A 127,550-nucleotide genomic window follows, 5' to 3' on the forward strand; every position below is an offset into this window, starting at 1 on the left:
GTTAGAGTTATGGAGTTTTTAGTCAGATGCCCTCAGAGATGTGCTTTACTGTTGTGGGAAGTTCTGTGGATGGCTGGGTGCTTCTCACACACACTGGATTGATTACAGTGCTGTTTCAAGCAGGAGGAAGGAGAAGCTAGAAGGGAGGTTTTCCTCACCATTTATCCTTCCCTCTCCTCCTTCCCCAGAACAGGCTTCCCCCTTTATAAGAACAGCCACCATCAGAACCAGCAATGTGAAATAAGGAGAGTAGCTCCAGGCATGGGCCTTTAGGAGAACCTCCTCCCACCAGGGACAGCAGATTCTTGGGTCCCACCTTTGCCCCTCCCTATTAAACTCACACCCAAGTCAGATTCCATGATCCTTAGCAAATGTTAACTCTGGACAGTAACAATTTTAATGGAGGGTGGGGTGGGGCAGATTGCCAAGTTGGATGGGAAAGGGGGACAAAGGGAAAGAAAATAGGAGAAATAGATGTGGGAAAGGCCATCTCATATCCAGATTTAACAGCAGTCTTTGAACATGGCTTTATTTATCTGGGTGCACAGTGGACAAGGACAGTCTTTGTCCCTGTGAGCAACAAGGACTTCATTTGTGCATCTACAACACAGGCTGAAAGGGTGAGGTTACAGGGTACCATAAGGGTCAAAATTAAATCCTGGTTCAAGGAGGAAAGAAAGGATCCACAATGAATTTGAGTGCAAAAAATAAATATAAAATTTATTAAAACACCCACAATATTTTAAAGATACCAGGAGTAATACAGTTCACAAACCCAGTTGTTTGTGTAAATTATAATAAAATACAAATCAAAAAAGGATACATACTTGCAATTTCTAGGCACCCTAAATTAAATGTACTGAAACACTGGGGGAGAAGGGAGAGTAAGGAGGGGTAGCTCAGGAGGCAAACCAATAAAGTGGAAGGAAAAAAATATTAACAAAAAGGTAAAAATTATACAAAATAAAATTATCAGCATAAATTTACTGTACTAAGAATATCTACAGTTTAATACACATCCTATTGCCTTGAGACATAGCAAAAATCTACCATTCATCCATCAACCCCAGATAAACTTCATTTCAAGTAGCCACAGTTTACAAAGTCAAGACGGAATATTCAAGTATGGTTGTTAAGTTCACCTCCATTGGAAGCCAAGTAACCAAACAGGAATTCAAAGAGATAAGAAATAAAACACATCAGAAAGCTACAAGGGCTCTAGATTAAGTCTAACGTGTTAATAATATGCCACAAGACGACCTGTCCTTGTTTCTTTAATACATGAAAAAGAAATGACATCACTCCTGTTTTTCTCCCCTTTTCCCCTCAAAAGAAAAAAGGAAAGGTACTGGAAGGGAGGAAATTTGTAATGTTAAAATGAGCCAATTGGTATTTTAAGTCCCCATGTGAAGAGTGATGAGTTCCCCTGAACGACGGGTAGTCAAAACGAGGAGAGCACAAACAATACCACTACAAAAAGCATCCCTGATATCAGAATAGAAGCGTAGGAGGAAGTAGGCCAAATAACTCACTGATTCTTAGGCAAAACTCAACTTTAGACCTGGCATTTCTGTGCTGAGGTCTCTGCTCAGGGGAGAAGCCTATTGCTTTGCTCTTGCCGGCAGCTCTGCAGAAGGGCTGGGCACACCAGAAGGGCCCCATGTTCCAGGAAAAAACGACGCACGTGTGTGCGCGGGACTGTATAACCTATGCTGGGGTATGCACCTTGATGTCATTTTGGTCCAGGGTATGATGAAGCTGGCCATGTACTACAGCAGAGGCAGCTGGCTAATGAAGCTAGGTTTTGAAGGAGTCATTTCAAATGACAGCAACGATGACTGAGAAAGCATGATGAGATGGGCATAGGAGATTCACATTTTAATCTAAAGCAAAACTTAAAGGAAACAAAAAAAAGCTGACCACGCTCCTTCCTTTAGGCGTTCTGCCATCTTAACTGCCAAAGAATGAAAAAACAAAATGACCCCAGATTCTTCAAGGTCAAGCATATCATCAAATGGACAACCTGCAGGTCTCAGACCCTCATGGAATCTACTGAAGTTGTCATGATGTCCTGTTTTTGAGGTATTTTAAAAAAAAATTGTGACAGTGGATGATGCAAAATGGAGCTTCCTGTTGAGTTCTAAAATATCAACTTCTGTGGACCCAAGGAGAAATTTAGCACCAACTAAAAAGTAGCCTCAGTGGCACTGAGGGACAAAGAAAGCTCCTGCCTGTAGTCTGAACATGACGGCAACAGAAGCCACGCTGGGGCAGACGGAGAAGAGCAAAGGAAAGAACTCCTTGTCTACTGTGGCCCCAGCTGGTGTCAGAAGAGGAAGGAGCTCCCTCTGGACCCCTCAGTGTGCCCCTTCGAGACTCCCAGGAAATCTGCTTAGCACCCTGGGCCATAGGAGGAAAACGTGCGGCCCTGGCTCTGAGGACTCCTGCCATGCTGGGAGAGGCAGGAGTATCTGACTCCCTTTCCTCAAACGTATCACTCCCAAGCCCTCCCCATGTTCTTCCTCATCAGGCCTGAGAAGACAGGCATGAAACCAAAGCACCAGCTGAGCCAGACAGGCCCATCACCACCCTCAGCAAGGGAGCAAGCTGCTTTCTCACCTTGCGTTAGTTTGGCCACCAAGGGAAGAACCATAAAACAAAACACAAAATCTGCTCAGAGCAGATTACAGCATGGTAAACAGAGGTCTAAGAAGACAGCACCAAACGAGGAGGGGGAGGGAAAAAAGCCAAGAGAGACTGGAGCCCACCTTGTTTTTGGTTGGTTGTTGTTTCAGAACGTTGATAGCACCTCAGCAAGACAGGATCAGGGACAGTCACATTAAAACACCATAGCACCATTTTATTTAGTCTATTTCAATTCATAAAAATGCTTCCTAGTCCATAAAACACACTTCAGTAACAAAAGGAAAAGAGATATTGGTTGAGGCACGTCAGGGATATATCAGAGTTTTCCACCAGCTTTGCCTTGGTTTGCGATCTCATGGTGGTTAAACTTCAAGAGGAAAGTCTGGCTGGGTATCTCTCAATGAAGCCAGGTCACGTCTACTCATCATCAACCATCCTCACACATCTGCTGCTGTCTGATACAAAGCAATTAAGCTCTGCTACTTCTTTCCTTGCATTAGCACTTTAAAAATCCCTTGCTCTACAAACTACTGTTTTCAAAAGAGGCAGGTGGAAGGGCCAGAGGGGACAGGTAGCATCCCTTTCCATGCACACCATCGTCAGCTCAGCAAGAAGGCAAAGCAGCACCCAGGAAGCTGGGGGTATGGGGAACTTAGGACCTGCTAAAAGCCAGACCCAAAACAAAACCCCCCAAATCCACGCAACACCTTTAATCAAGCTTGCCAATGGCAAGACGATGATTTCTTGAGCTAGCACCAGTTATTTTATAAGAACCTGCTGCAAAGTGATTTTTCTTTAAAAAAAAAAAATCTCTTATCACAGAACTTTGCAAGTACTTCCCTTGCATGCAACAGGAAGGGAAAAACGCATCAAAGCAAAAAAAAAGGAACCGAACATTTGCGCTGCATGTGGATGGTGTCCATGGATGGGGCACACTGGGGAGATGACAGTAAGACTCCATCATTTTCTGTTGCTATATTATCATTCTTAAAACTTGGTCATGCTGTTAGGTTCTTTAGTTGCAATGGCTTTATTTTTTCTTCTCATGATAAAAATGTCAATCATCTTTAGGACTTAAAAAAATGATAGTGCCAGTAAAAAATAAAAATTTGATTTTTCTCTTTAAGAAGCCTTCAGCAGCAAGGGGGGATAAAGAGCTGTGCATAGTTACTTTTAAAATATATGTCTAAAGCATGCTAATTTCAATGACTGAGATTTGAGGTAGGTTATACATGTAGTGTGTAAAGATCAGCAATGGGCTTGAGCGCGGCAACAGCACCACCTAACTCTCAGAACACGCTTGGAGGGCAATGGGAGCGTCCCATGGAGACTGCCTCTTGCCAGCCTCTCAGCTCCTAGCCAGGAGGCTTATGACCCAAGGCTGTGTGGGCTGGGGACAGATGTCACATGCTTTTAGCTTGTATTGTATTCTCCTTTCATCTAATGGCTTTGCTACCAAAGGGTGACGAGGGGAAGAGTATATTTAACATACATCAGAGAGATCCACACATGCCAAGTATCAGAAATCACCTGGGTTACACTCGGGACCTTCCAAACCAACAGCCAACCTGGGGCTTCCACGGGTCATACAGACGGTCACATTCTCCAAATGTTTCGTAAAATATCATATTTCTTGCTTAAGATCATTTAAAATGAAGTTTTCAAGGCACCCCCGCATCTACCTAAGCACGGAGTCAAATGAGACCTGCATAAAAGTACTGATGCGATAAGCAAAATAGCATTTAAAGGACCCAACTTTTCCTCAAAACTAGAAAATTAGCATGCTCATTAAAGACTCTGCTTCCTTTAGCTTGTCAAACTGAAGGTCAGAGGTTTTCCTATAAATCTGAGTTCTGAATAATTCTAAATCCTGATAAGCTCTTGGGTATTTATTTCAAAAGCAATAATATTTCATTTTTGTCCTGTAAAATAAATGCAACTTTACAGAATATGGTAAAAGTGGAGGATAGACAAAGCACGTTAAATATTCAGCTACTATTTACAATTTCTCCCACAATTACATGTTAAAACGTACTCTTTTTTTTCAAGTTGCTGTTTAAATCTAGGCAAAAGTGCTTAAAAAAATCTTTCACTATTTACAATTAAAACCAGACCACACAAATGCTCAGGACGTCTCACAGCGACTCTCCACCAGTGCTTCCCAAGGGCTACAGTGAACACCTGGCGGGTCGGTTCTCAGCTCTTCCACAAGGCACCTGGAAGCTCAGGAGCTTGCCTTTCGCATTGTCATCTGATTGTTAAACTTGACTTATGAAGACCTACATCTGAATAAAACTGCTTAATAAATATCTGATGTTTATTTCAGGGCTTGGCTGTCATTCACCGTGTGGCCACATCCCCCTACCCCTGACCATGTCCTGACGACACCCTTCACTCGCCACACACATCCATGTGGGTAGCTTGAGATCATCTCTGCTAATACCACAGGAAAAACGAATACTCCAACAAGTGTGACTTGCCATAGACGAGGGCTACTTCCACCTGTCAGACCCAACCTCTCTTAACAATGTCACTAAAATTAAGCACCACATTCTCATTTCAAAGAACTGAACAAATGCACCAGAATTTTAGAACGGGTGTGTTACAAGGGGGTGGAGAGAGGAGGAAGGAAAAAAAGAAAATGGAGAAAATGAAGAACTGGCACCAATGAGGGAGGAAAATCATAGCAACCTGTTGAAAATGTTTGACTCTTGCACTTTAAAATTAAGTGGAGGCCTCACCCCCGCAGAGCATGGAGGGGGGTGGACTGGGGCATGCACCATTGTCCAATGTGGAGATCCAAGAGTAAGGACAGATGTGGTAACTGCTGTTACACTGGTTTGCTGAGCTCCCATAGGACCCAACCTGCCCAAGAGTCAAGAAAGTTCCAGCACAATACTAGAGCACCTGGTTCTGCACAGCCCAGCACCATGCGCAGAGCCATGCTGGCTCTCCACTGCTTGGATTCAACTTGTTTTTAGAACAGTAGCCCTTTTGCAGCATCAGCATAGACTTTGGGGCGATTCTGAAAAACTGCCATTAAGACAAATTCCTTCAGCCCAGTATTCATTGGCTTATCAAGTGGTGGAGAGGACTCCTGGGAGCCTCTCAACTCCAGCTCCAGCATGAGGTGCTGCCTAGCAAGCCATGACATGATGACTTGGTAAATAACGGACAGACAGGATTCAGTGTGGAGACTAGCAAGCTTGAAGCTGTCTACTTCCATCCTGGTTTCTGGGAAAATTGACACCAGGGTCTCTGGGGCTGGGCCTGGGGTGCCCCTGCCCTGCCGCCAACTGGAAAGGGGCCCCAGATGGTTTTCTACAGCTTTCCCCATCCTGCCAGAGAGGACGAGGCTGTCCCAAGGGCTCCCTGCCCGTGGGGAGGGATGAATGAACTGGGGGGCTACACGCTGCACTTGGCTCACGAGGGGCAGATGACTGAGAACCTGTCAGCTCCCAAGAGGCCGGGCTCGCAGGGCAGGAGCCAGCACTGTGGGCCTTTCCTGCCCTCCATTACCATTACTATTGTCGCTTTAAAAAAATCCAATAAATACACATTTTAAATGGAATTTAAAACTACTCCTTTGTGAAAGGACACTATAAACTTTCTTTCCATTATTGTGATATACAAGGATAGAGTTTTAAAAACAAAATAAAAGCCCCCCAAACAAGGGGAAAAATAAAACAACGTGGAGATATAAATATTAAGATCACGGAAAAAATCACCCGACAGCCGTAGTTTCTTCTTCAAAGTGCTGGGGACGTGGGGGAGAGGGAGGGGCGGGTCAGTTCTGAGGTTTGGACCATAAATACATATATATGATAGGCATATCCATATATGTATGTATAGATAGAAAGACTTCTGCACCCCCAACCCGCCCCCGGTGTGAGGGCAAAAGCACCAGAGGCAGCTCGGGCCGGGCCCGACGCTGAGGTACGCTGGCTCCCTGGCACCTAGATCCAGCGGCTGTAGGGGCCAGTGACCTTCGTGTAGGCGTAAGAGGACACGGTGACCGCTGAGTCTGTGGGCACGGCCAGTGCCTGCCGGGTGGGGACAGCCCCCTTCTTCTCCTTGTGCTGGGGCTCAGGGACCATGGCACCCCCCCACTTGCGCTTCTTGCCATAGAGCTTGGCCTCCTGCTGGCCCAGGCCCAGTCGGGCGGCCTCCTCCTGCCGGGCCCGCGCGCGCTCCGCCAGCTGCTTCATCTTGGCTTCCCAGAGGGCCAGCCCATGGTTGGGCTGGTTGAGGTTCTTGTGCTGGTAGAAGACCAGCGAGATGCGGGTGGGGTGGCAGCGGTTGGGCTTCTTGAGTGGTGTGGTGGCATGCAGCTCCCTCCGGGCACACTCGATGAGGATGGAGCCATGGGCGGGGGCCACGGCCACACCGCCGATGTTCTCGTCTAGGAAGTTGTGTTCGCTGTCTGACCACAGCTCTTCCTCCTCTTCCTCCTCCACGCCAGCACCACCCTTCTCCTCCTTCACAGTTCCCTTGCTGGGGGTCTCCTCAGCTGTTCCCTCCTCCAGGCTGAAGGGGTCCCATAGCTTCTCCTCCGACTTCAGGGCCCCAAACAGCTTATCACTGGAGCCCAGAGGCATGCCAAAGGCCTGCCAGGCTTTGTCCAGCTGGCTCGCCCCGGGGTTGGGGATCCTTCCCTCCTCCCCTTTCATGGGGCTCCACAACTTGTCTTGGAACCCGGCACCACCTTTCAGGGCAGAGTTGAAATCACCTGTCCCCACCCCCCATGGCTTCTCAGTCAGGCCAGGTCCAGTCAAGGCTGAGGTGTTATTCCCAAACTTACAAGGACTCCACGGTTTGCCTCGCAGCCGTCCTCCAGGATGCGGAGCTGACTGCTGCCCATCGCTAGCAAACAGCCCCCACTGGCCATCTGGGAAGTGCGAGGGTGTCAGGCAGCTGGTCCCAAAAGAACTAAGCTTGTCGGGGACGACGGCAGGACTCTCCCCTGGAGGGAACACGCCCCAGCTGCCACCCACACTGTTAGTCCTCTTGGGAGACATGGTTGGGCCTCCTGAGTATTGTCCCCATAGGTGATTGGGTCCCCCATTCTGAGATGCCTCAGGCAAAGATGTTTTGCCCAGCTTACCAGGATCCCTGGTTACAGATTCGGCCTGAGCCAGTGCGTCTACCGGCTCTTGCTTGATGGATCTGTTATAGCAGTTGGAGCTCTGAGCAAAGGGAGAAGCGTCCCTGGATGCTGGGTGGAGCTGGGGAGCCTTGGGAAGCAGATACTCCTTGGGGCCTGGGTAAGTAGGCTGCTGGTGGTGAGGAGTGGGGTGGTGGGTGTCTGTGGGAACAGCCTGGCCAGGTAGCTCGGCAAACTCAGCACCACCGTAGGCTGGGCTCAGGCTGTTGTGCAGAGCATGGAGATCTGGCTTCTTCTCAAAACTGCTGCTGCTGCCACTGTGCCCCCAGGTGCCAGGACCCAGGAACTGGGAGGGGAAGACGGGGTTGCTGGGTGGAAAGCCATAGTAACTGAATGAGGGAAGAGCGTACTTGGAGTGGAACCCATTGACGGAGGTCAGGCTGGGCTGTGCATAGTAGGAGTGGTAGGAGTACACGCTATTCATGCTGTAGGGGTCGGAGGGCCGGCAGTTGCCCAGCACCGAGTAGCTCTCCACCACAGAGTTGCCGCTGTACTTGAAGGAGCTGAAGTGGTTCTGTGGCTCCACCTTGAGGGAGGGCTTTAGGCTTTGCTGGGACAATCCACCCTTCAGAGACAGGCCTGGGGAGAACAGAGGGCAAGGTGGGAAGGAGCCAAGAACACCGCAGCCTGGCAAGGCTGGGACGGAGGACAGGGGAAGGGGTCTCCCTCCTTCCCCGAGTCCTGTTTCAGGTGAGATTCTGAGACTTACCCAATTCAGGACCTGGATGCCCCCGAGCACAGGCCCCAGCCCCACTGTGGGTTCCAGGAGGTGGCTAGCAGTCCTCATTCTACCCCAGTGAACTCCCTGAGTCTTCATCAAATCACCACTTCCAATGCTGGATCAGGGTCACCAGACACAAGAACCCAAGTGCCCACAACCCCCTGCAGCAGCATGCCCACAAGCCCTAGGGCAATGCACCTTTCCTCAGACTCCAGGGGGATGTGTGAGCATGCGAGAGAAGCCAAATGCTCCCATCCACCAAGCTGTTCCCTGGAGATAACCAGCCCTCTCTGCACTTCCCTCCCCAGGGGCCTCCTCTCAGGTAACTTTGCTACTGACCCAACTAATCAGAGGCCCCAAGACTCTCTGTCTAGTTGCTAGCATGATGCAGGAATGGGGATGGAGGGTGAGGCCCTCCAGGAAGGGGCCCAGGCCAGCCCTGACAGTGCCCTCTCCACACACCTGTGTCAGTGGGAACCCCAGCCAGCTCCAGGGCTTCCTGCTTGATCTTCTCGGGGGTGCTCAGCTTCTCCTTCTGCATCTTCTTCTTTTCAGCTGCTGCCCTCCTGGCTTCCAGCTGCCGTTGGCGGCAAGACTTGGCAGGCTCAGGGAGGCGCCGGACCTCGCGGGGGAAGGCAGTGAGCACCTGGATGGCCCCGCTGCCCACCTTGGCATTCTGGTTCTCCTCACTGCCAAACTCATCTGTGCTGGCCATCTTGTACAGAGGGAGCACGTGCAGCTGCTCGTCCTCAGGAATCTGGCCCACACAGCGATTGTCTTCCTTGGTTAGGGTACAGACCTGACCCACACGGGGAGAGAAGACATGGGGTTGGGAACCAAGTGCCAGGGAAGGTCTAAATCACCAGATGACCTTTCCTCAGACTCTAGGGGGATGTGTAAGCATCCCCATGCAATCCAAATGCTACCCACCCACCCAGCCCTACCACTCTCTGCTGCTTCCCAGAGTTTCTAAAAAGCATCTTGGTCCATACAGTACCAGTACTGCCAACATTATAGCCTGCATCACAGCTTTCAAAGCGGATCTGTTCATGTCACCTCACATGCCCCTGATGTGGCACAGGGTCAGTGCTGGCAAGGAGCTGGGCCAAGAACAGGAAACCTGCTCTGCCCTGGGCCCAGCATTGCTGCCACTGCACCTGGCTGAGCCTGGATCTTCCAGCCCCTGTCTTGAACATTCAAGTTCCTTTTGCTCTTGAGACACTTTTCCTTTTTTGTTAAAAACTATCTCCATAATCTCACTCCCCAGAAACAATCATTGCAAACACTTGGGTCATCTGTGCATACACATGCACATAATTACTTTTTGATAATTAAATAGGGATACACTACATATTAATAAGTCCCTTTCTTAACATAGTATGAATATTATGCATTAAATATTCATCCCTGTATGATATATCATACATGATACATATGACTATGGTACCAATGTTACTTAACTAATCCCTCATTATCAAACATTTCAACTTGTTTCTAATTTTTTCCTACCATAACAATTTTTTTTCAAAGTCTCCTTTTAGTATTTTCTAAAAAACTTAATTCCTTAGAATAAATGCCGTGAAGCACACCAACCACATGCAGCCAAAATGCCCTCCAAAATTATTGTTTTACTCACACTAACAGAATGTGAGTTTCAATTCTTTTTCACATTTTTGCTGATAATTTCGTCTTTACTCTCTTTAAAAACATTTTGTTCATTAAAATGTATCTTATTGTTGGTTTACATTTCCCAGTGAGGCTTGTTTTCCTCCCCTCCCCCCAGTTTACTCTCTCCTTTTGTATTTTCTTATTTTTTGTATTCTTGAGGCTGGTATTTGAGGCCTTGATCCTGGAGATCTGGCCCCTCCCAGAGCTAGCTAATTCCCGGAGATAGCACATGACTCCCTGAGAATAAGCCTTTGATACAGAACCAAACAATTCAAGAGCCCACATCCCCCAACCACCTCCTTCATCAAGCTCACATAGCAAGCCAACATTCTCCACTCTAAATCGCCCTACGGCCAGGTCCCAAGCAACCATGGACCACCTGCATAGTCCAAAGCCTGCTGAAATTATCCAAACCCGAACAGACTCCACATACCTACCCCTGCCTTGCTATTCCTTCCTGTGGAAACCACAATAAAGGCTCTGGCTAAATTTCCCCCAGCTCCCAACTATCCTGGTACTACCTCTACCCTATGGTATGCCATGTCTTCTGACTCTAGGGATCTGTATGAATTTCTTCCTTGATGACAGTCACTTCATGTGTCTTTTTTTCATGCCTATATTTTGTTTATTTTTATGTTGTGCTAATGATCAAACCAAGTGCATCACAGGTGCAGGAGGCAAGTTCTCTGCCACTGAGCTACAACCCCAGGCCTCATGTGTCTCATGATACCCGATTAAAATAAAGTTGTACAACTCTGTAGAATTGTTTTCCTTCTTTTGTGCATCTTATACCTTTTGCCAAATTTTATTCTATATTATTGTTTCATACAGTCTTCTTTTTAAAAAATACGTATTTTTTAGTTGTAGATGAACATAATACCTTGATTTATTTATTTTTATGTGGTGCTAAGGATTGAACTCAGTGCCTCACATATGCTAGGCAAGTGCTCTACCACTGAAGTACAGCTGCAGCCCCATATAGTCATCTCGTATGTTCATGTTATCATTCCTTTATCACAAATGCTACTGCAGTTGAGCTCTGTGCACTGTTGGTCATTGTGGGCATTCTGATGATTGTTCAGACAGCTGAATGAGTGTGCACATGTGCAGTTCGACACAAATGAGCTCATGTTATATATCCCTGCTGTTCTAGGACCTACTTTTATTTTCTGAACACAGCTCTACCTCTGAGCTATACCCTATTTTTAAATTTTGAGACAGGGTCTTGCTAATTGCTGAGGATCTCACAAAGCTGCTGAGGCTGGCCTCAAACTTGAGATCCTCCTGTACCTCAGCCTCCCAAGATATTGGGATAGCCATCAAGCTTGACTGTACCTGGGAGGTCCTACTTTTTTTAACTCAAAGATAATTCCAGTTATCCATTTTATATTTGCCTTTTCATTTTTGTATCATTTCATTTTATTTCAGTTTTATTTATTGAACAGAAACATTACACTTTTCAGGGTCAGTTTTATAAATCCTTTCATTCTGACTTTCTCCTTTGGCTTCAAACTCTAGCTTGATCCAATGTTATAAACAGGAAGAAGGTAAAATGAAAGGGTGAGACAGAGATAGAAGCAAAAGTTTCTGTCCTAGCACATAAAAGACACCTAACAAATGACAAACGAATGGCAATCCTGATTTTAAAAATAAGTAGTAAAGGACATAAGTGGAATATTCACAAAGCTGAAATGGGCAAGAAAAATAGAGAAAGATGTTCCACCTCTTCAGTAGAAAAGACAACAAATCAAAGTGAGACTGTATGTTGGCCACTGGGGGAGGCAAAGACTAAAAGACTGATAAAGTCCAGTGCTGCCAATAGGCAGAATAGATGCTCTCCAAGCCTCTACAAGTAAACGTTCCTCCCTGGGGACCTCAAAGAGACTACCACATGGTTGCACAAAGCTGCGTGAGGCTGAATCCTCCTTGTAGCTTATAGATGAGAAACTCTGAAAGTACCTATGGTCCATCCATAGGGGCTGGTGAAATAAGTGACAGCAAAGCCATACCCACAGCCTCAGCAAGCATGGACGTAAAGCCATCTACACGGACACAAAATCTGAGTTATCCCTGAGTTAGGAATAGCAAGTCACAGAAGAGGATGGAGAGATTAACTAGAAACCCTCACACTAGGGTGTAGACAGGTGCCTGCCTCATCTTGCTTATCAATCTGAGGCACAGAGACAGGAGACAGGGTGGAGGAATGAAATCCTGAGATGGGGCCACCTCACATGGCCAAGAAGTATAGTCAGAATCTGGGAGCTCCCTTGCCTCTTCCACAGCCGCCCAGGAACCCTGCCTGCACAGGACCTAGCTAAAGAGCGTAGCACAGCACCGGTGCCATCTCTTTGAGGGGGATTCCCCACCTGAGCCTCTTCCCTTCTTCATCCACAAATATGCCCCTGGAGAGCCATCCGGCCTCAGAGCTCTGCCAGCACCAGGCCCTCTCCTCTGACTGCTTCCTCTGTGCATCTAGTAGATATCTCAAAACAAATTTTTGATTTTCTACCCCAAACCTGGTCTTCCCCTCTTATTCTACTTCTCATTAAGTGGCACCAATATACTCCCAGTTGCTCAAGTGTCTCCCGTCCCTTTGTCCCTCACACTATTTACTTCTCTCTCAGCTTTTACTGCTACCAGAGTATCACATACTTGGGAGGGGACTCTGTCCATTTTATTCCCCACCATCTAGACAGTACTTAGGAACACAGTTGACACTCAATAAACAATTGCTTAATTAATGAATCAAGGGGTTGTCTGGAATTATATCCAAGGGTCCACAGAGACCTGGAACCCCATTTTAGATGATGAGGGACTCCAGATGTCCAAGGTACTGCATCCTACAGTATCCACCTAAGACACAGAGCCCACACACCCTGCCTGCCTGTCATTATGGGTTTTCTCAGAGAAGCAGCAGGAGCAGGCAGTCTGGCCAGACATCACCCAGAATTCTCAAAATACTGCCTCCTTGTCCCTCCTGACCCTGGGCCTACTTTCTGCAGAGTCCACAGCTAGGCAGGTGGGGCTGTCGCAGAACACAGGCTTCCTTACCACAGTACACCCATTGTAGAGGTTATGCTGGTCCTTGTGGGCGTGGGCACAGAAGTCCATGCAGGCTGTGACCCCAGAGAAGGGCCGCCCTTCCTTCAGCCCCAGGCGGCAGTCGATCGCTATTTCCTCATTGGTAACCTGTGTGAATATCAAGGAGAGTGAGCTGCCCATGGGACCCAGAGGTGAGTTAGATCCTGATTCTGCACCTGAAGAACCTCGAGGTCTTAGAGGAAGGGAGGTTAAGGATCACAGCTGGCTTTAACTTGGACTGGCTGAGAGGCCCCAGTTCCTAAAAGTTACTTTCCAATCCCTGTAGAAATGGTTCCCTCCCAGATTATCTCCAGCACCCCTGCCTCATCTGGGAGGTGCAGGTTCTAGGAAGAGCTCAGGCCTCAGCAGTGGAAAACAGACTAGAGGTGACAGAGGACAACTGGGAGGGGGACAAATACTAGGGGTTCTGTAGAGATGGTGTGTAATGCAGTTAGCTTGATATAAAAAGGATTTATCAAAGAACTGTATCACCTCTTTACTTCTGGGCTGGGCTCTTTACGAGCACAAAGGAGCCCACTCCTATTTCCCAACTTTAGGGAGCCCAGGGTGGGGAGAGATGTGGACGGTTTGTGGGCAGAGAAAGGCAGGCCCCAGTACCTGGTTCTGATAGGCCTGAGGTGCCAGCCGTTTGTACAGGGGAGCGACTTCAGTGGCCAGGTCCTGGAAACTCTTCCGTAGCACTTCTTCCTGTGGAAAGAAGAGCAGTCATACATATCCAGAGTGGCCCTGCATAGCAAACTGTGTGCTAGGAATGAGCCACCATCCAGAACCACAGCCAGGTGTATCTGGCAAGGTGGAAAGTCAGGTGCAAGTGAAATTTTATTGTATTCCCTTTGCCATGTCCACTTTAAAGCTGGGGGCACTGAGGCTTACACCAGGAAAAGCCACTGCCAGAAGAAGGTCCAGTCATCTTGACTACTATGCTACTGCCCAGTTCAGCCCAGGACACACAATACACATTCTCGTCTTCAGTGCTGAACAACCCGAGTCAAAGATGTGGTAACACCGGCATAGAAAAATTGTGAGCAACAGGTAGAGAACTTCTTAATCATGTGAGAGACAGGAAGGCAGAGCAGACAGGATTCTGTGCTAGAAAATCCATGGCCAGCCTAGCCCAGAGTCTGTTATGAGCCAGGTGTTCAGATGAACTCCCAAGTTCTGACTGCTAAACCCATACCACCTAAGTACAAATTCAGTCCCTCAGGGGCACTAGCCACATTTCAAATGCCCAGCAACTCCTGCCCTCTCATCATCAGAGAAAGTTCCACTGGATGGTACCACTCTAGACAAAGTAGTGGTCACCTAGTAACATTCAGAGATGTCTCTCTGGTCCTCATAGAGAAGAAAGTCAGACTATCAGGGGCTTTTACAAGGCCTTCAGCACAGGCACAAATAACCTATGAAGAAGCAGGAGGAAGAGGGAAGAGAGAAAGAAGTATACACACAGGATTAGAAATGGAAATCAAGACAATGGCTCATCTCTCCATCCAGTAGGATGGCCTGGTCGCCTCCCTGGCTGCTACCAGACATTGCCACTTATATAGTGGGCCTGAAGCCAGTGAAACATAGAGAAAAGGCCCATGAGATCTGGGGAAACAGGCTGAGGACTGAATTTTGCCTTCACCATAAGCCAGAAGACCTTCAGCAAGGCCTCTGCCTCTCTGTAAAGTGAGGTAACAGTGCCCACATTATTTAGGGGGGGCGATATCTGAAATTAACTGAGATACCTGTGAGGAGCTCAGCGCAGTATCTGGCCAGGCATGGTGGCGCACACCTGTAATCCCAGAGACTGGGAAGGCTGAGGCAGGAGGATTGAGAGTTCAAACCCAGCTTCAGCAACTTAGCAAGGCCCTAAACAACTCAGTGAAACCCTGTCTCTAAATAAAAAATACAAAAAAAGGCTGGGATGTGGCTCAGTGGTCGAGTGCCCTTGGGTTCAATCCCCAGTACCAAAAAAAGAAAAGTACCAGGAAATGATGACTGACAGCATGGGGGAAGTATTTTAAGAGACTGAACCAGTCTTTCCATTCCTGGGAATTCTTAGGTCTTGGTGGCCCTGAGGCACCTCCATTCACCAAAGCAACTGCATTTGCTGCTTCAGGGAAAGGATGGATCCTCTCTTAAAAGTCTGTACCAAGTTAAACTATTGTAAGCTAACAAACAAAATAGTCTAAGAGACAGGTTTTTTTTTTTTTTTAAATGCTTCCTTTTGCTTTTAATGCTTTAAAGTTGCTTCCTTATGTTGGAAGTTGGAAAACACAAGTTCATATGAGCTGTAGTGCAGAGAAGAGGTGCCCAAATGGATGTCTGTACTCCAGCATGAGGAGCTGGAAGGTTAAGACTGGGATCAAGACACTGTGCCTGGATTTCAGCAGAGTGACTCAGTACCTGCCCACTCAGGAGCTCAGGCAAGAGGGAAGGAGGCAGAGGTGAAGTGATGGCTCAGAAGGCTTAAGCCTGCTTTGTTGTGGTATGTGAGTCCTACTCACGCCCCCCCACCCCCCGCCAGGTGAGAAAGGGGAAGGGTCCCTGTGCTCCCTACACAGCTCTGCTCACCTCCTTGGGATTGTCCCCTGCCAGGCGGAACTTGCGAGGTGTCTTGCTTCGGGCGTATTTGCAGCCATTGAAGTACATGCTCCAGGAACAGCCAAAGGAGAAGGAGGCACCACAGGTGTTGGGGTCTTTGCCTTGGCAAGCGCAGGTCCGGCTGCAACATATATCACAAAATAGGCATACAGATGCAATACCAATTTGCTCTGGAATCTTTTTCCTCCCATGAGGAAAGTCCCTGCTGAGGCCTGGCATCTACTAGCCTCCCAGTGACTTGGACACATCCTTCCCTGCCCCCCCTCAAGTCCTTTCTCAAATTTCTTTAAGCAGATGACCAGCTCTCAGCAGCCCACTCTGCCCCCACCTGAGCATGAAAAGCTAACCTGGAGTCTGTTGTTAGGAGAAGCATGTGGGTTAAGGTAGGAGGATGAATTAATAAAGGCCCAGTATGGTTTACACTTGGCTTTAACTCTAACATCCTGACCAGCTCCAATGCAGACCCCCAAGCAGGGAATGATGTGGACCCCAGTGTTGGAACATGCCCAACCCTAGGGTCTACATCATATATATACACCCTCCCTATAACCCAGCTGAAAGGCTTTGAAACTAAAGAATGTTGATATAAAAATTCAACTCTTAATAAAATGTGGAAACAACCCAAATGCCTCTCAACTGTGGAATGGATAAACTGTGATACATCCATACAGTGAAAGACCCCTCAGTGGAATAAAAAGGAACAAACCACTGACACATGTCAACTGGACAACCCTCAAAAACACCACGCTCAGTGCATAGCCAGGCTCAGCAGGCTGCACTCCATATGATCCTGGTAGGTGACATTCCCACAAAGGCAAACCTGCAGGGTCAGGAAACAAGATTGGTGGTTGCCAAGGGATGTGAAAAGGGATACTGATAAAGGGGAGTTTTATCAGCACAGGGAGTTTAGGGAAGTGGTGGAACTGATCTCTATCTTGATTGTGGTGGTGGCAGCTGCATGACTGTAAATATTTATCAAAAGTCTCCCAATTATATACCTGAAAGGATGAATCTTACTGAAAATAAATATACTTAATAGAAAACAAAAACAAAAATGAGGAAATCCAAAACAAAGGCAGGTTTTGTAAAATATTTATGTTTATGGGGCACATACTTTTCTCACACTGTTCACATCCTTAGCGCCTCAGCCCCGATCTGTATTTTAACAGTGAAACTGAGCCAAGTCAACAGCCTCCCCAGAGCCGGGATCTGTGCGGGAGCATTTCTCAACCCTGGTCCCAACTCTGCAGGACAACAGCACCCAAGGAGGGTGCAAGCTTGCCCAGGGTTGTCCAGAATCCCTGCACCTGATGCCCTGAGCCCTACAGGGGACCTTGGCACCCTGAGCCTGCCCTACTGCCACGTACTCATCGTTGAGGCCACATCTTCGGCTGGTGGGGTTCCCATATTTCCGCAGAGTGTCAGTGAGCTCCTGGTACAGGGTGTCTCCAAGGCTGCGGGGGATGCCCTCCCAGGCCAAGATGAGGATGACAATCACGGCGTTCTGGCAGTGGTGGCCCGCCCGGTGCCGCACCAGGCAGAGCAGCTTCTCTTCCAGTGTGTGCCTGCGGATCACCTGTGGGGATGTGAGGCCTAACTGTAAACTGTGGGAGTTTAACAGTGAAATCCCTCCACGCGGTGCCACAAATCCCTCCTTGTCACATAGCGTCTTTAAGGTATAGACCCATGAATGTCACAATGTGGCAGTAGCAACCCCACAGGCTAAGAGATTATTAAAATTAGGGCATAAACCACACAAAAAGTCTTTTAGGAGTGGAATGAACGATCACTACAGTATCTTAGACCTTGTAGTTTAAGATACTGATGGCTTACATAGGCCTTGAAGTAAAAAGACATAGATAAAATTCTAAGACACAGAAATTTTTACATTGTCCTAAAACATTTCTAGTGAAAATACAGCATACCTGTGTTTTTAGTTAAAAGCAAGAGGATTAGCACGGTGGAAAACAGATCATTGTCCCTCAAAAAGCTAAAAACAGAATTAGTATATGATCCAGCAATTCTACGCCTTGAACTACATGCTGGGGAATCAGGGGCAGCAACTCAGGCAGATACTTGCCCACAAATGTTCAACGCAGCACACAGACAACAGTCAAAGGAGGAAACAATTCAAGTCTCTATTAGTAGATGAATGGATAAACAAAGTATGGCATATATGTACAATAGAATATTATTCAGCTATAAAAAGGAATGAAATTCTGACACCTGCTACAAACACGGATGAACCCTGAAAACACTCAGCTAAGAGAAATAAGCCAGATACCAGAGAATGAACATGGCAGGGTTCTGCTAAAATAAGGTGCCTAGAATAGTCAGATCCACAGAGACAGAAAACAGATTACAGATTATCAGGGGCTGGGGAAGGGGGAGTAGGGAGGGAATTGGGGAGAATACCCAAAACAAGCTGTTAAAAAATTTAAAAGCAAGGGCCCTGGGCATCACACTACTCTGCAACTCAGGATTCAGCTGTTCCTCATCCAGGTTTTTTCATCTCCTCCCTCCACACACAAAAAGATGCATCAGGGCAAAGCGTCCTGGGAGCTGGGGAACAAGGTGGCTGAATTTCCCCAAAGGGTCCCAAGCAGTTCTGTGAAGAGATACAAGGTAGAGGGCCTGTAAACAGGGGTGGAATGAAGGCAGATAGAGGGGAGCTAAGTGGCACCAATGTAACAAAGCAAAAATGCACACAGTCCTGAACTACAGCAACCGGGAAAGAAACCAGCAAAGGAGTGGATCTAGTGGGGAGAAAAGTTTGGGACTATGGGGGCTGACGGACAGGGAAATACTTCAAGTGACTTCCAAGTTTTGTGGCTTAAGAGGCATCAGTGGAGGTGCTGAATGGCATGTCAACTGGGAGTTCTCAGAGGTCAAGCTACTTAGGAAGACCTCAGGGGTTATTTCCACCAGGCCTGCAGGTCTGGAGGTCGATGTCTGGGCTGCAGATGGCCATGGTCACCAGTATGCCCAGGCAGGAGATGAAGAAAGGGGTAGCCAAGCAGATAACACTAACAAGGAAAGTGGGCCTGACGCAAGGCCAGGGAGTGATGGGACCATGGCAGTATGAAGGCATCTGGCGATCAAAAGGGGGAAACAAGGTTTCGGCTCCATTAATTGCCTGCAGTTGGGGGATCCTGGCCTAGCACAGCCAATTCTTCTGATACTTTATTGCAGGAAAAAAAGATGAAAATTTACAATTTTACATGATTTTTTAAAAATGTGGATACCACATTCAACTTTTTTGTCATGGTAATATATACATAAAAATTTACCACGTTAAGTGTGCACTTTAGTGGATTTGGGTATATCCAAACCATCACCATCTCCAGAACCTTTTCACCTTGCAAAACTGAAACTATTCAAACAATAACTCTGTTTTCCCCACCTGATAGACCTTGCCAAGCACTATTCCATTTGCTCCACTCTATGAATTTGACTCCTCTAGGTACCTCATAAAAGTGAAGCCAAGCAAAATCTGTCCTTTTGTGACTGACTTGTCTCACCAAGTGCAATGTCCTCAAGGTTCATCCATGTTGTAGCATGTACCACACAATTTCCTTCAAACTTTTAGGGGATACTTTGCATGCTGAACAAAATACATCTCTGTCCAGTTCTTGCTTTGAGGCAAGGAAATAATGGTTCCCCCTATTGAAGCATCAATTATGTTTATTTTTTAAATTGTATTTTGGAAACCAGTAACACATGAATAAGATACTAAGTCACATACTGTGTTCGAACTTCCTGTGTAGTTACCTGGCTTTCTGCAGAATGAGCTGAGGAATATCATGGGCATCAACATGCATCTGTAGAAACTAATATGACAGTGGTCCCTGTGACAAGGATTTGTGAGGCACTATGGTCAACCTCTGCTCTCTACCTGGGCACCACACAGGCTAATCACACTCATGGGTCATGTACTCAGAGCATACAGCAAGACCCAAGCAGCCAAAGCTGTGATGGAAGCTGTGTCATTCTGGATTCCTCAATGGCAAACACACAAATGTCTTAGCACAAGTAGACAGCTTTCCCTGGCCACATCCTCACAGGTCTATGGATATGGTCAAAAAACTAGGAAAGCAAAAAAAGAGGAGCTGCTCCCTGCCCAAAATCTCATGAAGAAACCCAGCAGGATGAAATGCACAAAAGTGTAAAAGTCAAAGGTGAATTGAAGACATGAACACACAAACACTGAGCACTATAAAATGGTGGTTCACATTCTGTGAAAACATCATGAATATCTCACTTTGTTTCTAGGCAGGCAATCCCTAAGAACTGAACCAAGAGCAGTGTAACGCCCAGCAGAAAGCAAAGTGTCCCCTCCTAGAGGGGGGGGGGTCTTCATTTCATTTCCTGGGGTTTCCCGAGTCAAGTCTGCTCCACTATGCCTGATGGGACTTCAGATACCTGCCTTCTGATCTCCACTAGCTTTATCTTGCTCAACCAGCATCTCTGTGGTTCTTCTATCAAAACTGTCTGCTGTCCTCACTATGTGCTTGTGTTTATTCTGAGCCTTTGAATGCTCCCTGGGCACTCCCTCCTTCTCAGGTTTGGCATCTTCCATATTTGGCATAGGATATCTTAAAATCAGACCTTACAGTTGGGCACTGTGGCACATGCCTATAATCTCAGCAATTCAGGGGCTGAGGCAGAAGGATCACAAGTTCAAGGGCAGCCTATGCAATTTAGTGAGATTCTGTCCCAAAATAAACAATAAGCCGGGTGTGGTGGTGCACGCCTGTAATCCCAGCAACTTCAGAGGCTGAGGCAAGAGGATCGCAGGTTCAAAGCCATAAATAACCTAGAACACTCTGTTTTAAAATAAAAAAAAATAAATAAAAAGGGCTGGGGATGTGGCTCAGTGGTTAAGAACCCTTGGATTCAATCCCTGGAACCAAAAGAAAAAAATCAATAAAAAGGACTGGGATGTAGCTCAGAGGTAGAGTTGTTCCCTGGGTTCAGTTCCTAGTATTGCAAAAAAAAAAAAAAAAAAAAAAAAAAAAGAATGAAACAAAAAGAACAAGATCAGAGGTTACTTAAGGACTCCCTGGATTGACCCATTGTGTTCTCAGATCATTCAACACATTTTCTGCACACTCGCAATGTGCCATAACACCCACATGCTCTACCCATAAGAAATAATTTTCTTTCCTTTTATCTTCACTCCACAGATGGGAATTTCCCTAACTCTGGGAATACTCACTATGTATTCCCTACGCTGTCCACCAGGGCTTGGAGATCTCCATGAAGACCAAAGTAATGAGGATGGAGGGTTTTTTGTTTTTGTTTTTGTTTTTTTTGGTACCCTTCTGCCTCCCTCTTCCTAATCCTTGGCAGAGCCATACAAGCTTGGTCAGGAATTAATGCTCTACCATCCATTCCAGGTTCTAGAAGTGCACATTCTCTCCTTCAAGAATATCCACATAGCAGGCCTGTAATCCCAGTGGCTCAGCAGGCTGAGGCAGGAGGATCGAGAGTTCAAAGACAGCCTCAGCAAAAGTGAGGCCCTAAGCAACTCAAGTGAGATCTTGTCTCTAAATAAAATACAAAATAGGGCTTGGGATATGGCTCAATGGCCAAGTACCTCTGAGTTTAATCCCTGGCATCCCCCCACATACACACACAAGGAATATCCACATAGCCAGCTGTCATCTTTAACATGACAACTTTTTTGAAGCTGGAAAAATCCCTCCCTCTACCTGTGCCCTGAGGCTTTCCTCCCCAAAATGTTGGAATTCCTCAACAATCAGTTGAATTAGCAAGAGAAACGTGCAACTGTCACTCTATGACTGATGTAATTTCATGGATGGGTTTTATTGAAAGAGAACCTTCACCTTGGATCAGCCACATCAGACCTCCCACTGCAACAACCAGCTCTCATGAAGGTGGGGACAACATGTTTCTCATACCTGTGAATGTGCTAAGTAGTTCCAGATTATTTCGTTGCATATACTTCTACAATAGTGACTAAAAATAGGTATGTGGTAGTTGGAAGTTCAGACGCCTTTGATTTTCATTAAATGCAAAGATGCAGGGGCCTGGGGCACATGACAGTTACAACAGGCATGTGTGCAGATGAACAAAAGCTGACCAAGGTCATTCTACCAACCTCCCTCTCTCAGTCAGTCATGTGTTGTCCACCCAGCCTTTCTGCCTTTGCCTACCTGATCCTCTTGCCTGGGAATGCTTCTAACCTGCTCCCCAGTCCAAACATGGGCCAATACCAATGGCCCCATGCGTGTCCACTTTTGGGAAAACCTAGCCTGAACACTCCTTCTGCCACTCTAGGTCCTTATCCCTGAACTCCTAGAGCACCATATCTGCCTCTCATATTAAACCTCTATCATTCATGTCTCCGTGGCTTTATTTTGCTTGTCTCTAAGTATAAATAGCGTCCACCCAAAACTGAGCATTTTTCACATACACCCTTACTAAGCCCCCAGCTGAGCTCACAAGACTAGAAGAGCCTTGCTGCAGCTCCTGGGGACTTGTTCTGCAGAAACAGATGCTCTGCTATTGACATATCTCCCTGTGGACAACCATCGCAAGACCAGGAGAATTTTGCTTTGGTTAACTGGGGTCTCAGATGGTGACATTCTCCCTGCTGAGACACCCAGGCTTCCTGGGAGGAAACAGCAGCTCAGAAGTCGGGCAGTTGCAAGGCTGGTCATGACCCTGCTCAGAGGTCCAGCCTTGTCCCTCAGGTTGGGTCACAGCAGACCAGTCTTCAGTTTCCAGCGAGAGACAGGAGTACTGGCCACTCCAGGGTACACAGAGAGGGCAGAGGAATCGAAGAGTCCCCAGTGGGGCCCAGCATTGGGTAATGACAGCTATTCCAGCTCCCTTTTTCCTACCTTGTAGCCCTGAACCAAAGACCATATGAACCAAGGGTAATGTTCAACAGTTCTCAGCCCAGATGCCAGGAGCTGGCATTTAGACAACATGAAGACAAACAGCTGATGCTGAAGGAAAATGACCCTAACCGCTGGCTCCAGAGTTCCCCCAATGGTCAACATACCTGTTTCCTACATCCCCTGCCCAGCGGGGAAGCTGCTCTTAATGGTTGAGGGGGTGAGGAGAGCAAGGAACAGTTTGGCTACAGGGACTCAACACTCACCCACTTTGCAATGGGGCAGCCCCGAGAGCTCTTCCCCTCCTTTCCCGTGTAGATGACCTTCTCGATCCGGATGGCTTTCCCCTTCTCTCCATACCTAGAGAAGAAGACAGAGGCCACCATTAGCTCAGTGGAATGCCAAACACCTCATGGTAAGAAGGCAGGCCCCCAGGAGCTTCAGTGTGGCTTTCTGGTTATTGCAGGGGCATGAGAGGGGAGAGAGGTTTGAACGTTATTCAATGCTTCGAGGCTCTGGAGACACAGTGGCTACCTCCAGGTTCCCAGGCTTTGGTTCATACCTGCTTCTTCTTTGCTCTTGTCCATGTGGCCCATCTCTGTCCAAGGGCAGAGGGATAGTCAAGTAGTATTCTACCTGATTATTACCTGTGAGCCTCCAAGAAGGGTCCTGAAACCAAAGGCTAAACACAGACGCTTGTACTCTGTCTTGTTAGCTTAGCCACCTCAGAATTAGTGATTTATAAATCCAATGCACAAAAGAAAATAAATGGGGAAACTCTTGCTTTTCTCTTTTAGCCACCCCAACTGACTTCTGGGGAAGTGACCCTTCCAAACACACACACTGGCTTTCAGGTTCCCCTGGACAGTAAATGCATCTGGTTCTCGCACACACCCACTGCCCTGGTCCACACACAGAGTTCTGCAGAGCTGCAGGTCTCTGAGACCATCTAATCAACTATATCATGTTCAGAGGTGACAAGATCATAGTTGGCCCCAGAGCTGAAGTGACTCATCCAAGTTCACACAACTATATGGGAGAAATGGTGGTTCACGTACAGCCTGGGAAGTCAGACAGACTGGGTTTGAATGCCTGTCCCACCACTTTCTACATCTATAATGACTAATTACTGACTTCTCTAAATCTCAGTTTTCTTATCTGTAAGATGGAGATGAAAATTGCTCCTACCTCCAAGGCTTGGTAAACAGCACATAGGGGAGCGGTGGTGGTTCATCTTACTGAACCATCTCATTTTAATTTCAGGAAAAATATATCATCTGCAGATAATGGTCACTTGCCACCTCTTCCTTTCTACTCTCGATGCCTCTATTCCAATCTCTGTCTCTCTGACCTCATGTTTCTGACATGCCAACAGCCATGTTTTTTTTTTTTGTTTGTTTTTTTGGTTTGTTTTTTTTTTTGGTACTGGAGAGTGAATCCAGGGACACTCTGCCACTGAGCTACTTTCCCAGTTCCTTTTTATTTTGAGACAGTGTCTCACTAAGTTGCTTCTGATCTCAAATTTGTGGTCCTCCAGCCTCAGCCTCCCAAGCTGCTGGGATTACAGATGTGCCCTGACACCTTTGCATATTTCTCCACTTCAACAAAAATGTTTCTTGTAATTTATTACTGAACATGAAGTCAGCTGGTGCTGGGAAAGACTCCTTGCTTTGAAGAGTCCTACTAAAGATCTCTTAAGAATTTTTAACTCTAAGAATCATTTAACTCTTATCCAACACAGTTTTAACATCTAAGGAGACAGATGGCTAGTTTTTTTTCTTTGATCAATTAACATGTTTTTTTTTTTGTACCAGGGATTGAGTCCAGGGACACTTAATCACTGAGCTCCATCCCCAACCCTTTTTATATTTTATTTAGAGACAGGGTCTCGCTGAGTTGCTTCGGGCCTCGCTAAATTGCTAAGGATGGCTTTGAACTCACAATTCTCCTGCCTCAGCCTCCTGAGCCACTGGGATTACAGGTGTGTGCTACTGAAGCTGACTGGTATGCTCTTCTTTTTCTTTCTTTCTTTCTTTCTTTTTTTTAATGTGGTGCTGAGGATCGAACTCATTGCCTCACACATGCTAAGTAAGCTCTACCACAGAACTACAACTCCAACCTGTTTTATAATTACCTAAATCACACTTTTCTTGTATTTCTGTAATGAATTCAGTTTGAGCAAACATTTTAATATACTATTTAATAAAGCATAATGTTATCATAGTGATTAAAATACCACTTTTTAAATCTCCTCTCCTCCACTTCTAGGACCAACAACCTCAAAATAACCACATAAATGCAGTGCCTGGGGTTGGGGCCCAGTGGTACAACAGTGGGTAGAAATGATCCCATTTGGCTCAAAATTTCTCTGTGTATGTATGTATATTTTTGTAAATGCTTAGAAAGATGAAAAGGTAAACATCAAACCTTTAAAGTTTATTCTGGGAAGAATAACTGCTGGAGGGTTTTATTCACTCTGTACTTAGACTTTTTAAGGGTCTTCTTTCATTTTCATAATTCAAAAAGGTGTTGTTGTTGTTGTTTTTTAATGCTAACTGAAGGTTTCTGAGTTTCATGTTGTCTACTGAGGTCTTAGTGAAGGGGTGAGGAGTGCTTCTGGTCATTACAGCATTAGAATTTGAAGGCTCTGTTAGTCACGACACTGAGAATTTCTATAGTGTGGTCTGGATCATGAGTTAGAAATCACACAGTGCTGCTTTTGTTTGGCTCCTGAACAACTTTCAGTTGAACTAGCATTTATCAGGAAGCCGCCCACAAGTTTAGGGTCTGGGCCTCTGTGTGTCCTGGGGATCTCTGTTGGGAGAACAGCTCGAGGTGACCACACTAACCTCTCTAAAATGTAGGACTATCATGTTCCTCACAGGAGGGTGAGCCAAGGACACTGATGCTGGCTTTCTACCCAGGTCCTCCCCACCACCCCTGTGAGAAATGCATCCTGCAGCAAGCTTCATATTAGAGATCAAATAAAAAGACCCAGCACTGCCTGAACAGTTACACTTCTTTAAATACATAAAATAAAAACAGAATTGAGTGTCTCTTTGTGTTTAAATACAACCAATCAACTCTTACTTCACTCTTTCTTCTTAAACGTCTCACTTTCTGTCCTAGCATGGAACATCCCTTCTACTACATAAACTCCCAGACCATAAACTAAGCCAAAAGGACAGGCTGAACCTTATTCTAAAGAGAGACTAATAATCTTAGCCAGTGGTTCTCCAAGGGTGGTCCCAGGACCAGCCGCATTGGCATCACCTGGGAACTTGGTAGGAATGGGAAGCAGGCTTTTACATCACATCCCAGACCTGCTAGGTCAGAAACTCAGTGGGGCCCAGTGAAATGTGCTTTCAAAAGCCCTCAGGAGCTTCTGATGCCTGCACAAGCTGAAGAACCACTGTTCTAATGCTGTATTTCTTCAGGGTCAGCTCTACCACACTAATGAGATCAGTTCCTCCAAAGCTCAGAGGACTCACTAGCATAGTGTTGGTTCTTCATTTCTAGAACAAGCATTTAATGAACTAGGCTGCAGGGAATCCCTTTCCCAGATAGAACACACAAGGCTCTGGGCAACGTACCATTATCAGATCTGAGTTTGACAACTGATCCAATTATCTATGACAATGAGGACCTGGGTACCCAGGAGGTATAAAGCCCATAAATAAATTGAGATATTTTAAGGATTTGCTTTCAACTGCTCTCTCCTTTCTCTAAATCTGTACCAGAGAAACTAACAGCATCATCTCTTTGATTTCAGTTTATTTCTCCTCCCCGACTTTGGCCAATGCCTGACAACAAAGGTTCTGCAGAGAAAGGGTGGAGGGAAAAACAACTCTAGAGAGAGGGCAAAGACGATTCATAAACTTGGCCCCCAGTCATGGAATCATTCATTCATTCCCCTCCCTTGTTCCAGAAGGATCTTAATAACATTCCTCTAAGATAAAAATAATAGGTGATGAAAAGAACAGCTACTTGGTACAGAAAATACAATCAGTGGGGTTTTACATGTACTTTTGAGATGAGTCTGGAACATCTTGTCATATGAAGAAGAATCAAAACATTTGGAGACTCCTTGGGGTTATATCAAAAGGACTCAGGAGCAACCTGAATAGGTCCCATGGCCAAAGGAGGGACATCACATTCCTCCTAGTGGTGGGGGTACAAAAATCTGGCTCTAAACTTACTAGCAGCCAACATAAAGATGGAAATGCAATCCGTTACATGATTGACAAGGTCCTTAAGATAAAAATAAACCAATTGCTGAGGAAAAAGACAAGTATTCCTGGTCTTAAGAGGAATTCCTCCCTTGGATCAGATTCTGAACAATCTACAGTTGGTTGTTACTTTTAAAACAAAGAGGGAAAAATAAATATACAAATCTCAACTTTTATCTCTCTCTCTCTTAATCCATTTTTGAAATGTACTCTTCCATAATTAGAAATTATTTAGGGAACTACCTGGAAATCTCACAAAAGTGGTACCCTCTAGGCCCCCCCAAAAAGCCAAAGAAAAAAACAAATATCCATATTGGATCAAACTTGTAGATTTCTCTACCCTTCGGCAAAGGATAATGTTGAGATTCCTTACAAAAAAACCACTGGCCAAGGGCTGGAGTCATGGCTCAGTGGTGGAGCGCTCGCCTAGCATATGCGAGGCGAGGCCCTGGGGTCGATCCTCAGCACCACATAAAAACAAATAAATAAAGGTATTGTGTCCAGCTACAACTAAAAAATAAATATAAAAAAAACCCCCACTGGTCAAATGATGTTTATTCCAATATAGAAACTGTAGAATGCGTGTCTGTGGGCACAGGAAGCAAGCATGCACAATACACACGGTTTTAAATCTGTTGTGCTCTCATGGGCTCAGAAGTGCCCTTCACATTGGGCTGGAATTTACCAATTGGGTCTTTGATCTACTTTGAATATAAATGTTTCCAGATGATGTAAGAAATTACAGTAACCACAGCAGATCACAGACTTCCATCCATCTCACCTTACAGAAATTCAGCTCAAAATCATGTTCCCTACTATGCCAACAGGACTCATTTGGCTCCCCTGCTCAGATAAAATCTGGTTCCCAAACCTGTGGAAACTCTAAGCTACTGAGTCTTCCACAAAAACTGCTGTATATGTGTGAGCAAACATATGCTCAGGTTCACGTCACCTCTGTTTTCACTTAAAATGCTCATGCTTGTTATTGAAACTGCAATCAGTGCACAAGTACACGAGGTGGACAACGACTGCCCACCGTGTGGTGCTTGCAGCAGACACTGTTTTTCATACGTCAGCTCAGTTTATCCTCAAAATACCCCCACTCTGTATGTGCTTCTGTCATCATCCCTATTTTGTCATTGAGAAAACTGAGTCATACAGGAGAACGACTTACCAAGGACTCAGCAGTAAGTGGCAGGGCCAGGACTGGACCCAGAATAGCTCCAGCATCCATGCTCTCAGCCACCACGATGTATTACCTCTCCACAGACTGGAACTTGGTATTTACTAACTGCTATGAAATGTACATAGATTTAAATACTCTATCTACATGAGTTGCATGTTAATAATAAAAAAAAAACTATTAAATATTCTATAGTCTTGAATTTGAATTGGGAGTGTCAATATAAACTCAAGATGTTTAACCCCTAGCAAATAACAAAAATTAAAAAGCCACAGATACAACTTAGGCTTTTCTACTGAAATGACCTAAAAACAATGAAAAAAGAAGTGGTGTACGCCCATAATCCCAGACTTTTGGGAGGCTGAAGCAGGAGGATCATAGCTTGAGACCAGCCTCAGCATCTTATCAAAACCCCATCTCAAATAAAAAATAAAAAAGGCTGGGGATGCAGTTCAGTGGTAAAGCGCCCCTAGGTTCAATTCACAGTTTAAAAAAAATTTTTTTTAAGTAAAAATAAAAACAATTAACAACCTACTATTAGCAATAAGCACCCTTGGTACGATGATAGTCTGTTTCCTCAATGACTTTTCCTCCAAAAAAGGAATCAGGACTTCTAAATAATTGTATGACATGAGTCCAGAATGTTTTCATTCAGAAATCAATTGATATTACCTATAAAGTACTTTTGAATAAAGACAGGAAAAAAAATCAACCTGATTCCAATCAGCCTTTTAGCTCTGATTACCATACCACAGGATTTACAGAAGAAGAGCATGTTAAATGACATCACAGGAAAGCAATAAGAACAGCTCAGACTGTGGGAAACAAACTCTGCAGGACATACACCCACATAACCATGTTCCTTCAGTAAAAATATTTCAGGAATGAGGGGGCATATGGAGGGTCGACAGATTCAAAGAAACCCAGGACTTCCTAGAAGTGAGCACCCCACATTTGACCTGCCACAACATGGGTGTGAGGGCTTCCTTTCTGCACATTGACTAGTAGGAGGCATATTCTGTCAACACGTCCACTTCTTCTAGGACATCTGTGCATCACTCACCGCTCCTCCATGAGTTCCCGGATGGAGGCTACTGTGGGGCCAGATCCCAGGTGAGTGTAATAAGGACCTTCATCTTTCTCCACTATTTGTTCTGCAGAAACACCAAGAATAAGCATTATTTGAAGATAACAATTAGTCAACACCAATTAAGAAAGGCAAACCACCAATAGGAAAATAGGCATGTTACAAAACAGGAAACCCAAATGACTTATAAGCATGTGAAAATGTATTCAATCCCTTCAGAAACCAGAAAATCATAATAAAGCATCATTACACACCCGCCAAATGGGCAAAGATTTAGAAATCTGGTAAAACTAAGTGTCATCAAGACTGTGGACTAACCACTTTGGAATTAAGCTCACTAACACCCAGTAAAGCTTGGAGTATTACACACTGTGTGACCCAGTGATTCCCCTTCTATGTACACACTCTAGACCAGGGGTCAGCAAGCTACTCCAAAGGGACTCAAATGCCAGCATTCATAGCCATCATTCACAACCAAAAAATGATAACACCACACGTACCCATCAATAAATGAACAGATAAATTAAATGTAGTATAACCAAATAATGAAATATTAGTCAGCCTTAAAAATGAATGAAGTTCTAGCTGGGTGCAGTGGCTCATGCCTATAATAATCCCAGCAGCTAGGGAAGGATTCAAAACCAGCCTCAACAACTTAGCGAGGCCCTAAGCAACTTGGCAAGACCCTGTCTTCAAAACATAAAAAGGGCTGGGGATGTGCCTCAGTGGTTAAACATCCTTGGGTTAATCCCCAGTATAAAAAAATAAATATATAAATGTACCATAAGTATGTAAGGGAAGCTATGTAAAGAGTAAACAGAAACTTTCTATACCATTTTGCAACTCTCCTATAAGTGTAATATTATTTCAAAATAGTTGTTTTTCTTTTTTTAAAAAATAAAACAAACCAGGCAGTGAGTTCTAATTTGTGATTGTGTCTATTAAAAAAAATCATGGTCAGGGGCTGGGATTGTGGCTCAGGGGTAGAGCGCTTGCCTAGCATGCATGAGGCACGCTCATACAAATAAATATGCACCACATACAAATAAATGCTGGTCTTGAACTTGCAATCCCTCCTGCCTCAGCCTCCTGAATCCCTGAGATTACAGGTGAACATCACTACACTGGGTTTCCTTAATACATCAAGAGCTACTACAACTGAATAAGGTCATTAGTATAAGAAAAACTTGGGGAAAAAAAGGATAAAAAAAAAAAAAGAATCTTGGAGAAAGCAAATAGTTCAAACACACATGAAACTACAATAAGATAATTTTCTCCTTTCAGATAACTCACTGTGTTGGCAAGGTTATAGGAAACAAGTAGTGTGGAATTTAGCAAAATATTAAAACTATAAATGCAAAATCTGACTCAGCAACTTCAAGTAATTTATTCAAAAAATTTGTTTCTAGGAATTTGGTTATACTTGCATATGTATTAAATAAGAGTATGAGAATATTTACTGTATCATCATTTGTAACAAGAAAATATCAGAAAGAACTAAATGTTCATTACTAAGAACTGGTTAAAAATATTATGGCATACTCATATAATAAAATATTAAGTAGCTAAAATTAGAAGGTTCCAAATATACTAAGAAAATGATTTCTAAGGTATCTTAAGTAAAAGGAGATTCAGACTCTCAGTATAGCATGCATAATATGCATATATAATCACATACACATTCCTACACAGACACAAGATAAAGGTGTATACATTATTACCAACACTAAGAACAGAGTAAGAGCAAGTTTAAACTGACTTCACTTGTATTCCTGAGGGTTTTTTTGTTTTTGTTTTTGTTTTAATGGTTAGCAATGTGTACAACCCAGCAGATGATCTGCTCATGAAGGCACTTCATTCCTCCCCACTGCCTTTGGACAGTCTTTACCTGAGTTATTACCATGGTCTCCTAACTGGTCCCCTCCCTCCTAAAGTCATCCTATCCAACATCACCAGTTATGCTCTCCAAACAGAAATCTGCTCACACAACTTACCACTGACAACTCCACACTAGATAAAAAGAAAGACCACCACCACCAACTCCAGAGCTCTGTCCTCAGGTCCCTGCCATTCAGGCATCTCTACAAACATGCTGACCTTGCATTCTGCCTTGGCCACCCAGGCTCCTGCACAGTATCCCTGTGTCTTTAAATGTTTTCTCACTGACAACAGTGCCTTCCTTTATTTCTCCCTTTGGAGAAACTCATCTCTTAAGGCCTAGTTTAAGTGCTGTCCTTTCTGTGATGCCCTACTGGACTCGCTCAGAGCACTTTATACACAAAGCACTATCAGGCATGGGTCACAATCCATTATGTAACTGTTAATGGGGCACAGAAGAACAAACACAGATCTTGCAGACAGAGACCTGGGCAGCCATGATGCATTATGTTCCAACCTCTCTAATCCTCATGCCTTCATGTGTAAAATACATAAAGGGCTTATTAGCACAGTTTTTGGCACATAATATGAACTCAATAGGTTGCTATTGTCTAGGCTCTGACAAACAAACTGTGTGACTATGGACAAGTTGCACAACCTTTGTAAGCCTTAAAGCAGTTGAAATAATATTTACACATGATAGAATTATAGAGGATAAGATGAGATGTAAGGTACTAGGGCTTTAACACTGAAAGAATGAATGGTTTCAACTAAAGAGTTAAAAGCTACCTGCTCCAAATTTACGTTTTTTGAACCATAAAACAGATTTTACAGATGTCTGCTAGTGAAGAGTGGAGGAGGGGAGAGGCTGGGAGAGACTGGGGTTTAGGGAAAGACAGTGTGAAGACGTGGGTGTTGGGGTAGTAGTCTGAAGCTCTTTATAGGTGCTAGGAGACCACATGGTATACAGAAAATAGAATAGAAGAACATGCCAGAACTTCTGGGCTCTGTTCCAGTTTCTATTGTCTGGAGAAAATGCAAAGTTATGAACTGACTACAGGGTCTTACACTGGAACTAGAACCTAATATAGCTTTTGGTGACTACCCTCTTCCCCACATTAGAAAAACTCAAAACTACCAGGGTTAAGGGCAGAGAAAGGGAATTTTCAAGGAGAAGATGCAAACTAAATCTTGGCAACTCCAATTCAGCAACTGGAACAGACGAAAAGAGGATCCTAAACCAAGCCAACCTGGAAACTGGCTGATCGGGTTTCTCTGGGAGGGCCAGTGAGACACACAGGGCAGACACACTCCAAGAGCCAAACGAAACCAAAGCCACTTGTAGCAGTTTACAAGGCAAAACAAGGAGTGTCTCAACAGCATGCTTCTTTTCACTGCATCCCTTGCCCCAGTATGTGTCTGTGTCGGGGGAAGATCTGTGAAGAAATCTGACAATGAGGGACGTCTAGTATGAAACTGGTGTGTATATACTACGCACACTCTGACACTCCCAATATCTCTCGTTCGTATAGTTTTTGTTTTAGTATATTCAATATTATATAGGGTTCTTAAAGGTTCCTGAGTTAGGAACTAACATATTAAGGATAAAGGAGATGTTAAGCATAACAATTTAAAAATTAAGTAAAAATCCTGTTCTGTTAAATTTGAAGTATAAATATCACAGTGACACATACCTGAGATAATCTACTTACAAAGAAAAAGAATTCATCGGGCTTATGATTTGAGAAGTTTTGGCCCATGGTTGCTTGGCCCTGTGGCTCTGAGCCCGAGATGGCACAGTGCATCATGGGTGGTTTATGGTAGAGGAGGTCTGTCACCTCATGGCAGCCAGGAAGCAGAGAGAGGAAGAAGAGGGCCAAGGTACCAACATCTCCTTCGAGGGCAGGTCCCCATGACCTTTCTTCCACTAGCCTGGGCTCCTAAAGGTTCCACCACTTCCCAGAAGTTTCTGGCTCAGCACAAGCCTTCAATATGTGGGTTTTTGGGGGAACATTCAAGTTCTATTTTAAACTGTAGCAATCACTATGAACTTGGGTTCTACTCAAAGAGCATAAAAGCAATGACACTCTAGTAACTTCTAGTAACTTTAAGCACCCCTAGCTGTCCAGTTTTGATTTCTAAATATCATTATCCACCAAAAGGAATAGGCATCCTCAAAGAAACGATCAATTCAAGGTCTAAAGCAGAAATACAGCTCATGTGTGCACTGGTGTCAAAACGGCTGCCCGGCCAACAACTTGCACACGACATCACAAGCCACAGGCTGTACAAGCCAGTACACGACAGTACAAGCCACAGGCTGATTTCAGAAATGTTGAAGATGTTTTTAAAAGGTATACACACATGCACACTCACACCAAGTATGAGGAAACGTGATATTAAGCCACCTTTTATATTCTGACAATTGATAACTAAAGGAAAATTATACATAATCCTGGCTTTCTGGTAGAAGCAAATTAAATGATGAAGACAAGTCCTGCCACCTTTTGGTAATAACACTTGATGTAATGCCTACCCTGTTGAATTTTTAAGTGCACAACATGGCACTATTAACAACAGGCCCTATGTTGTACAGCAGATCTCCAGAACTTTCTCATCTTGTGTGACTGTAACGTTACACCCACTAAACAAACTTCCCGTTTCTCTCCCCCCGTCCCCTGGCAACCACCATTCTATTTTCTACTTCTGCAAGTCTATTTTAAATACCTCACATAAGTGGAATCATGCAGTATGTGTTGTTCTGTGACTGACTTATTTCACTTAGCATGTTTTCAAGATCCATCCATGTTTAGAAAAATGTTACTTTTTAAATATACAAGGAATGATAGAAAATTATCACTTTGTCATCTCTAATAAAAAATTAATTTACTTAAGGAATATAGGGATCTGGATAAGCATGTGACTGCTATGATTTGGCTATGAAGTGCCCCCAAAAGCTCTTGTATTAATGCAGGAATTTTCAGAGGTACAGTGATTAGATTATGAGAACTGTAACCTAATTAGTGGATTAATCCTGGATAAATACTTTAGAACAACTACCGTGCTGAGTGGCTGCTGTAGGCAGCGGGGGCAAGGCTGGAGGAGGAAGGTTACTGGAGGTATGCCCCTGGCCCCTCCCTTTCTCTTTGTGCTTCTTGGCTACCACGAGTTGAACAGCTTTCCTCCACCATGCCCTTCTGGCCTGACATTCTGCTTCACCTTGGGCCCAGAGCAATGGAGTTGGCTGACCATGGACTGAACCTCTGAAACCATGAGCCCCAATGAATTTTTCCTCCTCTTAAGTTTTTCTGATCAGGTGTTTTGGTCACAGCAATGAAAAGCTGAACTTCCTGATCAACTGTCATTACTAACAGTGGGACAAGCATACTTCTGGATTCGATGTAATGAGGAACATGGCATCATCCACTTAAAAAACGTTTTCCACCAGAACCCAATCAAGTACTCAGATCTAACCGTCAGCCCACAGGAAACACAGAGAAACAGGAATAAGTTAGGCAACATCACAAACCCAGAAAGGTGACAGGGCAACATAGAGGCCAACTAGGCCTGTGCTCATCAACAATGTGCTCTGGGTATGGCTTTGCCTTCCCTTCTGCCAAACCACCACCATGAACTTACACAACACCATGTGTACCTTGCACAGAAGTGCAATTGGATCTACTATGCAGCTAACAAAAGGCATCAATGGGCTTGCACTCAGTTATGGTGCCAGAGAGGAAAGGACACTTTGCAAAGATGGGGTGTTTTGTGTTTCTGTTTGTTTGGTACTGAGGATTGGGCCCAGAGGAGTTCTATAACTGAGCTACAGTCTCATCCCTCTTTGAGACAGGGTTTTGCTAAATTGTTGAGGTTGGCCTTGAACTTGTAATTCTCCTGCCTCCGCCTCCCTAGTTGTTGGGATTACATGTGTGAACCACTACAACCAGTTTGGGGCAAGTTCTATGTGATATTTGTGTTCGGCATCACAGATCAATATATGGTACTATATATACAGCTGTTCTGTGACTGACTTATTTCACTTAGCATGTTTTCCCATAGAGAAATAGCATTAAACAGCACTAAGGTGAACAAACTATCAATCCTCAACTGAATAGGTGAATTTATTTATGTTTAGTGTTATATATTTAGTCTTCTGTTATTTTATGTTTTCCAAGTTTATTTGCTTCCTTGTTTTCTTTCTTTCCTATTTTTGCCATAGGTATTGTATTTTCTTTTTTCCTCTCACCAGCACCTCCTTTGGCGATCTGGAAAATCTAGAGTATGTTTTTGGTAAAGCTAATGGGACTTTTAGAAAAACAAAAGCAAGCACCTTTGCAATTTCTCCCATCTTTTCCTTTACTTTTGCCTTTTGCTCATAAATGTCTCCCCTTCTCTATTATAAGATACTTAACATGAAAATAAATTTATTTCAAATGAGTGAAAATACCTTTTGTTTTAGAAAAATAATTATCATAGACTTTTCTTTTTTTGAACAGATTTAATGTTCACTGCTGGCACCAATTCATACCACAACTTTGACATCTATTATTCATTTTAATGCATCTCCAGAAAACTTGAGTTTTTGTGTTTTTGGAAATGTTTTAATGAAGCCTTTACAAACATGAATGGTGATTTAATTGGGTATAGACTTCTTGGATCAAATGTTTTGTCTCAACATTCTACTCTAAGGACTGTAATATATATGTTCAACAAATAACTCAGACCCAGAATAAATAATCCTTACCAGCAGAGAAACAGGCAAGTAGACTCACACAGGTACTCTATAGAAAAGGGCATATGACAAAGTGATGGGATTCATTAGTCAACAGGGGAAATGTCAAAGCCACAAAGAGATACTATAGTATACCTACTAAAATGGCAAAGAAACTGATGACAGTATTTGCTGGTGAGGATGTGCAGTAATGCTGGTGGGAGTTTAGATCATTGCAACCACTTTGGAAAACTGATAGTACCTACTAAAGCTAAACACCCACAATTTCAATCCTAGAGACAAGCTTAGCAGAAATACATAAATGTGTACATAAATGCACCCAGAGACATGTATAAGAATGTTTCATATCATCATGATTTATATTAACCCCAAATTGGGAACAATCCAAAAGACCATCTGTGATCCAGTAGCTACGCAATGGTATATTCACAAACTGAAATACTGTGCAACGGTAAGAATGAACAACACTGCTACATACAACATAGATCAATCTCACAAACACGCTACTGAATGAAAACCAGAAAAGTACATACATGTGTATGCATGATTCCATACATATGAAGTTCAAGAACAGATGAAATTGATCAGTGTGGTCAGAAGTTAGAAAAGAGCCTTGGGATAGGGGTCAGCACACACTGTGAAGGGCCAGATAGTAAACATTCTAGGCTTTGCAGGGCATGCAGCCTCAGTGGCAATTACTCAGCTTTGATATTATAGTGCAAAAAAAAAAACTTTATATGATACATAAACTAATGAGCATGGCTATGTTTCGTTGAAACTTTATTTACGAACCCTGAAATTTGGATTTCATATAATTTTTATGAGTCATGAGATAGTATGCTTCTTTTGGTTTTCTTTCAACCATCTAAAAATATAAAAACATTTCTTTTTTTTTTTTTTTTTTTAGAGAGAGAGAGAATTTTTTTTAAAATATTTACTTTTCAGTTTTCGGTGGACTTTATTTTATTTTATGTGGTGCTGAGGATCGAACCCAGCGTCCCGCACATGCCAGGCGAGCGTGTTACCGCTTGAGCCACATCCCCAGCCCAATATAAAAACATTTCTACTCACAGATGTGGGCCAGATTTGTTCTTCAGGACACAGTTTGCCAGCCCATGCTGTTGGGGACAGGTGGTAAGTCACAGGGGAAGGGGATGAGGGGCACTGTGGAGTGCTAGTCATGTTCTGTTCTGGTTACGTAAGGGTATAACTGCTATAAAACTGTATTAAGCTGTACACTTAAGATTTATATTCTTTCCTATATTTCAATAAAAAGAACTTTTTAAAAAAACTTTTTAGAATTTAGGAAAAAAAATACTTTGAAAAACCAAGTATATGTCACCAACCTGATGGTTAATTTGTAGGCAATTCTTCATTAAGTTCATTAAATTCATCAGAATCATTATTTGCTTATTTTTACTCGTTTTTCCTGGGATCGCTTATGATCATTTCTTATCAAAGCTTTCGAAGTCTTCCGCTGCCTTTGGCTCTTATCTTCCATTGATTTATTCCAGGCTCCTCACTGGGAACACCAACAAATGTTCCCCGTGTTTCCCATAAAATATGGTCTCTCTTCTGAGCCCCCCATCTGCACTGATTATGTTCACTCCTGTTTTTTTCCCTGTCTTCCTCCCTCATGCTTGTCCCCCATCCTCACTGATTTGCTTTTCCTGTAGGCTTTCATTCTACTTTTTGCAGCTCCTAATGCAGTCTTAAGTGCTTTGTAATGGTGTTCTCCTAGCACTTAATCCAAAACTCCTGTCACTCTGTAACTTCAGTACCTCACCTTTCATTTCTCATTTCATGGTGAACATTTCTTCAGCCTCCCTTAAAGTATAAATTGGTTGAATGATTCTTATATTTTCTAGGGTAAATTTCCATCTTATGTGTTATATTAATTCCTCTCTTTTCCCACAGAATTTAATGGGTACCATATTGGATTTTTGTACATTAATCATTCTTTTCATAAGGAAAGTTTATTGCTAAGGGCTTCTCACGCTCAGCATGACCGACACTGTGCAGAAGATAATTTGTTGTAGGGCTGTCTTGGGTCTGGTAGGAGGCTCAGCAGCATACCTAACCTCTAATGCCAGCAGTATTTCACCTGTTATGACAACCAAAAATATCCTCAAACATTTTGTTTGAGGCAATTAAGAGGGGAAAAATAGTCTCCCCCTCATTGGAAGTCACTGATCTAGACTCATTTATCCAAAAATAGAGTGGGTAGAATCCTACTCCAGGTTACCTGACCACTGCTCAAATTCTTCCCTTAGACATTAAGTTAGAGAACTGTATGTTGTAGAGGTTTTGATTATTAGTTCAAAAGCTCAGCAGACTGAGAGAGGCTGGAGGAACTGTGGCTTGCTGTGGACAGTTGCAAGTGGGAAATTTCATCTCTGAGAATTCCGTTTGCTGGAGCCAATGCCTCTGAATTTGTATGTGTGTTTGTGTGTTGAGGGTTGGATTATATACTCTGTCCTAATGGGGACAAACACTTTGTGACTTGGGCTTATTCCCTCAAAAGGGCATGAGCTGGTCATTCTGATAAGACATCAAGTTAAAATAAAGCCTTACATTTGGCAGGATTTTTGTTTGGTGGTTCAGCAAATACTGAACAATGGCCTTTGTTTGATGTTGCTGGCCTTCAGCTACAGAGTTGGCTCCTACTATATGGTTTCTCCTCTCTCCTGCCAACTGTCCTTATCCCACACCTTACTCCACCAGAAGCTGGAGTTAGAGGGACACAGTCAACTGCTTGCACCCCAACTTTGCACAGAGCATGCCTTCTAGACAGGTGGTCTCCAACCCATTCCCTAAGATGTAGGTTCCCTCTGAGCCTCCATGATCATCTTCTCAACACTGGAACTGTATACCTTAGTATCCTTTAACTTGATCTTATACTGGCAGACAGCCCTTGAAATTCATGATTTAAGATGGTAGCTTTGGCCAAATTTCAGTTGATGAGACTTTCTCTTCTAATTTTGTTTCTTTTCATCAGGTTCTAAGAAAGGAGTATTTTGTTATTTTGCTGTTAAGTCCTTGTTCTTCCTTTTAGTCCCCAGTGCAATATTTCTTCCTTCTCCATAAAGGTAAAGTGACAGAGCAGAGAAATGACTCAACTCTCTTAAAGAAAAAACTTGCTTTATGTCTTACTTTGAGCAGTGAGACAAGAATTGAGTTCTCTTTCCTAAAATATTCAATAGAAAGCTCTGGGGGACAGCTCAGAAGAGCAAAATTCAATTTTTTAAAAAATGCTGATAATATGGCTCTAGGTGTTTTTCTTAACCCTGTGCACTTAATTTTACACTCATTAAAATAGAAAAATATGCTCTGTTCTTCTGCACTAGGTTGGGGTGAGAATGAAATGTATCTTTTCTGCCATCAGCAAGAGATTACTAAACATAAGAAATTACTCATGACTACCTAACATGAAGAGGGATCCTCAGATCTAAATGAAACTTACACCTTTCCCTCCCTCTCAGAGACCAGGGGATCCACACTTTGCCAGTAGGAAAACTCAAGGGTAGAAATGTACATGGGAGCACAGCTGAGGTACTTCTTTTTTATGACACTGGTCCAGAGAGATAATAAATGTTCAGATGTCAAAAATCACACAAGGGGGTGCTGGGGCTGGGGCTCAGTGGTAGAGTGCTCGCCTAGCGTACATGAGGCACTGGGTTTGATCCTCACACCACATTAAAATGAAATAGATATTGTGTCCACCTACAACTAAAAAATAATTTTTTTTTTTTAAATCATACAAGGGTTTTATTTGTACCTATCTTCTCTTTCCAAGCAATTCTTTATAATGCCTCAGTTTTCTAATGTAATCAGCAGACTTAAATCTGAACATCTTAAGCATATACAGCTAATTAGATTCCACTTCGATGACGGTCAGTAACCGACCACTAGCACGATGCCTCCTGATAGTCATAAGCACACAGCAATGGATGAGTAGATGGTCAGGACCTACCCTGGATCAGGTATGTTAGACAAATTTTTTAACACTAAAATCTCAGGTCACTTATGAGTCCATGGGCAGCATGCTGGGCTTACTGGTAATAGATATAAATACCTTCATAAAAATGCGCCCATTTGCCAACAACAAAAATTAAAAATAAGATCATGCCTAAACCTGACATCCTTATAGAGTGAAATACAGAAATAGAGTAAGGTTGACTAGGTAACCAAAAAATATGTAGAGTGTTTGTTCTTTGTTCAACATCAGTACAATGCTTTAAAAAATACAACACAGTTTCTGTTCTAAGGAACATGGAAATTAACTGCGAAGACTAATGTACAAAGTCAGACAAAGAAGGACAAAGCATTACAACTTGACTCTTCCCCAGCACCGATGCTGTTATCTGTTCTCAGCCCTGAAATCCAACCTCTGTTGGATCTTCCATCTACCATCTCCTCCATTTCTTCCCATGGCTCATCTACTTATCCTTCAGAGCCTCCTGTTTGAACCTTCTCCTCTAAACTGTGGTCTCCTCCATCTCAGACACATTTAGCCTAGTGAAAGGACCCGAACTGTAACTTCAACTCCCATCTGTTTGCTGAAGAACTTCCATTTCACAGATCCAACAAGACTCTACAGGGATACCCCTCACAGAAGTCTCCAAGGCTGGAGGGCCAAACTTACTCTCCTCCAGTGTTTTGCAGTCTCAGCAAGTGACACCACCATCATGCAATCAGCCAACCCAGGACCCTAGGAGGAGCCTGTGCCTGCTCCTTCTCTCTTCTTTCTGCATCCAACTGTTAAGCAGAAATTCTTTTTCTTATTCTTTCTCCTATCTATTCCTCTTCCTCCTCAGCATCACTCTCTTCGTTCAGACACCCATTATTTCTTGCCTGAATGACACCTGAACCTGCAAATTGGTTTCTCTGCCTTTGAATATCATCCCTTCTTCCCCAGAACTCTCCTCTCCAGCTACTCCTGGTCCTTTGTCTAACACACCAGCCACCTCAGAACCACCTGTGTTTCTCCCTGTTCTGTGATCTCCACATCTTCACTCCCCTCACCCCCACCACACACGTGTTTCTTCTCCATAATCTTTGCCTGGCACACATAGTTACCTTCTCCCTGTTGACCAATTAAACTTCTATTGATCCTTTAAAATTCAGATCTCACCTCCTCCAGGAAGTTCTCTCTGATACCTGCCTACTCCCTTTATATTGGTATCCAAATAGTCTACCATCTTGAAAAATACTTCATATGACATTTCTCTTTACCTCTGAATTCAAGGGAGGGGGAATAAGTTCTCAAAAATACTACAGAAAATAGATTTTACATGACTGTAAACGGAAATAACTTTGTGTCATCCCATTCGGGACTGTGGTCCCTACCAAGGTTAACTGGCAGATACTGCAATCAGCCACATCCACTGGACAACACCTCTCCCTTACCTGGACTTGCACCATGCTCCAGGAAAAAAAGATTTTTCTCATATGACCACTTATTTAGGACAGGATGATCAACTGGTTAAAAATTCAAGCACTTCTTAGGATAGCAGCCCCTAAAATCTGCGTCTCCTAGCTTCCTGCTTTGGCTAGGAGTTTAGTCTCTGCAGCTTCCTGTCAGCTGCTCCTCAGAGATATCAGGACAACATTTAAAAGCTAACAGACTATTTCCTCGTCTATAAAATGATGACTAGATCTCAAAGGATGCTTTTCCCACTAAAAAGTCATTTGGTCTTATTCTCTACCCTAGTGGCTCCTCTGGGAAATTTCCACATTATTGAGAATGGATACAATGCAGAGAGGCCTGCACACATCCTGCCCCTGTGTTATAGGATCACTAGGGGATCAGGGGCATTTGAATGCATGCTTCAACGTAACAGAACTATATCAACAGCCATGCATCCCCTGCAATAATGCAATACAGAGCTTCAACTTAAGTTTTCTCAAAACTGTAAAATCACATGCTTTTTGGAGGAAGACATTACCTTCTCATATCATCTAAATTTAGTTTTTTTGAAGCTTCAAGGGTGCCTTGAATTCTAGTACTTCCATGAATCCCCTTCAAACCCTTGGAAACTCATAAGTTTTACATAAGGGTAAAACAATGCTCTTGGTGCTCAGGGTTTAATATGATGCCCATATTGGCCAAAATTGTGTATTGGCAAGACTTAACCAATACACTTGACTAACAGGTTTCTTTGCTATGCCATAGGGACTAGTTATGCTTTTATAAAGTTGTTCTCACCGTCTATCATCAATTGTTTATCCTGAATGCTTAATGGAGACTTCACTTTTCAGCTACTGTTGCAATCCATGGCAAATTCTTCCTTATATGCACCTGCCATGTGTACCTCTCTGCCTCCCATGGGTGAGGGGATGAGTCTGGGGGATACAGGATGGTCCCTATCTATAATTAATCCTTGAGTGAGCACCTTTATCTCTAAGCCTTGTCCTGAGCCTGAATTCACAAAGGCAGAGTTCTCCCCACCCCCACCTCCCCCCCAGCTGATGAAGCACATGAGCAGATGCAGGGCTCCAGACACCTCTGGAGTCCAGGATAGCTTCCCTATCACAAACCCTCAGTCTCCACAAAAATTGTTTCAGGGAAAATCCCTTCTTCTGTGCTCTCTTCACTCTGCCGCCATTGGTGCAGTTAGGGCTTGTTTCTCAACCAATTTCAATGACACGTGGTCAGGAGTCCTGCTGCTGAGCTCAAATCTCACTTCCAACTTTCTATGACCTTGGGAGATTATTTAATCTGACTTTTGTTTCTTTGCTGTTAAAATGGAGCCACTGAGGGTCCTCACCTCATACAAATGTTACGAGGATTAAACGAGGTGGTAACTGTAAAGTACCTGGCACAATGCCTGGATCAGAGCAAGTGTTTCATAAATACCAATATTGTTATTCTCAACAGCCACCAGTCTCCTGCCACAGGGTAACCACCCTCCACCAACCCATCTTCCATGCTACTGCTAGGGTGCACTTTTAAAAATATCCATTATAGGGACTGGGGTTTAATTTCATTTTGTTGCATTTGGATTTCCAGTTTTCCCAGCCCCATTTGTTGAAGATGCTATCTTTTCCCCAGTGCTTGTTTTTGGCACCTTTGTCTAATATAAGATAATGGGCTGTGGCTCAGTGGTAGAGTGCTCGCCTAGCACACACAATCCTCAGCACCACATTAAAAAAAAATTAATAAATAAAATAAAGGTATTGTATCCAACTACAAAAAATATTTTAAAAAATTAAAATATCAATTATAAAATACATATTTTTGTCATAGAAAAAAATTCAGAAAGGTTACCTGTAGTCTGACCATAGAAACAATCACTTGACAAAGTGCCTGCTAGTCTTTTTCTCTATTCTCTTTTAAACCAAACAAGATTCCCATTTATTTTTATTTATTTTTTTTAAGAGAGAGAGGGGGGGAGGGAGGGAAAGAGGGGGGAGAGAGAGAGAGAATTTTTTAAAATATTTATTATTTAGTTTTTGGCAGACACAACATCTTTGTTTGTATGTGGTGCTGAGGATCGAACCCGGGCTGCACGCATGCCAGGCGAGCGCGCTACCGCTTGAGCCACATCCCCAGCCCAAGATTCCCATTTATATACTTTTCTTTTGGGAAGAGAAAAGTCACCATGAATTAAATCCAGGGCCACTTAATCACTGAGCCACATCCCCAGCCCCTTTTTATATTTTATTCAAAGTCAGGGTCTTGCTAAGTTGCTTAGGGTCTCGCCTAAATTGTTGAGGCTAGCTTTGAACTCACTATTCTCTTGCCTCACCCTCCTGAGCTACTGAGATTACAAGCATGTACCACTGTGCCCAGCTATATACTGTTATATTTTCTGTTTTCACCCAAGCATTTTCCTGATTGAACAATAAGCAACATAAGATAGGTTTGGTTTTAATTCTTTGTTTAGATACAGATAAAATACAACCTGGAAGAGTAAGTGACTGGCAGTGATGGGACTCTGCTCCCCTTGCCTCTTGCCCACCGCCGATGCCCTCCATCTGCCTGCTAAGGCAGTAGCTGCCACTTTTGCATTGCTGGGGTTCTTAGATGCTGAGTGTCTATTGCCTATGTTTTTGCTCGTTGGCTTGAAGCTAGTACACTTGAAGCTGGTACACATCCCCCCTGGGAGCTCCTTAAGTCCCAGGAACACAGCAGAATACCAAGGTTTCAGGTCCAGCGCTGCACTAGTGGGTTTCCACCTGGATCTGTGCTCCCTGCTGCCCCAACCCTGTGCTCATGTATTTCTGTGTCTGGAGAGGCCACCTTCTCACCTCTCACCATCTGTATTCTCTACATTAAAAAAAAAAAACAAAACTCAGCTTGGCCAAGTTTCCTGAATAAAACATGTATCTCCTTACTGAGGACCAAACCTGGTCCTCCACATACTCTTACAGCACAGCTACTTCCATGCAAGCATGGCTGTGGTGGAGTGCAGGGTCAGATCCCACTGAATGGGCCACTAGGTATTTTATCATCTATTCTGTCTCCTCAAGCAAGCCACAAAGTCCTTCCTTGCTGAGCCACTTGTCTTCATTTTTATTCATAGTGATTAAGGATACAGGCTAGGTGATCAATGAATGACTGATAGATACAGGACAACAACCTTGTCCTTCTTTTACAATGCATGTGTTTTTATTTCTTTTTCTTGCTGATTGGACTTGACAGGCGTGAGACCAGCTGGTGCTCCTCTAGGCCTCACTATGACCCAGATGTGGTTCTAAGTGTTTGCACAGATGAACTAACCCAACCCTCAGCCCGGTGAGTAGGTGCTATTACCATTTTCATTGTACACTGAAGAAACAAGATATTGGAGGTTGGGAAGGTACCTAAGCTCTCCGCACTAGTAAGCATGGCAGTTGAAATTTAAATTAAAAAAAAAAAAAGAAACAAAAGAATCTAATTTGACCAACCCTAATACCTATTCAATTGAATGCAACAATTAAAACATTATTAAGAATCAACTATGCCCTAAGCACTTGGTAAGGACATTTCTGACCTTGGAGGAAGGGAAACACCTAACATAGCACTAAACCCAGGCAGGTGGGACAGATGTATACAAACACAGAAAAGAGCAAGGGGAGGGGGCCCAATTCCTATGATTGGAACTAGCTTCCCCCAAATACTGGGAGATAAGGTGGCCCTCGAGACCTTGTCAACACTAGTCATGCCTAAGGAGCAAGGTGAGTGGAACGTGATGCTGACATGTCTGTGCACACTCAGCAGGACCCTGCATGTCTGCTTGCTCCAACAGAAGCCAACATTTTTTGCACTGCAAGAGAATCCTTGTCCCTGGTCCCTTGGTGTCTACACAGGACTCTGGGGTAGCTGAGGTGGAAGGACAGCTCCTTCTCACAGACTGTGACACGGCTTCCCAACAAATCACACAATTTTGTTGCTATTTATGTATTTTGACAAGTCAAGAGGACAGGACTGTCCTTTCCTAATACTCATTTGTGTACCATAAAGTCACAGTAATTCAACACGCTTATTGCCAGCCTCAGTGTTCTTCTGTCAACACCTGAAATGCACGTGTCTTTCAGAGAATCTCTATCAACAGCAGAGCTCGGAGCCCAGGGTGAGCCTGGAGCCTACCACCGCACCAGCAACCTCCTCTAAACAGAATCCACGTGTCTTATTTTTACCCTGGAGAGCAAGGCCTACCATACCAGCTAACTCTTCAGTGTTCTGACCCCACAGCACTGCTGCACGCACTACCCCACAAGTACTTCTGTTAAAACCCCTAACTCATCCCCTGGCCTCTCAGCCACTTCAGACCCACTCATCCAAACCGAACTCACAAACTCTCCTTCGAACCTGTGGTCTTAGCAAACACCACCACCACAGTGGAGACCCAAGTTGGCCTCGTTGCCTTCTCCTCTTAAGAGGTTCTAGGACCCTTTGTCCTTTCCTAACCCACAACTCCTTTCTTATAGAACCCTCCACCAATCCTTCCTCCTCACAAGCCAGAACAGTCTTTCAAAGCATAAGTTGGCAGGACATTAGTTGCTTTTGACCTCTTAGGAGCTCACCTAGTCCAACTGCTGACCTTGGCTCCCTGGGCTCTGCTCCATCTGGCCCTTGCCTACCCCTCAAGCCACCTTTTCTTTCTCCTCTCTTCTCTTGCCAGACCAAGAACAGTCCAAACAAGTTCCACCTTCCCATAGCTCAAGCTGTTCCCTTTTCCTAGAATGTCTCCTTTCTGCCTAATGGCCCTGAGGGGCTCAGCACCGGAGCCACCTCTAGGTGCTTTTAGCTCAAGCTATACTACACGGCACCTGTCCCACCTGCGCTAACATGACACACACCTCATGGCATCATAATCAGTTCCCATCATCTTTTTCAATCACCTCTGAGCTCACTTCTGTGTTCCCAGGACTCAGCATGCTGGGAAACTCATAAGTGTTTTCCAAATGAAAAGGCAGAGCCTGGAGATTCAAAGCCACCAGGCCATGGCCCTTAGCTCTTCCCTGACATCTGGGTGGACTTACCGACACAATCGCAGGTTGGGAACTCGGCCTGAGCCCTCTTGGCAGGTGTGTCCAGCAGACTCTTGGTGGGTGTGTCCAGGTACTTAAGAGGTGACTCCAAGAAGCCACTGAGGGTGGGTGTGAGTGGGTTCTCAGCCTTGGTTGGTGTGGCCTCCTGGCCTCCCTCCTCCGAATGAAAGCAGGTGGTTGAGAGCACAGTCACAGCCCCTGAAGACTCAATCTTGATTTGCTTGGGAGAGCGGGTAGCAAAAGGGCTCTCAGGGGCTGGGAGACATGCTGGTTGGTTCTCAGGGTCCTGAATGGGCACAGAAGGGGGGCCGGGAAGCCCAAAGCTATCCCCAAATTCAGCCTCAAACTGCCGGATGAGCTCTTCCAGCTTGTCATCGGCAGGGGGAAGGGGGCCAGTGGAGCCTGGCTGCAGGGTTGCCATAGGGCTGGGGGACCTCATTTCCTGAGTAGGGGGCAGCAGGCTGTCCCCGGAGGGACTAGGTGCAAATAGCGCAAGAGAAGGTTCTGGGGGCAAGGAGACAGCAGAGCCCTGTGAGGCAGGGAGAGAGACAGGGGGAGGGGTTGGGAGAGGGGCAGGGAGAGAAACAGGGGGAGGGAGGGAGACAGAGACTGGGGCAGGGAGAGACAGAGAGACAGGGGCAGGGAGAGAGACAGAGACAGGGGCAGGTGGATGTGCCTGCACTTCCTCAGAGGCTGGGGACCTCAGCCCTTCCAGGACAATCTGCCGCAGAGGCAGGAAGAGGGGCTGGGCTTCCCGGGGCCTGGACTTCTTGATCTGAATAGGCTTTCGGACACTGGGCTTAATTCCAGGGGTGGTTTTCTCTACTCCCACAAGACCTCCAGCTGGTGTGGGGGGCTTCTTCTTCTTCTCCTTGGGTGGTTTGTCAGGAGGCCGTGGGGCAGGCGAGCTTGGTGGGGCCCACCAGCCAGGAGTAGGAGGCTCTGAGGGAGCGGGAAAGGAGGCATCGTGGGCCTGTTCTAGAAAGAGACTGCGCTTATGGTGGAGGTGCTGCTGTAGGGCGGTCTGGGCCTTCTGGTGGGTACTCGGCTCCGAGGATGGTGGAGGAGCCTCCTTCTGGAGGACTGGTGATGGGGATGGGGCTGGAGAGGAAGAGGGTGCCTCAACCTTGACCTTGGGCTTGGTGGGTAGGGCCTCAGGTCGCTTGAATACTGACTGGATGTAATCACTGGCACTGCCCAACAACTGCTCCAGTTCAGCCATGGGGTCAGGGCTTGGACGGGGCACAGGCCAGGAGTTCCGGGATGTGGCTGGTGGGGTGTTGGTGCCCCAGGCTTCAGGAAACTCAGTTCTAGGAGTTGCTGGAGGAAAGGCAGGGCTATCAGGAGCAAAAGATGCATGCTCCTCGGGGGGAACCACAGGCCATGAGGGGGCCCGGAGGTAGGACTGGGGAGACCTGAAAGGGGCTGGAGGGGACAAGGCCTCAGGGAGGGGACAAGAAGCCTGGGAGGTGGAGTGAGAAGGCTGGGGGAGGGCAGAGGAGAGTTGTGTGAGGGCCTCGATGGCGATGGCGGTCTGCAGGCTGATGTTTTTTTCCTTGGCGATGCTCAGGGCACTCTGGGACAGGGGCAGGCCCTCCAGGGGAGGAATCTGGGGGACCTCAGAGCTAAGGAGTGGCCTGGTGCTTGGGGCTGGGAGGCTAGCCTCACCAGGAGGCAGAGTCCCTGGGAGCCTGGGCCTTTCCTGCCCTCCTTCCATGACCACAGACTTGATCTTCCCCTCCAGCCACTCGAGGTAGTCAGGGCACTCTGGGCCATCGCAGTTGCAGTTGGGTGGTTTCATGCCATGCCGTGCAAGGGCCAGGGCTGTCTGTAGCGTGTCAAGGTCTTCACTGCCAGCAGAGCAGCCCTCAGACCCTGGCCGGGAGCCCCTGCTATTATTCCCAGCCTCGCGACTCATCTCACGGTTGAAGGTTTCATAGAGCCGGGTGCTAAGGGCCCCGTAAGAGGACACAGCTTCGGCCACAGCCGAAAAGGCCACCAGATCGTGGGCATCTTCCAGGCGAGCAGTGTGAGCTGGGCCTGGGGCAGCGTCCCAGTCGGGCTTCTGGTCTACCCGCCAAGGACCTGCAGTCCCCAGCAGACTGGGTCCGGCGGGCTCTCTAGCACCATTGACCGGCGCCCCTGAGGTGCTTAGCTGCCGTGAGTCCCCATGGTACACTGGCCCTGAGTCCATCTGACCTGGAACAGGTCCATCAACTGGGCTGAGCTCTGGGCCTGTCTGGAGAGAGAGGAGAAAGCAAAAAAGGAAAAAGATGAACCACATTATTTGAAAGGCATTGCCCTCTTCACACAACTCCGATGTACTTCCCAATCCTGCTTTTCTTACAAACCCTCTCCTGGTACTTCCTGAGCCTCAGTTCATCTTCCCATGTCTCTGTTGCTTAGTTAGCCTCACCAGCTGCAACAGAAAGGTTTTTTCCCCCCTAGTGCTGAGGATTAAACTTGGGGTGACTTATCACTGGAATACATCCCCAGCCTTTTCATTTCTGAGACAGGGTCTTGATGTTGCATGAGGCTAGGCTCAAACTCACAATCCTCCTGCCTCAGCCTCCTAAGTGGCTGAGTTCACAGGCATACACCACCACACTCTGCAACAAGGAGGTCCCAACACAGAGTCCTCAGTGTTGCTCAGGCTCTGTGAGAGTCTCAGACTAATCATACTGACAAGCTCCCCGAAACCAAGGGCACCAAGAAAAAGTCTAACTCACAATCACCAAAGTCACACCAGGACCATATTTATTCTTTTTCCCCAAGAGGTAAAGAAAGCTAGCCAAGCCCAACACATAACTAGGTGCTCTAAGTGGGAAGCATGTACATGTAGAGGTCAGTGGGGAAAAGCCCTTTCATAAACTCAGCCTGGACCAGCAGTCAGCCCTGCTACTTATCAGGAAGGAATCCACAGTTCCTTTCTCTCTCCTTTACTGTCCTCACTTAAGCCCAGGCTGAGCTGTCAAACAGCAAGGGACAGACCACATTCCCCACATAGCCCCAGGCTGCAGGGAAACACTGGATCCCACAAGGTGTGTGTTTAGCCCATGCCAAGTCAATCATGCTGATGACAAGAAAATTGCTGCTTAGGGAAAAAAAAAAAAAAAAAAAAGACTCAGGCCACTTCCCAAGTCCAGGAACCACCATTATACACCTGATATCTACAGAAGCACAAAAGGGAAAGCACGAGAGGAAGGGGACCAGGAACACCCAGCAAGGCCAACACTAATAAGAAATGAAATTGAGTCCGCGAAACTCATCCTTCAGGAAAGAAAAGTTCTTCTTTACTATCAAATGCCAAGAAAGAACACCCAAGGAATGACAGATTTTGAAAGTCACAGTGGATGCTGCAAGTAGTATACAAAGATAGAAGGTCTGAAGGCACCTCCTTGCAGATCACTTAATTACAACAGGAACTCTGTAAGGAAGAAACCTGATGTATACCACTTTAACCAAATGACCAAAGTTATCATCACCAATATTAAGACAGACCAACATCATGGGCCTGCCTCTGCCTATGATACACTGAGGATAAACACCCTTCACACAGAACTCTTGCCAAAATGTAGAACCTGAATCTATTCTTGAGGAAATGTCAGGAAACCAAAACTGCAGGGTGTTCTACAAAGTACCTGAAATGTTCTCTTTAAATATTTCAGTCAAGAAACAATTTCTTCCAATTTGTAAGGACAAAACGCACGCTCACAGGTTAGATCTCAGACTGAGGAAAACCATCAATAAAGTATATTGTTGGAACAATTCATGAAATTTGAATGTGAACATGCACAAGATAATACTGAGTGCACTTAATCTTCTTGATGTGGATCATTAGGCTATGGTTACATAAAAGAATGTCCTTTGTTATAACACACACGCTGAAGTAATGGGGTAAAGGGACACAGTAATTCCAACTTATCTACAAATGATTTCAAAAAAGCTATATGTGTAATAAAAAATACCTACATACTACATACAGAGAAAACTATAAGGCACATGAGGCAAAATGTAAACAACTGGGGTATACAGGAGACCCAGGCACTATTCTTACAAATGTTTTTTGTTTGTTTGCAATAACCACTGAGCTATATCCCCAGCCTGTTCTATTTTGTTTCAGACAGGATCTTATTAAGTTGCCCAGACTGGCCTCAAATTTGTGATCCTCCTGTCTTAGCCTCCCGGTTGCTGCAATCATAAGCATGTACCAAAATGTCCATTCTCGCACAACTTCTCTGTAAGTTTTAAACTTGCATCAAAATAAAAAGCTAAAAAAGAAATCAGGGGCTGGGGTTGTGGCTCAGCAGTAGAGCACTCACCTAGCATACATAAGGCCCAGGGTTCAATCCTGAACACCACATAAAAATAAATAAATAAAATAAAGTTATTGTGTCCAACTACAACTAAAATATAAAGATTTTTTTTTTAAAGAAAGAAAACAAAATACAAAGCACTTTAAACAGATTGCTGAAATGATGCTAGCTCCAAGACTGTCGGAAAGGACCATAACAGGCTCGAAAGTGGTGGCAGATACTAGGACTTCAGATCAGACCTGTGAGAGGTGAGGCCCCAGCCTTCAGTTCCTGCCTCATCCTCATCACTGCTCCTGTTCTGGTCACAAGGGACCCTTAAGCTTCTCCAATAGGCCACTTTCTCTGATGTCAACAAGCTTTGTACATGGAGTTACCAGTCCTCAGGCACTGAGAGGGTCACTCTGGCTTATTTTTCAAGCACCAGCTAGCGTCCCCTCCTCTCCCACTCAGTTGGCAGAGTTATCTGTGGTTCCTTCTCCTGGGATCTAATGACACTTTGTACACTGTGGCTTCTTCCCTAGGTTCCCATAGAACCTTTATTATCATTATCATACGCCATGACTATCACATGTTCGAGCAGCTGCCTGCCCTACCAGCCAATGTCCAAATCTTAATGACTTCTGTGCCTCCTGTCCACAGCTGGTACAGCAGCATAATCCCAGGAGATTAAAAGGCATCACATCCCCCATCGGCCAGGGAATAATCCAGCATCTCTCTAACCCTGGAGGAAGACCACTTTTCGAGGAAAGGCCCAGGAGTATGGCAGATGACCCTGCACTCCCTTCCTTCTTATAGACCTACATGAGTGTGAGCTGATAAAGCCTACAAAGTCTGAAGCAATCAAAATTTACATGCTTGTATATAAAGGACAGAAGGAGCATGCATAACCACAAAGAAACATGAGGTGGGCGCAGCGGAGAATTCTTGTAATCCCTGCAGCTCGGGAGACGGAGGATTCCATGTTCAAAGCCAGCCCCAGCAAGTTAGTGAGACCCTGTCACAAAATAAAATATTAAAAAAGGGCTGGGAATATGGCTCAGTGGTTAAGCACCCCTGGGTTCAATTCCTGGTACCAAAAAAAAAAAAAAAAAAAAAAAAAACCTCACCAAAAACGTGAGTGTAGCATGGATTTACAAAAACAGTGTCAGGAAGACTAATGCTGCACGAGCTGAGGCTTCCCCAAAATGGTCACAACAACGAAAAGGGATTTAAAAAGTTATTTTTGGTGTGTGAATAAGAATAAGGAAGGGCTAGGCTAGTTTCGTGCCTTAGAATTCCCTGCGAAGTAAAATGCTTTTTGTCCCAAAAAAGAGAAGAAAGGGAAAAGTAGATAAGGATATGAGGGAAAGGAAACAAAGCCAGCAGGGGTGGGGAGATCTTATGAAACCCTAAATTCTAGTTTCCCAGTCAGGAAGCCCACAGAAATATTTTCCAACACCTGCCAATGGTCCTGGAGCAGGGGAGGACACCAACAGGCAAAAGGGCAACACCATTCCCAGCCTCCAGTCGCCTCAGTTTGAGAACCATGCCAGGTAAGACCCCTGAATGCATTCACAGAGGAGCCACAGGAGCCAGGTTCCACAGAGGACCTCAACCTGTCCATACCCAACCAGTTTAACTCCTCTTATCACGTGGTCAGTGGGTCAGCAGATGGAGAGATCCCATGGTGGCCCAGTCACAAATCCGAAGGCTGTGGGCCAAATCTGCCACCAATCTGCTGGAAGGCCTACACAGTATTCATATTTTTGTTTATTTTGCCAACATTTAAAAATCAAACTGCACACGAAACTTGGGATTTCCTTGATGGTCCACACCTCTACAGCAGCGGTGACTGCTGAATCACAAAATGTAAGTGCTCCAGCTCATTCTCAGTTCCACCACTCCGTATTGCCTAGAAACCAAGGTCAGGGGTCAGGGATTACTTACTAATTGTCTGAATTAATTATCACTTCATTCACTTGTGTTACCTGCCAAGCCCCTGAAGGCTTTTGAATGTGCAACTCAGTCTGTAGAAGTTCAAATTTCACAAGGTCTGCTATGGCCCCTTTGAGGCTGGCTATGGAGCATCACAGGTGTAAAGGCTGGCTCACCACTGGAGACAAGAGCACAAGTGGGATATCAAATGATGGGGGATGAATCTCTAGAAGCCCACCACAGGGCTTTGTTCTCAGAACTGTCCAGTTCAACATGTTTATCAATAACAATAGAGAGGGCACACTTATCAAACAGGCAGATGTTGAAAACAGGAGGGCAGGCTGGGGTTGCAACTCAGTGGTAGAGCGCTTGCCTAGCATGTGTGAGGCATGTGTGAGGTTCGATCCTTAGTACTACATAAAGATAAATAAATAAAATAAAGGTATTGTGTCCACAAAAAAAAAAAAAAAAGAAAAAAGAAAAAAGAAAAGAAAATAGGAGGGATAAAGCTATGCTGAATGACAGTGCCAGAAGTCAAAACGTCAACAGGCCAGCGAGAAAAAAATCTAACAGGGTAAGTAGGGTCCCGTACTCACGCCCCAAACCACATCTACACAGATTAAAAACGGGGGAAACAATGGCAGCAGAGCACATCCAACTGTCTCAGGAATCGAGAGGGAGAAAAGACTGAAGGCTAACTGGAGGTATACTCAGTATGACATGATATGGCAGCATCAAAGGGTCTCATGACCCACCGTTTTTTCAAACTTTGTGATTACAATCCAGAGTAAGAAACACATTTTACACTGTGATCCTTTATGAATTTATAAACAATGTTTTACAAAACACTACTTCCCTTTACTAGATAAATATGTCTTTCTTCCTTCATTTCTTAATGTTGACTGATATCTTTAAGTCTATCTCACAGTCTACTAAAGGGTCCCATACACAGCTACCTAAAAAGGACCTGTAGCACAGGTGGAGATGGCGCCACTCTGCCCAGACAGTCCCTATCTGAACACAGAACTTCCCTTTAGGGACACATCCTCTGAGAGCACAGAGAAGAGTGAGCAGGACAGCTCAAAACCATAGAGGGTAGGTACCCCATAAATACATACAAGTATAACTATGTTGTCAATAAAAACAAGCAATCCATAAAATAAATACGTCCCATTTGGTCCTGAAAAACTTAAGGTCTTTAAACATGTCATTTGGGAAAAGAATTAAGAGTTTTGAGTAGCCCTAAGGGTAAAGCTATAAACAGAACCTAGGCTCCTTTTAAGGAGAGAATTTTCCTAATACTGCAATGAACCCAGTCCCCCAAACAGCCAGAGGGTAATGAGTTCTTATCAATGGAGACTCTAGACAAGGAAACCCAAGACTTGTCTGGCGATTACTGGTAGGGAGGGCAATGTTGGAGGACAGACTCCAATTTAAGCCCTTTCAAAGTCCCAGCTCAGACATTCCTCAACTCTAAACTCTCCATACTTTCCCTCTTAATTCTTACTGTCCTCTGGGTTCCAGCAAACACCATGTGAGGAAGCTCCTAAATGTCTGCTTCCTGCCTGGACTTCTCAAGTGCCCTCCAGCCAGCTCTAAACCCTGGAATGTGTTCCACACCGAGAGTCAGCTTGTCTAAAATGGAACTAAACTTGTTTATCAATAACAATTCCCCATCTCCAGTACCTCCTTTCCAACTTTACCACTTTTGCACTTCATGTTCCCAGCCCAAACATTACCTATGTCCCTCCATCGTGCCTGGGAATCAGATCTAGACAACTTTGAACGTGTACTGTCTTTCTGTTCTATCAGTCTAACTTTGCACTCCTGCTCTCCAGTCTAGGTCTTTATGTGCACATGCACTTTTTACTGATCCTAAGCAACAGTGGCCTCTTTAAGCAACTCTATGCACCCTTAGTCCCCCATCCCACCATACACACACACACACACACACACACACACACACACACAGAGACACGCATACTCTTTTCTCCACCCTGAAATCTATTGCTGAACATAGTTCACCCTTCTGTGGGACTCCCAGTCAAACTTCAAAAAATCTCATATTTTACTCTTCTTCAAACCTCAGATTTTAAGGATGACGTGTTGCATATCAGGGGCTGAGTGTGTGTGTGTGTGGTTGACTATATTTCCCAAAGATGGCCACAATAATCCCTTCATCCCATAAGTTCTTGTTTTGTGACTTTGATATTTCTCTCAGAGATGGGTGGGGTCTATTCCCTTCCCTTCAATCTGGGTGGGCTTATGAATATGAAAGAAGTGACACTTTCAAAGTGACACCTTAATGACCTTCAAAGATAGATCAAAAAGTTGACCCAGCCTGGGTTTCTTGGGACACTCACTCCCAGCCACCATGATATGAGGAAGTTCGGGCCAGTGGGAGCCCACAAGTAGGAGTCAGCATTCCCAGCTAAGGTCCTGGCCAAGCTATGGTTAATCACCAAACGAGGGTGAAGGAACTCTTTGAGGATTGACTAACCTGGGATTCTCAAGCCTTTCCAGTTAGATCCTAAACATCAAAGGATAGAGACAAGCTACCCCTTGCCGAATCATTTCTGATTTCCCAATCCAGAATCCAAGAGCACAAAAAAAATGACTGCTGTTCTGGGCCACAAAGTTTTGGGCGGTTTGTTACTCAACAACAGACCAGACTGTAGATTTCAAGAACCTCAAGAAGATACAGAAGAAAGGTGAGGTCTATAAAAATAATGCCAAGAAGCCTGTCAGTGCTGTGAAAATAGGGCATACATAGGCCTGTGGGGGGAAGATCAGTTCTCCCCACGCAGGAATGCATGTGAGTATATGGGAGTCAGAAAGGGTTCATCTCAAAATAACCTTTGGGATGAGGCTGGAAAGATGGGCAGGTATTTTGAAAGAGGGGCAGGAGGAGGAATTCTAGACGGAAACAATGAAAGAATAACATATGCAAAGGCTTGAGGTTGGGTGAGCTGCTGTGTGTGTGTGTGTGTGTGTGTGTGTGTGTGTGTGTGTGTGTTTAACTAGTGACTGAACCCAGGGCCTTATGCATGCTAGGCAAGCACTCTACCACTGAGGGACAGCCCACAAGTAGGAGTCGGCATTCCCAGCTAAGGTCCTGGCCCCACTTGTTTTTAAATTTTGAGACAGGGTCTCACTAATTTGCTGAGGCTGGCCTAGAACTTTCAATCCTTCTTCCTTAGCCACCTCTGTCGCTAGAATTACAGGCCACTTCATCCAGCAGTTGGTTGTGTATCTATCCTAAAGTAGGAGGCAGAAAGTGCATGGGCTACAGCATGAACACAGCAGACAGCAGATTTATAATTCGGGACATTCAGATGTCCCCACAGAGCATGCACTACAGGATTCAAGGCTGGTGATCGAAACACCAGTTAGACTAATGCCACTGCTCAAATCCACAATAGTGAGGGCCAGAACCAAAGCACTGGCTGAAATGGGGAAGAAATGTGGTCATGGAGGTATATGATCAATTGCAGGGAGCGAGACAAGAACTGAATCAACTCCCTCCTAGGAGGTCTTCCTTGACGCACCACAGGGTCTGCCCCAGACTACAGGTACAATCACCAAGAACAACTTGTTCTGTTAGGGATCTTTTCATAAAAGCGTATGATCAAATGGAACTACCATTTGGCCCAGTTATCCCACTCCTCAGTTTATACCCAAAGAACTTAAAATCAGCATACTGTAGTGACACAGCCATATTGATGTCCACAGCAGCTCAATTCTCAATACCTAAACTATGGAACCCACCTAGGTACCCTTCAACAAATGAATAGATAAAGAAATTGTGGTATATACACACAATGGAATATTACTCAGCCATAAAGAAGAATGAAATTATGGCATTTACAGGTAAATGGATGAAACTGGAGAATATTATGCTAAGTGAAATAAGCCAATCCCAAAGACCAAATGTTTTCTGATATGCGGATGCTAATTCACAATGGGGCAGGGGTGGGGAACAGAGGTATTTGGACTAGACAGAGGGGAGTGAAGGGAGGGGAAGGGGTATGGGGGTAGGAATGATAGTAAAATGAATCAGACATTATTACCCTATGTGCATATATGATTACAAAACCCTACATCATGTACAACCAGAAGAATGAGAAATTATACTCTATTTATGTATGATGTGTCAAAATGCATTCTACTGTCACATATAACTAATTAGAACAAGGAAAAAGAAAAGCATATGACCAACTACACCTTACTTCCATCACACCTTTGGAATCTAGCAGAAAACTTCTAGGATGTGTTCTAAAAGATCTGCCCCCTCTGTTTCCTGAAGGACCTAGCTGGTACACAGCTCATCACCCCTGTGCTTTCAAAGGAAGATCGGTGAAAACTCCAAGCAGAATCAGTGATCTCTCCTCTATGACAGCACTGTCACATGCATAGATGGCAGAAATCAGCAAAGGCTGCTGAATGCCACTGGGAATGCCTTGGTCCCAAAGGACCCAGGAATCCAGCAACAGACCCTAGAACAGCTTGGCACTACCATCCGCCCTCCAGAGAGGCCCACCAATGGCACCAGTGCTGCCCCCTTCTAGGTACAGAACCCTGCCCAGCCCTACTGGGACCTTCCCACCCACCCCCTGTTAGGTTCCTTGCCTCCCACTATCATGTAGATGGCTCCAGTCCACCCTAGGCAAGGCTTTCCCCAGCTTGGGGGCTTGCTCCCTCCTCCAGGGGCAGCAAGGATTTATTACCAGACGATTCAGCGGTAGTAAACATTACTCAGGCAGAGCCAAGCATGGTGGTGCATACTTGTAATCTGAGCAGCTCAGGAGACTGAGGCTGGAGGATTATGAGCAACCCAGTGAGACCGGGTGTCAAAAACAAAAAGAACTGTGGACAAATTCAAAGTGTCTCTGGGTTCAAACCCCAGTACTGGGGGGATGGGGACTACAACAAAAGAAAATTACTCAGGCAGAGAAAACATCTTTTTCAGATCCAAGAAGAGACCTAACCTACCATTCTCCTTCCTGACACTGCTGTGCATGCACTGCATTGCCACCTGCAGTCTCCGATCTCACCCACTGAAGACTTGCCTCTTCCCCAGGGGTCCAGGAACCTGTGCTGGGATCTGGCTCTGCAGCCTGCCTGGTTAAGACTGCAGAGACCCTGCCCATCTCCTCTTCTACAGCAAACTCCCTTCTTGGACTCCTATATCCCCAGGTATCTGCAGGTATTCAACAGCCGCAGCCTGCCCTCTCCACCCACGGGGCTCTGGAACCCCCAGGTGCCAGGTGAGGCAGGAAAAGAGTAGAACTCCACTCAAACACCACTTTCGGTCACCAATACAGACAGAGGTACAGACACGACATAGGTTTCCCAAGTCTTTCTCTCTGAGTATCAACACACTGCAAAACCACATTAGCAATTCTCTACTAAAAGGAAATGGAAGAGTAAAAGAAGATGAAGGACATTATCTGGAAGGAGCAAAGTCCTCACTGGCCACATCTTCTTAGGGCCTCTAAGAAAGGGGAAGCTGCAAGATGTGCACAGAGGGCCGACTTGACCATGCGGTGACATGCCACGTTAGAAAAACGTGTCTAAGATGTTTTCAGCCAGAATGAACATGTCTGTAGTCAGCCTCCACAAGATTCTTCCACAGTGGAATCTCCAAGAGTGGACTCTCATGGGACTCCAAGGCAGTGGTGGCTGCTTCCCTGCCAGAGGGCCAGTAAGTCCCACCCAGTGCTTTCCTGACCACACACACCACGACTCTGCGCCTCTGTTCTGTCAGCAGCTGTTTGAGGGCTTGACCCTTCCCAGCCCCACCCTTTCCCTCAGTCCCTGAGCTCAGCATCCACCTCCCAAACAGATGGCCCCATTCCCTTGAACAGTACATGGGTTGTATTTATGGCACGTTGTCTAGAGTTGATCAATTATTCATCTCTTAAGAGGATCCTGCCCTCTTGGGACTTACTGATGAAACCAATCTGAGTGGAGAGACTTTTAGGGGACTCCTGCAGAAGATGTGCTTATCTGCCTGTTTTTGCAGGAGAGTGTATACATGTACGTGGGCTAGCCCAGTTGAACATGTGCACCATCCACATCAAAACTGGCCCTCTGCAGACAGCAAACCAAAGAGGGTTATCTACAACTTCTTGAAGCCATCACATGTCGGCAGAGGGTGTTCTTGTGCGAGGTGGTAGGGGAGACGTGTTTCTCGTGGTTACTATTTACGTATCAATAAAACATTTTAAAATCTAATGTTTTCTGCTACAAAATGGATGAATACAGATCTTTCAGTGGCTGGGGTATAATGCACAGGAAAATGCTAAAATGGGCTTAACTCCCTGAGGTCATCATATCTGGCAAAAGTAGAGCTATGACTGTTCATGCCCTCTGACCTAATAATAATTAATGCGGCTTCGAGGAAGAAAGGAAAAGAAGCAGCACCAGGAAAAGACTCTATAATGCTGATGGAACACCCTTCTGATAGGCTGAGCATCTTGCTAATCATTCTACACTTATTTCATTTAATCATCACAAACTCCCACAAGGTTAAGTAACACTCTCAAGATCACAAAGCAATCCAAAAGAGGCTGTCCATTTTAAACTTATATAAAATAAATGTAAAAATAGATAAAATAGAAGAAATTAATGTTACCTATGCCAAGGATATCCCCTGAAGCATTAGCAGTGTGGAACTACAAATAACCCGAGAGTCCAAACATGAGGGAAGTGGTGTCTAAAAGGTATATTTCTTCTTTATGAAAATGAAATGGGGGAATAAACATATGAAAAATACTTAGCTTCATCAGTATCAAAGAAATACAAAGTAAGACCGTAGTGAGATTCCATTTTATACCTATCATATAGGACTCAAGAGGTACATTGAGTTGGTTGACTCTAGTCCCCCGACCACTTACAAACTGTGACCTTAAGAAAATTAATCTGTCTCCCTTTCCTCATCTGTAAATTGGGACTTCATAACAGTACCTACCTCAAAGCTGTTACAATGATTAAACTAATAACTATACAAAAAACACTCATAACAGCACCAGATACATCGTAAGCACCATGAGAGAGGATTTTAGATCAAAACCAAGTGACTACAGTTTAGCATTTACTTTTCCTTATACACCACTGGCAATAAGGAAAATAGGACAAACATTCTGGAAAGGTTTATGGCACTACATTTAATGTCGACCTTGCATATTCCACATCAGGAATTAAGTATACAAATGTTCACAACAGTATTACTCAAACACTGAAGTGTGAAAATATTCTAATTGCCCATCAACCACAGAATGGACAATAGAATATTACAGAGCAGTGAGAATAAATGAACTACAGGATCATGAATGAATCTCAGAAACTGCACTGGGGCGGGGGGAGAAGCAAGCTTTGAAAGACTACATATGCTCTGTTGATCCTAAAAACCTCTAACAGACAAATAAACAAAATTAAAATGTGTAAAAATATAAACATATAAAATGAAAACTGTAAAAGGCTAACGAAAGAAAAACACAAAATTCACTCCTCCTGGAGTGAAGAAGGGGGATGGGCGGGGAGAACACACCAGAGTGGGGTCAGTGAGGCTGTCCATGTTCTAGTTAAAATAGAGAATTCACATGTGTCTTTTATCATTATGCTTTATCTATTGAACATATAAAACACTAGTTTAATAAGCTTACACACATATAAGAAAAATTACGACATTTCATCAGTAGATTCACAATTGTTTAAAATAGGAATATGATGTATAAGGACATGTGTTAAATGAAGAAAGGCCAAGAATGTACTTCTTACATGGATACTTCGAAGGTTTTTCTGTTGGAGAAGTGAATACTATTTTAGGTAGAAAAACAAAAACCAAGATTCAAAATATTGCCTAATTTAACAATTTCATTCCATTAACACACACATGAAACATCAAGAAGAAATACATGGCACCATGAAGACTGCTTACCTCTGGGTGGTACTGAGTGGGTATATTTTCTTGTTTATAGTCTCCAAATTTTATTGTACTTCAATTTTACTTAGGGGGAAAGGTTTTAGAACACAAACTGAAAGTTTGTGCAAACCTTGCGTGCCTGTTAATCTCTGGGACAGGAATTTGTGGGTGAGGTATTTTCTTTGCTATTTCTGTTGCTAGAGAGCTGTTCACAGCACACAGAGCTCACACACGCAAAGTAAGGAAAATGCCTAAAAAGACGAAGAATACTCTGGAAGGAGAAGATTCAGTGTGGCCGAGGTGGGAGGTGGGGTGCTTAGCTTGGAACTTCCCACCCATTAAGGATTTCTGCAACTTGCTGTGGAACGAGAATTCCAAACTAAAGCCTTGTCACTGTGACCAGCGATGGACCGTCCCCTCCCAGCTCACCGCCCCAAAGCACCCCGTGGCAGGGTTGGCAGGCGAGGGTGAACAGAGCTGCAGCCACTCTGCAGAGTCCCCCGCCAGCCTCTTGATCTGCAGCCAGGAAGCAGGATCCAGCCCTCCTGACGGAAGCCCCTGTCTCAAGCAGCCGGTGGCGGACCGGCCAGAGGCCAGCAGGGAGGAAATCGAGCCGACCACATCTGAGGCCTGGCATAAAGCAGCAGTGGCTGCCTCCGCAGCCGCCAGCACACAAGAACCAGGTCATGACGTGCAGGCGGCTCCTCAGCCAGACGCAGCCAGAGCCGGGCTCCCAGCACGCGTGCGGGCGCACACTCAGCCCGGCAGCGCTGGGCCACCGAGGGCCACGCTGCGCACGTCTGCAGCCAGAAAAGCCCCTGGCAGCTCCCGGGAGGCGGGGCAACCCACAGCGCGCCCACCCGGTTATTCACACCGAGTTCCAGCACCACCTCCCAAGCAAACAAGAAAGCAAACTGCTGGCACCACGGCTCCCTGACAGAGAGCCAGCCCTTGGCTAACAGCCCCATAGACTTTCCCTAAAGGGCCCCCACAGCCTTCAAAACCCAGCTCAGGTGTGTTGTTAGGAAGTAGCGCTGAGACGGCTGCTATCAGTTTTGAGTGCCCGGTGCCACCTACACTGAGCAAGCACTTTTACATTTAAATGTAACTTTCCAGTTCCCACAACTCCACATCCATTTGAGCAGGCGAGCAGATGAGGCACAGAGAGGGTAACTGACCTACTCCTCAAAATTGACAGCGGGGCAAAAGTTGAATCCAATATCAATGCAACTGATGTGGATGCCCCTGGCCTCCCAGCTACCACAATTCTAATCATTCAGAATCTGGAAAATGAGCTCCTAAATTTGAGGGAAGTGCTCAGTAATTACTAATGGATTTCAGCTTCTTCCCCAAACCCCTGTCAAACAAGTCTATCCCTTCCTCATTCCTTTTCCAAGGACTCAAGAAGACTAAAAGTCCTCCCCCACCTTTTTCATTAAAATAAATCAATCTTTAACCACCCCAAAATCTGAAGGAAAATTAAGTGGAGAGTTATCCACTTCTGAGCCCTAAGGCCAACTTTACACACTGGGCTGGGAAGTGGCAAAGGGGCATTATGTGTCAGATATGCCTGTTAAGAGAGGCCGCTGCTGTTCACAAGGCAGGAAATAGGCGGGCTCAGTGGCGCATGCCTGTAATCTCAGTGGCTCTGGAGGCTGAGGCAGGAGGATCACAAGTTCAAAGCCAGCTTCAGCAAAAGCGAGGCAATAGGCAACTCAGAGAACCTGTCTCTAAATAAAATAAAAAATAGGGCTAGGGATGTTGCTCAGTGGCCAAGTTCCCCTGAGTTCAATCCCCAGTACCCCCCCCCCAAAAAAAATGAAGGAGTGCAAATAAATTCTCTTTACCCTAAACCATAACTCCAAACAAACAAAACTCACAAGACACATTCCACAGCCTCATTTTCCATTGTCACTGCTGGTCTGTTACCTCCAGTAACTGAACAATGCCAGTAATTAGGATCTTCTACATGCTCACCTGTAAGTCCTGTCTGCAGTGTGGGAGAGGGAACAGCACCTTAGCCCAGCCGCATCCATTCCCTGCTCCTTAAGGCTCAGGAGGGGTGAGGAAGGTCCTAGGAGTCCCACTCCTTTGGCCTCTATGGCAGACCACCCAACCTCCTGCCTACCCTCACACCTCCTTCTCTCCCTCTGTTTTTATGATCCTGCTGAATCCTGGTCCTCCTCCATTCTCTTTCCCTCCTTCATCCTCTCAAGGAGCTGTCTCCTCCTCCTCTCCCCCGACTCTTGGAAACCTCACTTCCTTTCAAGACTCCATCACCCCAGCTTACACCAATAACCCAAAAGCTTCTTTCTCCCTCCACTGCCCTCCAGCTGCCAGACATGATTCCACGTGGATGTAATTTAAAGCTCATACATTTAAAACATAACTCAGGGGCTGGGATGTAACCCTTTGGGGTAAAGTGCTTGCCTAGTATGTGCAAGGCCCTGGGTTCAATTTCCAGTACTTCTAAATAAAGAAACTAAATAAGTAAAACCTAACTTAGCACCTGTCCTCCTTTACCCAGCAACTCCTCCTCTAAACAATCCCTCCCACTGCCTTTTTTTTCTTTTTTCTTTTCTTTCTTTCTTTTTTTTTTTTTTTTTTTTTTTTGACAGTACAAGGGAATGAACCTAGGGCCTCATTAGGCAAGAACCAGTATCACTGATCTATCTTTCATTTAGAGACAGTCTCACCAAGTTGCCCAGGCTGATCTTGAACTCGTGATCTTCCTGCCTCTGCTTCCTGAGTACCTGGATTATAGATATACACCTCCATGCTGCTTGGACAATACTTTTCTTTAGGAAAAAAAAAAATCATGTTAAGGGCTAGGTGGAGTTATAGCTCAGAGGAGTTGCTAGTTGTGTACAGCACTTGCCTAGCACGTGTGAGGCACTGGGTTCGATCCTTAACACCACATAAAAATAAATAAATAAGACAAAGTATTGTGTCCATCTATAACTAAAAAAATTTAAAAATAAAAAAAGAGCTATTCTCCTATTCAAACCCTCCATCACCTTCAGTGTCCTCATCTTTACATTTCCATATGCAAACAAAACTGAAACCTGCCACATGCTCCTCTTGAGAGCACTTCAAATCTGCCTTCTTTCAGTTGACTTATTCTCTGAATCTCTCACAGGACAATCACAGTAGAAGATTCCTGACTGGTCAGCCCACCTCTGCTTTCATCCCAGCAGACCACTGTTAGATTCACATTCAATCTACTGAGCCTAGAACCTCTATATCGCATCCCCCACCCCACCACAGTCCCCTCTAATTCATAACTTTAATCTTCTCTTTTGGTTCAAACCGTAAAAAACTATCTTCTCTTTCGGTTAAAAAAAAAATCAGTAGATAAGTGAATGAATGAATGAATCACAGGTAATAAAGGTCTTTCCATCAAGTAGTGATTCTCCTAAGAACTTAAAACTTACATTTGTAAAAAGTCTTTTCTACACTTAATGAAAACTGAAAACTCATTATGAGAGGAATGTTCTGGTAGACTATGATACAACTCAATGGAATATTATGCAGTTGTCAAAACCCTTTACTATAAACACTAAGGGAAAAAGATGGATGAAACAGGAAGCAAAATAAATAAATAAAAGCAAAATACGATACTGTATAAAAGTTTTGATTGGAACAATGTAAATCTATATATGAAAATGATAAAAAGGTAGTTTTTTTTGTTTGTTTGTTTGTTTGTTTTGGTACCAGGGATCGAACCCAAGGCCACTCAACTCCTGAGCCACATCCCCAGTCCTTTTATTTTTTATTTTGAGACAGAGTCTTCTTAAGTTGCTTAGGGCCTTGCTAAGTTGCTGAGGCTGGCTTTGTACTTGGATCCTCCTGCCTCAGCCTTCCAAGCCACTGGGGTTATAGACATGTGCCACTGTGTGCTGGGCGATAGCTTTTTTGTTTGTTTGTTTGTTTTTAATGAAAATCCTCACAAAACTATGACATTCTATCTACTATTGCTATCAGCACATTGTAACAATCTAAGTAAGTATCCGTTCGCTTGTTCCTCTAACAAATATGTATTCAGCATTACTTTTAGACACAGAGGACATAGTGGTGAAGAAGCAGAGTCCTGACCTCATGAACAGGGACTTGTTGGATGTCTGAATCTATGTTAGATCCTGATCAAAATTAAGCTCCTTCAGGAATTTATACTGTACCAGTGTCACTAAAATGTGTGTAGCAGTATAAGCCTATATCACATACTGAGGCTTTGAATATATAATGAAAGCAATGAAAACTGATATTAACTATGAGTTTATCTCCAAGTGAAGCTGCCTTTTGTGTAGTTACTGATAGGATATCAAAGACACATCATAAATTCATTAAAGAGCCAGGGAAACCCTGGTGGATGACCCAAGAGAATAAAAAGAGGTCAGAAAAACAGAATGATAAGGAAGAAAAGGAATAGTTTCAGTAGAAATTGCTCAGTGAGATAGAAGAACAGGGGGTTCTTTTCACTAGAAAGTGAAAAATAACCAGATATAAACAATGAGATTCCCACTGGCAAGAAATTACCATGGTTTGTGTGTGTGTGTGTGTGTATAAACACACATATAGTTTATATATATATATATATTATATATATATATATATAATGCCACATGCACTTAATTTACAAAATTCAAAATTCAGTATATTCAGTGGGGTTTTTAAAAATATGTATTTATTTTTAGTTGCAGTTGGACACCACACCTTTATTTTATTTATTTTTATGTGGTGCTAAGGATCAAACCCAGGTCCTCGAACGTGCTAGGCAAGCACTCTACCGCTAAGCCACAACCTCAGCTTCATCAGTGGGTTTTTATGTGTTAAAATTTTCCCTAACTAGGGGCTGGGGTTGTAGCTCAGTGGTGGAGTGCTCACCTTGCATGTGGAGGGCACGGGGTTCAATTTTCAGTACCACATAAAAAAAGAAGGCATTGTGTCCATCTACAACTAAAAAAAATTTTTTTTAATTTCCCAAACTATATCATGAGCATTTCTCCATACTATTAACTATTTAAGAACTTCACCTCTAATTTTGAAATATGCCTTCTTTCAGTTGGCTCAATCTCTGAATCTCTCACAGGACAACTGCAGTAGAAGACACACATACTGTTCTCCCTGGTATGTGCATGACATACACAGAGCTTGCAGCAAATCTATAGGTTCACTACAATCTTATGGCATATAGTGACTGTCGGGGTCATTTCTTGCTTCCTCCTACATCCATGTGGACTTATTATTCCTAAGGACAGGCATGAAAACTGGCAATAAGACAGGGCTGAATGGACAAACTGCTCACCCCAAACACAACAGGCAACAACCATGGTAACAACAAGGGGTTTTACTCAGATTAGCACAGGGTTTTATTTTATTTGAGTGACTATTTAAAAACATGTCCCTAGCAAGCCTTGGGGACAACACCCCTTCTAAGACTAGAGAGGGAGTAGTTGGCACAGCAGTATCTATTGGTCTAGTGCCATAGGTGACACTGATGAGGTCCTCTAAGGCCCCTTAAGACATGCCCATCAAGCAATAAGGAGACTGAGCACGGGCCACAGGGTCTTGGCCTGTACTATTCCCTGCTGAGTACCAGGGCTGCTCTGCAAGCTCCATCAGTCCAGGACAATGTAAGTACCAAAGCTGAGAGTCAACTCAACTTTCGAACCTGCATCACAATTTAATAATGTTGTGGCAACTAAACACATAATTCACTTTTACCGTATTTTACAAAATGATCAGCCTATGATGGATTAGAAATTTTAAAATCAGGAGAGGATGGTTAATGGGTACAGTTGTACAGTTGGAAAGGAGTAATTTCTTAAGTCCTATAGCATAGTAACTATGGTTGACGACAATTAATTGTATATTTCAAAACACAGTGAATGTTCCCAACACAAAGGAATGAGGTGATGGATATCCAATCATCCTGATCATTACACACTGTGTCCACGTATTCAAATGTCTATTTCCCATAAATGTGTATATTATGGGGGCTGGGTTTGTGGCTCAGTGGTGGAGTGCTTGCTTCACATATGTCAGGTACTTAGTGGGGTCAATCCTCAGCATCACATAAAAATAAAGATTTTTTTAAATGCATGTATTATGATTCAATTATAAAACCTAGTCCCTTCACCAGAAAATCTGAACAGCATTGATATACATCATTTAAATGCTAACACAAGTCAATTCATATAAATAATTAGCTAAAAAAAAAAGTTGAAATGATAAATCTAGCTCTCTCACTTGGTTTAAACATCTCACAAACCTTTAGAGAACACCAAGACAATTCACTGGGGAGAAATGTCTTTTTGATAAATAGTAGTGGACAACTGGATAGCCACATGCAACAGAATGAATCTGTACACCTGCCTCACACCACATACAAAAATCCACTCAAAACGAATTCAAGACCTAAGTGTAAAAAGTATAAAAAAGGTCTAAAACTAAAAGGTCTGTAAAAGGTCTAAAACTGTAAAGCTCTTAAAAATAGACATAAATCTTCCTCATCTTGGATTAGACAATGGTTTCTGTGATGTGATACCAACAGAACAAAGATCAACCAGATTTTACCAAAATTAAAAACTCTTCAGCTCCAAATGACACCATCAAGAAAGGTAGGGGCATAGTATGGGGAAAATATTTGCAAATCGTTAACACTTCTAAGAGATTTCTATCTTCATAGAAAACAATAATAAAATGACAAACCAATTTAAAAATGGGCACATTCACACAAAAATTTGTACATGAACATTCATAATAGCATTATTCACAATAGCTGTAAAGGGGAAATAAACCAAATGTCCATCAACTGATCAATGGATAAACAAAACAGTCATACCAAGGATTATTATGCAGCTACTAAAAGGAATAAAATATTGACACATGCTCCAACATGGATGGCCCTTGAAAACACTGCATTAAGTGAAATAAGTCAGACACAAAAGGTCACATACTGTATGATTCCATTTATATGAAATATGCAGACTAGGCAAATCCACAGAAACAAAGTATACTAGCGGTTGCCAGGGGCTGAGGGAGCTGGGGAAAACCAAAGGGAGGTTAATGCTATTTGCTATGGTTTCTTTTGGGGTTGATGAAATTTTTATGAAATAGAATGGTGTTGGTTGTGTAACTCTAAATATACTAAACCACTGAACTGTGAACTTTGGGTGAATTATGTTAGATGAAGTATATCTCAGTAAAACCATAATTTGAAAAATATAGAAAACCTTACTCTGCAAGAAGCTAAAAAGAAACACAGAAGCTAAATACCTGCTCAAGGAGGGGAGTGGTGGGGAGGGCCGGGCTGGTGAGCTCACCCTCAAACAGGTGGAGACACAAGCAGAGGAAAAACTGAAGCAGGAAAGCACATCTTGTAACTCCCTCACAAGCATTTCTCTCTGCATTTTCCATTAGGTTATAGGTGAAAGTGAAAACAGGAGGATCCTATCCCAGGGACCTTGGTGGCAGCAGTTCCTTTTGTATTAAAGGCAGACAAGAAGAGCACCTCCCACACCTTATTGTCAGTCTCTGAAACAGATAACCCCTTGGGTGGCAGGGGTAGTGGCAAGAATGTATATTAAATAGTAAGTATGTCCTTAAAGAGTTAAATGCAAATCATTAGTTGAAAAAAAATCATGTTAATACCCACAACAGGGAGCCTGATATGCAAAATAATCTAATAGTCAATTACCTGTGAAGCATCCTCCTTGTAATGTAAATGACCACTTCAGAAGTACTGCACTGGAAAACGGAGCAGCAACTAGCTGCTCTGATCCAATCTAAGGACATAGCTCAGTTGGGACATATCTCAGGCCACCACCTCTGGTTAGGGATGAAGAAGGCCAAGCTGAAACCCCCAAGTAGTGGCAGGGTGCTAAACCACACTCAGCCTGAGGGCGTTCCTCCTCAGAAATCAGCAGCTGTGCCCCAGCCAAGGTGGTGATCTCCTTCCCCAGCACTGTTCTCAGGGACAGGCAGTGGCTGGACCAGTTTTAAAGTCCCTCTCTCTCCAGCTATGGCCCTAATCCCAGGCCAACACCAAACCAGCCAGGGACAGGGTAGGGTGTGGGCTGTGGCCTGGCATTGCAAAGACAGAAGGGCAAAAGGAGAAAGGAAGGAAGGCAGTTCCCTGGGGAGCTGGCCCTGTTCCACCTCTCTGCCTATGGACTCGGTGACCAGACTCCTGCCCAGCTTTGCTAAACCTGTCTTGCTCTAATCTACCAGGGCCTCAAGTTCCTCATCAACTTAAAAAAAGAAAGCTTTAAAATAAAAAAATAAAAAAAAATTACAAAAACCAGACTGTATGCAAGCATGACTATGTAACAACATATCCCATCAATATGTACAACTATAATGCACCAATAAAAAAATTTTAAAAAAGAAACAGAAAAAAAAAAAGACCACCAAATACTGAATGTGATGTGTGATCCAGGGGTTTTTCTCCCACAAAAGAGGTTGGTGACACTGCCAAATATGATTAAGTGGGGCTGGAATTGTAGCTCATTGGTACAGCGCTTGCCTAGCAGTGTGAGGGAGTGGGTTGGATTCTCAGCACAGCATATAAATAAATAGAATAAAGGTCCATCAACAACTAACTAAAAAATTTTTTAAAAAAAGATGACTCTTTAAAAAAATATATGATTAAGGTCTGCAGATCAGCTAGTGATACTGCATCTACAATGAATTTCCTGATTTTGATCACAGCTGTGGATACCAATGTGATTTTTAGAAAATTCACATTCAAGTATTTAGAAGTACAGGACATCATGTTTTCTACTAACTTTCAAATGGCTCAAATAAAAATCACAAAGAAAGGTTGAAAGTATAGCTCAATGGTATAGCTATACCTATAATACATAAAACCATGGATTCAATCCCCCACGAAACACACAGATACAGAGAAAGAGAGAGAGAAAGAGAGGGAGGGAGGAAGGGAGGGAGGGGGAGAGGGGGGACAAAACAAATGTGGTAAAATGTTAACATTTAGGAATCTGGGTGAAAAAAAATTCCTGTAACTTTTGAAACTCTGAAATTATGCCAAAAAATTTTTTTTTTAAACTGTGATTGTTGCTGGATATCTCAAAGGGTCTTCCAGTTTCTGTGAAAAGGTGACATTCTCCACAGTTTACAGGTGAGGAAGAGGAAACAGGATGAAGTGTGTGGTCAGCAGAGGGGCTCTAGAACTCAGGTTCTCTCACTTAACTTAGGTCCGTCCCCTCCACCAGCCACAGGTTTTCCAACTGAGGAACAGTGAGCATGAGACAAAATAAAACACTAATAAAAGAAATATGTAATATTTGCCAAAGTATAAAAAAAGTTAATACCACTAATATAGAAGCTCTCATGAATAAGAAAACTCTAAAGGAGGCAAAGAAAATCAGTATATACTCACAGAGAAAAAGATACAGACCACAACTAAACATAGGAATAAAGGATTTGTAGGTCAAGACCTCTTACATCATTTTTTATATCATTTAGAAAATAGTTTCTTAATAAACATGTATTATTTTTATAATTAGGGTAAAAAACAGACATTTAAAAATTTTTCAAAAATGACTATTCTAGAAAGGCAAAATATTAACAGGAGTTTAAGTGGAAAATTAAGGAGTTTTAACCCTAACCTAAACTATCTTTTCTGTGATGAATTTGCCTTCTTCGTAACAAGAGCAAAAAGTTTTAACTATTTCCAGAGTTTGGTCATATCAGAAACGGAACTAACAGCTTTTACACTTAATCTCCCTTGTGTTTTCACAAGTGTATGCTTAATGCCCGGCCTTTTCACAAACCATCACAAGCACTTAAAGGCATGTCTTTCTATTCCTGATCAAGTATTGGGAGCCCAAATAAACAGAGCTCTTTTTGTTATATTAGTCCAGTGGAGCAGTTCTCAAATTCCAGTGTGCTTAGGAATACCTTGCAGAAAACTGGCTACTGCTGCTGAAGCCAGGTCTCACCCCCAAAGGGGATCCTGATACAAGTGGTCCCCAAACTACCCTGTGAGAACCCCTTTTCAATAACCCTGCAGGGATGAGGGTGAGCGCAAACATTGGGGGGGGGGGGGAACCCCACCTGATTCAGAAGCTGGGAGAATTGGGACTCTTGCAGGCTGACAGGGGACAGCACTCTCTTTCTACCTCCCAGGTGCACACACGCTTGAGAAGTCAGTGGTCAGTGCCTTTGCTCTTTGAAAAGATCACATGGACGGGAAAGGCAGGGGTTGGAACAGGCTTTGTCCAACAGGTGAGCTGAAGTCCTGAGCAGCCTGGCATTGCAGCCTCACTGCCGGAATGGGCTCTGCTCTGGGAGAGGCATTTGGAACAACTCCACAGGTTCACAGAGGTCCATCTGTCAGAGTTTCTGCTCAGCACCCCGAGAAGGCAGCTCCTCCAGAGCTGGCAGAGGTACAGACATAACTGCCAGGAGGGGCCCTTCTCTCAGCCCCAGGGCCACCTGGCACACAGTGCCTCACCCACTCCAGGTGGGAGCTGGGAGATGCACTAACATGAAATGGGATGGGGGCCCAGAACAATATTTCCACCTCCCTCCCTGACCCACAGCATTTCTTGGGTACACCCTTGCTTCCCCTGCAAGGGGAATTAAACTAGCAAAGAAGCCAGAGAAGCGTTTCGATCTCCTCCGATGCCCTGAGCTTGGGAGATAAGTAGAAAAGAAGGGCGAACCCAGACCACCAGCTAAATGAGTAACAGTTTGCTGTAGCAGTGAAGCAAAAAGGGTGACACACTGACACATAGCTCTTGCAGAGGGACTGTCATCCTGCTCTTGTCCTCCACCCCCGCCTTCTTAGGAACAGCAAGAGTTTCCCAAACTCCAAGTCCATACCCTTAGGCTCTTGGGTCTCTGCGAAGCCAGCCCTCCTAGGCAGGCAGGCATCTCCTGTTGTTGGGGAGGCAGAGACCATGGTCCTGAGGGTCTGCAAAGACCACCAAAGAGGCAGAGTGGAGAAGCACACCCCAACAACCCCATCAATAAATAGTACCTTTGATTCCCAATTACTAATAAAAGCTTAGAAGGCAAATACCACAGGAATTAACTTGACCTAGGAAACACTTCAGGGAACAGACTCTGGAGAGGACAGCAGTGGGAAAAGAAAGATGCTATCATGAGACAGGAGACTGGGCATGGAAATGGGGAGCCAGTTTCACCAGTGGTCTTTATAAGTCCTCCTTCCAGCCTTGCTGAGTCCTCTTCCCTGAACAGAAGTTGCATGTTTGTTTTGTACTATCTTCAAGTGTTTGGAAACCCAGAAAGCAGTCTTCCCTACTAGTTAGTATTTAATAATGAGGTTAATGACAAGTGAGTTGCAATCCGAGGGTAATTATGAGGTATGGGCTCCTCCCTGATGTCTACATGTGGGAAAATGTCCCAGGACTTTTTTCTTCCTGTGGGGACAGGGTGGGTGCCCCATCTGTTATCTGGATCACTGCCTCCAGGCTTGGAGCCAGGGCTGCCTTAGGCTCTTCTCCTCGCCTTAGCCCAGGCTGGTACACTTTGAAGAAGGGATGTGATGTGATGCTCACTGACTCTCTCACCAATTTGATTTCACAAGCATTTATTAAAAGGATTTACTGCATGCGAGGCTGTGTGCCAGTTTCCGAAAACATGAAATTGATAAGAGGAGCACCCCACCATGAGGAACCCATACCCACACACTGCAGTATTGCTAAGGAGGTGCAGTGAGCTACCAGAACTGAGGGACACAGGAGGACAGAGAAGTGTCAGAAACAATAGTACAGAGCAGTTGGCGAAAAAAAAAAGTTTTTCTCATGTGCCTGCAGAGACAGGTTAAAGAGTGCAACAGGAGCTGGGGCGGGGGGTACTGCTCAGTGGTAGCACCCTTACCTGGCGTGCACCCAGCACTGCATGAGAACTGGGGACTGCAACAGAAATTAACCCATTCACAACAGCCATTTACAACTACAGTATGCCTAGGAATGAATTTAATAAAAGATGTGAACAACCAAGTGGAGAAAACTTTCAAACTTAGATGGACATCCAAAAAAAGAGCAGAATAAATGGAAAGATATATTTCCCTTCCTCTGGAAGGGAAAACTCAATATAAAGCTGTCTATTCTCCCCCAAAATCTCTAAGTTCTATGTGATTCCAATTGGAAACTCCCAACAATTCTCACAGAACTTGACAAGTTGTTCAATAAGCTTATCTGGAGAAAGAAACTAAGAAGAAAAAGGAAAAAAAAGGCAAACAATGTTGTTTTGAGTTTTCAGAACAGAACTGTTAAATAAAAACGGTAGTAATTAAACCAATGGAATACACAGAATCAGACTAAAAATTCAACAGACCTGCAACAAGGTCCTAGAACACCAGTGAATAAGAATATTTATGAAATACTTCCCTTGGAATTGCAAACCACTGGGGAAACTATAAATACTCAATGAAGAGAATGGAAATAACAGGCTTTCCATTTGGGAAAAGTTCAATCCTATCTTACATATAAAAAAAAAATACAGGTGTCACCTTAGAGATCTGAATGTCTAAAATAAAACTATATAGTAAAAACTCAGAAGCCAAAATATTGATAAATTCCAATTGTACAAAAATCAAATCTCCGTAGACAGATATTACGAAGGCCAAAAAATGTTTTTCAAAATAAAACAGACATTGGATGGGGGTGTAGCTCAGTGGTAGAGAACACATTTAGCATGTGCAAGACCTTGGATTCAATCCCAGCACCAAAAAAAAAAACAAAGACAAAAATAAACTGGGTATGGTAGCACACAACTGTAATCATCCCAGTGTGCTCCCAGGTGGCTGAGGCAGGAGGATCACAAGTTCCAGGCCAGCCTCAGCAATTTATCAAGACTCTGTCTAGCTGGGCACAGTGGCACATGCCTGTAATCCCAGCAGCTCTGAAGGCTGAGGCAGGAGGATCCCGAGTTCAAAGACAGCCTCAGCAAAAGTGAGGCATTAAGAAACTCAATGAGGGGCTGGGGATGTGGCTCAAGCGGTAGCGCGCTCGCCTGGCATGCGTGCGGCCCGGGTTCGATCCTCAGCACCACATACAAACAAAGATGTTGTGTCCGCCGAGAACTAAAAAATAAATAATAAAAAAAAATTTAAAAAAAAAAAAAAAGAAACTCAATGAGACCCGGTCTCTAAATAAAATACAAAACAGGGCTGGGGATGTGGCTCAGTGATTGAGTGCCCCATACACTGCACCCCCCCCCCCGCAAATAACCCTGTCTTAAAATATAAAAAGGGCTTAATATATAGTTAAGTGCTTGCCTAGTATGTGAGAGGCTCTGGGTTATCTCCAATGCTGCAAAAACAAATATACAACAGAAATTGACAAATAATATATTAAGAACTTTTGCCGATCAATAAAAAGATAATCTAAAAGTAGATAATGGATATAACAGGTAATACACAGAATGAAATCAAAATAACCAACATTTTGAAACATTCTTAACTTCACTAATAAAATAAATTAAAATATCTCATCATCGGCAAAAATTAGTGACTGAATTGCTTATTCAGTGATAGTGAAGGATAATTTGTTAGGTATTATCAAATTACCTGTGGAAAAGGTAACTTGGCAATAGCAACTAAAAATTTCATTTGTTATGATTTTGTCCTATAACAATCATCTGAACAAGTAACAACCAAAACAAAATCTATATACAAATATGCTCATTACTTCATTATTTATAACTGCAAAAAAAGTTGGAACTGTGAATGTCTATCAATGGGAAACAAGTTAAATTACAATAAGCCTATAAAACTAAATACTTCATAGCCATTTAAAAAGCTAAGGCAGATGTGCTGACATGGAAAGAGGTCTTCAACATATTAGTGAGTAAATAAAAGATTTCTCCAAACCACTGTGGTACAAACACATAACTGTGGAAAAGGTAGTAAAGATAATGTCTGTCCTTGTTTTAAAGCCTGGAAAGATGTAACAATTGGCAATGATTACACTGGATTAGTGAAGAAATAAGAATTCTCAGTTTCCAATTATAGGTTTTCATATTATTTTAGTTCTTTAAATGGGCACGTATTACCTTAAAGTTCAAAATAATTTTAATTTTGAGAAAAAAAAAGAAGACTACTATTGAGATTTCTAGGTTGTACTCAAAGTTCATCCCTTGAGGGGCTGGGGATGTGTCTCAAGCGGTAGTGCGCTTGCCTGGCATGCATGCCGCCTGGGTTCGATCCTCAGCACCACATACAAACAAAGATGTTGTGTCCCTTGAAAACTAAAAAATAAATGTCAATCTTTCAAAAAAAAAAAAAAAAAAAAAGTTCATCCCTTGAGTCGGGTTAAGGGCAAGAAAATCTTTCCCCAAGAAAAGATTCTTTTTTTTTTCCCCAAGAAGATTCTTCTTCAAAACCTTCTCCCTTGGGCTAAGTCATTTCTCCACTGGTCTGAACAAGTTCAGGACAACAACAGGCCCTGCTGAGTACAGAAAGAAGAGACTGGGCCTTGACAGTGTCCATCACTGATGCCCTGTACCTTGAGCTCTAGAACAGGAATACAGAGATGGATATACAGATGGCTGTGCCCAAGAGGCACCCATCCCACTTTTCCTAGTATCCCTCTTTCATCTTCCATTTTCCTCTCTAGGACATTAGTCAGAGCCTGAAAGACACTAATGGGATCATATTTTCTAGGGGGTGCATGAAAGGAGCAAGACTTATACCTACAGCCTCGCCTACCTCAGGCCATGAGCTCTGGGACAAATACTTTTATGTTCTCTCTCACCGTCCCTAGCTTCTAGCTTTACTTCCCCTTTGCATAAGGCTTTTCTAAACACCATTACTAAAAACTTCCATGTGGGTTTAGGATATGAATTTAGGACATATCCTAGGCAATGAACTCAAACAGACTGGTTAGGTTAAAAAATGTTTTCAACAGGTCCTGGTTGCCAAGTTGGTAAGCTATTATTAGGGTGCCCACCTGGGGGTTTGGAGACAAAGCCCCAGGGAATAACCAAGAGCTGTACTGCCAGGGTTGCTCTTGCTACACTGGAAGGCTTGTCCTCAAGGCCCTGTTGGGAGGAAGATGGTCAGGCCGAACAGGGACTGGGTATTCACATGCTGGTTCTCTCCAGAAGCCCCAACAGACAAATTACCAAAACCTATAGAAGGGAACCTGAGGCTGTAGCTCAGTGGCAGAGCACCTGCCTAGCATATGTGAGGCACTGGGTTCGATCCTCAGCACCACATATAAATAAAATAAAGGTACTGTGTCTATCGACAACTAAAAAATATTTTAAAAAAACAAAACAAAAAAAACCTATAGAAGGAGCCCACAGTCAAACTTGGAGAAAGTCATATTTTTTTAAATATGTTATCAAAGAAGAAAATATTGGTATTTCTCTCTTGGTACAAGGGATTAAACCCAACATAAATAAGGGTCCAACAGAGAATCTAGAGAAAGGACATATTGAATTATCTAAGACAATTTATGATTTAAAGCAGAAATTAATGCTTTAAAAAACGGGTCAACTAACAAATCTATTTGCTTTTAAATTTCATACAGTAGACATGCAGGAAAAAAGTCAGTTCTGAGAGAAATGAAAAGCAATTAACTGAATATACATTAGGCTAGTAAATTTGAAAGTAGATCACTTTCATGGAAAATACAAAGCAAATACTTTATACCAATGGCTACAAGGGATGGGGGCAAAAACCCAGAAGACTACAAAGGCCCATCTCTCAAAAAAGGAAGCAAGTTTAGACCCCAGCATGGTGGCATGTACCTGCAATCTCAGCTCCTTGGGAGGCTGAGGCAGGAGGATTGCCAAATTTGAGGCCAGCCTGGGCAACTTGGCGAGATCCTGTCTCAAAATAAAATTAAAAGGGCTGGAGACATAGCTCAGTGGTAGAGCACTTGCCTCAATCAAATGCAGTGAAGCACTGGGTTTAATCCCTAGTACCAAGAGAGAGAGAGAAAAAAAAAATACCAAACTCAGAGAGACGGAGAAAGAGATTAAATACCAAACTAAGATAGTTTCATCAGATTTTCTCAAATCTTCAAGGAACAAACTTTTTATTTAAGCTATATTTTTTAAATTTTACCAGCGCATACAGAATAAAAGCTTTCCAATCTACTGTATGAAGTTACTATTATTCTAATTACTAACATCTGACAATGAAAACATAAAATGAAAATTATAGGTCAATTCCACAGATACAGATGTTAATAAATAGCATGTTAAAAAAAAAACCCACCTCACTATCAAGTATACTCAAGGAATGCAAAGATAGTTCAATATTAACACAATTCACCTTATTAACAGGCAAAAGTGAAATACCATTTGATCTTCAAGTCATGCTAAATAGACACGACAAAATGAAACACACACTGAAAAAATCTCAATAAGATGGAATAAGATTTCTTTGATATGCAAGAAATCCAACAACAAACATCAGAACTCAACAAGCAACATCATGCTTAATTAAGGATAAAATGCTAGAGTCATCCATACTAGTGAAAGAAATCACTAAGAAGAAAGATATTCCCTATCCAATAAATATTTGGCAAGTGATTTAAAATGGAAGCACAGACATCCCTGATCTCCATTCCAGCTCCACCTATAGTGAAACATCAGCTCTTGGTCAAGCACCTGGCCTGATTCTCCGTTTCCTTATCTAAAAGTAGGGCTACTACCATCTGCCCCAGAACTGTCATGAAAACTAAGGAAGAGAAATGTGAAAACTTTGCCCATGTGCCCACCCTGCTCATAGGAAGCTCTCAATAAATGATTTGACTACTAGCTATCGTTTAGGGTAAATATGTAATAATATACAAGCTATAATGCAGCATGACTCCATTATAAATAACACCATGGTATACAGCATGCATATGGAGTGTCTGTCCACCACAAAATCTGGACAAGCACTCCAGTTAACAGTGATTAACTGAACTGTGAAATCATAGGCAAATGCCTCTCCTTCTCTCCTCTTCTGTCTACTCATATTTTCCAAAGAATATATTACCTGTATAACCAAAAAAGAGACTTAGCTGGGCATGGTGGCATCACTAATAACAGCAGCTACTCTGGAGGCTGAGGCAGGAGGAGCGAATGTTTGCAGCCAGCCTAGGTTAACTCAGCAAGACCCTGCCTCAAAATAAAACAAAAAGGGCTGGGGAAGTAGCTCAGTGGTACAGTGTCCCTGGGTTCCATTCCCAATACCCCAAAAATAAATAAAAAGAAACCCAAAGGCCAAAAAAGAATATAGATTTTTGGATTTATCCACAAATGGGAACAACCAAGGCCCAAATGGAAAAGAAACTAAAGGGGATAGTAAGGAAGAAGATAACATAAGGAAGAGGCTCACAGGGTCCCCTGCCCTGTGTCCTGTCAGTGACACCTGTCACTTACTCCAGGAGCACCTACATAAGAAAGAAAATACTGAAAGACATTCCTGACCAAGTCAAGCTGAAGCCTTCCAGGTCTAAAGCCTCAGAATACTGTTAAGCTACAGACTGAATTTACCCAAATGCCACAGAAAATTCTGGGCACTGGGAACAAAGTGTAAGTACACATTGCTTGATCCAGGCGCTGGTTACACTGGTGTTTGTGAAAATTCATCACACTGTATATACAAACGTGGTTTTTACTATGTATATGGTTCAATTGAGTTTTTACAAATAAAAAGCCTGGAGAGAAAACTCAATTTCTATTATCCACTACAGTTTCCCTCGGAAATTCTGGTTTTAATAACTATGAATTCATGGATCAGTTTCATGGAACAGAATATCCAACACAGTGTGACGTGTCTGTCTGTACTTTTTCAGACTCTTGTATTGATTATCACTAAAGTTATCAATGATGAGAAATGAATTCTGGGGCAGCCCTCAGGTACAGGAGACACAGGGAGGGCCAAATTGGACAAGGCAGCTGCTCTCAACCCTGACTGCTCATTCTAATCACCTGGGGAGCTTAAAAAAGTGCTAACCCAGGCACAGTGGCACACGCATGTAATCCCAACAGCTCGGGAAGCTAAGACAGGAGGAGCTCGAGTTCAAAACCAACCTGAGCAACAAGGCACTAAGCAATTCAGTGAGACCCTGTCTCTAAATAAAATACAAAATAGGGCTGGGGATGTGGCTCAGTGCCCCTTAGTTCAATCCCTGGTACCAAAAGGAAAAATAACGCTGGGGCCCAGCTCCACTCCAGACTAATAACACCCAGTTCTCTGGGGCTGGCCTACACACTGGTATTTCTTTTTGGGCTGTGAACCACTAGACTAGTTGAACCAGAGGAACTGGTCATTGGAAACTCTCTTAACTCTCCAGGCAAGTTGAAGCATGGCCCCTGCCTGCCCTGGTGGAAGCTATGAGGTGGGAGTGTTTAGGGATGAAGTGTCCTGGCACCCATCCAGAACCTTCTCCACAATGCCCTTCCCCCAGACCCCAGGCAGAGTCCCAGTGAGGAATGATGGATGCCCCCCACATGAAGGGTACAGCACCTACAAAGTAGGAAGGAGGAGTTCACCAGGGCTAGACACTGGCTCCTGGCTCCTCGCCGGGTATTCAGGCTGCTCTAGACCACTTGCCAGGACAGCCCCAAGACACACGCCACACCAACCACACAAGCCCAGAGCTAAGCCCTAACTACTACTCAGGGTCCAAATGATGCCTCTTGGAACCCACATCTGGAAAACAGGAAACCAAGGAGAAATAATAGTAGAAAAAAAAGGCCACAGGGCAAAGGTCAGCATAGAGCTCAACCATCAGATAGTACCAGCTCAGGGACAAGCAGCAAGGCCAGAGAGGAAGGAGATGCCATATGGCCTACCTGCCCAGAGCTGCCAGTACTAATAATATCTGGGATCTATGCCACCCCCATCCTATGTCCACTCGACCTAATGGTGCAACAGGAGCTTATGTGTTTGACCCAATGTGTGACTACCTTGGCTAGGGAAGCCCCAGGGCATTTTATAAGCACCCTAGATGATTCTGACCCAGAAATCCTTGGCCCATACTTTACAAAGCATGCCCTCAGAGGCCCTCTCTGCTGTCTAGCATGCAGAGCTGTGCTCAAAGCATAAGGGATGAGAGTGGGAATGGATTGAGGCCCTGATAAGTGTCTAGAATGGAGAGGATAGAGGAAGGAGAGAAAAGGATCCCAGGAAAAACAGGGTGGGCATCTCTTGGGCATGACCTCCAGCTCCACCGAAAAGCTATCTCCCTGGACCCTTGGTGCGAGGCAACAATGATCCATGCTGTGAAGGCCTGTTCTCCCCTCTCTGGGTCCTCTTGTGGTCAGAGAGCCTTCTGCACCTCCGTCTGACCTTGTTCAAGCCAGCAGAGAAATGACTCCTCTGTGTAGCAGATGAAATTGGTATGGGGATCCAAACAAAGTTCTCAGGCCAGAACCCTTCCCAGGGTCTCTCTCTCTGCCTCTGACAGGCATTACTGGCCTCCCTGGTTCTTCCCCTTCAGTAGAGTAGCCTGTAGCATCAGAGGCAGAACCTCCCTGAGGTACAGGAAGGTGGACCTGCAGGAAATGGCTCCTTCTGTAAACTCATCTGCTTAGCAGGGCTGGGAACCAAAGGCTGCAGGCTAGAAAGACAGGGGATGGGGGCATCTGGGGGGGGGAGAAGGAAGATGCTCTAGAGGCAAAGCACGTAAAGTCAGTCAACTGGGCATGGAGCTCAGGAGCTCAATGTCAGGGACAAGTTGCAAACCCTTTCAAACCTTTTTGTTTCCATGCAAAGCCCAGGAGTCTAGGATTACACGTGAAAATGCCTGGAGGCGGGGTTGAGAAATCCAATTACTTAAGCACCAAGGGCACCAGAGTTCCAGGCCACAGAATGACCAGGATTTACTTAGACCCTAATCCTCCTATCCTTGGCTCCTTGGCATGTTTGCCTCTTAAGGAATATTTCGTGGCTTAAGGAATATTTTGTGGCAAGATGATGTTACCTACCTTTCAGCCCCCTCCTTCCCTGTAGGGTAGGGCAGCTAGAATAGAAGGAAATTGGTATTTTCACTTTGGGGTCTTATCTTTAGCATCTCAAACAAACAACAACAGAGCCAAAGATCTCAGAGGGAAGAAGTAGGGGCAAGCAGTCAAAATGATAAGGATATCCTTCCTTACAGAAATCAAAGCAGTTTATAATTAGCTCCCAAAAGGAAAGGACTACACCTCTAGATTATCAAGAGTCACCAGAGAAAGCTCTTAAGTCAAGGCATCTTGCCTGTAGCAACGCAGTTTTAGTTTCTTTCAGGGCCCAGTTCTACAGCAGCACCTACAGGAGACCTGCTTTATCCTGAACTGCATTCTTCCTCCAAGTCACGTAGTACACACACACACACACACACACACACACACACACACACACACACACAGTCCTGCTCCTCAGGGACCTCCTCAGGTTCTGATGCTCTGCCATCAGACTTCCAGACTTACAGAGCTGAAGGGAAAGCAGAAGTCATCTTTATCTACAGAAGCAGAAGTGAAAGGAAATCTTCTAGGGCACTCCAAGAGAAAGTCTGGGATGGAAAGATCTCTGTCCAGAAAGGGTAGGAAAGCATCGAAATGGAGATCATTATGCTTTCCCCAAAGCAAGTTCAAAAGTAGGGCTGTAGGAGATTAAAAGTAGGGCTGCCTGGTGCTCTCAGCATTGGGCACTTTCTCCTGTCTAAGCTGCCAAGGGCAGTTGGGTAGGGGGGTAGTGTGCACTATGATATGTTTCTTGGAATATCATGGGAGACTTGGAACAAACTAAACAGATCTCAGGATCTCAGGATCTCAAGCCCAACACACCTAAGGCCAACACCTTCCTTTCAAAATCTAGCTAGTCCATTTGGGGCCATGATCCCCTAACCTACTAGATCTTGGAAACACTAACTTACTAAAAATGAGATTGGCATGTTGATTCTTTCAAAGTCCCTTGAAGTTCACTGAGTTGGAGAGAAAGGTAATGAGCTAGGTATGTATGGGATGAGAAGTTTTGTCCATCATGTATAAAGTTCACCACCTCAAACACAAATTTACCATTAAAAGCTTTCACTGCATGAAAACAAAAACTGGCAAGGCTGGTTTTCCACTTATGATTTTAGGTAATTTAGTCAACATCGCTTACCTTCCAACTGTTTTATGAAGTTGAAATAATGATTTCTCCTATTTTTCCGTACTGAGAATTATACCCAGAACATGATAAAAGCTCAGTAAATGTTGAAAAATAAAGGGACAGACAGAGAGTGATGAAGTGGAAAGGGATGGTGTCACAGCCCTGGTTAGCACAATAATCTATACATTTTAAGCATCCGAGCCATCCCTATCCCCCATTTGCCTAAAGACTCCCTAAACTTATCCACAAGGAAGCCACCTCCTCCTTAGAAGCTGCAGAGATGCTGGGAACAGGGGGAGTCCTCAGCTGACTGCCAGATGTCTGGGTGTGAGAGGAAATGAGGCCAAAAGCCCAAGAGGTCAGGAGTGGGAAAAAGAGGACTTAAGAGGATTGGGAGACCCAAAAGCTGAGCCAATCCAAAGCCCCTCCCCACACTCCCTGCCCCCAGCCCCAGCCAGCCAAACCATTTGCTACAGCCTCCAGGGTATGGGAGGGGACTTGGCAAGACCACAAAGCCCATTTCTAGCAGAAATGTCCAACTACAGCTGGAGGGAGCCCAGCACCCAGGCCCCTCCTCATGTAGTAAGAGGGCTGTGTAGCCATTATGGTGGTCCCTGCACACAGCCCCAGGACCCCTGCACCACTGTGGACAGGAAGGCTCTCCCTTCAGCTCACTCTCCTGTCTATCTTGACAAGCACTCTCCCACTCCCTTGATGACATTCAACAAAAGTTGGGGTCACCAAGAAGATGGAGCTCAACTCTAGGGTTTAACTCCAGTTCTTCTATCATACACAGGGAACTCCTCTCTCCCTCCATCCTCTAACTCAACTCTTGGTTCCTTTCCTGCTTTAGCCTGTCAGGCTCACCTGCTTCCATATCTCCAAGTTCAGCTCAGAGAGGAGGGGCTGCTCCTGGACCCTCACAAAAGGCTAGAAGAACAAGCAAGAAAGAACTAGAAAGAGTGACCCTCAGTGCATAGAAAGCCAAGGATCAGATTCTTGACGAGGGCATTTCTGCAGTGGTCAAAAGGAAAGACAGAAGGCAGAGATCCCGGGCACAGTCCCAAAATAGTTTCCAGACATCCCTAGCCAGTGGAGTGTTCCCATGGGGCAGAGCGTGGGAGCCGCGTGGGAGCCCAAAAGCAGGGCTGCCTAGTGCTCTCAGCACTGGGCACTTGCTCCTGTCCAAGCTGCCAAGGGGGAGGAGGTGACAATAGTGTGCGCTATGGTATGTTTCTTGGGATATCGTGGGGAGACATGGAATAAACTAAACAGAAAAATGACAACTTGTGTTCATAAAGCTCAGCTCTGTGCCTCTATGTACACTCATACATCACAATATTCTCTAAAACCCTGACAAGACAACACACAGATGTTCAGATTTCTTCTGGCTGTTGGACACCATTCACCAATGGGGCTTACCCTCCTGCACCCATCCCATGAAAATGCAGACTGTGGCACTCCCTCTATCCTATGTCTCAGCATCTTGACCTGTTCTCAGACAAGTTCACACACCAGTTCTTCTGCCATGACTGATGATAAAAGAAGATTTGGCAAAACTGCCTCATCTAGCCACACCACGACTGGCCACCTGAGAAAACCCTATATGGAGTTAAGATGGAACCAAGAACAGGGGGCTCAAACCTGAGGGCCTGTTGGCAGTGTCATCCTAAGAGGAAGTTATGATTCTCAAGACAGACAGTTCAACAACACAAACAAGAACAAACATAACCTCCAAGCTGTCAGAACACAGTCAGCTCAGCCTCTACTGAGAGGAGGGGGGGGAAGATTTATTTGGAGGGTTTCCTCTGCATTTTCAAATTGCCCCTGCCACATGACCACAACACGAAAGGCTGAAGGTTTGGAGTATTAGGCTGAGAGCTTCCAGCAGGTTTGCAGAAAACTGGCCTCATCACAGGTCAGCAGAATGCGGGCAGGAGAACTGGAGAGCACACTGGGAAACAGTGGAAGGGAAGTAGGTCTGCCAGAGAGAGCCATCAGTACAGCAGGCAGGAGGGATGCTTTTGGGAGTAAACAGACCTGTCAGCCGTCCTTTCTCCCAGTAGAAAGAGAAGCTCTGCTGACAAAGCTGGAGATACAGAGGGAGGAGGGAGCTTCCCCCTCTGATTCCATCTGTCCCCATCTCCTTGCCCTGTTTTCCCCAGGCTGGGGGTGGGCAGAACAGGTCTACTCCATGATCTCAGTGCCCGCAGCCCTGCAATAGCACATGCGTGACTACAACTCCTCTAGTCAGCAGCGGGCAGCCAGTAAGGAAGCAGAGGAGGAACCTGGGGATTCTGCTCCAGAGAAGAGGCAGAGTAAGAGCCAGTGTGAGCTGAGGTGAGCTCACAGCTCTCTCCTCTGCACCCACACTATCTCCAGTACACACTACCCTCTGCTTTCCTAGGAGCCTCCCACAGTCTCAATCCAGGTGATCGCCCACTACTCCCAGTCTCACCAAGATATGCCAGCTCCCCAGAGAAGCAAATGCCACCTGGCTCTTCTTCTCCTAGAAGCTGCTCCAAAAAGCAAAAATCCATGCCCTCCCACAAGCACTTCCTTGAATCAAGTTCCTTGGGACAAAGCCAAGGAACCACCCTAGCCTCCTGATCCACCCTGTAGCCTTGCTCCAGAGCCCCCATCCCACGTGGAGAAGCAGAGCCCCTCCCTGCCAATGTCCCCACCCAGGCAGCAAGGTAGCAGGGTGCCACTTCCAGCACCTCCGCAGAGCTTCCCACAGTTTTCACAGGAAGCAGGAGGAGGATTTCCAGAGAGGAGAGACTAAGAGCATACAGGGACACTAGCAGCTCACCCACCTACTATCTAAGCAGCCAGGCTCCCCCAGATTCCTCCCTGCTAGGAAAAGTCCCACTGGCCTGCCCCTGCCCACCTGTCCCCACACACCTTCCCAGTCTCTCAGGTCTTGAAAGGCAGCCACTTCAAGCTGCCTCCTCCCATTTTCTCTGTCCTTAGCCAGCAGAGGATACTGCTGAGTAATCCCAAACTCATGGAGGGTCCCCAGCCCTGAAAACAGGGGCAAAGCCCAAGGAAACCTAACTCATCTGGTCCTTGCCAACCTGGGAGGCTTATCCATGGTTTCCTAGTAATAACATACTTTATGAGAATCTCCACTTGCTTGTCCCAAATACCCCAGCCCCCACCCTCAGACAACCTCCTGGAGCAACTCAGTGCCCCTTTCTCTGCTTCCCACACACCTGAAAATGCTCCCTTCCCAGTCTCCCAGACACCAAGCTGCACAGAGTAGCAGCAATGCCCGCCGGCTTCCCAGTCATAATGTTGCATCAGCCCCCACCCTACCCAAAATATCCTCACCCCCACCACCTCCTCTCCTCTACAGCCATCTCCATGGTGACAGCAGCATGACTAATGACACCCTATCAGCTTCAGATTCAGGAGTGCAATTCCCCCTCCCCCTTACCCTCACCCCCCCACCCCCAGGGATTTCTGCAGATTGGATGCTAACCAACAGTGCCAGGGACATTCTCGAGAGATTTTCAGAGACAGGGGTGGGGAGTGGGTTGCATGTCTTAAAAAAAAAAAAAAAAGAAAGAAAAAAAAAAAAAAACAGTTCAACAAACCAAACCCCAACTGCACCCAAACCATCCAGCTGAGAAAGCAAAAGAATCCAAACAAAACCCACACAGGCCTGAGAATTCATTGGCCGCCCACACTCCTGCCGCCCCTCCCCCTCAGCTGCTGCTACACACACAGTGGGAGATTAAGGGATCACCAGAGGAGACCCTTTATTTTTATCCAATCCAAACACATCACCCCCCCCACACACACACACACACACACATACACACAAGGTACCTTGACAGCTGTCCCTTGTGCCCACTGCCCGGCTCCTTCACCAGCCTTTATTTCCACCTGCAAAAGAAGCCAGAGAGACTGATGAGCCAGGCGGGTATCAGAAAAAGAAGCAAAGTCCTTCTTACAGAACCCCCGCTCCACACTGAAGGGGAAGGAGGGAGGGGAAGAGGAAGGGGCCTGGGAAGAAAGGCTAACGGGGACCATCTTCCTGCCTCCAGCTGCCGCCCAGACCCGTGCGGATGGGCTCATTCGCCTTTCCAGTGTGTTTTTGTTTTCATTTCTCCTTTTTGAACCTTCCTGAGACCCAAGAGGACACTGCCCCCCTGCCAGTGTTCGGCCTGCCTGTCCCTCCTGGCCCTGCGCGCTCTACCTCGGCGGGCCTCCTCTGGTGCATTGGCCGCCGCCGGGCCTCCCATTATCCCCGCCGGAGGGAGCGCACGGAGGGAGGCACTGCAGAGGAGGCGGCGGCCAGCTGCCGGCTGCGCTCCCCTCCCCGCCGCGAGGCTGGTGTGCGAGGGGGCGGCGCGCGCGCCAGCCAATCCCTCAGTCGGCCCTGCCCCCGCCGGTGGACCTGCCCAGCCAGGAGGCGGGGGCCGCCACCGAGGGTGCTGCTGCGCCGCCAGGGCTGCTTCCCAGGCCTGTCGCGGCTCCCTCGGCAGGCTGGGGATCCCGGAGCACCCCCTGCTTATTCCTGAGGGCACCCCTAAGGTAATTCGCAGAAGGCGTTTTCTGCTCCTCCAGGGTCAAAGATGACAGACTGCATCTAGGATAGAGAAGACGCCAGTGGGATTCGGATCCTCACCACTCTAGCCGCCTCATCCTGGTGGTAGCAGGACACTAGAGCATGAGGCACAATAAATAGCCCAGAAGAAAAAGCCAGGGGCTGCAAGAACCTTTACCCCGTTTTGCAAATGAGGAAACAAGGCAAGACCAGAGAAGTAACTTAGCCAAGATGACACAGCTAGGACACAGCAGAGCTGGGACACCAGGCCAGGTCTGTTGCACTCTAAAGACCGTATCCTTAATCATTCTGCAGTTCCAGTCTTTCCCCCTCCAGCGCCTACATCGGAAAACAGGCTGTTTCTGGGAGCCCCCACTGCCTGTGCCTCGAGCCTTACCAAGTCAGCTGTGCCCTCCAGGAACATTCAAACACCTTATTCTGGGATCACTGCTACAGATGCCTGAACAAACCCCACCCCACCATGGTTTCTCTTCTTTTGAAAAAGCTGCAGGAGATGCCCCCCAAACATCCTGACCTCAGGTTCTCTCAGCTCCGGGAGGAGCAGAGGAGGGAAGGTGACAGCCAGGAAACTGAAGGGCAGGGAGGAAAGGTAAGAAAAGAAAAGAGAGAGGAAGACCCTGCAGTCCACTCCTGGATTCAATTACCTGCATCCCGGAGCATATCCTTCTCTACCCCATCCCCTCCCTATAGCTGAACACTTCGGATCTTCCAACTCTCACACATTCCGGTACCCTGTTCCATCACTACCCAGATAGTGGTAACTTACCTGTCTTAATCTCACTTTGCTCATCTGTAAAATGGAATTAGCAGCTACCTTCATACAGTTGCAGGGGCTCCCGTGGAGAAACGCACGCAGCACACTGCCTGTCAGGCTGTGGAGGCTGCTAGCTACCAGCACTCTTCATTTCTGGAAGAGCTCACTGGATGCTACTTCTTATTCTCACAGATGAATAAGCCAAGGCCAGAGAAGAGATATGACTCATAGGACTAGTTAGGATGTGTGAGGGCCCCTGATCAGTGATTCGTTCTATTACCCACTCCATCACAGATGCCTAATTGCTGCCCCTCCCTGGGGCCCCAAGGGGATACCCAGAACAGGAAGAGCTATCTTAAGAGAAAGAGCAAAGCTGACCTCTGGTAAGGAGACTCCAGGAAACACCAGGGCCCATACTGCTTTCCCTAGGGGACAAAGGGCAGTCCTATTGGGCTTCTCCCAGGGCAAGAAGGGAGGCCAGTGACAAGGCAAGGTAAGAAACTATGTCCCAAGCTATGATACTGAATGGAAAACTGGGCTTTACCGTTGACAGGCATACCTGTCAACTCTTACTTTAACCTGGTTAAATGGAGTCCCTCTTCTACCCTCCCCAAAGCCCTTGGCCCATACTCCTACCACACACACAGTCTGCTACTGGATGAGAGAGACTAACACTGCTTGGTCAGTATCAATTAATATTGTTGCTGCTACAGCTGCCACAGTTTATCAAGGCCCTGCTACATACCAGGACCTGTGCCAACCACACTGTAGGATCATCTCATTTGACTTACTCCACACACAACCTTGTCTCTTCCCAGGAATGGAAGGACTTAGAGATACTTAGTTACTTGCCTGTCAAAACAGCTGGTGAATGGTAGGTTGGAATTCAAACTCAGCCCTTTCTTATTCCAATTCGCCCATGCATGCTGCTCGCTATCTCGCTCTCGCGCTCTCTCTCTCTCTCTCTCTCTCTCTCTCTCTCTCTCTCTCTCTCACACACACACACACACACACACACACACGCAAAAACAAAAGCCCCACCAACCCTACAGAGAGGAAGAGGAATAGAACTCTTGAACTGACCACTTCCCCTTACGCTGCAGATCTGAGAATAGTAATTTTTTCATGCTTCATAGACTTCCTGATGACTCTCCTTCTGCCTGGATTGCCCTCCCCTCTGGATCCCGGCAAGCTAATGTGATACAGGGCTTAATCCAAACAGTGCCTTCCCTCTGCCAGTTTCTCAGTCAGCAAGCCTCTATGAGCATCACTGGCTCCTGCCGGGTCCTCACAGAGCAGTGTACTGCCTCTTCTAGGCACCAACCACAACCATGTACAGTTATTTATTTACATGGCAGTCCTCCCCACGTGGGCGGGGGCCCTGTCTTCCCCACTTTACTAGGCTCTGCACAGAGCTGGAATGTGCTGAGCCGAGTTTCTGCATGGGAGGTTAGAGAGGCAGGGGCTGGGCATTGAGATGGGGAGGCCCCTCTCCTGGTCAGCCTTCTCTCTGAGGTCCCCAAAGATCTGGGGGGCACATTTGCTCTCCTGGGAGGGTGGGACCTGCCATAACTGAACCAGAGCAGAGTTTGACTTGTTCAGCCAGCACACATCTTCCTCACCAGCCTGCAGGAGCCAAGTTTCCACACTAACTTCCTGTTCAAACCCCTCTCCCCCTGCTAAGTCAGCCCTACCAAGTGCAAATCTCTATCCTGCCCTCAGTTACCCCAAAGGAGCCCCAAGGCAATCTACCTGCTTCCATCCTCATCCCACCCTGGTTTCCTTCCTTCTTCTGAGGTATCTGGAATGCCAGCAGTGGAGGGAGTCACAGAGGCACAGGCTGGGGCAGCTCTGCCTCCAGCTGAGACACTCCCCACATAATCCTCCTCCCATCTCTATGTTCTCCTCTTAATACATCTGGGTCTTCACAGTGACCAACTCAGCGGTACTTGGAATCCCTGTGCATAGGGCAGAGGGTCCCTTCCCCACCTTCCATCACAACCCACTGGACTCTCAGCAGGAGAAGTGGGCCACTATCCTCCCCACAGGGGAGAAGTGTAATAATTCATCAATTTTCAGGACACACAATGAAAACCTCTGAAACATGGATACCCCAAGGCAGACCCCACACAGATTAAGACCAAGGAAGGTGGAAAGATCCAGACAGACATTCATGGAGGATATGCAAGAACAGCAAACAAGCACCAACCCATGCAGTGCCCCACACCTGGGGCACAACAGACAGCATCTTATTTAAGCGTCAAAAGAAATCAACGAAACAGTAATTATTCATGCCCATTTTACAGAAGGAGAAACTGGGATATAGAAAGGCTAAAGCACTTTGCCAAGGTCACAGCTAGAAAACATCTAAGCAGGGATTTTGCTATTTCTTCATTTGCAAAAGCACAGTCAGAGCTACTACAAGTAGCTCTATGCTTTTCAAGCCCACCTACCTCTTCTAGAGCCAATAGGGGATACAGGAAGACAGGCTTCTCTTGTGCCATGGCTGTCCTAAATGAGGTCACTCTCCTTTGGGCTTCACTTCAGAACTCAGTTCAAGCCCCACTTCCTCCAGGAAGCTTTCTCCGATTACCCCAGCCTCTGCCAGCTGACAGCACTTATAACATTTCTCATCTGGCACTTGGAATTTGCCTTTCTGTATGTGTGTCCTGTGTCCCCAAACAGAATGACTGGAGTCGTGCCTCTCCAAAGCTCCTGTGGGGCTTTGCCCACCATTATACACGCTAAAGGCACTTAGAATTGACTGTGAGGGAAGTCTGTGACCTCCTTCCCTCTCCATCACACAAAGGATCCTGCCAAAGAAACCTAACACCCCCTCCACCTTCAGAGCCTATGTTTGAAGTCCCCGGTGTCCACGCATCAATTTCCACCCAAGTAATTGCAGCCCATCACACACACATCATCCCCTATATTTGAAACTCTTTGTGGTTGTCATGGGAACTGCCTTTGCCTTCATTCACTGATCAGGCCTCACAATTAGCTTTGGCAGCGGAAGTCTGTGTCAACGGCAATTGCAGAGAGGAGGAAGCTGAGGAGCAGGAGCAACAACAGAAGAAAAAAGATGCCCCTCCTGGAGATGCAGCAGAACCAGACTGAACCAAGGTACCCAGTGATGACCAGCAGAAGCCAGCAAGAGGCAGCCAACAACTCACTCTCTCACTTCTCCACCAACATGCAGAACACACACAGAGCCTCTGACAGGCAGCACTCACCACTCTGCCTGCACCCCACATGCCCTCCTGGGTGCTTGTGAGAAGGTTTTATATCCTATGAATCTCAACAGGGTCTCCTCACCCCAAATTTAACAATTTTGGGCCATCAAATGTTCCAGAACCCAATCAAGTAACAAGGGACTATATGACACTGTAGAGAAGACAGGACACAAATGCTGAATAGTTTAGAAACCTGAGGAAGATTTCCAAGAGGAATTAACACAAAGCATTAACCTCTCACATCAAAGATCCATGAACACCCTTGGGTGTGCTCAGTGGCCTGCCTGCATCTTCCACACCCCTGCCACCAGCCACAAGCACTCTTAACAGCACTTCTACATGTGCAAGGTTGGGGAGAGGAGACTCTGCCCTCCTCACGTGTCACACATCGCTACAGTGAAACTCTCAGGATATGTTCCTTCCCTTGCCAGCTGGACTACAGAGGCCCAGAGGTAACTAAGGCTGGTTTCTGCTTTCAAGGCATCTCTCCCTCATAGGCCTACCAGAATGTGCTATAATTATTTGTTTTCATGCTCGTCTCCCTCCCCAGACCACAGGCTCATTAAGGACATAGTTAACGCTGCCTCCGTTTCACTCAGAGCTCAGGTTCAGTGCACAACCCTGCCCACACCAAGTCCCCGGCAACATTAGCTGAATGGGGCTGGGAACGCAGCTTGAATGTCTGCGGGTCAAAGCAGATAACACCCTGCTTCTGGAAACGGAAGAGACATCAGAAGGAGATTATGCCCTCTTTCAGTACAAGGGACACTGAAGGTCCGGGGATCCAAAAAACATTTGAAGGAGGTGTATCTCCTCCTAGCACCAGCTCTCTTCCCCTTGCCCCGCAAGACCCTTACCACCTTCCACCCAATCCTGCAGCCTGAACACAATACAGAGTGGCCCTGGCCTTCACAGTAAGAGTCTGCCATCCCTCTCTCTTCTATAGCTTCAGAATCCAGAATCATCCACAGCAACACTGGGGGAACTGGGACACCCAGAGCTTACCCTGAAAGGTCAGATGAATGAAAAATAAGACAAAGACAGGAAAGAACAACTCAAATATCCTCCTCATAAGGATGGCTCAGAAGTGGAACAGACTTTATCTAGTCCAGTACTTTGTCACTCTTTTTTCCCCCCATACTAAACCTAGGTTGAACCCAGGGGTGTTCTACCACTGATCAACATCCCCAGCCCCACTCTCATTTGAGACGGAATCTCATGAAGTTGCCCAGGCTGACCTCAAACTTGGGACTCTCTTGCCTCAGCCTCCCAAGTACAGGTATGTACCACTACACCCAACTCTCACCAGTTTTGACCCAGTTTCCACATGCTCCCTTCCTGAGGCTTCCCCTAGCAGTAATTAAGAGGAGCAGGAGGTTATAGGGTCATCTGCAGTCTGGCCAATGTCCCCCAAAACAATGCTATCCCAAGAAATTCCCATCCTATTCTGAGAATTTAGAGTTCCTACTCTAATAGCAGGGGAAGATTTATTATTTGTCCACCAATTCCCAGATGGGTTTAGGGCAGATGGGATAAGACAGAGTTAGAAATTGTACAAGTCAGAGACAGCCTTGCAGGAACAGTCATCAAGAGTGACCAGCCTGCTGGACTACAGAGGCCCAGAGGTAACTAAGGTAACATGAAACAATCAAGCAACCCTAAGACCTGTGGTCACCTGAAGATGAGCCAGTTATCCCACACTGGGTTGCTGGCTGTCTTCTTACCCCTCCCTCAGTGATTACTAAAAACTTAGGTCATCAAATTTCTTATTCAAATGACAAGAGACAAGGCCACCAAGGGATCTTTGTACTCCAGGTATGGCAACAGCCTTGGTTCTGCATAGATGCACATGGGCAGAGGACCACAGCAACCCAAAGGACTTTTCCAGAACAGCCAACTAGGCTACAGTGAGTTTAAGAGCAAGATGAATGGGGTGTCTTTTTTTGCCAACCTCATCTCTGAGCTTCCTACCAGCATTCCACAAGGCAGATGTCAAAAAGTGCTGATGGGGAATGGGTGGAATTGGTAACAAATCCTAAGACCATGCACATGATGTTCTGGCCCACCAAGTCACCACACTGCCTTCTCTTGAATGAGAAAACCCAAGACATAGGGACAATTCTGGGTAGGACCCATGAAGAAATACATTTGGTACTAGGAGTCCATAAGAACAAGGTTCACTGGAGCTGCTGATCAGAATTATGGGTAGAAAGAACTCATTTTCCCCACAAGGGAGTTGTGTGGGAGCCACACCTCACTCCCACTGTTCCCTCCCCATAACAGGTAAGTAAAACATGGCCACACCTTCAAGAAGTATGAGCTTTGTGGTGGGTTACCCATGGGTTACCACAGACCTCACCACTTACCTGGAATGGAGGCCATGATCCTAAACCAGGAAAAAAAAAATCCATCAAAGAGCAGCCAACCCAGAGAGCTAGTCCCCCAACCTAGAAAGATGCTTTGGGACCACAAAGGATATCAAAAGTTTGGCCCACATCCCTGTCCAACAGACCTTTCCTGCAATGATAGGAATATTCTTTTTTAAATTTTTTTTACAGTTATAGATGTACAGCGTGCCTTTATTTTATTTATTTATTTACTTTTTTTTTTTTTTTTTTTTTTGGTGCTGAGGATCGAACCCAGTGCCTCACACATGCTAGGCAAGTGCTCTGCCACTGAGCTACAGCCTCAGCCCAATAGGAACATTCTTTATCTGCACTATCCAATAGTGAACCACTAGCCACATGTGGCTATCAGGTATTTGAAAGACAAAGTGATCGAGCTATTAAATTAAATTAAATTAAAATGGCCACTTGTAGCTTATGGCTATCAAACTGGACAGCTCAGGTACAGCATGTTTTTTAAATCTGGAGAGCTCATGAATATTCTTGAGAATCTTCTAAAAACCATGGACCTTCTCCCCTAAGAAAACATACCCCTAAACATTCACATAACCGTTGGCTGATACCCCAACCCAGGTCTGAGGCTAGCTCTAGCTCTAAGATTAAGTCTAAAACTGGAATCTGATCTTTGGCACTACAAAAATAAGTAAGTCTAGAACTTGACCAAAAGTGTTGTGGCCCCAAATAAATGTTTTCACTACAACACAGATGTCTAAGAAATATACTTTACATAGTCCTATCAAGAACCACCAGGAAGCCCCCACCTGACAGAGGATGTCCTCATAACATCCCCACCAGTCAGCACCTAGCCCCTATCCAGACACATGAAATAGTGCCTCTCAGGGCTAGCTCTTCAGTGTAGGAATAGCTGTAAATGTTAGACATTCTTTTTTCTAACATGGATTCAGTTGGCCATGCTTATAATTTTTGCCCACTGACCAAAGTTGTCCATATTCCCCCATGTGAAGACACCAATTCCCTCTTCCACACAAGACGAGCCCTGGTCGGCGTTTCTCATCTGCAAGCTGCACAGCTCTGTTTCCTTCAATTGTCCTGCATGTGACTGCTCAACACTCCTTACAAAACTTCAGCTCTTTCTACATGCTAGATAGCAAGGTTTCTTTTCATTTTAAAAAAGGAATGCAGGACTTTGCATTATCTTAATTAAATGTCATTGTTCAGGCTGCCCCAATTACCCTAACCTCTTGTTCTATCAATTTAATAGCCGCACCCTCCCTACCAGGGCCCACTTGTGGCTCTAACACACGTATTACCTACTTCTTGTGAAACAGACACACACTCACCCCCTTCTGCTTCATAAGCCTGCATATCCTTCTAAGAGGTCCAAGATTCCATGGACACATTCCTCCTCTACATAAGCACCACTATCTTTACTCTTGTGGGGACACCAATGTCCTGAATCAGGTTGCTGAATGGCAAACATGTTCTCAGAACACACATTCTTAAAGGCACTAATAATCTACTAGACCAGAAAGACTAGAACTCCAAAAGAACAAGAATAAACAAGGAGTAAATCTCATGACTTCTTGCATTTTTTTGGCTTACAGAGTGAAGAAATGTGTTGGGTCATCCTCCGTATCCTGGTTAGCCACTGGAATTCTTTGCCTGTTCATGACTTATTTGTGCCCCCTTTTCTATGTCCCATTCCTTCTAATCACAGAAGTGATGCAGACTAGCCCCTCAAATTCTTACCTGGGAATCTGGTTGAAGTACATATTCTGATTCAGAAAGTCTGGGACAGGGCCAGAGATTTTGCATTTCTAACAAACTCCCAGGTAATGCTAATGGGTTTATTGAGCAGCGAGATGAGAGTGAAGGTGTCAACCCACTCAGGAGGGCCTAGAACTCAATCTGCAGTAGCAGAGTCCAGGCAGCAGCCCATCACCTCAGTCTTTCATCTGCATCAGAGTCTACATGCTAACCACACATCAGATACACCCAAAGAGCCCCAGACGGATCAGTCCACCTCAGACTAGTTAAGTCAGAATCCCTGGGGGGTGGGTCCCAGGCACTGTTTTGTCCTCCCCATGATCCCAGTGTGGAAACCCTGATATACATAGTGGAGCAGGGCAATTATATCAGTGACCTCCCTTCAGCATGACATGTCAAACAATGGACCTTTGATTTGTCAAAAAGCTGGCCAGAGACACCATGACTTCTTTGTCAAAATCCAGAACTTAGCTTGTCTGGGCTGCTTCCTAAAGAACCATGGGGACTCCCATAGTTCACCACTTCATTTTCTAAAGTCTCACAAACCACCTTTCAAATAGTCTGTTCTAGAACTATAAAAAATTAACATTAAACACATTTAATTTCCAAAATCTCTGAAAAACTGGGCTTTTCACCAGTCTTTTGGTCTTCTTTCACTCGCCATAATTCTGCTTGCAATTGAAAGACAAAGTCTTAGGTCAACTTTTCTCAGGCCTCACAAATGCCAAGATGTGGTCCCTTTTTCTAAAGGGTCTCATCACTTCCTCTTTATAGATCAATTCCCCCTTTACTGCTGAGAGCCCCCTTCCTCACATCCTCTATCTTCAGGAAGAAAGAGTTACCTGGGCAAGAATGCATCAGGTGTTCTGATGTTGAAAGACCCTAGCAGAAAGATGTGTTTCAACCATGAAATCCACTTGGCAGAGGGCTAGAAAGGGTTTTCAAACCATCCATCTTTTCATTTATCTAATTTTCAACCATAATACTCAGTCATGTCTCCAACCTGATGCATATATTCTATGCCGATTTTTTCCTCCATAAAGGGTCATTCTCCTACACGATCAGGTCTTTACTTTCCTCACCCATGGGCAACTTTTCCAGTCAGGCCCAGGACCATGGTGGCTTCTTGCTCCTGGTATGCTGCCTCCCACCCTGATGCCTGTCCCCAAGGTTCTGCATCATAGTTCTTTGGGCAAGCTAGAGAATGTCTTGAAATAAACATTTAATTTGTATTGCATGTTTACAAGTCAGACTAATGCAGAGTTGTTTACGCAAAAAGATTCTTTTCTACACATTCTAGGAATGTTTTGTCATGGGGCACTGATTACCTACTATGTGCCAGACACTATGCATGTTTATGCATCTCATTTAATTCTCACAACAACCCTGAAAAGATGGGTTAACCCAATTTTACAGTTGAGAAAACTGATGCTCAAGAGATTAACCCTGTTGCCCTACTATGAGCCCTACTGTGCCTCTACTCCCACCAAATCCTACTTTTTTAATCAGCCGTTTTTGTTGTGCCAAGTCACCTCTCAGTCAAGAAGAACGTGAGTCAAACAGCTTCTGTCATTAGCCAAGGATTTTAATCCTTCCCGGAACTAGGAAGGATTTTGGCTTACAGAGTGAAGAAATGTGTTGGGTCATCCTCCAGGCAACAAGAGGTACAAGAATGAACCCCTTCAGGTACGATACCCTACAGCTGCTGCCAACCTGCCCCAACCTCATGTTAGGACCCAGAGAAGTAACCATCTGCCCCTAGGAAGTATCCTGTAGTCTTGATGGACCTTTATTTAATTTGTTTATTTATTTGCAGTGCTGAGAATCAAACCCAGTGCCTCATACATGCTAGGCAAGAGCTCTACAACTGAGCTACAATCCCAGCCCTGCATCCTCTAGTCTTCAATGAGGAACTACTTAGAATTCTGAGTTGAGGGATTCCTAGCTTCCTCCTCAAATCCAACTAGGACAAAGGATGAGGAGTAGGGCAGACAGACAGAAAACCCAAGATAATCTTCTTCCCTTACAGGATGATACAAAGCAGCTGTCAGCAGACAGCTCAAAGGAAGCCCAAAAAGCAGCTGGGAGAAATGGAATCAGGATGAAGTAAGGAAAGGGTGCCCAAGGGAGTGACACAACTCTAACAGGAGGAAATACCAGCAAGCAGAGATACAAGTAGATGGTCAATTTCTGAGGTTCCTGGGTCCTGCCCCATCTGAAGAGTCAGGGGCAAAAACACCACCCCAGTCCTGGAACATGTTCCTTCAGCTTTGTCCTGCTAAAATCTAATGGTTAACATCCCAGCAGTCCCTTGGGGCTGCTAAACACTTTGCTCAGGCAGAGTCTCTCTGGCACATCTCAGCTCTGTGTCTGTGCCAGAGATATGTCCATTAAATACAGTGTTGCCTGGATGGTAGTTCTCAGGCCTTCAGCCTTCACAGACCAATAAAAACTATATAAATATGAAAAAAAAAAGACCCTGGTTACACCACTTTGCTTTACTAAGCAAAGACAGCTTAAAAAAAAAATCTAAACCTCCATAAAAGCAAGCATGTTTTTGAATATCAAAGGCAGAAAGGACCTATCCTTGGAACAAAGTACTGCTCTTTAAGTCAAAGAAAGTTAGCTTTAACAAAAAAAACTCACTCCATTGTGCCCACTGTTTCTCCAGAACCTAGGAGAACACCATTGTGGGACAGCACTGATCCACAAACAAGCATGTGGACCCTCTGTTCTGGAATTCCACAGATCAAGCCACGGTTTACCAGACCCTGGGGGCTCAGTCAGCAATGTCCACAGGGCCTAGATGTCTCTCAGCACGGGCGTCTCTGAGCCTCAGCTGACCCAGAGCCACAGTATCTTTACCATGACCACCCGGCAGCCTCGGCCAGCAGCCTACACACAAGGAAGACACGGCCCTGGCCTCATTCCCAGACCCTTTCACTCAGGTATGCCCGCATGTTGCCAAAAGCAGCACTTAACATCATTCACAAGGGCCACTGGTTCCAAGAACATCAAGCCCACAAAGCTAAGCCTCCTCACCCATTGGGTTTGCTACTAGGAGGAATAGAATGAGATACAGGGGTATGGAGAAGGAAATGAACATCAGAAGGAAGTGAAGGAATCAAGTTTTACAAAGTACAGTGGGCAAGTTCTCCTCACACCAAAACACCAAATCTCATTCCCAGAAATGAAGCCTATACCTGATCCTGCCCACTTTCAAAAATTACCTGCAAGGAAACAGACAAGCAGGATTTTAATCCCCCAAAACCCAGCAATATAAAGGGGCTGGACACTGGCTCCCAGGCTGGGGTGGGGGAACTGCAGATGTGATCCAGATGTCTGTTTTAACCAGAGACAGAGTAAATAGGGCACCAAGTCTGTGGTCCCTGGTCTTGACATACAGGATCCACAGCGAACGGACAAGGGAAGGTAAGAAGTGATAGAAACATCCCAGCAACACCCACTTTTCTGCCCCCAACACTTGCATCCTTCTTCCTATCCACGGGACCACAGCCCTACCAGCTTGCAGTTCAGCTCTGCTCTCAGCGGTCAGGGAAATCCCTGTGTGAACTGCCAGCCCATCACAGCCACAGGTGCCCAACCCTCAGGAGCACACAGCTGGGGAGCTTCAAAGGCCATAAGGTACAACTCCTGCACAAGGAGAAGACATGTCCAGAGAGTCCTAAGTTGTCTGGGCCCTTGGACAGATCAGTGGCAGAGCTGGGGGAGCCCCACAGACAGCGCAGGCCTGTGTCTCTGTCCAGCGCCAGTTCCGCTGCCTGGAGCGACCTCAGCCGCTACATCGCTCCGCCTAAGCTGCTCAACTTCGCTAGTCTCTACTTCTGCCAACTCTCTGCTGTTGAGGCTGCCACCAACCTTGAACCGGCAGGCCACTGCCAGAATGGAAGGGAAAGACAGCAATGCAGGGTCACTGCCTCTCCATTTCTCCCCCAACCCTCACCCTGGTTGCTCTCATCCCAATATCAACCTCACTCCTCTATCCCCCTACCCCCCAAAAAGGGAGTACTACTCCTTGGGGTTGAGAGTGGTTCAAAAGTACATCATTCATTCATGAATTAGTGTCTGGGTGCCTACTACCTGTCAAGGTACTACTGTGGCAGGTCCTGAAAACACAGATTAAAAAATAGTCTTTGGTCTCAAGAAGTACTCAGTACCACAGGGGAACCCAAATCATGTGCTTTCCATTAAATTCCCAAACAGTTTCAAATGGCTCTCTTGCTGTCTGAGAAAAATGATGGCACCCAAGAAAAGGTTTAGGGAAAGAAACATTCCACTCCATCAGGGTAGCATAAAACCACTCTGTCACTCTACAGCTTTCTTTCCAAATCCATAAGTCTTTATCCCTCACTTGGCACCCATCACTGCCAACATCACCCAGAACTTAATGGGACCTAGAAATACAACACATGAAGCTTCAAGCAGGACAAGAAACTTCTGGAGATAAAGCTAGACATCACCGACCTGCATTAAATGCAAACATAGATGAGGGTGCCAACACACCCTCTGCGATTCAGTTACTCCCATATCAAACTCCCAGCCCTGCAAAGGAGGCCACTCTGGCTTCCAACCTCAGTTAAGCTCCCATTCATGGCCCCACTCAAAACTGGACCAAGAGACGGGAACTGGGAGAATGGGCTTAACTGGGCAAATCATTAACAAGATCCTCATGATTATAACACTCTCAAAGAAGGGATGAGGAGCCTAGCAAGGTCCACCTTACCTCCTTGAGAAGCCCCACTTTTTTCTTTAGCACCTCACACTTGCGGAGTTTGCAGATCTGGTGGGTGCGGCGGTTGGTGCAGCTGGTGCAAGCCCCACAATTTTCCAGTCTCCGGCAGGGCTCGCAAGTACCACACCGTTTCCTTTTCTTTCGCCCATCTCCACCAGATCGCAGCTGGGCCTCACTCCCGGCCAAGGGCAGCCCAGGCCCCTGGAAACCCCCTACCATCACCTGGCCCTGAGGAAAGTCATAAAGGCCTGGCAGGTCCGGCTGAACCGCCAGGGGCACCTGAAATTGGCTCATGACGCTGATGCTGATGCTGCCAGAGGTGGGGGCATAGGTGCGGAGCAGAACCACAGTCCAGTTTCCTGCTTCCTGCAAAGGCCACCAACTGGTTCTTCTCTCCTAAAACAGTGAAGAAGTCTACAAGGGTGAAGACAAGGCGCTTCCTCTCTGGGATGGGTGCCTCTTCTTAAGCCCTCTTCACCTCCTCTGCAGCAGTCTGACAGGGTTCCTTCTGGGGCCACTCTCCCACCTGCTGGGGCCCAGGATCTGGGGGAGGACAGCAGCAGCAGCCCCCAGGGAAGGAATCATCTTGGCTGGGTGGGTCCTTCACCCTCACCCACCCAGGACCCGGGCATGAGGTGAGCAGATGGGTGTGTGGTGGGACAGCAGTGTGAGGTGTCTCCTTCGGGTATTTCTCCTCCGGGATCAGGGTGATGGAGATTGCTGCGCTGCCTGAAAGAGACAGAAAGGGGAAGCGCATCACTCAGGGCTCATGGACAACTTTCACGTGTTACCTCTTCCTGCTTCTGGGAAGAGAGAAAATGGGGGAAGAGAGGGGCTAGCTCAAATGAAGTCCTGCCCAGAACCTTAGGCAGGACGCACAAGGGAGGTGGCCTATGGTCAGACCGGGGACTGGGGGTGCCTGGACGACGAATTTAAAGGGGGTGGTCAAGGTGGGATTTCTGAGAAAGTTGTCCTTTGAGCCCCTCCCCCCGCGGGCTTGTGAGAGTTTCACCAAAATTCCCCCACACCCCCTCACCGGAGGCCGCAGGGCCCTCCCCAAGGGAGCAAAGCTTTCAAAATAAAGTTTGCTGAGAGCCTCGCTCCTCCAAGCTGCCCAGCGCCCCCTGCACGGAAGCGGCCTGGAGGTGGGGGCGCGCCCGCGGGTAGCCCGAGCCGGCCGCCGCGCCTGCGGCCAAAGCCTGGCCCCAAGGGGGAGGGTGGCCCGCGCAGCCGAGGGGGCGCGGGGAGGGGGGCGCGCTCGGGGCGCGGGCCGGGCTGCGCGCGCGCCGCCGCTCGGGCTCCTTTGTTCTGGGGCCTCGGCCGCTGGGCTCCGGCGGCTCTGCAGCCCCCGCCCCGCCGCCCCCACCCGGCTCAGCTACACTGTGACCCGCAGCACCCCCGCAACAAAGTAGCGGCCCTCCCGCTGGTCCCGGGCCGTCCCCTCCCCCCGGGTCGGTCCCTCACGCCTCCCCTCCCCCACCCCGGAGCCGGAAAGGCACCGACTGCACCGACCTGCCCGCCGCCTCCGGGGCGGAGCGCACAAAGGGGCAAAGTTTCTCGGCCCGCGCCACCGCCACCACCGTCGCGGCCGCCGCCGCCGCCTGGGGCGTCCGCCTCCCGAAGCGCCCGGCCCGGCAGCGCTAGACGCGCGGAGCCCCCCGCCCGGGCCGAGGAGGAGACGGCGCAGGAGGAAGGAAGAGGCAGCGGCGGCCGCGGCGGCAGCAGCAGCAGCAATGAAGGCGGCCGCGGGACTCCCCGCCCCCCGCGCGCCGCGGCACGTGCTCGCCCGGGGACTCCCCCGCCCGGGAGGGCGCGCACGTGCGGCCCCGCCGAGCCCCTCCGGGCCCGCCGCCGCCCCCGCCGCCGGGCCCGGGGCCGCGCGAGAGGGGAGTTCCTGCGGAGAAGAGGAATGGGAGAGGACAGGCGGCAGGCGGGTGAGGGCAGGGCCGGGCCCGGCCGCCGCTTCTTTGCACCTGCAGTACCTCCCCAGCGCCTTGGCCGGCCCTCCCGGTACTCGGCCGTCCCCCTCGGACTGACCGCTCTTGCCCTCCCGCGGTACTACTGCCGAGGCTGGCGAGGCGGGGTGGGGCACGCGGACCTCCCAACCTAGGCCCTCGGCCGAACGGGCCTTGGTGTCCCCACTTCCTGCCACTCCCTATTGGCTCGAGCGGTCCGGGACAGCCTCAGCGCCCCTATGAACCCTGAGCTGTGGACCAGACTGACCCCCTTTTCCCCGGCTGCCTCTCTCATTCCGAGGCAGGACAATAGGGGACATCGCGCGTTTGCGTACCGAGTCAGCCGGGGCGGCAAGAAGAGGGTGCCCGAAGGCAGAGGCCGTGGACCGGCTGCGGAGCACCCTCGCGGGGGTCACAACCGAGCGCCCTGCCCAGGCGGACCCAGGGCCCTGCCATCGCAAGCCTCCCCCAAGCGGCGCTCGGCTCTTTCGCGTCGAAAACAAAGACTAATCCGATACCCCCGCCCTGCCTCCCAGAGGAGGGGGAACGGGCGCGTCGTGGAGGGTAACAGAGGAGGACAGGGTTCAGGAGGGGCTTGGTTAGCCTCCGGGAGACCTTGGAGCGACCAAGCCCTAAAACCTGGAGCAAACACTTTAAAAAGTCACCCTGAGCTATGTTCCACGTAGGGGGTAAGGGGCAAAGCCGCAAGAATACTTCCAAGTTGCCAAACTAACCATTCTCTCTGCTGCTTTCTTCCCCTCACCTGTTGTGCAGGCCAAGTTGAAATTCCAGGTTAGATTAATTCAGCTCCACCCATCTGGCCTGACTGCCAGACTGGTGCCCGCAGCTGCCTTCCACCTACCTGGGTTGCTGTGGAGAAGGGTGGGTCTCTAACACACACACACACACACACACACACACACACACACACACACACACAGGCAAGTCCTGGCAGAAACAGCCACGGAGCGGACTAGCCTGACCAGTTTGGGCGGTGCTGCTCACCAAGCCAGGTACCTTGCAGCGGTTGCCTCCCGCTGAAGCGAAATACTCAGTCAGAACTGGAAAAAGAGCATTCGGCTGGCTATTTAGAAGGAAAAAAAAGTAACAGATCTTAAGTAGCGCTATCCAGAAAGCCTTAGGCGGTAGAAGCGGCCCCCATTCTGTCTGGAACTTCCCTCTCACAGGCCTGATTTTGACAGCTGGCTCCAGTGGCTAGGTTGTCAGCTGTCAGGTGGGTTGTGAACATGGTTGAAATACCTATTTCCTACCATGCATGGCCTTTGGAAAGACCGAAGAGTTTCTGTTCAGGGAAGTAAGACTAGAATTGAGAGGAAATGCCACTAGAGTGTTATTTTCAAACATGGAAAGTTGTGGGCTTGTAGCTTTCAATGTAATAAATTGTTAGTGTTTTAAATATTAAAGAAAATGTGGAAAGTATGGGAAATTACAAGTTTTTTTAAAATCACCCCAGTACAACCGTATTTAATGATCTGCTATATTTCCTGCTAGCCTTTTCTAATTGTAGCTTAGTTTCTCTTTTTTCCTCTAACATAGTTGTACTCATACTGATTATGCAATTTATGGTCCCTCTTTCACTTAACATTATATCATATATATTTTCCTATTTGGTATAAAATCTCTGGAAAGATAGTGTGACAATGAGGTGAAGATGGTTTAAGAACCAGAGAACTCTGGGTTCTAGACTGGGCTCAGTACTTTTTAACAGTGTTTCCTTGACTTAGGTACTCACAACCTGAGAGAAGTACTTAACATAGGGCCAAATAAATGACAATTATTATTGTTTAATTCATAGAACAACCATGTGAGGTAGGTATTCTCAGACCCATTTTACAGATTAAAAATAGAAGTAACTTGTCCAAGCTCATTCAGCCAGGATTTTGTGGACTCAAAAATGTGAGCCAAGCATCTTTCCTATTTTCTGCCTTATAAATAGCACCAGCAAAATATTGGACCAGTTTACTCTCCACCAGTAACTTATGAGAAGGTCATTTCATAAAGCCCTCAGAATAAGTTAGGTAAGTGGATGCTGGTTCCATTCACTGGGACAGTACAGGAGGAAATATGCCTGGGGACATCTATGTGAGATGAGGCCCCTGACTGGAGACAGACATGGACTGTATTCATGAGCAAGGAGTAAGTGAGGCCTCAGGTATGAAGGAGCTTCCAGGGAAGTGAACATGGAGAGCAGAAGGAAAGGTCACCAGGACCAGGCCTGAGGAACATCAGCTCACAAGGAACAGCAGAGGAGACACAGACCAGCCACTATAGAGGTAGGAGAAACCAGGCTGCCCTGAGAGCTTGATTATGCAAGCTTCCTAGTCACTGCCCCCGGAACCTCACCCTTGGGCAGTCCTATTGCTTATTCTTTCTGTTTGGGGAAAATCCTTCCTACATTCACCAGCCAAATTCCCACAAGTACTGCAGGTCTGTGCATAAATGCCAATTCTTTCATGAAACCTCCAGCTTCTCTCACAAATTCCAGAGCCCCACCCACCCTGCACCAAAGTTAGATACTCCCTCCAGAGAACAGTTAAGGGCCTTGAAATCGTTTGCATAGTTCCCTCCCAGTATAGAACTCCTGGGCAGCTAGGACGTTTTGGTCTTTTTACCATTGGAAAAAAACAGGTCATCAGAGCCTGATCAGTTAAATACCCCAGTAACACTCAAGACCCATAGGCTTCCAAGTTTCTTTCTGCCGACTGTCCGACCAGCACAAACCCTCCTGCCTTCTAGTCTCCGGCTTCCAGTGCTGAGGGGTTATTCCGTAGTCACACGGTGTTCAGGACAGGAGAGCGGCTGGGAAGGACGTGCAGCGGGAGAAAGATCCTTTATCTCCGAGCAGCTTTAGAAGAAAGCCGCAGCGGTTCCCGTTAAGTGCGTCCCCGGATCAACAGCATCACTGTCACCTGGGAACTAGTGAGATGTCACGCTCCCGGTCCATCCTAAACCTATTGAATCAGAAACTTAGGGGGTGGGGCCCAGCAGTCTGTTTTAACAAGCCCTTTATCCGAAGTCAAGTTTGAGAAGCACTGGACTAGAGGAAGCGGCGGGAAGCAAGTTCAGCGCCTCAGCTGAGGCCAGGGTCAGGCCCCGAGGCGCTTAGTGCAGACAGCTACGTCTGTGCCTTTTGTAAGCGGGCTTGGCGGGCCTACCCCCAGCGGCTGGGGGCTGAGCCTCGTGCAGGCAACTGCGCATCAGGGAGGTCAAACCTGGCTGCGCTGCTACCCCAAGGACATTAGAAAAGAAACTGCCCTCTTGAGGGAAGGAAGGACGAAGCACTACGCCTATGACAGGGGTGAGAGAGGGGGCATTTCTCTGGATAGGGTTAAGGATAGAAATGGGGCTGAGCAACAAGGAGGTTTTACAACTCCATTGATGAACTAAAGTTGATTCAGCAGTGGGCAAAGGAAAAGGACAAGCAGCATCATTGGATGTGTGTCACATGTTCTTCTTGGGTAATTGATGCCTGGAACCAACACTGCTGGGTGTTTGCTGAACCTGCAAATGATTGAATGTGACTAACCTCCTCTGAGGTACTTGACCCCACTCCTTGACTTCAGCTAATAAGTGCTGTGTCCCTGTGTGAAGAATGAGATTTGTAGTAAGTGTCTTTTTGCAGAAATGTAAACATGCACCTGGGTTTGATTTTAAAGACTGAAGACATTGGGAGATTTATTTGATTTTTTTGGATATGTTATTTCTTTTGTCACATATATATTAAAAATACACTCAGTAGACATTTGCATGGAGCTTTCCCATTTCAAAGCACTTCCATACACATCGTTCTATCTGCACAGAGATGGTAATTGTGCAAATGTTACTTTCCTTTTCTGTGACATAGTTCTTATTATCATCATCACCATTTTGCAGAGAAAGGAATTGGGGCTCAGAGAGGTAATTTGCCCAAGTCACTCACTACTGAGTGGCAGAATGAGGCCTACAATCTAAGACCCTGAAATTGGCCTACTAATTTTGCTAGGGCTGATACAGAGCAGACACTGGCATTTTGCTCTTGGGGGCAAGGAGATTCATTAGTGACTTGCTTTTGGACAATGCATGAGTGTGTGGGGTATGTGTATGTTTCTGAGTAGCTCAGCAAATGCCTTTGTGGGTTTTTTTTAACAGTTTTTTAAAAAATATACCTTTATTTTATTTATTTATTTTTATATGGTGCTGAGGATCAAACCCAGGGCCTCACACATGCTAGACAAGCGCTCTACCACTAAGCCACAACCCTAGCCCAAATGCCTTTGTGTTTTATAACTATTTTTATGGAAAATGCATTTTGGATTTAGATTGAACCAAATAGTCTCTATTACTAGCAAAGGATATGCAAGGGAACCCATCATAATAGCAAAGAGGTAAAATATTAGAAATCTTCCAATCTAGTGAGACTGGGCAGGAACTTAGAAGATTTGCTTGACTGAGACCCAAATTGCTGAATGCCCAACAGGGATAAAGACCTGAGTGTCCCTAAACTTTGGTTGGCAGGATGAATCAATCAGAATTAGTGATGTCATGCCGCCATAGTAAATAATCCCCAGTCCTCAATGGGTTAACATAACAAAATTGTGTTTCTCAATTACAAAACATGGCCATTGTAGGGAGATTTGTTTGATTTTTTTTTTGTAGGGGGCGGGTACTGGGTATTGAATTCAGGGCTACTCGACCACTGAGCCACATCCCAGCCCTATTTTGTATTTTATTTAGAGAAAGAGTCTCACTGAGTTGCTTAGCACCTCACTTTTGCTGAGGCTGGCTTTAAACTCCCAATCCTCCTGCCTCAGCCTTCCAAGCCACTGGTATTACAGGCACGTACCACCGGGCCTGGGGTTAAGAGGAGTTCTGGCAACCAGCTCAGGAAACCAGGCTGCTGCAGATGGACATGTATCTCCTCGACCTGGAAGCCAGGAAGGCAGGATGGAGCAAATCAAGCACTGATTATTACAGCTTTTACCTGGAAATGACACACATCACTTTTGCTCTCATCCCACTGGCCAAAGAAAGTCACAAGGGACAGGAAATTACAATAAGTACCATCTTGCCATGTACCTGGAAGAGAAAGAAGTGAAACTACTTGGCTAACAGTATTAACTAATACACAGGAAACAAGTGTATGCACATTTGAGTTATGTGTAAGTGTAAATGATTCTGTCCGTTTCCAGGGTGTTTCTCCCTCCTGGGGACACATAACAGAGATTCCCACTCTAATAGACTATCATTCGTTGCACTAGGGCAGACTCAGAGATTTAATGATGGTGAAAGAAATCTAAGTTGAGGGAAGCATGGAAGAGGAGGTGAGTGGCTGTGGGACAAGCACAGTGGAAAGTAATTTATAAACAGAGAAAGATATCTAGCAAAGGTATATGTGATACCTAGGCTTACCTGCTAAAACTCCTAAAACAGCACAGCCTTGGCAGAGGCATTTCCTGCCATTAACTCCCACTCATCCTCCCTAGTTAACTCATGACACTTCAGGAAGCCTTTGATGATTCTCAAGAATGGGTAAGGGACCCACCACTTACATCGTGGTGGTGCCTGGCTCTGTCCCATCCACTGGGCTGTGGATAGGGACGACTCCTTGTGCTGGCTTCTGCATGGAACTATACTAGAGTGTTGGAATGGAAGCAGAGACCAACCAGAAAGCTGTTGCAGAAATCAAGATGGGGAGGACATAGTCTCCACTGGGGTGGTGGAGATGAGAATGGAGAGAAGTATAAGTAAATATTTAGGGAGTCATATCAACAGGTTGAGAGCTGATTGGACAAGGGAAAAGGGAAGGAGTTTTCTGGAAGAGCAACAGGGTGAATAGTGGCACCCAGGGGCCCAGAGACAATTTGATGAGGTCAGCTAGACACATTTCCCCTTAAGATGCCTATGGGACATGCTCACAAAGAGAGATCCAGGAAGCAGCATCCGAGGGGCCTGAGGTTCAGGTGGGAGAAATGGACTGGGACCAGATCCTATGATTTGCCTCTTGGTTAAACTTCAACATTGAATCCTCCATTTTCAAAGAGACTTGCCCAAAAAAGGAGGGGGGGTTGGAATGGGGGTGGGGGGGTTGGAATTGGAGGGGGGGCAGAGAAAAATATAAGTAGCAAAAAAAAAAAAAACCAAAATGGTGACATTTCTGAACTATAAATTCCTAAGAATCTTTAGTCCTTGGCCAGCGCAGACGGTGTGAACAGTTCAGTCACATGGGAAAATCCTCAGGGAGTTTAAATTAAAGACACAGACACCATTTTACCTTTAAACCAGCTCCTGGATGGCTCCTCAAATCCTCAGCCTCAAGCTCCCCAGGGGGACAGTGAGGTTTTACTGAAGAGGCTAGCAAGAGAGTGAGCATGCTAGGGAGAGGGCATTTATTGGGGAATAAAGAATTCTGGGGAAAATCCCATCCAATGAAGGTCAAGGGGGGCAATGTGGCAAGGTTAGGTGCAATGATTGGATCTTTGGGGCAGTGGTGAGACAAGCCTCCTCACAGACAAGCTCCCGAACCCAAGAAGGGTGGGGAAAGCTCTGCCACATTAAAAGTAACTGAGCGCCTCACACCCAGCCAGGGAGGAAACTCAGTCACGGGCAAGGATGGTCTCCCACAAGAATCCATTCATTCAGTACATTGAATGGACTTTATAGAATGAACTGAATGCACATCCCTAAAAATTGTTCAGCTTCACTGGTTTATTCCATGATCTGCTTTCCACATTGCTTCTGTCCCATATCCTGCTGAGCAGAAAAATCTGCTTGCCCCATCTGAGACTTGAATGTATCAACCTCTTTTATATTTTGAGGCTTCCCCTCCCCGTATCCTTTTTTTTTTTAATTTGGGGATTGAACCCAGGGACACTCAACCACTGAGTCATATTCCCAGTCCTGTCCCCCCACTTTTTTTTTGTATTTTATTTAGAGACAGGGTCTCACTGAGTTGCTTAGGGCCTTGCTAAGTTGCTGAGGCTGGCTTTGCACTCATGATCCTCCTGCTGCAGCCTCCCAAATTGCTGGGATTACAGGCATGTGCCACTGCGACAGGCCTCCCCATATCCTTTTGAGCCTCATTTGTAGGAACCTCCCAATGCAAAGGTATCCATCCTCTGAGCCTTCACAACAAACCATATGCTTCCCACTTGGACATTATGTCCCCCACCCATGACATCTCCCCTTCTCCTGTACACTGAAATACTTCCTCTGGATGCCTAAGTTCCAGTTTCAGCCCATCCATGTACTAGTTTGTGACTGTGGGTGACATAAGGCCCATCCACTCTGCATCCTTCATAAAGATGGGACTAATGCTACTTCCTTTGCAGAAGGATCAAATGAGCCACTTTATGGGAAAGTCCTATCTCAGTCCTGGGTATACAGTAGGTGCTCCAACTGTCCCACCCTTCCATTCCCACCCAATCCTTTGATTCCTCTTTCCACTTCACAGAAGAAATTATCTTATAATACTTTAACCATATGTAACCATGACAACCAGAGTTAAAATATACACAATAATCAATGAGGACACTATAGGTTACATAAGGTAATGGGATATAATGGTGTCATGCCCAGCATGAGGTGTGGCACTGAGTAAGAGCCCCATTCAGCCTTCCCAGTTGTAGACCCTAGTTCACTAACCACCTTCCTCCCTTTACATTCAATCAATGCTGCATTCTGTGAGCTCCATTTTAATCTGTCTTGCTCAACTCCTCTCTTAGGGTTCCTGCACTCACCACTCCAGCCTACCTCCCTTCTCCTCTGGTCTCCTTTCTCACTGACAAGAATTACACTGCCTTTGATTCTGACTTCCTGGGAATGAGCAGTCCCACCAATGTCTTGGAAGCAAATTGATGGGACACCTAGGCCTTCCTGCAACCAATCAGGAATTACAGTTTCAGACTCTTGCTACTCAGAGTGTCGGCCATGGGCTTCCAGCAGCGGGAACACTGAGAGTCTGAAGAACGGCAGTATCTCAGCAGGTCCCAGAACTACTGATCAGAAGCTGGTTTAACAAGACCTCCAGGTGATTCATTGGCCCCCTAGTGAAGAAGCAGCTCTGCTTTAGAAGCCTTTTGGGAACAGGGCTAGTTAGGGTAGAGATAAAAAGCACATAGGCATCCCTCGTGGAGCTAGGGAATACCTGGATTCAGAGTCATAGAGTCACACTAGGTCGCTCTAACATTGTTCCTGGGGAGATACATTGTATTCCCAGCATTGTATTCTCTTATCAGCTTAAGCAAGGGAGGGAATATCTCTGTCTTCTTGTCATTCCACAGGATTGTCCTAATGGTGACACAACTAGGCTATGACATTTGGTCATCTCAAACCACAGACTTGAATTTGAACATCAGCTTCAAGAAAATTAATCTAATTATTAACTAATAAAAAATTTGTATGACAGAAAACTGGTGTCAAAGGCAGAAAGAGGAAACTAACAAATTAGCCATTCAAATAGGAATGTGTGGTGGACTCAGGGCATTGAGCCAGGCATTGGTGGGCACTCAACAGGGCCTGCCCAAGCCCACAGGCCTGGGAAGAGTTTCGTCTGTTAGAAAAAGGAAGAAAGAGGTGCAGGAATCTGGGAAAAAAACCATGAGGCCTGGCTGAAGAATTTAGTCTCTAAGTACATGCTCATCTGTGCAATAGGTAATGCAGTGGGGGTTTTCAAAATGTTTCTTGGGTTCAAGGACGAGGCTGTTCCTTGGCCCCAGGGACCTCTTTGGAAGCAGGCAGGTAAAATCCTTGATGTGGGATGCCAGAAGTCTGCTCTCCTGTGGGTACTTCTGGGACGTGGGCACTCCTGGGACTTGGTCACGAACATCAACACAGAGAAAAACCTCAGGATTAGGGTTGCCATATTTAGCAAATAAAAATACAAGACTTCCAGTTGAATTTGAATGTCAGATACACCGCAAATAATTTCTTAGTATACATATGCACCAAATATTACATGCCAGAGTCCCTCTGCTCAGAATCAGTCTGACCCCAAGGCAGTGGACCAGGAGAAATTTGGGTTGAATGCAAGTCTCCACATGGGCTGGAGAGAACCAGCAGTATTAACCTAACACCCACCCTATTTTTGAACTTAGGACGGAAATGTGGTTGGGCAATGTTAGTTTAGGGGTGGGACAATCTTTTGTGAGAGACCATGCTATATTGTTTGCTTTGTAAAATGTTTTTCCCTGCAAAGGTAGGAACTACCAACATGTTTTTCATATTATTCTGCATCAGATGGGGTAGTTTAAGGAATGTACACTATACAGTAATATAATTTTGATCATTCCAAGTTGGGTTCCAGTAGGAGATGAACTATTTCTCTGTCCAAAACAACATGATCCTGCTTAACTAGATAAATTGCTGCTTGGTAAGCAGGCATTTATTCATTGGGACCTGCAAAAGAAAATGATGTAACTATTTACCTGATCAAGAATATTTCCAAGCATAAAATAAGATTCTTCTGTATGTCAACAAACCAAATTGTAAAATATTTACAAAATAAATAAACATAAAAATGTTATCTACTTAATACATAAGAAAGAAAATTAACACCCACCAGGAGAGAAAAAAGGCCCAATAGGTGAACATTCACCAAAGAAAAAACACAAATGACTAATAAAACTAATAAAGATATATAAAGGTCAGCCTCATTAACTATAGTAAATTGACAGATTATAAAATGAAAATACAAAGTTTAGCAAAGACTGGACCATTTTTCTTTTCCAAGATATGCCACTGATAGAACCATAAATTTGTATATCTTTCTGGGAAGAAAATTAGCAATGCTTATCAATAACCTTAAAAATATTTTATATCTTCTGATTAAATAATTGCACTTCTAGAAAAGTAGTACATAAAAATCTGGGTATAAATGGCACAGGAAAGATGAAACAGGAGGATCACAAGTTCAAGGCTAGCCTTAAAAACTTAGGGAGACCTTGACTTAAAATAAAGAATAAAAAAATGCTGGGGATGTCCCTCAGTGGTAGAGCACCCTTGGGTTTAATCCCCAGTACCAAAAATAAAAAATTTAAAAAAACTTGGGTAGGGGATAGGAAAGGTAGCAGAATACAACAATTACTAATAGGGCATTATGTAAAATTGTGGATGTATAACCAACGTGATTCTGCAATCTGCATTTGGGGTAAAATTGGGGGTTCATAACCCACTTCAATCTAATATATGAAATATGATATGTCAAGAGCTTTGTAATGTTGTGAACAACCAATAAAAAAAAATAAAAAAAAAACTTGGTACAAGTATCCTCATGAAAGACTTATTTATAACAGAAAAAAAAGAAAATACCTCAATGTTCAACATTAAAGAACAATTAAATAATTTCAGAGTATATAAGCACATTGAAATATGATATAATCATTATAATGATTTTATTAATTTAAAAATTAAGGATGGGAGAAGCTGGAATTATAACTCAGTGGTAGAGCACTTGCCTAGCATGTATGAGGCAGTAGGTTCAATTCTCAGCACCACATGTAAATAAGTAAAATAAAGGCCCTTTGACAACTAAAAATATATTTTAAAAAATTAAGGCTGGGGATGTAGCTCAGTGAAGGAACCCTTGCCTAGCATGTGCAAAGGTCCTGGGTTTGATCCCCAGAACCAAAAAAAATAAATAAAATTAAGCAAATACTGGATAATTATAGAAATAAGCAAAAAGAAAAATCTAAAAAGAATCTGTAGTCCAATGACAATCACTGTTTGTAGTAGACCATTATCAAAAACATTTTAAATGTTTTAATATTAAAATGTTTAAAACATCTGCTAACAATGGAAAATATTGAACATATGAAATCAAATGAAAAAAATTACTGAAGTATTAACAAAAATTTGTGAAATGAAGCTAGGCTTGGTGGTATACACCTGTAATTCCAGCAGTTTGGAAGTCTGAGGCAGGAGGATTCCAAGTCCAAGGCCAAATGGCAATTTAGGGAAACCCTGTCTCAAAATTTAAAAGATAAAAAGTAACACACACACACACACACACAGAGAGAGAGAGAGAGAGAGAGAGAGAGAGAGAGAGAGAAAGAGAGAGAGAGAGAGAAATGAAGTATCAACACTTTTTTTATTTTGGTACTGAGCCATATCTTCTGTAGCTTTTTTTTTTTTTTTTTTTTTTTTTTTTTTTTTTTTTTTTTTTTGGAGACAGGATCTCACTAAATTGCTGAGGCTGGCCTCAAACTTGCAATCTTCCTGGGGCTGGGCTGGGGATATAGCTCAGTTGGTAGAGTGCTTGCTTACCATGCAAAAGGATTAGGGTTCCCCAGCACCACCAAAAACAACAACAACAACAAAACCTTCCTGCTTCAATCTCCCAAGCCACTGGGGGGGCGGGGATTACAGGCATGCACCACCACACCCAGCTGCTCTTTACTTATTTATTTTTTGTGGTAGTGGAGATCCAACCCAGAGCCTCACAAAAGCTAGGCAAATGCTCTACCATTTAGCTACATTCCCAGTCTTTTTGTTTTATTTTGAGACAAGTTTTCACTAAACTGTAGAAGTTGGCATTGAATTTGTAATCCTCCTGCCTCAGCCTCCAGAGTAGACGGTATTACAGGTGTGACCCCCTATGCCTGGCCATGAATAACTTTAAATAGGTCCTTGAGAGGGAAAAAAGCAAACTCTGATTAGTTTCTAATGGAGTGATGAACACTTTGCACATGGAAATTACCTGGAGAACTTGAGGAATACTGATGCCCTGACCCCACTCCCAAAGACTCTGGTTGAAAGGACCGGGATGTCCCACCTCAGGGTGTCTTTGACAACATCCAGTCATATTCTAGGTTCGTGAGACATGCTCTAAAGTGCAAACAGGCTGGGAACCACTGCTTGCAGGAGTGACCAGAAGTTGAGTTCAGCATTTAGGTCCCTGTGGTCTGATAGAGAGGGCCTCGGAGGAGCAACTGCAAGACCTGTTTTCTGGCTACACAGGTGGTTCTCTATAGCTGTGTGATTTAGATAACTTGCTTAACTGAACCTCAGTTTGTCTATCCATAGAATGGGAATATTTAATGCCTATTGCTTGTGTTGTGGCCTCAAGGAGAGGATAGGAGGAAGCACTATGTGAAACAGAAATGTATTCTTGTAGCCAGGTGCAGTGGCACATGCCTGTAATTCCAGCAGCTCAGGAAGCTGAGGCAAGAGGATCATGAGTTCAAAGCCAGCCTCAGCAAAAGTGAGGTGCTAAACAACTCAGTGAGATCCTGTCTCCAAATAAAAATACAAAATAGGGCTAGGGATGTGACTCAGTGGTTGAGTGCTCCTGAATTCAATCGCTGGTACCGCCCCCCCCCAAACAAAAAGTATTCTTGTTAGAGTCTGCCACTCACATGACAATTATCTTTGCTCATTGGAATATCCTTGGTAACATGCAAATAAGCAGGTCTGTTTGTAAACTGTATCCACCTTGTGATTTCATTTGATTTGGAATGCCTATAGTAGGCAGGTGCTGTCAAATGTGGGTGCCTGGGGCAGCCCTAGCCAGAGGGCTCATACAGTGGACAAGAGCCCATAGATCTGGGTTGATTCAGACCAGTTGGTCATTCCTGCTTTGAGAAGTGGCTCTCATCCAGGAGCCAAAACCTCTTTCTCATGAAAATCTGCGTCTGCATTTGAAACAAACACTTCACAATGTCTAGTTCCAAATAAAAATTCTTATGTAAATCGCTTCCTTGGGAGATTGTCTTTCTATAGCTTAAAACGTCTTGGGAATACCTCTTTTGAGATTGCCTTTGTCTAAGCTACATAATTTTTTTTCTGAATATTTTCAACCAGTGAATTCATTCTCCATCTTTCAAAGAGGAGCTTAATTTTAGAAAGCAGCCAAAAATATCTTTCAGAACCAAACCTGATGATTAAGGTAGCGTTCGATTAGGTAAGACATTTTATTTTCTAAAGTGAAGAGGCCACTTGGAAGCACACATGTGTGTGTCTTGCTACCCATACTCCTGGCGCTGGGCAGACAGATGCTCAACATGTCCTTGTTGAACGGAGAACAAAACCTCGTTCTGTTGTGACCCACAAACTAGCTCCAAAGGTAACTCTGAAAAGGTCTCTGAGCAACAGTTTGGGACTAATAAATTCTAGTCAATCCCTTTCCTTGATAAATGTGCTACATCTTGGGGCTGGGGTTGTAGCTCAGTAGTAGAGTGCTTAACTCGCAAGTATGAGGCACCAGGTTTGATCCTTGGCACCACATAAAAATAAATAAAATAAAGATATTGTGTCCATCTACAACTAATTTTTTTTTTAAAAAAATATGCTACATCTCTATCTTAAGCATTTGACCCAGGAGAAAATATAGTTCCCGCTACCTTACTGAAGCTACAGCTGGATTTTCTTTCCTAAGGCAACCACTAGTCAGTGACACTGGACAAATCTAGGCATTTAGGGAGTTATTTTTTTTTTTTTATGTCCACAGAACATCTGAACATGGTATTGTTAATAACAACAAAACCAGATCATAACTCATTTTGGGAGGGAGGTGGTAACCAGGATTGAACCCAGCCATGCTTAACCACTGAGCAACATCCCCCAGCCCTTTTTATTTATTTATTTTTTAAATTTTGAGGCACAGTCTCACTGAGTTGCTTAGGGCCTTACTAAGATGCTGAGGCTGGCTTTGAACATGCGATCCTGCTGCCTCAGCCTCTGGAGCTGCTGGGATTACAGGTGTGCGCCACGGCACCTGGAAGAACTCATTTTTTCACATGAGGATTTCAAGACACTGACATTAATCCAGACATGCAAAAGGAGCTGAGGTATATGGGCCTTGATGCATTTGAGGTGTACAGGTTAAGCAGCTCACAGCAGGAGAGCGAGAGTCACCAACCCGAGCAACACCTGGGTTGTTTGGCAGTGCTGTTAACTAGCTGTGCGACCTGGGGGAAAACAGAACACAGCCCCTAGGGTCTTGATTTCCTTATCTATGCAATGATTTAGCACCCGAATAGTCAGACATTCTAAATTGAAAAGAGTCAAAGACAGCAGGTTGCTAACAGTAGACACCCCACTGGCAAGTGCTAAAGAAAGCAAGGTCCTGCCAGGGAACAGGGAGACTTTCAGAGCAGCAGAAGCCAGTTGGAGCTGAGACAGAGTCCCTATTTGAAGGACAAAAAAAGTCGAAGATGAAGCCCAACTGCTTCTGGCCATGGAACAGTTTCCAACACACAGGTCATCTAAGGTCGAGTTCAGGGCTTGCAGCCAGCCACCAGGCGGGAAGGAAGCCGCAGTGAATGCCTGCCTGCTTGCCCAGGCCTCCACCTTCCGAGCAGAAGTCCCACACCCGCTCCTTTGCCGGGTCACCCAAGAGACCTCACAGGCTCTTTCTAGACCCAGGCATTCTGACTGGTCTCAAAGACAGCCTGCCCAGAGTCACTGAAAGAGGCAGGTAATAGAACAGCAATGAAGACCAAGTCAGTTTATTTAAAACATTCGCATATTTCTCATTCATGTCTGCTGCCCACACTCCAGCCTCTCTGCCTCCCGGTCCCCAGACACCTAGACCCCTTTCTTAGCTCCCTGCCTTTCTCATGGTGTCTACTCCAAACCATCTGCACCTCAACTCTTGCTCCAAAAATCCTGCTGTCACTTGATGCTCAGTTCAAATGCTGTGTGATCTATGAAGATGCCTTAGTTGGAAGCAGCACGTGTTCCAGTCGACTGTGCATCCCACCCAGGGGTGTGCCGTCTCCCAAGTGTGACCATGGTGCCCCTCCACTCCCCATCATGTGTAGCCCCTCCTTTGTCCAAGCTCCATACCTACCTGGAATGTCCTTCCTACTGACTGCCAGAACATTCCTCACCTCAGCTTCCAAAGCTCAGCTCAGAGACTCAGTGAAGAACTGTCCAACTCTCTCATCTTTCCACTCACCCATACCTATCAATTCCATTTACTGAATGGAACTACTGTGCTACTCTGTGTCCAAAAGTTTATTTACAATATCATTTGTTTTCTCTTTTGGTGTTGGGGACTGAACTCAGGCCTCTAAGCAGGCTGAGAACACACTCGACCACTGAAGCATATCTCTGGTCTACAGTGTTTCTAATCCTTGGAACAATGCTGAAAATTAGTACAAAACTAGTTTTAGTTTCAGCTTAAAGAAAACAGAAGCTAGCTGGGCATAGTGGGGAATGCCTGTATTTTCATCAACTTGGGAGGCTGAGGCAGGAGGATCACAGGTTTGAGACCAGCCTCAGCAAATTAACGAGACCCTAAACAACTTAGTGAGACCATCTTAAAATAAAAATAAAAAGGGCTGGGAATATAGCTCAGTGATAAAGTGCCCCTGGGTTCAATTACCAGTACCACAACAAACAAACAAAAAACCAAAACCCAAAGCTCTAAGAAGTGAAGGAACTTGTTCAAGTTACACCACTGGCTAGGGGCCCAGCCAGGATTTGTATCTAGGTTGTTCTGATGCCCAAACTCAAGTTCTCCATCCATTCATGCTACTTATTCATTTATAAAGCAAACATTTTGAGCATGAGACAGTGAGGACTTTGAAGATCCACTTTCTTGTTTTCAAAGCAAGGACAGTGGAGGCCTACTGATTTGCACAAGGTGATATAATTTCTCCCAATCCCTTTACCTGGTTTCTCCCACATGCCAGCCCTGGTGACCCAGCCACACCTATCATTTGCAGAGACTCCCAGTACCAGGGACATTTGCCTTGGGTTCTAGTTGTAAGCCATCTGGCACACTTCAAATAGGGCCTCAAATTAGGCAAGAGAGAATATTGCCACAGCTCAAAGCACAGGATATATTAGCTCAGCTGTAGACAGTGAAGAAACCCTAAACAACGGTTACAGCTTTCTCATGTCCAAGAAGTCTGAGGAGCTGAGTGCAATGGTGCATGCTTGTAATCTCAGTCACACCAGAGGCTGAGGCAGGAGGATGGCAATTTCAAAGCCAGCCTCAACAACTTAGGGAGACCTTGTCTCAAAATAAAAAATAAAAAGAGGGCTGGGGATGTGGCTCAAGTGGTAACACGCTTGCCTGGTATGCGTGGGGTCTCTCTCTCTCTCTCTCTCTCTCAAAATAAATAAATAAATAAAATAAAATAAAAAGAACCAGTGGCCAGGCACGGTGGCACACACCTGTAATCCTAGAGACTCAGGAGGTTGAGACAGGAGAATCACAAGTTCAAAGCTAGCCTCAGCAACAGCAAGGCGAGGCACTAAGCAACTTTGTCCCTAAATAAAATATAAAATAGGGCTGGGGGTGTGGCTCAGTGGTCAAGTGCCCCTGAGTTAAATCCCCAGTACCAAAAAAAACAAAACAAACAAACAAACAAAAGAACCAGCTGCTCAGGAGGCTGAGACAGGAGGATCCCAAGTTCAAAGCCAGCCTTAGCAAAAGTGAGGCACTAAGCAACCCAGTGAAACCCTATCTCTAACTAAAATACAAAATAGGGCTGGGGATATGGCTCAGTGATTGAGTGCCCCTGATTTCAATCCCCAGTACCAAAAAAAAAAAAAAAAAAAAAAAAGCTGGGGATGTCCCTCGATGGTAAAGCGCCCTGGGTTCAGTTCCCAATACTGGGGGAGGTGGGAGTCTTAAGTTAAGGGCCATGTTGCAGTTCTATATAAACAGAGATAAGATTATTCCGTGCTCTAAGAGAGAGACAAGAGATCCTCCCCACCCCGGGGCTTGAACCCAGGGCCTCACACATGCTAGCCAGTGTTCTACCATTGAACCCACTTCCAGTCTAGAAAGAGATCATTTTAATGCTATTTGGTCAGTGCAACAGTGAGGTAAATGCACTCAACTGGAGCTCAAAGATGGAGTACCTGAGCCAGCTGGGGAGGGAGTCAATGGAGGCTGCCTGAAGATGGCCACTGAAGGCAGGGTTAGAGGATGAAGCCATTCCAGAATGAGTGACAAATACAATTTGAGTAGAATGGAGCACAGGGGAACAATGACCATTTGATGTAAACTGGAGCAGAGGAGGGTTGGGTTGGACATATGCCTACTCACCAACTCAGGGGACCCAAAGGCACGTTCTGGAGACAGCCAATGGCCCCACAAAGTCGGTGTTCTTGAGAGTGGTGTGGCTGCTGTGTGGAGCAGGGATCTAGGAGAAGTCAGACAGCGATGCATGGGAACCTGACTCAGGAGAGGAGCGGGAGAGCTGGCAGGTCTGAGAAATCCTAAGGGAAACTGGTAGCACCAGATAATGGCCTGGATGTGGGGATGAGAGAGAGAAGTGAGAGGCTCTGTTTTTTAGGTGGGGTGATTGGAGGGATTGGATGGGATGACCACTGACATAGAGAATACAGGGTCTTCTCCCAACCACCCAGCACTTTCTTGCCTTGGAAATACCCCCAGCTTCATAGAATATAACCTCCCTGTGCTTCAATTTTGCATGATTGGTCCTAAAGGCATGCCATGGGCTCTTTTTATGTTAAGGGTTTTAAGTAACGTGCCCTCTGGAGATGAAGTCCCCTTGACCCTAGTCTAGAGAATCAAGGAACACAGTTCAAATCAACTGGAGTACATAAATGTCACCTGAGCCTGATGGAGCCTAGTGGAAACCCTGGCTCTGGAAAACTCATCCATAGTCAACACCTGCCATTCTTTGAGGAGAAACAGTGAATAAATCTCCTTCCTATATTTTGGGACTGACTCACTTTGGTTGGAGGCGGAGCCCACCTCCCACAGGAAATATGGAGAGTTAGATAGTCCTTCCTGGACTCCCTTGATATGTCAAGGGCACGAAGATTAGGCTTTGCAAACCAGATATATGTACTAGAGTTTTGGTCCATCAGGAACTTTCTGTGACAGCAGCAATAGTTGCAGAGAGATCACAATCTCATAACAGCCATGGTGGGCCCTCCTGGGGCCTTGCAAGTGACAGGCTCTGAAAATTAAGCTTATTAGGGTCAGAGTAACTTGCATCTATTTGCAATTTGCAAGAAAGGACCATGACTGATTCTTTGGTGACAGAGGACTTTGTTCAAAGGACAAGTAAAATCATTTAGCTAGAACAGATACTTCTTTCATAGAGAGAGGAAGATAGGACTGGAGGCTCCAAAAGCCCAGGTAATGGAGCTAGTGGTCTTGAGCTCCTCCTCCTCTTCCTCCTCCTTCAGTACTGGAGATTGAATCCAGATTCTTGAACATGTTAGCAAGCACTCTACCACTGAGCTATATCCCCAGCTTTGGGATACCATTTTTTAAATGGACTTTTATTTTGAAATAATTTTGGATTTATAGAAAGTTGCACAGATGGCACAGTATCTATATACCCTCACCCAGTTTCCCCTAATGCTCACATCTTAAGTTACAAGGTACACATGTCAAGATTTGGGTGTAATGGTGTGTGTCTATAATCTCAGCAGCTTGGGAGGCTGAGGCAAGAGGACTGGGAGTTCAAAGCCAGCCTCAGCAACTTAGTGAGACTCTAAGCAACTTAGGGAGACCCTGTCTCAAAATAAAAAAAATAAAAATAAAAAGGGCTGGGGATGTGGCTCCGTGGTAAAGTGTCTCTGGGTTCAACCCAGATACAAAAAAAAAAAAAAGACAAAACCCAAACACTAAGAAGCCCACCCTGATATGTTACTATTAACTAAATTCCAGACCTGATTTGGAATTCACTAGTTTTTCCACAATGTCCTTTTTCTGTTCAGGAATTCAATCCAATAGGCCACTTTGCATGTGGATACAAACCTTTTTTTTTTTTCCTTTGATGGCACCAGGGATTGAACTTTGGAACACTTAACCACTGAGCCACATCCCCAACTAATTTTTTTTAAAGTTTTAAAACTTGTTTTAAAAATTAGTTCTACATGACAGTAGAATGCACTTTGATACATCATATATAATGGAGTATAATTTCTTATTCTTCTGGTTATATATGATGTAGAATCCCACTGGTCATATAGTTATGTATGTACAGAGGGTAATAATGTCTGATTCATTCTACTATCCTTCCTACCCCCATACCCCCTCCCGTCCCTTCATTCCCCTCTACCTAATTTAAAGTAACTCTATTCTTCTCTAGCCCACCCCCCATTGTGAATTAGCATCTGCATATCAGAGAAAACATTCAGTCTTTGTTTTTTGGGGATTGGTTTATTTCACTTAGCATGCTATTCTCCAGCTCTATCCATTTACTGACAAATGCCATAAGTTCATTCTTCTTTAAGGCTAAATAATATTTCATTGTTTATTTATATGTATATGTATGTATATATATGTGTGTGTGTGTGTGTGTATATATATCACATTTTTAAAATCCATTCATCTATTGAAGGGCACCTAGATTGGATCCATAGTTTAACTATTGTGAATTGAGCTGCTATAAACATTGATGTGACTGCATCACTGTAATATGCTGATTTTAAGTCCTTTGGGATAGCTGAGTCAAATGGTGGTTCTATTCCAAGTTTCTTAATGAATCTCCATACTGCTTTCCATAGTGGTTGCACCAATTTTTAGCCCCACCAGCAATGTATGAGTGTACCTTTTCCCCCACATCCTCGCCAACATTTATTGTTGTTAATTGCTATTCTTGATAATTGCTATTCTGACTGGGGTGAGATGAAATCTTAGAGTAGCTTGGATTTGCATTTCTCTAATTGCTAAAGATGTTGAACATTTTTTTTTTGCATATCCTTACAGTTCTTAGCACACAGAAGGCATTTACTAAATATCAAAAAAATAAATGTGCCAAATGACAAATACATGAACTGTGTTGAGAAGGTCAAAGCCAAGGACATCAAAGAGATGATCCAAACAAATCAATAGATTTGACAGAATTTTAATAGTGTGTCTCCTCCTCCTCCTCTTCTTCTTCTTCCTCTTCTTCTTCATGAGCATTGAGCCCAGAGGTGCTTTACCACTGAGCTATATCCCCCAACCTTTTTATTTTTTGAGATAGGGTCTTGCTAAGTTGCTGAGGCTGGCCTTTTATCTCAGCTTCCCAAGTTGCTAAAATTATATGTATGCACCACTGCTCTTGGCCTCTTGTGGGGTTTGTGTGGGAGATAAAGTTCTAAATACATGGTGACTCTAGCGTTTCCACACAGGTGGAGCTGAAGTGCAGAAGAACAGTCTTGAACCTGTGCTTCTGCATAGCAACCACAGTTCTTTTTGCATGCTGTTTAGTTTGCATGCTGTTTAGCTCGCGCTCCAAGGCATGGTCACAGTTGCAATATCCACATGACTGCTAAAAAAAGGGAGGTAGAATGAATGAATGTTGGGAGGTCAATTACAGTGTCCAGTACACCTTCAAAGAGAGAAAGAAATTGATGTACAGAGAAGATTTCAGAGATGAATGATCAGAATTTGGTGAGAATGGGTATTAGAAAGGAGTAGGAGGGGCAAAGACAGCACCAAGGTTTCTAATGTCATTTAGGTGAACTGGGAAACAGAATAAATGGTTTTGTTGGCTGGGCTGGGTAGGTGTGTGGGTGGGGATGAAAACTTTTTTTATTTTTTTACCTCCATCTCAGCTTTATTAAAGTGTAAGTGGTATATAAGACTGTACATGGCTATTGCAAATAAATGGCTGAGTTTGAACATATATATGTACCTGTTTTACTACAACTCAAGAAACAAATACATCAATCACCTCCAAGTTTCTTGTGTCTCCTCCTATCCTTTTTGGTGCTAAGAACATAACATGGTCTACTTTTTAAACAATGTTTAAGTGCATAATACTTCATAGTTAACTAAAGATACTCTGTTGTACAGTGGATCTCTGGAACATACTCATCTCACTGTGACTTTACACTCACTGAACAAGAACTCTTCTCCCTCCCTCATCTCCTTGTAATCGTCATTCTGCTATTTCTATACATTTTTTTTTAACTGGGAATTGAACCCAGGGGTGCTTAACCACTGAACCACATCCTCAGCCCTTTTTAAATTTTATTTAGAGACAGGGTCTCGCTAGGTTGCTTATGGCCTTGCTAAGTTGCTGAGGCTGACTTAGACCTCCTGTCCCAGCCTCCCAAATTGCTGGGATTACAGGCACCACGATGCCTGGTTTATGGAAACTCGTTTTGTGCTAATTGAGCACAAAGGATTTGGGTTATGGCATCTAGAGTTCTGTGAGGCTCTAGTTGTAAAAGTCATCTTCCTATCTGGGATTTGCTTCAAAATAAGCTGAGCGTGGAAGTCAGGCTATAGGTGAATCAAAGTTGGTTGAGTAAATAATTGAAGTGGGTAGGAAATTAATTAGCTCATACTAAGTCAAAAGCTGCCCTGCCACTCATCAGGCTTTGGGGAGAGACAGAGGTAGAACCAGCTACAGAGTTACTATGAAATAGTAGTTCTCCTCAGGACATGCAGTAGGGGTGAAATGTCATAACAAGATCTGGCTGTGGTGGAACACGCTTATAATCCCAGTGATTTGGGAGGCTGAGGCAGGAGATCACAAGTTCAAGGCCAGACTGGGCAACTTAGACAGACCTTGTGTCAAAATAAAGGATGGGGGATGTTGTTCAGTGGTAGAGCTCTCTGAGTTCAATTCCCAGTAATGGAAAAAATAAAATAAAATGGGAGACTATCACTGACTGAAGTTTTATCAGTAAAAATAAAGCATCACAGGAGGATCTAAGTCACTTTGACACAAAGAAATGGTCTTGATTTCCAACCCAGTTTCAGAGGCCCAGAGAAGGGGCTTCTGGACACAATATTCCATTTTTCTTAACTTTGTTTTCTAAAAAAAAAATGGGTCTGCTTGGCACGTAGGAACAAGCTGTTGATTCTTTTATTTATACAGTCCTGCTTTGCTCTGCACCTATCAAAACACTGCTGTTTAAATTTCACCTACAATCTACCCTACCTCAAAACCCTACAACTCTTTCTGATTGGTGAGGTGCCTCAGTGTGGGTGGGATGAAAAACTTTTCCTCCTCCAAGTTAATAAATCTGCCTTTGTCAAAGTTCAAGTTTCTTCCTGGTGCTCACAGGCTAGGGTAATAGGGATACAGGAATGTTTTATGCTAATTCCTTAGTCATTTATACAATTCCCATAACATTTTCAAGTTTTTTTTTTTAAGAGAGAGTGAGAGAGGAGAGTGAGAGAGAGAGAGAATTTTTTAATATTTATTTTTTAGTTCTCGGCGGACACATCTTTGTTGGTATGTGGTGCTGAGGATCGAACCCGGGCCGCACGCATGTCAGGCGAGCGCGCTACCGCTTGAGCCACATCCCCAGCCCCCATTTTCAAGTTTTTAAAAAGGCCTACTCCATGCTAACGGTAGAAGCCATGGGAGTGTTTGAGATCTGTAAAAGGTAGAATAGCAATCCCTACACCCAAACCAAAATCCTAATCCCTGGAACCTGTGAATACATTGCCTTATAAAGCAAAAGGTACTTCATAGATGTAGTGAAGGCTAAGACCTTGAAGAGGGGAGATTAGGCTGGATTATTGGGGTGGGCCCAGTGTAGTCACATGGGTCCTTACAGAGAAACTTTCCTGACTATGGTCAGAGAGGCAATGTTATCATCGGCTTTGCGAATGAAGGAATGGGCCAAGGATGCAGGCAGCCTGTAGAGAACAGAAAAGGTAAGGAAATGACCATCTAGGAAGAAAACAGCCCTACTGATAACTTTTGATTTTTGACCACTGAGACCCATGCCAGAGTTCTGACCTAGAGAACTGAAAGGTTATAAATTTGTGCTGCTTTATGCTTCTGTATCTATGCATTTGATGTGGCAACAACAAAAACTACTATAAGATCACTGTTATTGTTTGTATCTAAAATATCCCCCAATAGCTCATGTGTTATAGGCTTGTCCCCAAGGCAGCTATATTCAGAGGTGGGGCATTTGGAAGGTGATTGGGTCATGAGGGCTCTAACCTCATCAATGGATTAATCCATTGATGGGTTTATAATTTAATGGGCTATTAGGAAGTAGTGGAAACTTAGAGGAGGCAGTGTCTAATTGGAGGAAGTTAAGTCCTTAGTAGCATGCTTTTGAAGGCTATATCTTGTCCCTGGGCCCCTCTCTGCTTCTTTACTTCCAAGCTGCTAAGAGATGTGCAGCTTTCCTCCTCCATGCACTCTGCCCTTATGCTCTGCGTCACCACAGGCTTAGAAATAACAGTTAAATGACCATGGAAACCTAAAAGCATGAGCCAAAATATGCACCAGCACCCTCCCCCGGCCCCCCCTGCAAAAAAAACCCCCAAAAAACCCTTTACATTGTTTCTCCCATGTATTTTGTCAGTCATGGAAAGCTAATATAATCACAGAGGGGAGTGAGTAAAGTCAGAAGTGACCAAGGGTGCCTTGGGGACACAACACTTCAAAGGAGAGAAAAAGATGTCAGCCCAGGAGACAGAAAGGGAGGTAGAAGAGTCAAAGATATCAACAAACAGAAAAAGTTGCAAGGAGAAAGTGGGCCAGAGTATTTAAACTGCTTACTATTTAAAGAGAAGGCTGAAGGAGGTTGAAGAGTCTTTACATTTTAAAGTGAATTTTAAGTCCCCACCCCCACTCCGTGATTCTAGCATTTGCATTTAACAGTCTCTTTCACCAGAAACTATCACTGTCTGCCTCACTTAGAACTTTCACAACCTTGATCCACCTTATAAACCACAGGTTCCAGAACAGCAGGTTTTGCCACATTATAAGCCAGAAAAAAAAAATGCAGCTATTTTTATGTGTTAATCCAAGTTACTTGACTCTGGGGGATAGTCCAAATCAAGAGTGAGAACAGCCACTCAGGCTGACCCGACAGTGTAGAGACCATTAGGCAAAATGCTAGCAGATTCTGTCTATTCCAGTGCTATTTACAATCCCCAGGAACCCCTTTTAATCTTTGAGGTGCTTGAAGGTTTTAGCCTGTCTCCATGCAGTTCTCCCATATTTTAGGGTTCCACTCAGATCTTCCCCTCTTCCCTATGCTTATAATTCAAAATTACTGCTTATCTCCAAATGATCTACTACCAATTTGGAAACAACAAATTATTTCACCCAAGTGAGACTGTTGATGCTGACTATCCTAGAGGACACTGACATTCTAAAAGGTAATGCTTACAGAAGGAAATACTGAATTTGGCTGAGCATAGTGGCACCTGTCTGCAATCCTAGCACTAGGAAACTCAGAGGCCCAGGCAGGAGGTTTGCAAGTTCAAAACCAGCCTCAGCAACTTAGTGAGGCCCTAAGCAACTTAGCAAAACCCAGTCTCAAAATAAAAAACAAAAGGTCTGGGGACAGAGCACAATGGTTAAGTGGCCTTGGGTTAAATCCCTAGTAGAAAAATAGATAAATAGATAGATAAATGCTTGATTCAAGACTCAAAATTTGAAAGAGGAGAGTATTCCCAAACTATAGTTATCTCAGTCTTTTGCTTTGACAATTGAACCTGTTGCTACACTCTTACATGAAGGCTGTGGCCATGACTTTTTTCTCTACGTCAACATCTTACCCCATTTATTCTTCACAACAGTTGTCACTTTCTTAGGGGCCCTATTTCAGGTAATGTTGGCTCCTTGATTTACAGACCCTCATAGTACATCTGTACTTCTTTTGAAATGTGATGATCACTTCTGCAATTTATTTATATCACTTGTTCAATATATGACAAGTTCTCATAGGACAAAGTCTGCCTTTTGTCATGTTCACCATTATCTCCTTGGTATCTAGAATATGCAGATACTAAAAAATATTTGCTGATGAGTGAAGAGTGAGGGCCTACTGCTATTATTCTAGGTCTACTGGTGATTTCTACATTACTGGTTCCTGGAAATACAGATGGGAATTAAATAACTGGGCTCTTTAAAGCTAAATGGCTAAAATCACTGTTTCCAAAACACATCAAATATCCTATCTTCATCTCTGGTCTTGTCCAGAATCTGAAGCAGCAACCAAGCATGAGAATAAGTGGGATATACTTTCAACACAGATGTCAGGACACTTCAATAGGGGAGAGAACAGTCTTTTCATCACATGGTGTTCACTGGGACAAGTGGATACTCACATGCAAAAGAATGAAGGATTCTTTTCTTTCTTCTTTTTTCACATTTTTTTGGTTGTCAATGGATCTTTTATTTTATTTATTTATATGCAGTGCTGAGGATGGAACCCAGGGTCTCACACGTCAGGCAAGTACTCTACCACCGAGCCATAACTCGATAACTCCTGGATTATTTTCTTTTTTCAATATTTTTTTAGTTATCAATGGAAATTTTACTTTATTTATTTATATGCGGTGCTGAGAATCGAACCTAGGGTCTCACACATGTTAGGAAGCATTCTACCACTGAGCCACAACCCCAGCCCTGGATTATTTTCTTTATACATAAATCTAAAGATAAGAGCTAAAATAGTAAGGCTCTTAGAAGAAAATATAGGAGCTGGGTATGGTGGCACACATCTGCAATCCCAGGTACGCAGTACCTCAGAGCAGGAAAACAGTAAGTTCAAGGCAGACCAGACAATTTAGTGAGAACCTGTCTCAAAATAAAAAATAAATAAATAAAAGAAAGAAAACAGAATATTTGTGATTGTGGGTTAATTTTGGTTATTTGCTATAAAAGGCATAAATGACTAAAATAAATAAAATGGACTTCATTAAAATGAAAAAATATTTGTGCTTCAAAGGATGCTATCAGGAAAACAAAAAGACACAACTGGTAGAATGGGGGAAATATTTGTAAATCATATCTATCTGATCAGCATCAAGAACTCTCAGGATTTGAATTCAGCTACCCAAGTAAGACATACAAATGATCAGAAAGTACCTACTAGATGTCAACATCATCAACCATCAGAGGAATATATATCAAAACTACAATGAGATATCATTCCACACCTCTAGGACAGCTATATCAAAATGATAGATATCAATGAATGGATAAATGAAATATGGCATATCCATAAAATGAAACATTAGACATGCTACAATCTGGAAGAAACTTGAAGACATTATGCTAAGTAAAAAAAGACTATGTATTTCCATTTATGAAATGTCCAGATTACGCAAATCTAGACAGACAGAAAGTAAATTGGTGGTTATATAGGATTAAATGGCAGGGAAGAATCTTGGGGGGGAAAACAAGATATGGGCTTTATCTGGAGTGATGCATATGTTCTGGAAATTGCTATTGGTTGTACAATCCTAAGATTATACTAAAAACCATTGAGTTGTACCCTTTAAATGAATTAATGATTATGAATAATATATTAATAATGCTGTTAAATTTTTTAGTAGTATAAAGAAATTGCTGAAATTTTCCCCAAACATGACACATTTGTTAGAAGCCAGTCTCTCATTCATTTTCCCAAAGTATGAAGAACAGAAACACATATTTCTGTCTTCCAGGATACTCCAAGTCTCAAGTTCATTTTCCTGTGTGTCTGCAGAACTTTTCAAGGTTCAGTGTAGGAAATTCAATACTGGTGAATCACGGGCCTATAAGCTTCTTACAATAGAACATTTCAATTCTATACAGCCATGTATTTTTCCCCCTTAACAATAAATTGTCCTTGAAGCTTGAAGAGCAGCACAAAAACTTCTTTCTGTACAGAGAGTGATACTCCATTCAGGGTATTCTGAGTAAGCCAGAGTGCCATCCTGGATGGCCTACCCCTA

At 44.9% G+C, this 127,550-nt stretch overlaps 1 protein-coding gene across 3 annotated transcripts; it reads right to left on the bottom strand.

The window, feature by feature from the left end:
- Nucleotides 1–722: 722 nt before the first annotated feature.
- On the bottom strand, nt 723–102,529 carry TET3 (tet methylcytosine dioxygenase 3). 3 transcript variants are annotated; one of them, XM_081264447.1, is made up of 12 exons: nt 100,533–102,529; nt 99,012–99,749; nt 85,406–85,462; nt 46,333–48,580; nt 29,229–29,319; nt 23,020–23,113; nt 17,255–17,463; nt 15,858–16,008; nt 13,899–13,988; nt 13,251–13,388; nt 8,994–9,330; nt 723–8,389 (listed from the first exon to the last, which is right to left on the bottom strand). In XM_081264447.1, the coding sequence occupies exons 2-12, from the start codon at nt 99,312–99,314 to the stop codon at nt 6,603–6,605; spliced, it is 5,505 nt and encodes a 1,834-aa protein (XP_081120573.1). In that variant the 5' UTR covers nt 99,315–99,749; nt 100,533–102,529; the 3' UTR covers nt 723–6,602. The 3 variants fall into 3 exon arrangements, with proteins under 3 accessions (XP_081120573.1, XP_081120574.1, XP_081120575.1); XM_081264448.1 differs by lacking the exon at nt 100,533–102,529 and adding an exon at nt 100,057–100,490; XM_081264449.1 differs by lacking the exons at nt 99,012–99,749; nt 100,533–102,529 and adding an exon at nt 85,776–85,904.
- Nucleotides 102,530–127,550: the final 25,021 nt, after the last annotated feature.

Source organism: Spermophilus citellus, assembly GCF_964194105.1.
Source record: "Spermophilus citellus genome assembly, chromosome: 13".
Taxonomy (NCBI): Eukaryota; Metazoa; Chordata; class Mammalia; order Rodentia; family Sciuridae; genus Spermophilus; species Spermophilus citellus.

What these genes read in the sequence shown, in the direction of transcription:
- TET3 (XM_081264447.1), bottom strand. Translation starts at nt 99,314, where the DNA reads ATGAGCCAATTTCAGGTGCCCCTGGCGGTTCAGCCGGACCTGCCAGGC. An exon ending in CCCAACCTGCGATTGTGTCG is followed by an intron (nt 29,320 to 46,332) that starts GTAAGTCCACCC and finishes GTGTTTCTGCAG; the next exon opens with AACAAATAGTGGAGAAAGAT. An exon ending in GCTGCCCCATTGCAAAGTGG is followed by an intron (nt 17,464 to 23,019) that starts GTGAGTGTTGAG and finishes ACATCCCCACAG; the next exon opens with GTGATCCGCAGGCACACACT.